Source organism: Mytilus trossulus, chromosome 6, assembly GCF_036588685.1.
Source record: "Mytilus trossulus isolate FHL-02 chromosome 6, PNRI_Mtr1.1.1.hap1, whole genome shotgun sequence".
NCBI classification, from domain to species: domain Eukaryota; kingdom Metazoa; phylum Mollusca; class Bivalvia; order Mytilida; family Mytilidae; genus Mytilus; species Mytilus trossulus.
This window is the reverse complement of record NC_086378.1, coordinates 66,299,861-66,444,039: the sequence shown is the minus strand read 5'-3', so window position 1 is coordinate 66,444,039 and position 144,179 is coordinate 66,299,861. Positions and strand designations below refer to the sequence as shown.

At 32.4% G+C, this 144,179-nt stretch overlaps 13 protein-coding genes across 14 annotated transcripts; 11 read left to right on the top strand and 2 right to left on the bottom strand.

Annotated features, from left to right (window-relative positions):
• The first annotated feature begins 26,513 nt into the window (after positions 1–26,513).
• Positions 26,514–27,659, top strand: LOC134722933 (antithrombin-III-like). Its single transcript, XM_063586567.1, has one exon. It carries the CDS (start codon positions 26,514–26,516, stop codon positions 27,657–27,659), a length of 1,146 nt encoding a protein of 381 aa, XP_063442637.1.
• Positions 27,660–32,928: 5,269 nt separating this feature from the next.
• LOC134722932 (antithrombin-III-like) lies at positions 32,929–33,811 on the top strand. Its single transcript, XM_063586566.1, has one exon. It carries the CDS (start codon positions 33,083–33,085, stop codon positions 33,809–33,811), a length of 729 nt encoding a protein of 242 aa, XP_063442636.1. The 5' UTR covers positions 32,929–33,082.
• An 876-nt stretch (positions 33,812–34,687) lies between these two features.
• LOC134722931 (intracellular coagulation inhibitor 3-like) lies at positions 34,688–36,469 on the top strand. The gene is made up of 4 exons (XM_063586564.1): positions 34,688–34,722; positions 35,397–35,604; positions 36,001–36,314; positions 36,358–36,469. Exons 1-4 carry the CDS (start codon positions 34,688–34,690, stop codon positions 36,467–36,469), a joined length of 669 nt encoding a protein of 222 aa, XP_063442634.1.
• Positions 36,470–39,930: 3,461 nt separating this feature from the next.
• On the top strand, positions 39,931–48,212 carry LOC134723677 (solute carrier family 22 member 4-like). 2 transcript variants are annotated; one of them, XM_063587234.1, is made up of 9 exons: positions 39,931–39,989; positions 40,827–41,161; positions 41,769–42,190; positions 42,655–42,879; positions 43,433–43,567; positions 44,921–45,003; positions 45,518–45,635; positions 47,206–47,278; positions 48,021–48,212. In XM_063587234.1, the coding sequence occupies exons 2-9, from the start codon at positions 40,856–40,858 to the stop codon at positions 48,204–48,206; spliced, it is 1,548 nt and encodes a 515-aa protein (XP_063443304.1). In that variant the 5' UTR covers positions 39,931–39,989; positions 40,827–40,855; the 3' UTR covers positions 48,207–48,212. The 2 variants fall into 2 exon arrangements, with proteins under 2 accessions (XP_063443304.1, XP_063443305.1); XM_063587235.1 differs by lacking the exon at positions 48,021–48,212 and having other exon boundaries at positions 47,153–47,263.
• Positions 48,213–52,658: 4,446 nt separating this feature from the next.
• Positions 52,659–54,087, top strand: LOC134721708 (antithrombin-III-like). The gene has a single exon (XM_063584882.1). The coding sequence runs from the start codon at positions 52,824–52,826 to the stop codon at positions 53,973–53,975; it is 1,152 nt and encodes a 383-aa protein (XP_063440952.1). The 5' UTR covers positions 52,659–52,823; the 3' UTR covers positions 53,976–54,087.
• Positions 54,088–62,178: 8,091 nt separating this feature from the next.
• LOC134722930 (antithrombin-III-like) lies at positions 62,179–63,321 on the top strand. The gene has a single exon (XM_063586563.1). The coding sequence runs from the start codon at positions 62,179–62,181 to the stop codon at positions 63,319–63,321; it is 1,143 nt and encodes a 380-aa protein (XP_063442633.1).
• Positions 63,322–66,475: 3,154 nt separating this feature from the next.
• On the top strand, positions 66,476–67,618 carry LOC134722929 (leukocyte elastase inhibitor-like). Its single transcript, XM_063586562.1, has one exon. The coding sequence runs from the start codon at positions 66,476–66,478 to the stop codon at positions 67,616–67,618; it is 1,143 nt and encodes a 380-aa protein (XP_063442632.1).
• A 4,933-nt stretch (positions 67,619–72,551) lies between these two features.
• Positions 72,552–84,359, bottom strand: LOC134722927 (guanylate cyclase soluble subunit beta-2-like). The gene is made up of 6 exons (XM_063586561.1): positions 84,224–84,359; positions 79,289–80,739; positions 77,729–77,943; positions 76,673–76,771; positions 74,069–74,160; positions 72,552–72,611 (listed from the first exon to the last, which is right to left on the bottom strand). Exons 2-6 carry the CDS (start codon positions 80,701–80,703, stop codon positions 72,552–72,554), a joined length of 1,881 nt encoding a protein of 626 aa, XP_063442631.1. The 5' UTR covers positions 80,704–80,739; positions 84,224–84,359.
• A 4,113-nt stretch (positions 84,360–88,472) lies between these two features.
• On the bottom strand, positions 88,473–103,006 carry LOC134723676 (guanylate cyclase soluble subunit beta-2-like). Its single transcript, XM_063587232.1, has 6 exons — positions 102,859–103,006; positions 96,762–98,212; positions 95,179–95,393; positions 93,671–93,769; positions 91,028–91,119; positions 88,473–89,634 (listed from the first exon to the last, which is right to left on the bottom strand). The coding sequence occupies exons 2-6, from the start codon at positions 98,174–98,176 to the stop codon at positions 89,575–89,577; spliced, it is 1,881 nt and encodes a 626-aa protein (XP_063443302.1). The 5' UTR covers positions 98,177–98,212; positions 102,859–103,006; the 3' UTR covers positions 88,473–89,574.
• Positions 103,007–112,772: 9,766 nt separating this feature from the next.
• On the top strand, positions 112,773–115,233 carry LOC134723675 (uncharacterized). The gene is made up of 5 exons (XM_063587231.1): positions 112,773–112,859; positions 113,376–113,503; positions 113,872–113,964; positions 114,489–114,623; positions 115,029–115,233. Exons 1-5 carry the CDS (start codon positions 112,839–112,841, stop codon positions 115,216–115,218), a joined length of 567 nt encoding a protein of 188 aa, XP_063443301.1. The 5' UTR covers positions 112,773–112,838; the 3' UTR covers positions 115,219–115,233.
• A 3,959-nt stretch (positions 115,234–119,192) lies between these two features.
• On the top strand, positions 119,193–121,945 carry LOC134723674 (uncharacterized). The gene is made up of 5 exons (XM_063587230.1): positions 119,193–119,280; positions 119,906–120,024; positions 120,333–120,437; positions 121,023–121,160; positions 121,708–121,945. Exons 1-5 carry the CDS (start codon positions 119,266–119,268, stop codon positions 121,913–121,915), a joined length of 585 nt encoding a protein of 194 aa, XP_063443300.1. The 5' UTR covers positions 119,193–119,265; the 3' UTR covers positions 121,916–121,945.
• An 11,935-nt stretch (positions 121,946–133,880) lies between these two features.
• On the top strand, positions 133,881–136,044 carry LOC134723672 (uncharacterized). The gene is made up of 5 exons (XM_063587229.1): positions 133,881–134,002; positions 134,401–134,528; positions 134,930–135,022; positions 135,299–135,433; positions 135,837–136,044. Exons 1-5 carry the CDS (start codon positions 133,976–133,978, stop codon positions 136,027–136,029), a joined length of 576 nt encoding a protein of 191 aa, XP_063443299.1. The 5' UTR covers positions 133,881–133,975; the 3' UTR covers positions 136,030–136,044.
• A 4,233-nt stretch (positions 136,045–140,277) lies between these two features.
• On the top strand, positions 140,278–142,621 carry LOC134722926 (uncharacterized). The gene is made up of 4 exons (XM_063586560.1): positions 140,278–140,364; positions 140,917–141,035; positions 141,794–141,898; positions 142,480–142,621. The coding sequence occupies exons 1-4, from the start codon at positions 140,350–140,352 to the stop codon at positions 142,619–142,621; spliced, it is 381 nt and encodes a 126-aa protein (XP_063442630.1). The 5' UTR covers positions 140,278–140,349.
• Positions 142,622–144,179: the final 1,558 nt, after the last annotated feature.

Here is a 144,179-nt window from a genome sequence, read left to right as displayed (position 1 = left end):
ACTTGCGAAAGGCCAACTATACGGACAACTCAAAGAGTTATTGTAAGATATTTTTAATGTGCAAAGAGCGTGACACTCTCTTTACATGAGTACTTGGATTTAACGTCCCCATTCTGACAATCTACAGTTTATTGAGTAATTCCTCAGTTTCGCATTCATCTGATTTAGGTCTAAATCTTATTCTATTATATTGTATTAAGTGGTATCTAACTAGAATGTACTTAATCTTATGTGTATATTATGTATCCAGTGATATTTTTTTCAGAAATAACTTAGTGATATTCTATACAAATGTACATTTTATTGAGTAAGTGTACAGGTTTTAATTCGTCTGCTTGAGTTCTAAAGCTATACAGTTCAGAATGTGTCTTGTGTTATGTTATCAGATTGTACTACGTGTACTTAGTGCCTTGTAGAATCTTTAACGAAAATAAGTAAAAATACACCTGCTCATACATAAGATTGAGAAAGGATACAACATATGTGTCTGTATGGCTTAGGGTGCAGGTTTCTCAAACATCTGCCTGAGATTCCAAGCTTGTCTCAAATGCATCTGTATGAGTAAGGGAACAGCTTTGTAAACATATCAGGATATTGTTCCAATCTAATCTACAGTTTATTGAGTAAATGTAAAGCTTCTCATTCGCCTGATTAAGGTTTAAACGATGAGTAATCACAAACCTTCTAGTGGTATCTAACAAGAATGTACTTAATCTTCTGATAATATAATGTACCTTGTGTAATGTTTTTAAGTAAGAACCTAGTGCTATGATATAAGAATGTACGTTTTATTGAGAACGTGACTTTGTTATTCATCTGCTTGAAAACTAAAGCTATAAAGTTCAGAGTGTGTCTTGTGGTATAAGAATGTCCTTAGTGCTATGCTATACGAATGTACATTTTATTGAGTAAGTTTACAGGTTTTAATTCTTCTGATTGACTACTAAAGCTATTAAGTTCAGAAAGTGTATTGTGTTATGTTATGAGGATGAACTTAGTGCTATGCTTAAACAATGTATCTTGCAGAATCTTCTACGAAAATAAGTAAGAATACACCTGCTCATACATAAGATTGAGAAAGGATACAACATATGTGTCTGTATGGCTTAGGGTGCAGCTTTCTCAAACATCTGCTTGAGATCCCAAGCTTGTCTAAAATGCATCTGTATGAGTAAGGGCACACCTTTGCAAACATATCAGGATATGGTTCCAATCTAATCTACAGTTAATTTTGAGTAAATGTAAACTTCTCATTCGTCTGACTAAGGTTTGAATGCTATGTAATCATATAGTTTCTAGTAGTATCTAACAAGAAGCTATAAGAATGTACGTTTTATTGAAATGTTTTTATTCATCTCATTGAAAAGTAAAACTATAAAGTTCAGAGTGTGTCTTATGTTATAAGAATGTCCTTAGTGCAATGCTATAAGAAGGTATCTTGCAAAATATTTAACGAAATAAGTAGGAATACACCTTCTCATACATAAGATTAAGAAAGGATACACCATTTGTATCAGTATCTCTTAAAGTGAAGCTTTCTTAAACATCTGCTTGAGATCCCAAGCTTGTCGCAAACGCATCTAAATGAGTAAGGGTACATCTTTGCATATCAGAATATGGTTCCAGACTAATCTACATTTTATTGAGTAATTATACAGTTCCTTATTCATCTGATTTAGGTCTAAATCCTATGTTTTTATATTGTATCTAGTGATATCTAACCAACTATTCCTAATCTTATGTTTATAAAATGTATCCAGTTAAATGCTTTTAAGAAAAAACTTAGTGCTATGCTATACGAATGTACATTTTATTGAGTAAGTTGACGGGTTCTAATTCGTCTGATTAAGTACTAAAGCTATAAATTTCAGAGTGTGTCTTGTGTTATGTGATAAGAATGTACTTAGCGCTATGCTTGAACAATGTATCTTGCAGAATCTTTAACGAAAATAAGTAAAAATACACCTGCTCATACATAAGATTGAGAAAGGATACAACATATGTGTCTGTATGGCTTAGGGTGCAGGTTTCTCAAACATCTGCCTGAGATTCCAAGCTTGTCTCAAATGCATCTGTATGAGTAAGGGAACAGCTTTGTAAACATATCAGGATATTGTTCCAATCTAATCTACAGTTTATTGAGTAAATGTAAAGCTTCTCATTCGCCTGATTAAGGTTTAAACGATGAGTAATCACAAACCTTCTAGTGGTATCTAACAAGAATGTACTTAATCTTCTGATAATATAATGTACCTTGTGTAATGTTTTTAAGTAAGAACCTAGTGCTATGATATAAGAATGTACGTTTTATTGAGAACGTGACTTTGTTATTCATCTGCTTGAAAACTAAAGCTATAAAGTTCAGAGTGTGTCTTGTGGTATAAGAATGTCCTTAGTGCTATGCTATACGAATGTACATTTTATTGAGTAAGTTTACAGGTTTTAATTCTTCTGATTGACTACTAAAGCTATTAAGTTCAGAAAGTGTATTGTGTTATGTTATGAGGATGAACTTAGTGCTATGCTTAAACAATGTATCTTGCAGAATCTTCTACGAAAATAAGTAAGAATACACCTGCTCATACATAAGATTGAGAAAGGATACAACATATGTGTCTGTATGGCTTAGGGTGCAGCTTTCTCAAACATCTGCTTGAGATCCCAAGCTTGTCTAAAATGCATCTGTATGAGTAAGGGCACACCTTTGCAAACATATCAGGATATGGTTCCAATCTAATCTACAGTTAATTTTGAGTAAATGTAAACTTCTCATTCGTCTGACTAAGGTTTGAATGCTATGTAATCATATAGTTTCTAGTAGTATCTAACAAGAAGCTATAAGAATGTACGTTTTATTGAAATGTTTTTATTCATCTCATTGAAAAGTAAAACTATAAAGTTCAGAGTGTGTCTTATGTTATAAGAATGTCCTTAGTGCAATGCTATAAGAAGGTATCTTGCAAAATATTTAACGAAATAAGTAGGAATACACCTTCTCATACATAAGATTAAGAAAGGATACACCATTTGTATCAGTATCTCTTAAAGTGAAGCTTTCTTAAACATCTGCTTGAGATCCCAAGCTTGTCGCAAACGCATCTAAATGAGTAAGGGTACATCTTTGCATATCAGAATATGGTTCCAGACTAATCTACATTTTATTGAGTAATTATACAGTTCCTTATTCATCTGATTTAGGTCTAAATCCTATGTTTTTATATTGTATCTAGTGATATCTAACCAACTATTCCTAATCTTATGTTTATAAAATGTATCCAGTTAAATGCTTTTAAGAAAAAACTTAGTGCTATGCTATACGAATGTACATTTTATTGAGTAAGTTGACGGGTTCTAATTCGTCTGATTAAGTACTAAAGCTATAAATTTCAGAGTGTGTCTTGTGTTATGTGATAAGAATGTACTTAGCGCTATGCTTGAACAATGTATCTTGCAGAATCTTTAACGAAAATAAGTAAGAATACACCTGCTCATACATAAGATTGAGAAAGGATACAACAGATGTGTCTGTATGGCTTAGGGTGCAGCTTTCTCAAACATCTGCCTGAGATCCTAAGCTTGTCTCAAATGCATCTGTATGAGTAAGGGAACAGCTTTGCAAACATATCAGGATATGGTTCCAATCTAATCTACAGTTTATTGAGTAAATATCAAGCTTCTCATATGATGTGTAATGAAAAACCTTCTAGTGGTATCTAACAAGAATTTACGTAATCTTCTGATAATATAATGTACCTTGTGTTATGTTTTTAAGTAAGAACCTAGTGCTATGCTATAAGAATGTACATTTTATTGAGAACGTGACTTTGTTATTCATCTGCTTGAAAACTAAAGCTATAAAGTTCAGAGTGTGTCTTGTGGTATAAGAATGTCCTTAGTGCTATGCTATACGAATGTACATTTCATTGAGTAAGTTTACAGGTTTTAAATCTTCTGATTGACTACTAAAGCTATTAAGTTCAGAAAGTGTATTGTGTTATGTTATGAGGATGAACTTAGTGCTATGCTTAAACAATGTATCTTGCAGAATCTTCTACGAAAATAAGTAAGAATACACCTGCTCATACATAAGATTGAGAAAGGATACAACATATGTGTCTGTATGGCTTAGGGTGCAGCTTTCTCAAACATCTGCCTGAGATCCCAAGTTTGTCTCAAATGCATCTGTATGAGTAAGGGCACAGCTTTGCAAACATATCAGGATATGGTTCCAATCTAATCTACAGTTTATTGAGTAAATGTAAAGCTTCTCATTCGCCTGATTAAGGTTTAAATGATGTGTAATCAAAAACCTTCTAGTGGTATTTAAAAGAATGTACTTAATCTTCTGATAATATAATGTACCTTGTGTTATGTTTTTAAGTAAGAACCTAGTGCTATGCTATAAGAATGTACGTTTTATTGAGAACGTGACTTTGTTATTCATCTGCTTGAAAACTAAAGCTATAAAGTTCAGAGTGTGTCTTGTGGTATAAGAATGTCCTTAGTGCTATGCTATACGAATGTACATTTTATTGAGTAAGTTTACAGGTTTTAAATCTTCTGATTGACTACTAAAGCTATTAAGTTCAGAAAGTGTATTGTGTTATGTTATGAGGATGAACTTAGTGCTATGCTTAAACAATGTATCTTGCAGAATCTTTTACGAAAATAAGTAAGAATACACCTGCTCATACATAAGATTGAGAAAGGATACAACATATGTGTGTGTATGGCTTAGGGTGCAGCTTTCTCAAACATCTCCTTGAGATCCCAAGCTTGTCTCAAATGAATCTGTATGAGTAAGGGCACAGTTTTGCAAACATATCAGGATATGGTTCAAATGTAATCTACAGTTAATTGAGTAAATGTAAACTTCTCATTCGTCTGACTAGGGTTTGAATGCTATGTAATCATATAGTTTCTAGTAGTATCTAACAAGAATGTACTTAATCTTCTGATAATATAATGTACCTTGTGTTATGTTTTTAAGTAATAACTTAGTGATATGCTATAAGAATGTACGTTTTATTAAGAACGTAAATGTTTTTATTCATCTCATTGAAAAGTAAAACTATAAAGTTCAGAGTGTGTCTTATGTTATAAGAATGTCCTTAGTGCAATGCTATAAGAAGGTATCTTGCAAAATATTTAACGAAATAAGTAGGAATACACCTTCTCATACATAAGATTGAGAAAGGATACACCATTTGTGTCAGTATCTCCTAAAGTGAAGCTTTCTTAAACATATGCTTGAGATCCCAAGCTTGTCGCAAACGCATCTGAATGAGTAAGGGTACAGCTTTGCATATCAGAATATGGTTCCAGTCTAATCTACATTTTATTGAGTAATTATACAGTTCCTTATTCATCTGATTTAGGTCTAAATCCTATGTTTTTATATTGTATCTAGTGGTATCTAACCAACTATTCCTAATCTTATGTTTATAAAATGTACCCAGTTTAATGTTTTTAAGAAAAAACTTAGTGCTGTGCTATACGAATGTACATTTTATTGAGTAAGTTTACGGGTTCTAATTCGTCTGATCGAGTACTAAAGCTATAAAGTTCAGAATTTATTTTGTGTTATATTATAAGAATGTACTTAGTGCTATGCTTTAACAATGTATCTTGTAGTATCTTTAACGAAAATAAGTAAGAATGCACCTTTTCCTACATAAGATTGAGAAAGGATACATCATACGTGTCTGTATGGCTAAGAATGAAGCTTTCTCAAACATCTGCTTGAGATCCCAAGCTTTTCTTAAATGCATCTGGATGAGTAAGGCCACATCTTTGCATATCAGAATATGGTTCCAGTCAAATCTACATTTTATAGAGTAAAAGTACATAGTGCTATGTTATCATAATGTACATAGTGTTATGTTGAAGAAAGTACTTGGTGCTATGCTAAAAGAATGTACATGCTACAATAAGGATAAAGGTTTTTAAGCTGTCTCCAATGCATCTGACTAAGTAAGGGCATAGCTTTGTGTATCAGTGCACGTATTACTTAACATTTTTTTAAGTAACTGCACAGCTTCTCATTCAACTTACTAAAGTTTGAATACTATGTTATAAGAATTTATTCCTATTCTTAGCATTGATATGATGGCTTTTGCATAGGTGTAATTAGCAGAAGTACACAAGACATAATATCCCACCCTGGCTGATAACCCATAGCAGAGGTATCTTGTGCACTAAAACCATAATAGTGCCTCTCGTGCAAGTTGCTTCCGGTATTTCCGGTATCGGTTGTTGTTTTCTTTTCCGTTGTGACGTCAGATATTTTTTATGACGACGTCAAAATTTACGGGAACTTTTTTGAGGATAGTTTAGTACTTGCTAACAAATGCCATTGACAATTATGAATCATTTTATAGAACAACACACATGGAGTAATACTGATCATAAAACTCTTCCAAATGTTCAATGTTTCAAAATGCCACTTTAGAAAATAGTAACATAAATAAATATGGAGGTAGTGATGTTATTTTTGGACAAGGTATAGTGTATTTGTTGGATTCATAATTTTAGCTTTTTTATAAAGTTTTTGACTGTTTTAGTTATTTTATTTGTTTATTTGCCATACATAAAAACAATTGTCGGAAGTATATGATAAACATATTAAAACATTGCATTTTCCATATCGGTCCGGGTATCATCCCTCGACCCATATCAGCACCTCGACTCCGTCTTGGGCTGATATGGGGGTCTCGGGATGATACCCGGTTCGACATGGAAAAGGCCATTTTTTAATCGTTATGTATCTAGTGTTAATAAACAAGAATGTACTTAGTGCTTCGCGATAACAATGTACAAATTAATAAGAATGACACAGCTTCTCATAGATCTGCTTGAGATCCTAATCTGTCTCATAGACATCTGATTGATAAAGGATGTCGCTTGGCATATCAGAATATGCTTCCAGACAAATGTACATTTTATTGAGTAAGTGTACATCGTTCATCTGATTGACTATTAAGAGTTATAAAATTCAGATTGTTTCTTGTATAAAGTTATGAGAATGTCCTTAGTGATATGCTATAGAAATGTATCTTGTGTTTTTTTTAAGGGTTGAAGTGAGAAGTAAAATCACAAAAATACTAAACTCGAGGAAAACCAAATTGGAAAGTCCCTCACCACATGACAAAGACAAATGACAAAACACATCAAAAAGGAATGGATAATAACTGTCATAATCCTTACTTGGTACAGGCATTTTCGAATGTAGAAAATGGTGGATTAACCCTGGTTTTATAGCGATAAACCTCTCACTCTGTACGACAGCCCGTCAAATTCAGTTATATTAACAATGATGCGTGAACTAAACAGACATAACTAATAAAATAGTTAAAATATGGGTATAGCATGTAGAATACTCCTTCTTATCAATGTGATGGAGAATCAATACATCATAAGTGTCTGTATGGCTTACGGTGGAGCTGTTCCAGAGGCATCGGGCTTTGCATATCAGAATATGGTTCCAGTGCTATTTACATTTAACTATGTATGGACACGGCATCTCATCTATCTGAATAATGTTTGATTGTAATATGACGTGCTTCTTCCGCTTTGTAAACAACACCGTGTGAAAATTCTCGATATATCTATACTTAGCACAGACTCAGAAATATACATATTCATGGATGTTACAATATACCTCCCGTGAAAATCCACATGTATTAAAACCTTTTTGCAAACGCATTGCCGGTTTTATTGTATTAGAAATTGCAATGAAACAAAAGACAAAAGAACTTTTATTCTTATTCGGATGCATAATAAAAAGAATTAATATACTTCAACTATAGCTAGATGAGTTATTTCCTAAATATAATAACATATTGGAAACCTCTGCAGATTTTTACAAATAACCAAGACAAATCTTATAAAGAACGTATTGCATGTACGAATTGTTGTTGTGAATTTCACTTACTTCTTAGTAGGTTATTATAGATATGTTAAAAAACAACTCGACTCATTATTCCACTCCACAACTTAAATAAAAGCGTATTTGGCCTATAATTAGATGGTAACGACCTACTAGTATTTTATTTTCAAATAAAAAACTATAACAACAATTTTGTAGTTATTTAGCTCACTGGAAACTGATACTGTTGTAGGGAATACTTATTTATTATTTTGAAAAGAATTTCTATTTTTTCGAGACTCATTTTTAGCATTTTATAGCTTATGACATTTCGAGTTTATTCAGTATCCACGACCGACACTCGGCTAACCGAGAGATAGGTCGGTTAATCTATATTGAGTATGCGGCTATATCGGCGGAGGGTCTGTTAATCGGGTTGGCTAAAGTCTGTTAATCAGGTGTTATCGTGAAAATCAGTGCAAGGTCAGCATGTTTCATTGTATAACTTTTTAATTATATTTATATCATAAAAACTATCCATGTCTGACAAAATGATTTGGAGTACTGAATCCAGTGGTGTAATTAATTTTTTTCTAGCTTCAATAAACGATCTTTAAAATGAAAAGGCGAGTTACTCATCAGTAAATTTATACACATTTTACACACACAAAATGTTCACAAAAATGACAAGTTGGTTGAGTTTACTTCCATGCAATCTTTTGAACATCGACTGGCATTATGTTTGTTTATCATATTAACATCAATATGTGAAAAATCTACCTGAAAAACTGTATTTTGGTGACATAAATCAATTTTTGATAAAAATATGGTCTGTTAATGGGTCGGATGTATAAAACTCGGTCTGTTATTTTGTCTGTTAAGAGGTATGAATGACATTACAAGTATAATCTAATTGCTATATGGGGTGTTATCTGAGTAAAGAGATAGGCCCAAGATTAGTGGCTAGAATAAGTTAAAACAACACATGAACAATGAAGCATAAGTTTAGACAATGGAATCTGAAAATTGATAGAAATGATTTTAAAAAGTGTAAAATCAAAGTAATATTAATTTCAACAAAGAATGGTTGCAATTATCATGTGTATTCTGTTTCATTGATATGAATGGCATCAATTTGTCATTTACATAGGTAACAAGTACATAAATCAGAGATAAACTTCCTAATGTTTTGATTTTTTTATCAAATGAACTGAAATATGTTTATAATGCAAACAAATATAGACAAACCTTTCAACATCAACCTTTCTCTACACCACCGTGAAGGTCACTCGATAGAAAAACAAGCACGTTTGCGGACTGCAAGTCGTCTAAATGACTTACGATATCATAGGGATACATCGTTACTCGAAAAATAAAATTGATATTATGCATTTATTGTGATTTACAGGAATATAAAATTGTCTTGTTGTTACACATTAAATCAGCACCCAACACTAATATAAAAAAAAAACACACTTACTACTGTCTACTTCTTGTTTAGAACCACGGTTTAGAACCGGAAATAAACTCCTCATAGATACCAGGATTAAAATCTGATATTTGCGCCTTATATTTACGCCAGACGCGCGTTTCGTCTACGAAAAACTCATCAGTGACGCTCGAAAAAAAATGTTTAAAAGGCCAAAAACAAAGTTGAAAAGCATTGAGGAAATACAACTAATACCGGCGTCACACATCAGCGCATAGCTCCGGCGTGTTAAGAATCATTTATGCTAATATGCTTTAAGCGTGTATTGGGCGTACTAGAAGCGTACGTACCTAAGGCTAAGCGTGTATCCGGCGTTCAAGAAACGTCGGTTGGCGTATGTTGTATTTTTTTATGCTGCATACAAATTTCCTCAGGTTGTAGCGTTCATCAAGCGTATTTACATTTCTTCAGTGGCTTGAGGTATAGGGGGAGGGTATCTCATAAACATGTTTATCCCCTCCGCAATTTTACGCCTGTTCCAAGTAAGGAGACTCTGGACTTTGTTATTCTATTATGATTTTTAATTTTAGTTTCTTGTGTATAACTCAGAGTTTATTATGACGTCCATTATCACTGTACTAGTATGCATATATTTTAAGGGGCCAGCTGAAGGATGCCTACGGGTGCGGGAGTTTCTCTCTACATTGAAGACCCATTGGTGGCCTTTGTCTGTTGTCTATTCAATGGTCGGGTTGTTGTCGTTTTGACGCATTCTCCATTTCCTTTCTCAATTTTACCTTTGTATTTCGACGTACTTCTAACTTATGCAACGCGATTTGACGATTGCTAAGCGTTCCTATGGCGTGCAACTAACGTATACTGACTTTTGTCAGTTTTCTCGTTCGTTTGGTGCACGCTGGTCTATCCGCCAATGTGTGACGCCGGCATAGGGTAATATAATCCTGAGGTAGAAAAGCCTTAGTATTCCAAAGAAAACGCATGGAATTTAACCAGCTGAATTGCAACACATGACAGATTCATAGATGTTACAGACTTTGAACAGACAAAAAATTAGGCTGATTGATAACTTGACGTAAATAATAAATTAATGAGAATTCGAGTGTCCAATCAGTCCATATAACGCTAATTTGAAGTGACACACCCTTTTAATGAAATGCAGAGAAAAAAATTTAAAATAAAAGTGCTCTTTCTATAAGGATACTGTTGCACCGTATTGTAATTTTTTCGTCATAAGTACATCTCATTTTTTTCAATGTGAAAATATAAACTCAAGGTAGTAAGACAGTCACTATTGTCGTGGCTAAATAACTCTTAAATGACACGATTTAAATTGTCCAACCCATTAACAGACTGTATTCCCCTAATATTCATTAAAATGTGGTATAACTCAACTTATATAACAATTATGAAATAATTATCAATGACAATTGATTTTTTAGAACCAAAGTACTACTTTGTGTCCTTTAAATCATATCTAAAAATGTTTTTTTGGCCTTTTATCTAAAATATTGCTATGCGTACAAGCATAAAAACCACACACTTGCGAGACGCCTTTTCGTTTTACTTAAAATTGCGCAGACTATGCATTTTTTAATGGTGGAAAATGATCTATGATAGATATCATTTTGTCAAACACTTTTCTTTTTTTGATGTGATTCTCATAATGTGCAAAAAAATCTGTATTAAATTGTGAGTCTTACTCTCAACAGACGTATAACCAACCCGATAAACAGACCCACCGCCGATATAGCCGCATACTCAATATAGATAAACCGACCTATCTCTCGGTTAGCCGAGCGTCGGCCGTGGTATCAGGATATAAAATTTAAATTTATATCGCCAATTTCTTTTTTAATAATTACAGACTGTATTACCTATCGATTGGAACGGCTTATAAAAGTTTGAGAAAATAATATTTTCTCTCTAGATAGATTCAGTCGATTTAGACCTGATCAGAGTAAAATGACCGTTTCAAACGGAAATCTTTTTACAAGTGCTTAATGACCATTGCAGACTGAAATCTTGTTACTAGTGTTAAATCATCGTTTCAAATTGAAATCTTTTATCTAGTGCTTAATGACTGTTGCAGATTGAAATAGTGTTGCTAGTGATAAATGACCATTGCAGACTGATATATTGTTACTAGTGCTAAATGATAGTTTCTGATTGAAATCTTGTTTCTAGTGCTTAAAACTCACATACTGATTTTTTTTTACTAGTGCTTAATGACTGTTGCAGATTGAAATCTTGTTACTAGTGCTAAATGACCATTGCAGACTGATATATTGTTAATAGTGGTAAATGATAGTTTCTGATTGAAATCTTGTTACTAGTGCTTAATAACCGCAGACTGAAATATTTTTACTAGTGCTTAATGACCGTATCAGATTGAATCTTGTTACTAGTGCTTAATGACCGTTTCAGACTAAAATCTTGTTACTAGTGCTAGATTATCGTTTCAGACAAAAGCTTCTTACTAGTGCTTAATGACCGTTTCAGACTGAAATCTTGTTACTAATGCTTAATGATCGTTTTAGACTGAAATCTTGTTACTATTGCTAAATGACCGTTTCAGACTGAAATCTTGTTACTAGTGCTAAATGATCGTTTCAGACAAAAGTCTTCTTACTAGTGCTTAATGACCGTTTCAGACTAAAATGTTGTAACTAATGCTTAATGATCGTTTCAGACTGAAATCTTGTTACTAGTGCTAAATGATCGTTCAGACAAAAATCTTGTTACTAGTGCTAAATGATCGTTTCAGACAAAAATCTTCTTACTAGTGCTAAATGACCGTTTCAGACTGAAATCTTGTTACTATTGCTAAATGACCGTTTCACGCTGAAATCTTGTTACTAATGCTAAATGACTATTTCAGACTGAAATCTTGTTACTAGTGCCAAATCATTACTTAATATTGTTTTTTTTTTCAAACTAAGGAATTGAAATACCTTCTTTCTCTTTATTTCAACATATTACGTTTCTCGTGGTCTCTTTGCTCTCCTCTTTCCATGCTTTCATTGTGAATAATACTAATAAGTGGCAATTTAACTACTTGACCATTCACGCTACGACTACAATTGTGTTGGCGTGCTATAGTGAAGGCGTGCTAATATATGCGTGCTATAATGTAGGCGTGCTAATATATGCGTGCTGTAGTGTAGGCGTGCTATAATGGAGGCGTATTATAGTGTAGGCGTGCTATTAAAGGCGTAGCATGAGTGGCCGAGTAGTAATGATTAACTAAATTCGGGTAAATCTCCAAAACATTTATTGGTTTTGATCACTATTTTCATTTTTTTCGAATAGGTTTTGGGGTAGGCCACGTTATATATGAGACTCGGAACCATGATAGTACCGTAAAGTGGGTTATTTTTTACGGGGTGTACATTATCGCTCATTTTCGCGGATGGAACAAAATCACAAAAATAAATTCCGCCCATTTGAAAGGGTATTGATTAATGTTGTGAATCATCCAAACTAATAACAGCCAAACATTTCGTATATCCTTTTTAAAGAAAATTGCGAAATTTTACACCCACGAAAATAACCAGCCATACGGTACATGTACACTGAGCCACGATGTACATGCTGAGGTGCGATTCTTTGAAGCTTATTTGATCAACATAAACTGTACAAGTCGTCGAAGACGTCAATTTTGTGTTGGAACAAAGTTTCTTGTTTAATTTTTATGGGGTGTTTTATCGAACAGCAAGCTATACTAGAAAGAGCCACAAAACGGACTAATGTCAAACCATTCAAACAGAATACACACGATCTAATCTACATAAAATAAGATCACTTACCAACAACAGCATCACACGACAACCACTGAATAACAGGTTTCTGACCCAGAACAGATGTAAACAAATGATCCGGATTTCATTTTTTTTACCAACCTTCACCCTAGCCTGAAACAATAGTGTAACATCACAAAATAGAGTGACGCACTTTAAAATAACAATTGAAATGGCTGAACTTAATTGAAAGAGATATTATATAATTAACACAAACAAGTGAACATACAATGAACGAATAAAATTACATACCAATCAGCAACCAAGAAACCAAATTTCTTATTCTTAGTCTTGTGTTCTTTTGTCATTATGAGTCATTTTGTTGATGTCAGCTCCTTTCGAAGCAGTACTGTATTTCCATGTGCTACAAACAACAAAACATAAATACAAATGTTCTTCTTTACAAAGCAATTTTCTTTATCAGTTAATGTTTTTACATGATTCTTAAACTCATTTTAGTAATGGCATAATTTTAAATTATGCTGAAATCCTTCAGACATTTTTTGTAATAGATAAAATTGAGAATGGAAATGGTGAATGTGTCAAAGAGACAACAACCCGACCATAGAACAGACAACTGCAGAAGATCACCAATAGGTCTTCAATGCAGAAAGAAATTCCAGCACCCGGAGGCGTCCTTCAGCTGGCCCCTTAAAATATTTATATACTAGTTCAGTGTTAATAAACGCCATACTAAACTCCAAAGTATACACAAGAAACTAAAATTAAAAATAATACAAGACTAACAAAAGCCAGTGGCTCCTGACTTGAGACAGGCGCAAAAATGCGGCGGGATTAACACATTATGTGATTAATGGTTATCAATCATCTCTGGAACCTAATCAATACAAGAACTTATTTCATCTTTATAATTCACAAAAATGCATCCCCTTAAACTTTTAAAGTAAGTTCCCCCTCTTTTACTTTTACGTTTTACGAAGTAAAGAAACCAGATTTCAAAAATATTAGTCATTCCATCATGTTAACTTAACATTATCATTATCCACGAAAAGATCATGAAAATGAGGTCGCAGTCAGATTAACCTTGCTAGACGTGAAAGTGACAGATGCCGATTTAGGATTTTGAAAAAGAGGTTGAGTCTTGCGAATACCTTTCAATCTTTCCGTACACCAAATAAACTGGTTCGATTGCTCATCATAAGTACATGAGAAACAGAACAATATAAAATATTAAACATTGACCAATGAACCATTAAAATTTACGGACAAAAAAATGAGGTAAAAGTAATATGAACTCTACCAAACAGACATATATACCTTACAATTATTCCATACACCAAATATATTTTAAGTATTGCTTAAAGTTTAATTAACTGACATAAACTGTTATCACAGAGATGTGTCTCTCTTTTTTGTAATTTTGATAATACAAATTTTGAAATTGAAATAGCAACACCTGAACATGTATGTTTTACAAATGTTCAAAGTCATTGAACCATAACTGAAGGTAAATGCCTTATCAATCTCCATGGAAATGAGATGTACCAATGCTTATACAACTGCACACCAAATACCATTGACACACCACTAGTAGTGGTTCCCCCTTAAACCGACTTAATCACAAACTAATACATAAAGACTAAGCAAACGTTTCAAAGTCAATCAACCATGACTGAGGGGCGGGTTCAACAAACCTTCATGGAAATAAGGTATGTCAATGCTTATACAACCGCTACATACCAATTATCAGTAACTTACCACAAGTGGCTCCTTACAGAGGCTTGTCCAGGATAATTGAAAGGGGGGCGTAGAATAAAATATCTTGCCGAACGAAGCGAGGCGAAAAATTTTTTTGACCTTTTTTGGCTTAAAAGCATAAAATAATAGAGAATTGCACTAATGTAACGGTTCCTGACTTGAAGCATGTATATTTTATAGTTAAAGTGTCAGGGTGTGACATTTTTTATGCCGAGTTCTCTCCATTAATTGTCTATGGTATATTAAAATGATTGGATGGATCTTAACAGCAGTAGACCAATAACGAGAAATTCCAAACTCAAGGGTATAAGGAGTTTCTTAACATTTCAATTCCTAGGCAAGGATTTTATGAACGAGAGGCGTGATTACGGTTGAGGGTCCATGGGGGAAGCTCAGAAGCTCCTGAATTTCAACAATTTAGCATCAAATTATGAAGTAATCCCTCTATTTTTGATTAAGTTCGGGTTTCGTTGAACGACACACATGATACAAGACAAATAAACACTGAAGAATAAAGTTCTTTCGTTCTGAGTATTGCTTTAATGTGGAAATATACATATCTCTAGTATACATGTGCCTTGACGCAAAACCTTAAATGAACACAGAAAAATACTGACGGACTCTCATTTTCAATTACTAGAGTGGATTCATTACAACCATTTTACGTGGATTTCTCATGGCGTAATCGTCAATAATTTTATCAAAATCAAGTTTAATGTCTCTGTGAACATATAAAAGAAGCAGAGCATTTAGGCGATCCTCCTTCATGGTGCTTCTCAAATCATTCTTGATCAACTAAAGGGATGAGTTAGATCTTTCGGTGGAGCTTGACGTGACGCTCGTCAAAGCAAGTAAGAAGAGAACTTTCATGATGTTTGGAAATAAAGTCGAGCATGCCCTTACATCAGTTAAGGTTGATGTTATTCAATACAATACTAGCAGATTATAACGATAGGTTTTTTTTTGTTTTTTTTTTAAAGGGGGGGCGAACACCCATTACGCCCTTACCTGTACCCGCCCCTGGCCTTATAGTGTGACCTAATCACAAACTAATACATTAAAACTAAGTAACAGTTTCAAAGTCAAAAGACTATAACTGAGGGATAGGTGCCAAATAATCTTCATGGTAATGAGATGTGCCAATAGACGTATTTACACTTCTATGCGAGTTTGTCCGCCATTTCGTAGAATCATACAGGTTCCCATAAACTTTGACATAACAATTCAAAACATTTGACGTTACAATAGAAAGTGATTGTTTCTTGACGTCAAAAGGTTATTCGGAGGCGATCTACGGTTATTTGGAGACAAAATTCAGCTAAATACCAAAAATGTAAATACGTTCATACTGATCACCAGTTGCTCGCCATAAACTAGACCTTATCACAAACTAATGCATATTGTTGAAGCCGCCGCCGCCGCCGTCAATGGAAACAACATACCTATGTCTCGCTCTTTGACTCCATCAAGCAAGACAAAAATCATGAAAACTTTTCACTGTCCAATGAAAAGAGCTGGAGGTAAAGGTCATATGAATCTGTTAGATATGTACAGTGTATAACTTATTATTCAATATACCATAAAAATGGGTTCAAGTTTAAAGAACCCTGTCAGTCTGACATGTTCACCTTAAAATCATTCCATACATAAAAAAAAGTTCACTTATTACTTATAGTATCTGAACTATAAATTTATGTTTTTCGGTTATTTGTTTTGTTTTTTGTTTGTTTGTTTGTTTTAAAAGGATTACATATATTTACTTTTTTTCGTTTTGCTTGTTTGCTGCAATGAATACAATATACCACGAAGAGTAGTTTAATACTATCTATTATTATTTGTCATGGTATGGGTAGAGGTTGGAGCTACATATATAACATATCAAATAAGATGAAATCAGTTTAAATCTTAAGAAATATTTAACTAAATACATCGATTTTTTATACCTTATACACCTTTGAGATATTCTTCCAGAGCTCCTGATAACCCCCAGTTTTAGTGGGGTCCGTGGTGCTCAGTTGTTAGTTTTCTGTGTTGTTTCTAGTAAAATTAGTTGTCTATTTGTCTTTTTCATTTTCAACTATGGCGTTGTCAATTTATTTTCGATGTTTGAATTTGATTGTTCCTCTGGTATGATTCGCGCCTCTTTTCGTCCAATTTTTATTTTGAAACTTACACGCAAATGTTGAAATATAAATTCTTCTTATGTATGAAATATTCAGAATCAGCGACTCATGGCCGAGAGTACAGGGCCTATACACGAAATACCAAATTGAATGTTTATACAACTGCGTTCCAAATATTATAGGTTACACATCATAAGTGATTCCACTTAAACTGACCTATGAAAATGCTTCAGAGCAATAGACGATTTTGGCCAAAAAAATCCATTGAAACGAATTTGCCCTATGAAATGGTTACACACCATCACAACTGTATTCTAAATTTCCGATTTAAATTTCTAAAATGCTATTTTCCTTCTTTATGGTCAATTGCTGAAAACATATATTGACAGTCCTTTAGCTCTACTGGCATTCCTTATCGATGCTCAAAATAAAATGTGTCAAGGCTTTTCAAACTGTAATTCAAATGGAATCAAACAATATGCATGCACAGGGCGGTTAATCTTAGGACAAATAAAGCATGTTCCAGTTAATTGTTAACTGGAAGAATACTACATACATAATATAGTCAATTGCGGAAAACAGAAAACATATTTTTTTATAAAATATCCTTCTAGATATAAACTGTTGATCATAAACAAGCGTTTGTCCAAGTTTGGTAGAAGTCCAGGATGGTTAAAGATTAAAATTTTTGTTTAAATTAAATCGCAGAGTGGATGTAATTAACTGGCAAAAAATCTATGTCAATTTATACGTAAAATACGGATAAATAAGATTTTCTTTTACAAAATTTATTTCTAAATTCTATCTTATAAACAGAAACGAACCTTCAGTCCAAGTTAATTAAATCAAGGATTAAGAAAGTTATTAAATTCTAAAATCTTTAACCACAGAGTGAATATTTGTGGGCGTCGCCGCCGCCGCCGACGACGATGACGCCGAAGACAGAATGTAGATTCGCTACGTCTAGTATTTTTTGACAAAAGTGAAAAGCCCGACAAAAGGCACCTTCGTCAATGAATGAAGCCTTTGGTCTTCGCCTCCTTTACTCGCTGATTGGATAAACTATTTAGGCTTTCCGTTATAACTTAATATATATTTTCCGGCTGGTGTTTCTTTAAAAATATCAAGATATTTTTTTTATTACAAAATTATTTTGACTGCAATTGACCTATGATGATAAAAGTATTCCAGTGTTTCATCAATATTGACCTTTTCTATATCAAAACTTATGGATGCTGTTCTTTTTATGCATTATAATTATTATCTTACGCGTACCCGTCTCACATATTTTATGTCCTTAATTTTAAAATTTAAATAAAGATTGATAAATAAATCGAAGATTAACATGATGAACTTTAATTGAATTTAGCATTTGAAAATTTGTCTATCTTGGAAAGTCTGGGAATATAAAATATTGCGTATCTTAAACGTTCGAAATCCAATATAAATTAAATATCTTGAGCCATGTGTGCATGCCCTTTTTGGACCAAGACAGTGGTGGATTCAGTCATGTTAAAAAGGGGGGAGTTCCAACCACATGTCCCCATTCAAATGCATTGATCGTCAATGATCGACCCCCCACCCCCCATCCCCCCACCCCCCGATACTCCACTGCAAGAGATTGTTTAATATCATATCTATAATCTAAGTCATTACTTCGTCGAAAGTTCAATGTCAATAAGTCCTGTGTCATATCTAAAAATATTCAAGTGAAAATGAGAAAAGATTCAAGTCGTGTTTTTCCAGAAATAACTTAAAATGAAATTAATCTGAAAAAAAATGAAGAAATAAATATCTACCTTGTACATAGTATTATGAAGTTGTTCGAAAAGTTTCAAATTTAAAAAAAATAATCCGTCAACTTTCTTCTGTAAAACATGGCTGGCTTGTGTGGCAATTTAAAAACATTGAGGATCGCAATACATCACACCAATGACCACAGAACAAGACACACCCTCGACACTAAAACTACTCACAAAATTCATTTGACCAAAGCCTTTTTGACCAATTAACGTTTTGATCAATTCGAGAAAAGGTAGCCTACGGACACGATACATAATAAAGAACGAACATTCTAAATAAGAGTGACTTAAGGATGAATTCTTCTGACGTTTCAGTCTCATTGAAATCTCGTTCTGAAATTATTTCTAAAATATGTGATACAAGTGGAAAATATCAATGAATTTAAAAAAAATGTAATCAAACTTGACTCTGTGAAAGAATTGTGTATTTTTTTTAACAGTCATATAAAACCCCTTAAAAAGGTTTAGAAAAAAGTTTAATTCTAGAAATGTTTGGCTCCTCCGAGGTGAACATCCTTAAACCATTTCTTTACTAGATATTAGTATAACAACATACATGCATAAACTGTACCAATCAAAGTTTCAAATACGAACTTACCTGCGAAATATCTTTTATCTAGATTTCAATTTCGATTACAAAACGGCTCCCTGAATTTAATATAAATTATGTATAAATTATTTCTGACGAAAACTACTTCAGGAGTCCATAAATTTCAGTGAAAATGTTTGGTCTTGCTCAAAAGACAAGCTTCCGACATCGGCAGACCATAGAATGTCTAGTCACAAATGGAAATGTTCGGACTTACTTCCGACAACGATAGACGACCTGGCCATAAATCAAATCAGACGGGAGGGGGGGGGGGGGTAGAGTGCATAGGACTCCCCTGATTGATCTACATATATCGTTATTGCAAATATTTCTTACGTGTCCCACTCCAATTGGTCCATAGTGTGGGGGCCTAATTACTCTTGTATCAAAATTATAACTACCATACGTATTAGTTTGTTCTAGTCTAGAATGTGTATGTAATATTTGTAACTGGAAAACTACCACAAATTATGATCAATAAATTATGAAATTCATCCTTGTGTACAATGAATATCACACTCTCTTCAACTTCTGCTTTATTTAGTTTTTTTAACATTTTTTTGTTTCGAGCGTCCCTAATGGGTCTTTTTGTAGACGAAACGCTCGTCTGGCGTATATGTGAATTTTAATCCTGGTATCTATGATGAGTTTATCTGCAAGTGACGAAAGTCATGTTGTAATCATTTTATAGTTTCTATGGTTAAATAGTCACATAATCGGCCTGTATCTAGCATACTTTTTCAGGGGTGGTAATAAGACTTTCTTATTGGTAGAAAGTTCAAACCCTTTAACTTTTTCTCACCCTCAATATGCATGAACTACATTGTATATGTCACTGAACAATTTGGAAAAATAGCTATAAAAAATCACCGTTGTTTTTATCAAGGAATATAATTTATTTGAGATATATCATAATGTGAATCATGATAGGGATTCTACATTTCTACATTCTTTATTTTCCGCCATTTGCTCTATACATGTAATCAATTCATATTTTGCCCATTATTCTCTATCTCCCATAATTTAAAAACTAGTCATTGACGCTTGTAATTATAATAACGTCCCGCACGCTGTTCCTACAACCCCTATGATTTAAAACAGAATCTTCGAAATTTCCTCCGCAAAACAAAATTAAATGTTAACAAACCCTTACCACTATAAAAACTAATTCAGTATATGTTTTTCTATAAGTTCTTATAGCTCTTGGTCATATGCTTAGTAATATCTAGTATATTTGAGGATTAAAACAACAAAGTTATGCGAAAAAAACGGATGTCAAACGTTACATTTTTGAACAACTGTTTTATCTCTTATGTATAGTGATCCTATTTTTTCTCTCTGATCTTCCCGAAACTTGGCAGAAGTAACGAAGTGTGTCAGTTCTTGGTTAAATCAAAGCCGTTCTTTTGTCGAATTTCGTTTGACTCGGTGGCTGCATATTTATCTAAAATAAGAAAAATGTCCAATGACGTTTTTCGTTGACTTAACGGCTGAAAGGTAGTTTTCAAAGTAGACATAGCTATAAATTTCTAAAAAATGTGAAATAATTATAACATCTACCGAAAGAACAAACATTTGTCTGCTTGTTCGTGGGTTCAAAAATTGTAGACTCTATAATACCATCTCTACACAGTCGTTTTTCAAGCGGTAGCCATTTTGTCCAAGTTGATATTTCATTTGTCTAAGCAATTAATGCGGGTTTTTAAACTGATATTTCAATAAGTAATTTAAAATTTACCAAAACAAAAATTAGATACACGAACAGAACATAAAGTCTAGATTCTTTTTTTTATTATCTGCATGTTTGGGTCTTACAGTAATAAAATGCTACGAAACATTACAAAACGGTAGCCATTTTGTCCAAACGTCGAAAAACGTCGAAAAATCCAAACAAACGTTTTTTTTTTCGACGTTACATGTGCAAAATGTGTTCCATTGTATGTTCCTTATACTTAAAACGAATCGCGTGGTGAGATTTTAAAAAGAAAATTGCTGGTTGTAAAAAAAAACCACGGTGCATGTTGTGCATGAAACGAAGGTAACTGAAAGACTTATCGGAAACAGCGACAGAAACAGTTTTATTGAATTAAAGCAACCCCGTATTATACGGACGATTCAGGAGAAGATAAGTACATTTTTAAAGAAAGCAAATTCAAATGACTGGAAAAATAATTTTCAAGATCGAGTTATATTAATTTTATTTAATGGCTGTATTTCGACAAGTTATGTGTCAAGCAAATTTTTAATACAATTCAATTCAAATTAATCAAGGGTAAATATGTTTTTATTTACTTGCAGAGTCTTGGATATATTTGTATTAGGGTTGAATCAAGATATGAGAAATTTACAATGACAGATGATTTGCACCATGTAGTTTTAGCAGCCTACGATTAAAGTTTTGTTATAATTCATTTATTGAAAACCGTATACTTCTGTCCCATTTTCCTTCCTTCAAGTTCACTTCTTACGACAATACAACATTTTAAGGTAAATTAAGGTAAAAAAATATTAAATCGATTATTTTCACAACTTGAGGTAAATAAATTCATGGTAAAAAGACATCACAAAATTAATAGAGACAGATTTAGAATCAACCAACTACACAAAAAAAAGCAAATGAAACTTGCAATTGAAAAAATGAACGTCAAAAGTTTCAGAAAACTCTCTTTGACGTTGTGGTGGTGTAACGTCGGGTTGTAGGAACATCGTGCGCAACGACAATGCTGTCTGAAAATAGCATTCAACTCCGCATTCGGTTTCCATTTTTCTGTTCTTTCGTTTTTTAATGCAATTCAGGCAGCACATATATAGAAACTAAAACATGAAATAAATTGTTGTATTAATGATTGGAATCGAATATTGACAATTGCAATAGTCCCAATTATCTGAGAAACAAAACAAAAAAGTTTACATCATTAAAAAAGACTCATACACATTAATAGGGCAAACTGCTATTTTATCTTGGTCTGCTGTTTAATTACAACGGAAATTTCTTTCAAGCTCGTAAAAAAATTGGTAGACCAAGCTCAAACAGCACTTTATGCTCTTTACAAGAAGATACAAAATATCTCACTTCCGATTGATCTACAGCTAAAATTATTTGATGCGTTGGTGGTTCCTATTTTGACCTATTCCTCGGAAATATGGGGGTTTGAAAATAAAAAATAATACTGAAAAGTTACATCTACAGTTTTGTAAGCGCTGTTTGGGTGTGCGATCATCTACGCCAAATTTTATGGTATATGGGGAACTTGGAAGATTTCCACTTGAACTGCAGATCAAGTTAAAAATGGTATGTTTTTGGCACACGCTAGGAACAAATGATAAAAAAACTATCGGGTAAACTTTGTAAGTTACTTTGGTACATGCATGTGCATGAAGGTTGTAATTTTAAGTGGTTTAACTATGTAAAATCTGTGTTTAATGATTGTGGCTTTTGTGAACTATATAATTTTCCTGAGCAAGTTGATTATAATTATATTAAAATCAATGTAAGGCAGCGTCTCCAGGACCAGTTTATTCAAAAATGGTTCCCAGATATAAACAGTTCATCAAGGGGGGAATTTTATCTACACTTTAAAGAGGAGTTTTGCTTGGAACCATATCTGTTAAAATTAAGACGGGGTCATAGAGTAAACATATGTAAATTAAGGGTATGTAATACAAAGTTTCCCATCGAAACAGGAAGATGGAGAAATGTACCACGAAATGAGAGGATTTGTCCACTCTGTAAAGCTGGTTTTGGAGATGTATACCACTATATATGTAAATGTACCAACTGTGAAAATTAAGGATTTAAGGGGGAAGTTCATACCTCCATATTATTTAGAACATCCAAATGAAAAAAAAGTACTTGGCATGCTTAAATATAGTAATAGTAATGTGCTGTTTAAGCTGTCAATTTTTATTCAAAAGGTAGAAAAGATGCTTGTCTAATTTAAAACTGTAATAAGCAAAAACTTATTTCTGAAGATGTATAATTTAAAAATGTATTCTGTTTGTATTATGAACTATGTTGTAATTAATATTGTGTATATAAATATGCTCCTGTTACGCAGTCTTCTGCGGCTGAGTTTTCTCTAATACACTAATAAACTATCAAATGTAACATAGTGTAACAAACAGCAAAATATGAAAAAGAAAATGTCAGAAAACTCACTGAAAAACTAATGAAGCAAACACATGTAAAAAAGGGCGTTATTTTTCTCGTTTGAATTGTTTTACGTCGTTATTTCGGGGCCTTGTATATCTGACTAAGGGGTATGAGTTTTGCTCATCGGTGAAGGCCGTACGGGCACATATACATGTAGGGTGTCATTTGGTCTCTTGTGGAGCGTTGTCTCATTGACAATCATTCCTCATCTTCTTTTTTATACAGACACGGTGACAACTTTTAACAATTATTTATCAAATGTATTAAGTGAAAACAAAAAGTGATTTTTGTTCTAATCACAAAATCCTGGATAAAAGTTATGGACGATAAGATGCCCCTTTTTTTTTTAAATTATAGCAAGACAATGTGGAATGTAATAAATCATTCATTTGTGTGACGTATTTCATGTTTTATATAAAAAATAAATGTTTAAGATACATGTATTTAAGATAAATACAGTACATGACTTTGTATGAATAAGCATTGACAAATTAGGAATTAACATCTTTTCAAAAAATATTTTGATTGTGTACTGAAATGAAACTTAAGCAGATATCGCATGAGATGCTCTAGTATCAAGTGCATACAATAATGTCTTAAATCCAAAATGATTTAAAAAAAGTTATAAAGTAATTTAAAGTCATTACATAAAAAATAAATAAAAAAAATAACACATTTTTAGTCTGCTACCAACATCGCCTAAGCTAGACAAGGCAATTCTTCTCTCTCGTGTAAACGTTTTGATTCATTCTTTGTCTTTTAAAACATCAATGACTTCTTTAAATTTTGATAGCACACTTTGTAACTCATAGTACATACAGCTGAAATGCAGCTTATAGGAACAATACATTGTCTTGAATTTCCCACAGAGAATAATAAAATTGAAAATGGAAATGGGGGATGTGTGAAAGAGACAACAACCCGACCATAAAGCAGACAACAGCCGAAGGCCACCTATGGGTCTTCAATACAGCGAGAAACTCCCGCACCCAGAGGCGTCCTTTAGCTGGCCCCTAAACAAATATGTATACAGTGCAGTGATAATGGACGTCACAATAACCTCCGAATTATACACAACAACAAAAAATTAAAAAAGATACAATGATACAAGGCCAGAGGCTCCTGACTTGAAACAGGCGCAAATCATTCGACGGCGTTAAGCATTTTTTTTGAAAATTCAACCCTCCCCCTATACCTCTAGACAAGGTAGAAAAAACAAACGCACAACAGAAAGCACAGTAAAACTCGGTTTAAGAGAAGTCCGAGTCCGATGTCAGGAAAAGCCTTCTTTATAACACTACGTTCATAAGCGCTTTTAATAGAGGTCCATGAACCAGAGGTTGAATATTGTATACATCGTTTGTTTTCGTTTCTTTGGCTTTTAAGGCAGTTAAGGGGGTAGACCCTGGTTCAGGAAGATAACTCTTTAAATCAGTTAAGCGTTTTTAAAAGTCAAGTTCATTAATGTATTTTAAGCATTTATCTGAAACAGATTGAAAATAATCTATGTAACCTAGAAGCTTAGAATATATTTTTTATAATGGTTGACACAAACATACTGATGATTTTAAGAGTTATTTCCCTCAACCTAAGTCTACCTCCTTAAATGTAATCAAGTATGTAGGAATGTAAATGTTGTTTTATACATTTTCAGGTGGGTATATGTTGAAAAGAGAGAAGCGAAATACATCAAAGGCACAATCAAACTCATAGATCGAAAATAAACTGATAACGACATTGGATCAAAAGGAAAAAGACATAATAACAATAGGAAACTAGACACAACTAAGAAAGCGGAAGAACCCCTCCAAAAATAGGGGCGATCTCATGTGCTCCGTAAGGGTATTTAATTGATTTACAGTATGCCTTTTTAAACAAATTAACTTGTGAACCTTTATAGCATCAACTTTCATAGTAAACGTAAATGTCGCGTTAAAAAAAAAAAAAAAATACAACCATGACAACCATTGTCTTATAAAAACATCGCATGTATGTTCAATAACGATACGTTACTTTGATTGGCTAACAGTAATCTCGCGTCCTTCTGATATTGACATTCATAACACAACCTTCATGATGACACGAGGTCCCATTGGAGCTTCAGACTCCTACCTTTTAGTGATGTGTAGTCTTAAATATAAATATATATATATATATATGAACAAATGCCTTCCCCAAAAAATAATTTGTAACAACAAAGAGGTGTTAATGACTAAGAATTTAAAAAAAATAAGTGACAAAAGATTTTTAAAGCTTGCAAATCTTGTTAAAGATACGAATCAATACGAGGCAATAAAGTAAAACTTAAGAATTTGAATGAACTTTAAAAAGAACGAGACCGGATTTGTGAATAGATTTTACTTATGAGTGGTTTCATTTTCTTTTATTGTAGTTCAAAAACAACCGAAATTGTCAATAAAGCCTCAATTTGTCAGGGTTTTTTGACGTTATAGTTGACGTGACATTTTTCAACCATAGGGTCTATATTATGTATAACGATTCATTTTACCATAAAAGTGACATTTTATAATGCTTGAATTTATTTTCTACGTGTGGTTCTGCTATTTCATATACAAGAAAACACTTATCATACCTCAAAACATTTTGTTATGATGCATGTCTCTCTTTCAATATTCAGTAGCAACGACATCAAAACAGGGAGCAGAACTACAATAAACTATAATATACAGTTTAAAAAAAGGATCAGGAAAGTAATCATTATCATTTTCCAATTGAATACTCAAACATAGAAAAGAAAATAATATCATGTCTGCATTCCGTCGAGTGACTTCAACAATAAATTGTCTGCATGAAATTGAATGTAACAACATATTTAAAATAAAAAAAACACTTTGTAAAGGAAGTATGTTGATCTCAATAACCCATTCGAGCACAAACTTGCACCATTGTGATCGGGAAATTTGCATGTTAACATATCTAAGCATTTCTCTTCACATATAAAGAATGTTTTCTCTTGTAAGATTCATTTCAGATACTATCTTAAACTGTAGACATGGCCACATTAGAAAATATTCCTGAAGACTTTAAACAAAGTTTAATTGAATTCTCGACATCTTTGTATCAAGGATTGAACAAAACAGATAGTGTTTGCTTGTCACCATATAGTATCACAGCGGCAATGCTGTTGGTGATGATTGGAGCAAGTGGACGATCGAAGCAACAAATTTCCTCTGCTATTTTTCAAAATAGCTTATTTTCAGAAGAGCAACAGTTGAAGTTTTACAAATCACTTCATAGTCAACTTACTCAAAGAGCGGGTGTCCACGTTAGTTTTGCTAGTGCAAATAGGCTGTTCATAAGCAACCAATTCACAGTGTTGCAAAATGTCCAAGAAAATGCACAACGATATTTTGGAGCCGATATAAGTGTAAAGGACTTTACAAAATCTGAAGCATCTGCAAACGAGATGAACAATTGGGTGTCAGGACAGACAGACGGTAAAATAAAAGATTTGATAAAAGAGGAATGGTTAGATCAAAACACTGTAATGTTTATAATTAATACAATATACTTTAAAGCCACGTGGGAGAAACAATTTTATTCTAGAATCACGCAGAAAGCAGCATTTTACCTTCCAAACAACAAAAAGATTGAAGTTGAGATGATGACCAACCGAATAGATGTTCCTCATTTTCGCGGTGTAGAAATTTCTGCGATAGCATTACCCTTCAAGGGAGGACATTTTGATATGGTATTCATTTTACCAAATGAAATAAACGGGCTTCCAAATTTGGAAGCAAATATAACACCAAAGTTGCTTTCGGATATTTCTGCTGGATTTACTAGAAGGCATGATCTAAGAGTATATATTCCAAAATTTAAATTACAAACAGAGCTTAATTTGAAACATGAATTACCTAAACTTGGAGTAAAAGATATCTTTAACCAGGCTCAAGCTAATTTCTCAAATCTTATTTATGAGAAGCGAGGAGGTGTTTACGTCGATGTTGCTGTTCATAAAGCCGTCTTCAATGTGAACGAAGCAGGCGTAGAGGGGGCTGCAGCCACAGCATTTGGGAATTTTGTAAGAATTAGCCCAATGGTGTTCAGAGCAAATAGACCATTTTTGTTTTATGTTAGAGATATTAAATCTGGTCTTATTTTGTTTATTGGACGATTCTTTCCACAGGTCAGATGATTGATAATTATTATTTATAATAACAAATCCCAAATGTATATTACAGAAAGAAACCATTATAAGTAGCTTTGGATCTTAACTGATGACATTACATGCATAAAACGTTTATCATAATTATGTTGTTTATTGTAATATTTGTGGAAAGTTCCGACAATGAAAAAAAACAGGTGAGCTTAATGAAGAAAAAAATCTCCTTTTATCATCACTTTTCGTATGTCTCCCGTCATCCGTTAATTATACAAAATTCTCCTTCCTGAAACAATTAGGCCAATTTTACTAAACATAGTCATAATTTTTACTTATGTTTCCTTTTCACAATGTCACCTACCGAAACAGACTATCTAACTAACATGAGCAACACGACGAATGCCATATTTGGAGCAGGATCGGCTTACCCGTCAGGATCACCTGAGATCATCTCCAGTTTTTGGTGGGGTTCATGCTGCTTAATTTGTAGTTTTCTATGTTGTGCGTTGTTTACTATTGTTGTCTGTGTGCCTTCTCTTTTAGTTGATTAGTTTGAATGTCTATCTGAAATCCTTTACTCGTCTTTTATGTATATAAATTACAATGACCTCGAATGTCAACAAGGATGGCCATCATGGCTAAATGGGACATAGGGTTAAATTGTAAGATTTCTTTATTATCCTGAAACGACCATAATAAGGCCGTTGTTTTTTTGTTATTTCAGGGGCTTTTTATGCTGAGTATGAGTTATAGGCTTGGCTCATTGTTAAAAGCCATACGGTGACCTATAGATGTTGATTTCTGTGTCATTTGGTTCCTTGTTGAGAGTTGTATCATGGACAATCATACCACAAAAGAACAAAACATCAGTTGATAAAGGGCTTAACTCATCAGATGAATAAAAAATAGAAATAGAAATAAAACACAAAGAAGACGTAGACGGTACTTATACATCCCAAAACCAGATCTGACAGTACTCGCAGTTACTTACACTTAGTTCAAAGCCAATAATAACTTATGAAAAAAATAATGTATCTAAATCTGAAAGTATTTTATACTTCTTTATATATATAATTCCATTTCCATCGCGCAATTGCTACTCTTAAATTTTAATCAGTAATGTAAACGTTTTACTTTGATGAAAAAGTATTTTTTAAACCAATATTTTTTACCAAAAAGCTGGCATTTGGCATACATGACAAAATCGTCAGAAGGATTATTTTATCCTGATTCTTACTTATGAAGCATCGAAAACTGTAAGACGGAAAAGTAAGGAAGAGGTTTTCGAGAAAACAAGCCACAGAAAACGTCTTCTTCTGCTTGCAGGAAACATATTATGGTTTGATTCCTTCCTTGTAACATATTATTTGGTATAAACAGTTCTCAAAAAAGCAATTTTGAAACTTGAACTTGCTAATTCTTTACCAAACAAATACAGAGGGTTAAAACATTCCACTGCTACCTTTGTAAAAGCTGAATACAAACTCGTAGGAATTATCTAACCATCGACCAAAAAATCAAAAAAACAAAATTAGAACTTTTGAAAGACAAGCACTGGGTAATAGAAATGGAATCAGTTTGATGACGAATAGACCAAAAACCAGTAAAGTTTACAAGTAAAAATTAAAAGAAATATCAGAACGAAATTATCTGTTTTAATACAGAACTTTAAATGCACAGACCACGAGAATAGGGTACGTTTGAGGTGTTGTTTTTTTTAAGTTCAAGAGTATGAATATCGACATTTTTCTAACTGACCACAATTTTATTTCAACACATTTATAGTATAGGTTGATGAAGCAAAATACACAGTTTAAATATTTTTGTCTGTGGTTGTTTGAGTGGTAACTAGGTTGTAATAGGACTGGTACTAACTATTGTACGTGATCAATAGTATATTTATGAGATCTAGTTCCGGTCAGCTTTTGTAGAGAGAGGCAAACAATATCAAGGGAACCGCAAATCTTTTAACTAAAAATAATAAACCGACTACAACATGAATTAAAAAGCAATAGAAAAACAATTGTATACGAAACACAACATGAAAAACTAAATACTGAGCAACATGAATTCCGACTACAACATGAATTAAAAAGCAATAGAAAAACAATTGTATACGAAACACAACATGAAAAACTAAATACTGAGCAACATGAATTCCGCCTAAAACTGGGGATGATTTTAGGTGCTCAGAAAAGGTATGCAGAATCTGCTCAAGATGTGGCTTCAGCGAAGACATTCTAGTTTTGATTGTGTTACTATAAATAGTTACCAATGTGCAGTCTAGACTTTTACCTCTAACTATGTTAACGTTTATTTTTTTATGAACTTCCAGTCAATAATACTCGGCATCAGTCACCAATACAGTAGGATGAATCTTAAAGGGACATGCATCATTGTATCATGCGGTAAAGTTGAATAATATTATATAATAAGCTTAATTCAACTTTTATCCGACTTCATTGTATTATTGGTAATATTTCATTAGAATAAAATAACGCATTAATACTAGGTGTATGATTTTAATTTATAGATTTTGTTTTAAAACTGTTGAAAGATTAAATTAAATGACAAGTGCAATCAAAATTTCGCAGAGTTAAACTTTTTAAAGACTTTCAAGATAATCATTTTGTATATGTTTTTCATATCTATTGTACAGGTAAATGTCGTAATTTATAGACACATATTGCAGGATAACAGCATTGACGACTACAAGTCTAATATACCTAAGTGAATATTTTTGCGCCTGTCCCAAGTCAGGAGCCTCTGGTCTTTGTTAGTCTTGTATTATTTTAATTTTAGTTTCTTGTGTACTATTTGGAAATTAGTATGGCGTTCATTATTACTGAACTAGTATATATTTGTTTGGGGCTAGTTGGGGGACGCTTCCGGGTGTGAGAATTTCTCGCTACATTGAAGACCTATTGGTGACCTTCTGCTGTTGTTTTTCTATTGTCGGGTTGTTGTCTCTTTGACACATTCCTCATTTCCATTCTCAATTTTATGTAGAAGAGGGCCGAAAGATACCAGAGGGGCAGTCAAAAGTAAAATCATAAAAATACTAAACTCAGAGGAAAATATAATCGAAAAGTCCATAATCACATGGCAAAAGCAAACGACAAAACACATAAAAAACGAATGGACAAGCACTGTCATATTCTTGACTTGGTACAGGCATTTGAAGAAATTTGGAAAATAGTGGATTAAATCTAGTTTTATAGCGATAAACGGTATAAACCTGTCACATTGTTGACAGTTTCATCAAATTCCGTTATATTTACAATGATGCATGAACCAAACAGACGTTTAATAGATCGAAGAAAAATTGACAACGCCATGGCTTTAAAATGAAAAAGACCAACAGACAAATAATAGTACACAAGACAAAACATTGAAAATTTAAGACTTAGAAACACCCCCCTCCCAAGAAAAATGTGGTGATCTCAGGTGCTTCGGAATAGTAGATATATCCTGCTCCACATGTGGCACCCGTCGTGTTGCTCATGTTATGACACACCCGGTAAATAGACTAATTCGGTATGTTACATTCGTGAAAAGGGAAGGGGATTGTAGTTACGACACAAGAAACATATCCGATATCATCTGTGAAACAGTTATAGATGTGCCCTATTGTAGTGTAGACCATTTGTATAAAAAACACCGTACACAAAATACCAAAATGCAAACCGTAAAAATATTTATCGACTATTGAACCCGTATTATTATCTTTATTTATTGATTTTCAATATATTACAGGCATCCAATGGTTTAATTATGTGTCATTGTGTTTTACTTTAAAAAATTAATAGTGTACTTAAACTGTAGTATTGAAAACGTATTTAAATCTTAGTTATCATTATCAGCAAAAGATGTTCCTTACAAAGATGTTAATGAGCAGATTAAAATATTAAAGGGACAGTAGTTTTTAATGTTCACATCTGGCAAAACTTGTTTTTCGTTCATTTTTCAAATAACTAAGGCCGTTATTTTTTTTTCATTTGAATTGTTTTACATTGTCATTTCGGAGCCTTTATTTGCTGACTATGTGGTATGGGCTTTGCTTATTGATTAAGGCCGTACGGTGACATATAGTTGTTAATTTCTGTGTCATTTTGGTCACTTGTGGGAAGTTGTCTTACTGGCAAACATACCAACATCTTACCTTTTTTATATATAACAGACAAATCAAGGTATCCAACAAGACCCTAAGGTATTTGAATGACATTTAAAAGAATCTAAACTGGGTGCGTGAATACAATTTACAGTATAGGTGGTTTCATTATACATTATTAGTCCTAAAATAAGACTCAAAATTGCAATTCATATCCAAATTTGTTAGTTTTCTATACTTGTTGACGTTATAGTGACATTAGACATGACCTTTTTTAACCATTATTTCTAGGTTATGTCAAACGATTCATTTTTTTTATTAAGAGTTACATGTCTTTATGCTTAAATGATGTTTCTAAATGTGTTCCTGCAATTTAAGGTGCAAGATAATAACTTATGACACCTCATCGTCTTATAATAGACGTCTACTATTCAATATTCCGCTTCAGTACAAACAATAACACATCCAGGAGCAGAACTATATGGCAAGGAAAAGTGGACATAAAGAGGTTTTTTTTATTTCCTCATTTTAAAAGGTCATTTTCTAATATTAGAAAATACGGTCTTTTTTTAATATTAGGAAAGGATTATCCACCTTGGCATGTATTATAATGTAAAATCTAAATAAAGGACCAGGAAATTAATCAATATTGTTTTCCATAATAATGTGAATTTGAGTATAAAAAATCAGCATGTCTGCATACTGTCGAGTGACTACAACAAGACATTTTCTGCAGTGTATCACTATACAACTGATTTATAGAAACAATTTGTAGAGGAAGTATGTCGATCATAATTACCAATTCGAGCAAAGAATTTGCAGCCTTGTGATCGGGGAATTTTCATGTTAACATATCTAAACATTTTTCTTCACATATAAAGAATGTTTTCTCTTGTAAGATTCATCTCGGATACTATCTTAAACTGTAGAGATGGCCACGTTAGAAAATGTTCCTGTGGACTTTGAACAAAGTTTAATTGAATTCTCGACATCTTTGTATCAAGGATTGAACAAAACAGATAGTGTTTGCTTGTCACCATATAGCATCACAGCGGCAATGCTGTTGGTGATGATTGGAGCAAGGGGCCGATCGAAGCAACAAATTTCCTCTGCTATTTTTCAAAATAGCTTATTTTCAGAAGAGCAACAGTTGATGTTTTACAAATCACTTCATAGTCAACTTACTCAAAGAGCGGGTGTCAACATTAGTTTTGTTAGTGCAAATAGGCTGTTTGTTAGCGATCAATTCACAGTGTTGCAAACAGTCAAAGAAAATGCAAAACGATATTTTGGAGCCGATATAAGTGTAAAGGATTTTATAGAATCTAAAGCATCTGCTTACGAGATGAACAGTTGGGTGTCAGACCAGACAGACGGTAAAATAAAGGATTTGATAAAAGAGGAATGGTTAGACCACACCACTGTAATGTTTATAATCAACGCTATATACTTTAAAGCCACGTGGGAGAAACAATTTGTATCAAGAGACACGCAGAAACAAATATTTTACCTTCCTAACAATAAAAAGGCTGAAGTTGAAATGATGAAAAACAAAATAGTTATTCCTTATTTTCGAGGTATGGACTTCTCTGCGATAGCATTACCTTTCAAGGGAGGTAATTTTGATATGGTCTTCATTTTACCAAATGAAATACACGGACTTCCAAATTTAGAATCAAGGATAACACCAAAGTTCCTGTCGGATATTTCTAATGGATTTATAAAGAGGTTAACATTTGTCTCTATTCCAAAATTCAAATTAGAGTCGGAGCTAAATTTGAAAAATGAATTACCTAAACTTGCAGTAGAAGATATTTTTCAACCGGCTAAAGCTAATTTCTCTAATCTTATTGTTGAGAAAAGAGGAGGTTTATATGTCGAATATGCTGTCCATAAAGCCGTCTTCAATGTGAACGAAGCAGGTGTAGAGGGAGCTGCGGCTTCAACAATTGTGGTATTTTATAGATCTGGATCAAAATATTTCAGGGCAAATAGACCATTTTTGTTTTATGTAAGAGATATTAAATCGGGTCTTATTTTGTTTATAGGAAGATTCCATCCACAGGTCAGATGATTATTAATCTTTTTCTTTAAAACATTTTTTGATTGAACAAACATTATTATAAGCATATTAATGTATAATGTATTAGTGTAAACAATATTTTATTATGGTAAATACAACTTAGTATAAATCATAATACATTGAATACAATAAGGATCCAGAAACAAGCAACAATTGCTTATATTAATCTGTTTCCTTGGTAAATTAAATACATTATACACAAATAAATCAAAACTACATGCTCTGTTACATAATAAAAATATCGATATTGTCAGTTGAGTTACATAATGAACTGAAAAGTAAAGAAAAATGCAACTGATAAGACAACATGCTTACAGGTTTATTGTGTGAGTCATTAGTTTGTAAACCTATTAGTTTTTATAATGAACCTTTGTACCATGATAAATAAACTAATGTTTTCTTCATTCGAAATTGTATCTGAGCCATTTAATAGAAATTCGGTGTCCATTAGTGTCGTTAGTTTTAGGCTTCCAAATGGTATTATCAGTTCTTGATCTTGTCTTATGTCCGTGTATAATGGGCAAAATAATAAAAAATGTGAGCTAGTTTCTAAGTCACCACAGCGACATTTAGGGGAAGAAACTAAGTTTCGTGGAAATAAATGTATTATTCCAATAAAATGTATTTAGATATTGTTTATTGTTAACAAACGTGGGTTGTATCCGACAATGAGAAAGTAATGTAAAATGATATTTAACATGATATTGTATGAGTGCCGATGAGACAACTCTCCATCCATTTTTTATTTAATTTTTTCGAATGGTTCAGCGAGTTTTCAATCATCACATGGCGTCAGGCTTCCGTCATCCGTTTATATTTTATAAAAAAAACTTCTTCCGTACAAATACTTGGCCAAATTTACTAAACATGGTTACAATCTTACCAATCATTATGAATGATAAGTAATGCAGTTCTTATCATAATGATATTGCATATTTTAGATCTATAAAAATAATTCTATAATGAAATAATATCAATTTCTGTATTTTAAATTTTTAATTAATGATCTAATTTTAACTTAAGCAAGTCATGCTCTTCGAACGCATAATGTATATGGAATAGTGTTACTTTTACTGACTTCATTTAAAACCTTAATTATTACCAGTAAAATAGATATAGTTTGTTTTTGATCATTGTTTTAACAAGAGAACAATGTGTTTTCAGAAAATAGTTCTACGACAAACTCTGAAGGATAGTCTATGTCATAATTTCTCACTTCAATCGGTCTTTCCTTTTTTCATCTGTACATCAGAAAGAAAACACTGTTTCATATTGTCGATTGGTGACCCCATGTCATTCTCTACATTACGAATTTACAACGGAAATCAGTTGATCCTTATTGGTCATTTGAGCAGAAACATTGCATTATCTTAATCGAAACTTTTCATGTTAACACTGAATTTGCATTACTGTACATGTATACATGGTACCTGTAGTTAGGATCATGATCATCTAGATATTATATTTTCTTTTTTATTGCAATATATCAATATATGATGGCTTCGTTGGCCATGGGTAATATTCCTGTTGACTTCCAACAAAGTTAAGTTAGATTCTCGACATCTTTGTATAAAAGACTGAACAAAACAGAGAGTCTGTGTATATCACCTTATAGCATCACTGCTGCGTTTCTAATGTTGATGATTGGAGCAAGCGGACGATCAAAGCAACAGCTTTCCACTGCTATTTTTAAAAATAGTTTATTGTCCGACGAGGAAAATTTGAAATATTACAAATCAATGCATACTAATATAGTTGAGAGAGCTGGAATTAATGTTGTTTTGGCAAGTGCTAATAAGTTGTTCGTAAACGATCAATTCACAGTATTGCAAAATGTCCGAGAAAATGCAAAACAATATTTTGGACCCGATATTAGTGTTAAGGACTTTACAAAACCCAAGGCATCTGCATTTGAAATAAATAGTTGGGTGTTAAAAAAGACTAACGGCAAAATAAAGGATATGGTTAAAGAAAACTGGTTTGACAAAAACACTATAATGTTTATTTTAAATGTTATATATTTTAAAGCCACGTCGTGGATGCCATTTTCTCGAAGTTCCACGAGAAAACAAACATTTTACCTTCCGAACAACAAAAATATTGAAGTTGATATGATGCATAACAAGAAAGTATTTACTCTCGTTTATCGAGGTTTAGACTTCTCTGCTATATCGTAACCATTCAAGGGTGGCCACTTTGATATGGTCTTCATTTTACCAGATGAGACGGATGGGCTCCCAAATATTGAAGAGAAGATAACTTCTGACTTTCTAAACGATATTTCTAGAGGATTTAAAAATTCTGTTTATAATATTGCCATTCCAAAATTTAAGTTGGATTCCGAGTGTGATTTAACAAAAGAATTACCTAAACTTGGAGTAAAAGACATTTTTGGATTTAAAGCTAATTTTTCAGATCTAATTATTGAGAGGTCACAAGGCTTACACATCAAAGTAGCTGTGCATAAGGGCTGTTTTCAACATGAACGAAGCAGGTATAGAGGGCGCAGCTGATACAGCAACTAGCTTTGGTTTCAGAATGAGGACAGTACCATGGTTCACTGCAGATAGACCATTTTTATTTTATGTTAGAGATATCAAATCTGGTCTTATTTTGTTTATTGGTCGATTCTACCAAAAAGTCAAATAGTTAAAGTTTTTTTTTTGAAAAACGACAGTATGGTAATTAGTTAACAACATTGTATACTTTTAGAAGCTTTTAAAGAATGTCTATTGCATAAAATAAATTGTTTAAATAAAATTAATTATGAACGTGATAAGATATCATTTATTTACATTTTATGTGTTCTGTTCGGTTTTGGTTTGTAACCCGGATTTGTTTTTTTTTCATAAGGTAACTGTAAAATAAATGACTTAAGTTGTACGCTTGATATAGTGAAATCGTCCAAAATACATCGAACCACCAATAAAAACTACACGTAATGAAACTAGAAACATACACGTCACACATATGACAGTTCTATTCGACGAAATTTGAACGTCAATATCCCAAGAAAAGACACTCAGTTGATATGAGTTAAAAAAAAAATAATCAACATATTAATGAAATTGTGCACAAAAAACACAGTTTGAGAAACACAAATCTAAGCTGTGTATCACAATAAATATCTTAAGTAGTCTTCAAGCCACGCTGCTAGTTAAATCAAATATAAATGGATCAGTGAAGAACATCTCAGCTAGTATATAACGGAACATGAAGTAAAAAAAGTCAGTAATGACGTCAGTATCAGTGAATAACAGAACAATATGGAAAGAAGATGTGAAATCATTGCTTATGTGAATACTAAAAATATCCACCAGAGTTCAAATGAATTGATTATAAACATTATTAGGTCATCGTCTGTCATTCAATAATGAGAAAATCTCAAAAACGTATAAATGTAGTAGGCCATTAAAGAGCTTGGTAAAAAATTAGAAACAATTCAAACTAGAAACCTAGTTTTACTATTGTATCTTTTTAGATTAAAAACCATATAACAGAACATCAATGTATTCAATACATTTGTTCACAAAAGAGAGGCAAAGAAAGGACATTCAAACTTAAAGTCTATAAGTTTTTATTGATAGAGTAGGCCGGAGTGCCGAAAGAGAACCACCAATCTTCACTACATTAGAATAAACATTCCAATTGGATTAAGATTGGAGTCTAGCGCACCTGCCACGTGCAAGATTCCAACTTACAACGTAAGTTCGACTACTTGGACTACTTGGCAACTGAGGTCCCCAACTGTTTGTGACCACATATGTTAAACAGTATAGAAGTCTTAACGAGAAATATTTTTTGTGTACTTTAATCGAATGTGCATGAACTTTCTGGTTGCACATAATACTCGGCATCAGTTACTAATACGACATGAAGAATTACACGGGCATATGCTTTCTTTAATCATGCGAAAATCAGATTATATGTATACGTATCAAACTTTCTGGTCTTTAAGTACATATTCATGCCAATATTCGGTCTAAACACGATATGTCAATCATTTTCAATGAATCCTTAGTTAATACAATGACTTTATTTTCGATTTTTTATGTGTGTGAAATATGTATTCCATATACTGGAAGTTCTTAACTAAATACATAAAAATTTATAAAGAAAAAAACCTCTTTATATGTACTATCTGGTCAGAATTCCAACATTGTTTAATATGAGTACCGTCGTACTATTAAGGGTACAAGACAAATATAAACTAATATTAAAGCAATCGAAAACTAGTTATTCGTTTGATTGTTAAACAAATTTTTCGTTACTGTATGAAATGAGGAAATAAACCCAACAGACCGAGGAAATCAAAGAAAAATACAGGGCTGCGCTTTAGCGCATGATACGCCCGTTGCTCTTTCAACTTGTCTTTTATGATTTAAATGAATGTATATGAGCAACTAGAAATAGTGTGAGCCCTGTCAAATACCCCCCCCCCCCCAAATAATAAATAAAAATGCACAAATAAAATGGCACTATTAAGGTCAATAGATATAAACAATTTATCAAAGTTGCATAAAATTTTGTGAAAGTGTTAGTTATTGTCCCCTTTTTTAAGCATAAGAATTCATAACACGGAAATGTAAAATCTGAAATTTATAAAAATTGAAAGGGAGCTTACATCAATAGATATAAACAATTCACCAAAGTTTCATGGACATTGGTGAAAGCCTTTTTGAGTTATTGTCTGAAGTGTTGAAAAATCCCCCCTTTTTATGAATAAAGCCCCATAAATCCAAAACTTAAAATCTAAAATTAAAAAAAAAACGAAAGGGAGCTTACGTCAATAGATATTAACAATTCACTAAAGTTTCAAGGAAATTGGTGAAAGTATTTTTGAGTTATTGTCCGAAGTGTGGACGACGGACGGACAGACGGACGGACGGACAACGGTATCCCATAAAACGTCCCGTCTAAAAGACGGGCGTATAATAAAAAGAATCCATTTTTTTAATTTGATAAAGTGCAAAGCCATCACTACAAAAAGAGTAACATCGCAAGTCTAGGTTGGTCCAAGAAATTCCAATTTTAAAGCCCCTCTTTTAATCTAATTAAGGGTAATGCAGTCAGTGAAAAGCAGGAAAGGGACCGTGATGGCAAATACGATCCAACCAATTTCTGTGTTAATCTAATAAAGATGATAAAGTGTAACGCGGTCATTGCAAATAAGGACACTGTAAATATTAGTCCAAAGAAATTCCTGTGTTAAATTTTATATAGGGAGAAATCGATCATTGCAGAGATGACACTGCAAATATGAATCGATCAAAAGAGGACATTCCCATGTGAATATAAAAATTGGGAACGCAAATATTGCTGAAAGGACACTGCAAATATGAATCGATCCAAAGACATTCCCATGTGAATATAAGGAATTTGTAAATCAAATATTGCTGAAAGGACACTGCAAATATGAATCGATTCAAGGAACTATTGTGTTAATCTTTGAAAAAAAGTGGGGGGGGGGGGGGGGCGCAAATATTGCTAAAAGGAAACGGCAAATATGGGTAGATCAAATGAATCTATATTTTAAATAAAAAAAGGGGACGCAATTATCGGAAAATTTTTAAAACACTGCAGAGTAATACTTAAATAAAAGGGGCCAATGCTATTCTAAGAAATGACACTGAAAATATAGTTAGATCCAAGGAGTCCCTTTATTTCAACTATAAAGAGGGTTTGCGGTCATTGAGAAAAGACATGGTAAATATAAACAGACCCAAGGACATTCGTTCTTTAATCGTTAATAATGGATTAAGGCGATTATCAAGATATATTATTTCTGTTTTCTCATGCATGCGTATTCACCAAGCTTTTGTTTCGGAGTAAGCCTTCCAGTGCTGGTATGAATAAAAAGCTACCCATTTCCTTTGATGTTTAATACTAGTATATCACGAGATACCACCGAGTACAAAAACGTGTTCCACAGAGACGCAGTATACTATAATAAAAGTTCATGTATCAGACTTACATGTATCTTAGTTACAAAATATTCTAGCGCATTTCACAATCACTATGAGTATCATGAGGCCCTTTATTTATATAACGAATTATAATAATGTTTACACATCTAATCACAGTTCATTATTTACGTACATTAAAATAATCTAGACTCTTACCATGGTCATTATCTAACCTGAACATCTCATAAATATATATTGAAGGGGTAAGATATGTTTTCTATATATTCTTATGTAATCATTAACTAAAGTGTATTTTATAATCTCATGGATTAACGATGTCGATATTATAAGCAAGTAAGCACCAACTTTTAAAAATGGCAGAGGATAAAAAGGGACGGGTAAAAAATCACTATTCATACGAATATTTAAAACCTCATTTTATTTTAAAATTTGCATGGATTAATAATGTGGATATTCTAAACAAGGAGGCAGACGGCATCAACTTTTGATAATAAAAGAGGGAAAGGGGGATGGGTACACACACAGATATTTATATACGAACATTTAGAATCTCATATTTTTTTGCCAAACAAGTGATCACAGCTGGCCACATCTCATGTTGCAGTGTTATGTGACTGAGTACTACATCCATCTAGTACAATTGACACTCCGTGTACCTTTAAATTTAGTTGGAATTTGAAAAATGAACCAATTTAAAATATTTTAATAAAATCAAATGGCTGCTTACCGCGTATAAACACTCTTGAAGACATTAAACATATTTCACATGTTTCTTCATTTTTTAATTATAAAACTTTGCATATGTCATGATATATTGTCGAATAAAAACAGTTTATGTGAATTAGGACACTCAAACCCTTTAAAAAGTTTGAAAATTGTAGTTTGTAGTCAAGTCTAAGCATTCAAGTTTGGTCACATGTTCAAAAAGCAAAATAGAACACGTTGTGAAAGCTTTAGATAATAAAAGATTTTATTACTTTTTAAGATAATTGTATAACACGAACACTCATATATACAAAACTGTTAAAAATATTAGTTTATTTTATACATAATACTTCTATTTTTATCCAATTTTGCAGCTTTCATCTCGATAAGAAGCAGTACAGTTATGTCCGCCGTAGAACTAAGTTCCTTTCTAGAAGAAACATTAGTGAAATGTGGGGGCTTTGGAGTTTTCCAGCTTTTAGTGGTGGGCAGTCTTTCTCTTGGAGAAATATCTACTGCCTGGAGTATTCTTATGATGACCTTTGGAGGAGCAATACCAAACTGGTCATGTGAATGGGGGAACCAGACTTCAAACATTGTGCATATAAACGGTACACAAGAGCAAACCTGTAGCCCACCTAGTAATCATAGCGATTTGAGCTGTCTACGTAAAGTTTTCGATCCATCTCTTAATACTATTGTAAGCGAGGTACGTATTTTGAAACAGATTATAAATGGAAAGAATTCGTTATCATAATACATTTTTAGTACAATGAGTAAGCAGTATTATGGACCATCTTGCTAGTTTTAAAACTTTATGTTGTTTATTAAAAACTATCTTTTTATCCTATAAGATGAGTCATCAAATCAAGAATGTTTGAATCAATTGAAATATATTTGAAATTTAAACAGAGTAAACAAAAACATGTATATTCCAGTATGAATGGTTTTACACTAGTAATTTGTGGGGCCCTTTATAGATTGCTGTTCATTGTGAGCCAAGGCTTCGTGTTGAAGGCCCTACCTTGACCTATTATGGCTTATTTTTATAAATTGTTACTTAGATGGAGTGTTGTCTCATTAGCACTCATATCACATCTTCCTATATCTGTATAACTTCCTGTTATTGAAAAAAACAAAAAACAAAACAAAAAAACAAAGAAAAGTTCATACAATGGAAAGCATTTATTTTTAATCAAAATGTGCCAGACAAGAGAGGAGGCATAGGGGAGTGGAGCATAATCCTTAGCTAGCGAAGATGAGCCATTGTTAACTATTTAAAGTTTAAAAACATTATTTTCGTTGTTCTGTTTCAGTTCTATCTTGTTTGTGATCTGGATTATATTACTCAAACTATAACAACGATTCAAATGGGAGGTTTACTTGTGGGTAGTTTGGCAGCAGGACAGTTTGGTGATAGATTTGGCAGAAAACCGACATTCTTTTTGTCATTGCTTGTTTTAATAGTTTCAAATCTCATCGCAGCTTTTTCAGTTAATTGGCAAATGTTTGCCGTTATGCGATTTTTTATTGGAATTGGATGTGGTATATATTTAACGGTGCATCTAACATACAAGATAGAATTTGTTACCGGGAAATATAGACCTATGCTTTTGGCTATTCCAATATGGTCAATATTTGCTGCCAGTTACGGAGGAGTTTCGTATCTTATCCATGATTGGTTTTATTTACACATAGCTACAGCTGCTGTGACATTTCCTCTGCTATTCACATGGTGGTAATGTATTATTTTAAACAAACAAACAAAAAATAATCATTTAAAATATTTTGAACAATGCTCTCTATAATTTATATTTCTTGCTTGTTATTGTCTATTCTTAATTTTATAGCATCCTATATTTCCTATTTTTTATTGTTTTTGCTCATTATTCTCTATTCTGTAAGCCAAACCTAGTATACCCTCATTTATATAATTCAGAAATCTAAAAAATATCTTCGTTTGTTTTACCAACTGTTTGTCCGACAACAGCAGGAACGATAACTCGTGACGTAACGTCATTAAAGTGTACGTCATGTAATTATAGTTTGGATATACATTTTATGTATATTGTTTATTTAGTCTGATTTTTGATACTAACTGTTTAATTCAACAGATGGACATATTAAGATGTTTGCTTTATTATCCGACCATGCAAGGATAGGAAACCATTATTCACAGTTTAGATATTAAATGTGTTTTAGGTTGATACCGGAGAGCTTCCGATGGTTAGTCGCTAACGATCAAGTCGAGAAAGCAGAAGAGGTTATCAGAAAGATCGCCAAATTTAACGGAAATCCATTTCCAGACACATCCAGACTAAAGATGCTTGTGAAATCTTTGCCTCAAGACAATACCAATTACACTTATTTTGATGTATTGAAGAATCCAGATTTACTAAAGAGGAGTATGTTACTGGCTGTGGGATGGTAGGAATAAGGAAATGTCAAAAAGATAATAAGACAAAACGTCATTTCCCAAATAACACAGTTAAAATAAGATAGACGTCTTTTCTGTTTCCATGAATGGAATACTTATTGGCATTTATGACAACGAGACAGCACCCTAAAAATATTCCACTTAATAAAAAGATGTCTGGAAATATTTTTTTCGCAGTTGGATCAAAAATAGTATGCGTTATGAGATTTCCGCGAACCTGTATTCTTTAGTGACGTTTCACACACAAAAAAACCTACGAAAATCACTGTGACAGATAGATATTCTCTACGTCATACACATTTAAATATCACAAATAGATACATTGTATATGGACAATATCAATTGACAGCTTAATGGCACAATTGCTGTAAAAAAAAAAACGTTCTGCAAAATCAAATATATTTTGGTTAATTTGAAATAATGTAAAGTTACAAATGAAACACATCGTTACAATAAAAAAAAAACTTAAGTAGTACTGTAAATCAAATATAAATTGCTTCAATTAATGTATGAAAATTTTTAAAATTTATTTATCTTTTTAAGGATTTCATGCGGTTATACATATTATGCCATATCGTTCGGTGTCCAGCAGCTGTCCGGAAGTTTGTATCTGAATATGTTTTTACTAAGTATCGTAGAAGTACCGTCCTTATTGTTAGCTTGGTTTTTTAATCACTGGTAAGTTTAAGATTGCTAATTAGTAAGTTTGAAAACTATAGGAGTTATAATGTGGGAAAAAATGTTTGCCAAAAACCTGTATAGAACATTGTTTCAACTTCATTTTTAACTACTTTAATACCTGACAATAAATTGAAAATGTTTAGATGAAATTAGATTTAAGTATAATTACATTAGATGTATGTTTCATTATAATACTTTATTTTGATTGGTTAACTGCACATCACATGTTATTCCGTCAGCAATTGCATCACTCAATAAAAAATTTCATTCATGATAACACGTGGTCCCACAATAAAGTGCACAGGTGAATAAACTACAAAAATTGTAAAATTCCTGTTTTCATGATCATAGCTAAAAAATGTAATTATAAGTATTGAATGCTTCTTTTTGAAACTTTATAGGGTTGTAAAAGCGTTGACCGTGCGTCATACAAAATGTACTTCGGTCAACGCTTTTACGCCCCAATAAATTTACAAAAAGAAGCATTCAATACTTAAATGTAAATTTTAAACACATATTTATAAACATAATTGTTATTGTCCGTCTTTAAATCTTTTACCGGCAATATGCTAGGAATGTGTCCTTGTATGGTACGACTGGTCTCTATTTAAAGAGAGCATACGTTGAAAAGACATTTCCTATAAATATGAGTATTTGAAGGAGAAATTAAATTCATTCTCGATCGGGCCTTTCTGAAGTGTAACAATATTGATTTGTCAACCTTTGCTCCTTCGTTGCAGGTCTTCAGTGAACCATCATGAAACAAGAACATTCACGTATACAGACAATTTCTATTTGTCATCAAATCTAACTATAATTCACACCCTTTCTATGAAGCAACATTTCAGCAGCACCTGCATACGGAGTACATATATACCAGTTGATACGATATTCCAGGGCTTGTATATTTCCTATCATGATTTCCTTGATAGAGAGTTACTGCTCACATGGATGCTATATAAAACTGATAAGTTCCAAGGGATAAAGTTGTTATAATTCATAAGTTATTTCCCGTACACCATTACGATTTGCTTGATCGTTATGGAATATCGGCTTTTACAAATGATAGCGAATATGTTCCAAATGTCTTAATTCAAAACCGTCCTCCCCCCGAATGTGACCTTGCATGGTGTCTGTCGCGTCTCTTTAATTGACTACATAATGAAACTTCTTTAAGACAAAGATTTGTATATACGTGAAATTGAATATGTAGTTTACTTTTAATCTGATTTGTAGTCTTGCAATGGACTTCGAGCAAAATAAATCAATTTTTAACACCATACATTTGCAAATGATATTTATATTCCAAATATACATAAATTGTTTTGCTTGTATTTAATCTACTTTTAGTATTGGACGTAAGTGGACAACTTTCATGTTCTTTCTATTTGTTGCTGCTACTGGTACCAGCGTAGGAGTCGTACAAATTATTGGTAAGCGAAAACCATTCAGTCGTTAAAATTAATTATAAAAAAAAAATGAAACCCACACAGAAGTGTTTGGCAAAATACTGTTGTCTATTTACTAAGAATATAAGAATGCGTTATTTTCTGACTCGAATATTTCTGTAGCTATTATTAGTTTGAAGAAACTGCTGTATTTAAGAGAAACACTTCTTTATTTTTAATTCATATACTGATTATGTTATAAACATTTACTTAACAAATAAATGAGCACCGCATTTAAAATATATTACGTGCGTAACATATAAACAAAAGTTTATTTTTTCATTTTGTTTTCATTCATTTACTAGAATAAAATTTTATTATTGTTTGAGTCCTGAACACTTAGATTTCGATCTTAATTTGTAGTGTTTAACAGTTTAACTGTATTTTAATTATTCTATCGTCACTACTCCGTCTTTCGCAGACAAAACGCGCGTCTGTCGTAAAAAGTTTAATCCGTGTATTTATAATGTCTTTGTTTATAGTTTAGACTTTTTTCTAGCTACACAATATAAGTTTGGTTTAATAAATGGTTTTGCTTTGGCGTCCAAGCTAGGCGTTGGAGCAGGCTGGGCATGTCTCATGCTCCTCACTACAGAATCATATCCAACAGTTGTCAGGTAAATAATCTGGGCGTTGGCGTTTGTTCTTATGTTGTACTGTTATACCACTGTCTCAGGTTAGGGGGAGGGTTGGGATCCCGCTAGCATGTTTAACCCCGCCACATTATTAATGTATGTGCCTGTCCCAAGTCAGGAGCCTGTAATTCAGTGGTTGTCGTTTGTTTATGTGTTACATATTTGTTTTTCGTTCAGTTTTTTTTACATAAATCAGGCCGTTAGTTTTCTTGTTTGAATAGTTTTACATTGTCTTATCGGGTCCTTGTATAGCTGACTATGCGGTATGGACTTTGCTCATTGTTAAAGGCCTATAGTTGTTTATGTTTGTGTCATTTTGGTCGTTTGTGGATAGTTGTCTCATTGGCAATAATACCATATCTCTTTTTTTATAAGCATGTCTTAATAAATATGCTCCTTACTATATATAATCATATTCAACCGGTTTGGTCGGGTTGTTGTCTCTTTGACACATTCCCCATTTCCATTCTCAATTTTAATAATGTGTATAAACTTGTAACACGTACATTTTTAACTAAGTAAACTTAACTTTCATCATAACAAATGAACAAATATGGCCGCATATTTTAACTAAAAAAATACTCCGTGTGCAGACTTACCTGTGCCGTTTTGAAAGTTTTAAGGCCTAGCATCCACTAGATATATAAAAGTTAAATATATTTAGCATTTCAGACAGATGAAATCTTTTTTGGATTTTACTGGAATTTTTTTCTCTTCCTATAGAAGGTGTAAAAAATAAACAAACACCTGAAATTTTGCCATTTGTTATGATGAACCTTACGGTTGCACGTACGGTAGTATTTGCATTCCAGAATTTACTAAATAAAGCACTTAACGGCAGTCCTGGTATAAGCATACAAGTAAAATTTGATATTTTCTTTGACACCAACAATTGCCCTCGGATTCACCTCGAGCAATAGTTGTTATATCAAGGACACCAACCAATTACCTTGAAGTGCATGACCAGTCAATCCCTACGTTACATATTATTAATATCATACCTCGGTTTCCACGTTACCTGATAAACTTAACGAAATTGTTTCGTATTTTTAAGGTCACATGTTCTAAACATTGGACTAGCGTCCTACATTACAGTTGATATGTAATAAAGAATCAGTTGACTTGAAATAACAATCTTCGCATAAATGACAGGTGCTGTCATTCAATTAACCTAGAAAAATAATCGTGATAGAAAAGGTAACGGTGGCCAAGCAATGCGATCGGATCTGCTTAATGCAATTAATTTATGTATTGGTACATTTAATTTAATGGTTGATATGAGATGAGACAAACTACAAAATATTTTGAACGATTTGACGGATTTGTTTTGGCAATTACAAATAAGCCACTACGAATCTTGGACTATTCCTTTTCGCGTTCACAAAAACCAAGTTTTAAATTTACATGAATTTATTTTCCAATTTTGGTATAATTTTTTATGAACCTATTACAGATTGAGACTTGTTATGAATTGATAGCTATTCAAAATACTATTTCAGATCCGCATTGTTCAAATGATAATTATCATCAAGTTTTATTAATATATCGACAGAAACATAGGTTATGGTATACAGAATACAGTTGCACGTATTGGTGCAATGGTTGCACCCCAGATAGTCTATGTGGTATGTATAAACATATCAAGATTGTTACATTCCCAGATGTCTGCTACAAACACAGGAAGAACCTGTTTGGTTTGTTTTTTTTTGCAAATATCAAAAAAGCATGTCAACCGATTCTACTGATGACGAATGTTTTTTGTAAAATATATTCAACAACTGTAACACAAAAACTCTCGACAAGAACAGCTCTTTTTCTAGTCAAAGTTTAATTTCAATTACCATGTTCATAGCAAGATAGCATATTCAACTATAAAGTGTAATTGAAAGATCGAATGGTTCTGGGGCAGTATTTTCATGTTGTTTCTATATTTGTTCATGCATAGGACAGGATGCTAGTAAAACACCTGCTCAGTGATTTCTTAACTGATCTATAACCTTATAAAATTTAAATATTACAAATACTTACCCTCTCCCGAAAATACAAGTCAAAGGCGAAATGATAACGTAAGACAATGCTTACAAAAAATCTAAAAAAAGTAAACAAAACAAAATTTGCATAAAAAATAAAAACAAAAACATTATGTGCATAAAAAATGAAAACAAAAACAATATGAAACGAATGAAGCAAATACCACTAACAAACACAATTCAAACCAAGTCGAAAAAAGCACTAACAAAAAAGAAATAGAACGGAAAACAAACGCCGGAAGTTGGACACCGATATTTTTATACATCCTGACCAGAATATTTTTCTGTGAAGTAGTCAATGTGTTGAAATTTAAACAAGCAGTTTTTTTTCCACCAGAGTCAAAGTACAACTGGAGTAATGTATTTCCTGTGTGGTGGTTTGATGCTGTTGTCTGCAGTTTGTGTTGCCTGTGTTCCCGATACCAAAGAGAGAGTTTTGAGTGATACTATGGAAACGAGTAAACAAAAACATGCTGTTAATGGAAAGGACAACGAAGCATTTGAGAAATCATCTTATCTGTGAAATGAGACTACCCACTACACAGACGTCAAGATGTCAAAACAGTTTGAAGACTTTTGCGTTACATTAAAGATTATTAAAATGGTTTTCAAATAAATTCTTTCATATCAACTATACGTTAATATATATGTCAATGAATGAAATTCATTGTTGAAGGCCACAAGGTGAACTATAGTTCTTACTTCTACGCCATACAGTCTCTGATGCACAGATGTATCATTGGCAATAACTAAACCAACTCATTATCGCGGATACTTAATTTCGCGTTTTACCCTTTGTAAACCACTTCGCGGCTATTTCATTTCGCGAATTTCCGACTTGCTTGATCAAGATCAATAAAGAATGGTCCAAGTTTTACATATTAGCGACGATTTATATGCGGTTTTTTTTCCGCTCGCAAAAATAAGTTGGTTTACAGTAGACCACATCTAGTTTTTATATGGACTCTCAAAATTTCAATTTACTGTTGGTGAAATTTTAAGAGACAAAGATATAATCTAGAAGAAAGTTTGCTTTTGGTAGCATGTTTTTTTTTTAATTGTTGTAGTACATTTTGCTTGGTATCAAGTGTCTTAAAGCTTAATTGCTTTTTGTAAAACAAAAGGAGGTAACAGTAATTGAAAAAGTCATTCAAAACATATATAAATCCGCAATGATACTGTCAACACCATGGCAAAAAAAAAGGATAAACGACAAAAAGAAAAGCAGCACTCTACAGAATACAACACAGCATAGAATGAACAATACCGGTTGTTTCATTAGATCCGGAGGGTAATTAGATTCTGCTCGAATTTTGACACCAGTCCTGTTACTCCATTATTATAAGTCGATAAGTGAAACAAGTAAGTAGTCATAAAGCAATAATGGATTGGTTATTCAAAGTAATTCTTAACTTACCCGAAGACTGTAAGTAATTTAAAAACTGCAAAAGATAGTTGTGCACATTGCTTACCAAAATGTTGATGCTACAGGAATGAGTTCTGAATGGTCGTGCAAGCAACCGATTGTGTTCCTCACCTTTTTAGTGTATTTCACTGTTTTAATATTTCTTTTCTTTCTAAGGCATGAATACATGAAAGTTTTCTTGTGCTTTGTTTGCATGATAATGATTCATATGAACAGAAAGAAATATGATTGATGAAATGTGTAAACGATGGTAAAATTAAAACGACTACTTATTAAAAGAATCTTTGGGTTTTCTCATTGTTGAAGGCCGTACGATTGCCCTTTGGTGTTTCTTTGCTGACATATTTGTATCTCTTATAGCGATTAAGATTATAACAAAATGTTGACTGCTGTACTCCTATTTTTGACATTTTTACCTATTATGTCCATTTGTTTTCTTCACCCATTGTTGTCAATATAATGGAATTATTCGCGACTGTCATACAAATGAGAGGTTTAGCTAGCTATACATCCATGTATAATCCGCAAATAAACAAAAGTCTGTTTCTAGTCAGAAATATGACAGTTACCAAAACTACTTTCATGAATTAGTTACCCTAATATCAGTGAGATATGTGCATCATTACATTCGTGATTTACACGAAAAGATACATTGATTTAGAAGGAAACATATTGGGTTGAGAATTATACGGTTAACCTCATATTGGGTTGTAAACTGGACTGCTGACTCAGAAACTGTACACGAATTATCAAGAATTGTATTTAGTCTGTGAGTTAATCAACACACCAATAAACTGCTTGATGCTCCTGATGTAAATAAGTACATACATCTCAACAAATGTAACGGAATCGGAAGGTTTACATTGCATATATATTAACAGTATTAATTTTATGATTTCTTATGCATATAAGTTTTTTAAACTGCGTGATCAGTTTAATCATGCAAAAATTCATTACTCTAACATAATATCAAAATGTTTTTTTTATTACTTTTTTTTTAATAAATACGTGCATTTTTAAGAGGCTGCATGTAATCCTATTCGACTTATTTCCGCAAAGTGAACAGTTTTGTTGTTTATGTATATTTTGATAAAGCACTTCCGTGTAAATTTACATTTATTCAATCTTATTATATATTCATGACTTATTCGTTTTGAACATGACCTATTTGAATTAATGTTAAAAGTACAGTAAATAAGTCGGTATGCGAAATTGATTTTCCAAAGGCGGTAATGGTTACATTTTCTTCTGTAGCTTAGGCCGTATTGTAAACTATGGTGGTTCTTTTCGAAGCTGAGACATTTTTACATATGAGGTTAAATTGTCGGAATTTCGAAATTCCATAAATTAGCACACCCGAAAATCTTTTCGTGATGCGGCTCCTCGTGGTAAAAAAATCTCTTTTTTTCACACAATAAGTTCTTTGAAATTTTAATACTTTCTATACCTTTATTAACTCCATAGCCTTTACACATTTATTCCTTGGTCCTTTTCTTTCCAAGTCAACACAAATAGTTATGATCAGTCACTTGTTAAAGGGGCACTAGCTACGAGTGTATGGAAAACCTTAAATATTATTTTTTGGCTCAATAAGTAAAGAAATACAAAAAGTAAAATAATAATTCCTTTTTAGGAGCCAATATGGTTCTTTTTTTTTCAAAATAAGCAATGAACATTGGTTATGAATTATTCACTTGCAAGTGAATAACTCGACCTCATGGAATCCGTATTCATGTGAACTTTAATTTAACCCCATAGCTTGAGATGGATAACACGTGAATTGTATGTGAAAAGTTTTTTAAAGGTAAAGAATGTCAACATTGAAAATGAAACAAAGGAAAATCATTTGATTGACTGATTGGATCCACAAATAAACATTCTAATACAGATGAAAACGATGATAAACATTTATTTTTTACCTGTAATATGAAATAAAATAGACCTAGAATAATTCAACAGCACGTGTTTGCTTAATCTATTCATCTATATTTATGTTTACATCGCTTTAATATATGGTCATCGAATAACTATAGAGGTCAACTCGATAAATAATTAGATGGCGTCTAGACTCAAATTTACAAGAAACGAAGATACGTATTTCCATGCCTGTGCCTTGTTTATTGTTTTATGTAGAATTTTAGTAGTTTGGATAAATGTTTTAAATTGTTATATTTTTTTTTGACAGCTAGTGCCCCTTTAAGAATTGAAACATGTCCAATAATACTACTCAGATATTTTTTGTTTGTTTTACGTACAACTTTTGTATTCATCAATTTTAGGCGCATTAGGGATATATCTATATGGACGACATAATGGGATTTTTTTTCAATACATTTTACTGTTTATAAAAAAAAGAGAAGTTGATCATCGGTGACGTTGGTTTTTAAAACATCATTTTTAACCACAATCACCATCGCTTTTCATATCACTCAAATAATAGATATCTAAATTTATTATAATAATCGTTCATGTTCAGTCAATACCTCAGGCCTTAATCTTAAATACATCCTTTTATACGCGTCTTTAGCATGTTGAAACCTAAACATGCCATCTTACAAATAAATAACCGGGTTGTTTAAATTATTTATAAGGTTGAAGTCAAGATCTGCGATGATCCTAATAAGACAAACATTTAAATAAACACATGTACCACAGATGAAAATACTAACATACAGTTTTAATTTCAGAAATTCTTTTTTAGTTAGTTATTAATTGAAGTTATTAAGTAGTCCATCCGAATTGACATTCTTTTTTTATATACATGTATGTGTTCTTTTTTAAACATTTTATGCCATGTGCCTTATGGTTGTTGGAATGATTGAATTGTGAATGGATTTTACATTACAAAGTTCAGACAACTGCATACGATTAAAAGAGACGCGGTACTATTGCTAATGTGACATCTTTCCACTAGAGTTCAATGGATGAACGTCAAACAGTGATATGCTACCATACGATCTTAGATGTCATTGTGTAATCATTTGCCAGATATAACTTAGAACTTGTTTATATGGCATTAAAACACATATACTGAAATATAATGTCAATATATTTGAATTTGATGCAACTGTCATTCAAATGTAAGAGGTGTAGCTAGCTTTAAATCAAGTTTTAATCCGCCACAAGAAATGCTTGTACCAAGTCAGAAATATGACAGTTGTTATTCGTTTGTTTGGTGCGTTTATGTTGTTTGTTTTGCTTAGGTTTTGATAAGGGGCTTTCCGTTTTGAAGTAACCTCAGAGTTTAGATCTTTAAACTCTTTTTCTACATGTAAATGCGGAAGTAAAACTAGATGCTTAAATCCATTGCATAATCAAATATTTGACTTCTGTAAGTAAAAGAAAAATAATAACGAAATCACTAAAATTGCATTTGCGTATCTAAATTTTAAATTTGACAAATGACAAGAAAAATAATCAGGATATTTGTCACGATTTAAACGGACAAACAAAGTAAAAACTGGTAAACCGCATAATGTCCTCGACAACGAACGTGACAACTACTGCGTATTATAAAACATATATACAACATATTTTTATAAGCTATTTATGAATAAAAAAGGTTAATCCAGATTGCGCATTTCAGTAAAAATATTGTATTTTGTTGGAAGCTTGTTCTATTTACATACAATTTGCATTTAATGTACACATGTAATAGGACTTTGTCTGCAGTCTGATATTTCAGTATCACACTACATCTACAGGACTGAAATAATGGCTTCGTTAGTAGATATTCCTATTGACTATCAACAAAGTTTAATTGAATTTTCGACATCTTTGTATCAAGGATTAAACAAGCAAGAGAGTTTATGTATGTCACCGTATAGTATCACAGCAGCGTTTCTACTGTTGATGGTTGGGGCAAGCGGACGATCAAAACAACAAATTTCATCTGCTCTTTTTCAAAATAGTGTATTTTCAGAGGAGGAAAAGTTGAGATATCACAAGTCCCTAAACAGCTACATAATTCAACAAGCTGGTGTAAATGTAAGTTTGGCTAGTGCAAATAGGCTTTTTGTAAATAACCAATTCACAGTATTGCAGAATGTCCGAGAAAAAGCAAAACAATACTTTGGAGCTGATATCAGCTTAAAAGATTTTACAACACCCAAGGCATCTGCAATGATCATGAACAGATGGGTGTCAAAACATACAAACGGCAAAATAAAGGATTTGATCAAGGAGGAATGGATAGATTCAGATATGGTAATGTTCATTGTAAATGCAATATATTTTAAAGCAACATGGGAGAAACAATTTTCACCGAAAAACACAAGAAAAGGAAAGTTTTACCTCCCTTTCAAAAAAACAATTGAAGTTGACATGATGAACATACGAACAGCTGTTCCATATTTTAAAGGACAAGACTTAACCGCGATTGCGTTACCATTCACTGGAGGAAACTTCGATATGGTATTCATTTTACCAGATGAAAACGTGGGACTACAGAATATTGAGACTAAAATTACACCGAAATTCCTAAAAACGATTTCCTCTGGATTTAAAAACAGATTCAATAGTATCACCATCCCAAAGTTTAAATTACAGTCTGAGTTTGATCTAAAAGTAGAATTACCAAAACTTGGAGTTACAGAAATATTTGACGAGTTGAAGGCTAACTTCACGAATCTTATTGTTGAGAAGACACCCAATTTATTCGTCAAGGTTGCTGTTCATAAAGCCGTCTTCAACTTGAACGAAGCAGGAGTGGAGGGAGCAGCTGGCACAGTCTTTGGAGTAGGTTTTAAAAGTGGTGGAGGCTTAGAATTTACAGCCAATAGACCATTTTTGTTTTACGTCAGAGATGTCAAATCTGGTCTCATCTTGTTTATTGGTCGATTTCATCCACAAGTCAACGCTGGATAATTACTATCAACAAAACAATAATAATTCTCTGATTAATTGTTCATTAACAAATTCATGTGCAGATCACATCTTCACTGTTAAAATTTGCTATTAAAGCTATTTAGACATCTCATTAACATTCATTTAAAATAAGGACGTATTTTTAGTTATCTGTAACATGTATACAAATTTGCCAACATGAGAGTGTGGTGAATGATTTTCTACCATTGCCTTGCTCGATTTAACATATAAGTTACAGGATAAATTGCGAGAACGTCAACCAGTCGTGTGCTAAACAATAAAGTTCAACATTTTTTTTGTTGCATTTACGTAGTCAGAAAAAGTTTTGAAGAATCTAAATAAATATCGCTAGAATCTATGTTAAAACAGACTTTTATTTGTTCTTCCAATCTAACCAGTTCTTTGGACAATCTATTGTAGACGATTTTAGATCTGGTATCTTTGTGGAATTTTGTTTTAAAAATCCGACTTGAAATACATCCCTATTTATGAACCAATCTATGTGATTTTTTTAGCATTCTATCATTTAGAAAAATTAATGTGTTCGAATGTATTTTACAAATCATTCCTTCGTAAATTTTACGGACGCCATCACGAGTTGGTTGACCGAAATGGGATAACCGTTTCACAAATGATATCGGATATGTTCCTTACGTCGTAACTACAACCCCCTTCCCTTTCATGAATGTGACCTACCGAGTTAGACTATTTACCGGATTTGTAATCACATAAGAAACACGACGGGTGCCACATGTGGAGCAGGATCTGCTTACCCTTTCAGAACACCTGAGATCACCCCTATTTTTTTGTGGGGTTCGTGTTGTTTATTCTTTAGTTTTCCATGTTGTGTCATGTGTGCTGTTGTTTTTCTGTTTTTCTGTTTGTCTTTTTTCATTTTTAGCCATAGCGTTGTCAGTTTGTTTTAGATTTATGAGTTTGACTGTCCCTTTGGTATCTTTTGTCCCTCTTTCACAAATATCTGGTAGTCCTTACAAGCTTGTGTTATAAATAATTGTTAGTAGGTCGAAGGATAGAAATGTATCTTTTAGGAAAGTCTGGGTCGTTTATCTTCAGCAATATTAAAGTTGTAGAGCATGTCCTTTGGGTATTGCTTAAAAGTCTTAATATATCATTTGTAAAACCTAAAATGTTTAACAGAATGCAACCTTTGTTTATTATTTACATCCTTGGTTTTCAAATATTTGGCTTAGAGTGTTCCTAATGAGGATTATTTCATAAAAACTTTCCGACTTATACAATTTACCAAAAAATTATACCAAGTATTTCCACCGCAAACATTTCATATTTATTTATAATTACATTAGATGTATGTTTCACTATAATACGTTATTCTGATTGGCTAACTGCACATCACATTTTATTCTTTAAGCAATTGCATTAATTTGCTCAATAAAACTTTTCATTCATGATAACACGAGGTCCCATAATAAAGAGTACAGGTGAATTAAATAAAATACATTGATAAAATTCGTGTTTTCATGATCCTAGCTATTAAATGTACTTAATAGTATTAAATGCTTCTTTCTGTAACTTCATACGCTTGTAAAAGCGTTGACCGTGCGCACATTTTTAGAATGTAGCGCTTCCGCGCTTTATAAAAAATGTACTTCGGTCAATGCTTTTACACCCCAATGAAGTTACAAAATGAAGCATTCTATTCTTAAGCAACAATACGCCGGCTATAGGATGTAAAAACTCATTTATTTCATGCTAATTTTACAATAACGAATAAGTCAATTACCAACAACAGTGGTAACGGTGGAGTCCGAAATTAAAATTAAAAGAGTTTGTGCGCGGACCGCAATCTAACTAATCAGAAATCATTTCAATCAAATGGTCACTTACTAGATATACCTTTCCCCCAAGTACACATATGCTTTCTAGAGGAAATTCCAAACTCCAAAGATAATCTTAAAAAGGCTAAACAAATGGAAAAATGTCAAAAATCCTGACTTTTGTACAGGCATTTCCTTATGTAGAAAAGGGTGGATAAAACCAGGTTTTATGGCTAGCTTAATCTCTCACTTGTAAGACATTCGCATTTAATTATTATACTGACACCATTGTATGAGCGAAATAAACACACGTAATAGGTACACATGTAGAAGTAGGGGCCCAGCAGCCATCATTGTGTTGAAATCTTAATCCCTTTATAAACAAATAACTATTTCAACTTACAAAAATGAAATGGCATAATTACACTATATAGACAGAGTTCAAAGCAATACCAAAAGACAAGAATGCTAAAAAGTTCATAGCGTCATAGCACTATCACACGAGATGTATAAATACCGTGTAACACCAAGCGTATATTGACAAAAATGGACAAAACCCTAAAGGTAAAAAATATACAAAAACAAAACAATGGTTGAACAGTTTGATACAAAAGCTTATCCTGTGTGTTTTATCGACATTTAAATTGTTATTCAAGACTCTAGAGTTGTCAAACATAACGAAAAAGCTACAACTATTAACGAAGACTGTCAATGTGTGGGTTTATTCTAATTTTAAATCAAAATCAAATCTTTTGAATGAATGAAGGGCAACTAGAAATTATTTCAAAATTATATGAAGAATTGGTGTCTTGTAACATTCACCGAGACTGATCATTTATACTCGATTTTATATGCTGGTACCAAAAATAGCAAGGGCAATTTTTCATCGTTATATTTCAGTGGCATTTCTGTATGCTTTTTAAATACACTACAATACAATGTTTTATTCAATCGTTTTATATGAATCCTTCAATATAAACTGCTCAGCTGCGTGCACTTATCTGACTACGTCTAAAGATCTCTAAGGAGACCCAAGTCTTTATGGGATAAATTATGTTGAAAACAAAACTTTACAACAAAAGAGATGATTTCATCTTTCCAATTGTGAACTTTCCATTTCTAAGTAGCAACATTCCAGCAGCACCTTCATACGGGGTATATATCTCCAAATTGATACCATATATTACCGTGCTTGTATTTCCTATCATGATTTTCTTGATAGAGGGTTGCTGCTCACACGGAAGCTATTAAACCAAGAGTTCCAAATGATGAAGTAGAAAACATCCCTTCGTAAATTTTGCGGACGCCATCACTAGTTGATTGACCGAAATGGAATAACCGTTTCACTAATGATATCGGATATGTTCCTTACGTCGTACAAATGTCGTAACTATAATCCCCTTCCCTTTCATGAATGTGACCTTCCGAATTAGACTGTTTACCGGATTTGTTATTACATAAGCAACACGACGGGTGCCACATGTGGAGCAGGAGCTGTTTACCCTTCCGGAGCACCTGAGATCACCCCAATTGTTTGGTGGGGTACGTGTTGTTTATTCTTAAGTTGTCTATGTTGTATCATGTATACTATTGTTTGTCTGTTTGTCTTTTTCATTTTTAGCCATGGCGTTGTCAGTTTGTTTTAGATTAATGACTTTGACAGTCCCTTTGTTATCTTTCGTCCCTCTTTTAGTGTGATTGAAGATATATCTCAGCTTCAAAATTGAAGTATTTTTATAAGAAAAAAATCTATCTTAAAAAGCCTTATATTGCACAAATCTTTGAAATATCCTCTCTTTAAATTCGTATTTTATTTGGATCTCTTATTGTTTTTATTTAAGCGTTATTGATAAGTTATATGTATATAGTAAACATGTAACGGGAAGATGAATCGATGTCTTCAACATGGAGCATTGGCTCAAATTGGCCACACATTTCTTGTGTAAAACCATTCAAACGAGAAAAACAACAATCTATAAAAGAACAAACGAGAGCGAGAACACTTATGAATTACATCAACAAACGACAACCTATGAGTTATTTAAAAAAAAAAATCCTGTATTTACTTGCCTTTGGCTGCTTTCTGCTCTTTGATCGGATTGTCACGTTTGCACACTCCCTATTTCTATTCTCAATTCTAGTAATGAATCTTTATGCCAAATTATAGTCGTCATCTTGTGACAAAGTATGCTATTCAAAGCACTTATTGTGAGTTGGTAGTCAGCACCAACCAGCAAAGATACTCAGCTTGTCTTAGTGGTGTTAGTAAAGACGATATATTCACTTGATTGGTCCTTTTTATGTAGATGAGCCAAAATTAATAATTCAGACCGATCCCCATATTGTCACTAAGGTTTTGCTAATTCCAGCGATAAATTGCCTGAGTCGCTTATAGATTTGGGATTTTTTTATTTAAATGCTCTTCAGCTTTGTATGCCCTTTCGACTATAACAAATATATTGCACTGAGGAGAATTATGTGGATGACACGGGTATCTGGTGTATACAATTGTAAATCTTATGTCTTTGCTGACCTTTTTTCTGTCTTATTTCAAAAAAATGTATAATGTTATTTGAAACTGGTTGACCTTTAGATTTTCTATGACTTGGAACGTTGGCTTTTATTTCCATTATTGCTTGTAAAAAAGCCAGGTCCTGTGTTTTTTAACTGCTCTACTCCCTTTTGTTGCCTAAAAACGATATGTAAACAATTTGCATGTAAGTTGGAAGTTTAAAAACCAAGTTCAACCAACCATTAACGTCAGACAATGTCAGTACCAGTTCAGGAATATGACAGCTATTTTCCCATCTATCTTTTGATTGATAACGTTATATTCGGTCACTTTGTATTGACTTGAAATGTTTCAATTTACCTTAGAATTCGTTATATTTGTTATTTAACTGTAAATGTAAGGGAAAATCTTAGTGAAATCTAGTCAATTGATAATGTGTGCAGCAATATTTTCGCAGCTTGTCTCTAGTTTACAAAGGAAAACACTGCACGGTCTTTAAATTCACAAACCAAACAAACAACTACCAAAGCAAACTCATAATCACTGTTTCATTTTAAAGTTTGAATCTAGTTATTTGTTATTGGAAGACTAGGAAGACAAGAATTTAATTAAGAATTAAAAAAATGGCAGCGGTCAACATTCAAACATAAATAGTATGGAATGTAAACGAAATAAAAATAATGCAAGCTCTGTGGGTTGATCTAAACATTAAGATCATTAAAAATTGAAACGTAAACACATTATATCATCGGTCTTGTGTAAATACAAGTATGACATTTCCGTGTGTGCTTCAGGCTGGGCGTTGTGATTGCTTAATAGGCGGTAAGACAAGACAACACAAGACAATATTTTATTTAAATATTACCCCTTTCATTATATAAAACATACCAAATAGCTAATAAAACATCAAGCATTATGAGTGACTTTCTAAAAGTTATATACATCATTTACAGTACAATTAGCTAAATATCATACATTTTCTTTTTGGTAAATGTCTTTGCAAATTTTGGTATAAATAGACAATAACTGTTTGTACGAGGCTAGGAAACAAGGTGTATGCGAGCTTTTAGCGAGCTACTACACATGTTTCGAGCCGAGTACAAATACAGCTGATATTTAAAGACACTAAACAGTTATTGTCTTTATCCTGCAATTAATTCTGTATATTGTTTGTGTTTTGAAAGACACAAAAATTAACATATAATCATATTTAGCATTTATTTTCGATTTGTAATCCTTAGAGGCCCGCGTAGTAATATCGAAATCTCATATTACGCTGAGAAGAATAATACATTAATACACGTCAGGAATATTACACTAGAATAATACATCGCTCAAGGTGAATAATTATCTACTTTAACATTACAACTAATTGCAACAGTACAAAAAAATAACAAAACATTGTCAAATTTGAAAAAGAAGTGTACAAGTTGTCCTACGCTTCAGACTTGACATCACTAAACATGCATGCTGATATTGACATGGATGATTTGTAACACAATCATACACATTGTCATCGTCATTGGAATGCAACTGGACTACACATTCTGAGGTCACACAGGTTCAAACAATACTCAGTCCGACAGTGGGCGGAGCTTTAACGCGATATCTGTATAGTATACAGATACAGCACAGCGATATATGTAGGGCTGTATCTGTATAGTAGGACACCTAATTGCAGGATAAAAGTACATATTTTCATCTGTGAATAAAAATATAAACTAAAGTCATGAGACAATTGCATAAAATTAACGTTGAATAGAGATGCTTGATAAAACAAATAACAATGCAAATCTTCATACACAGGACAATTCATTGATAATTGTTTTTCATCTTCAATTAAAAGATTTTCATAAAAAGTGCTTTGGATCAAAATTAAGACTGTTTAAAAGGATAATCGATGCCATTGTAATTTTCCTACTTATTTAGCTAATTTTGACCAAACAAGATGGCAATGACGTATGAAAGGTTGTGTATATTTCTGGATTTATACACATGTATTTATAGATTACCGTTGATCATCTCAACGAGATTGATTTTCTCGCTTGAGACGGGACGTCGCGACGTCGAAAGCGAGAAAGGCAATCAAGTTGAGATTACCAATGATAATTTGTTTATCGCTATTTTACCTATGATGATGTTGTCAATTTCCAGTCAATTTCATAACCAACGGCTTCTACGTCACGTGCCTTCTTACTTTCTAGCGATACTTGTCCATCTCAAGAGATTAGCATTATATGAAAAATTATCACAAAAAAAGATCAAAGGAAAAATGGACAAAATAACGATAACTAATATAAATTACATTCTAGTTATGCCTACAAGATAATTTTTTTAACGGATTATTATGTTAACAACTTCTCAGGAATTATTAAAAGAAATAATGTAAGGTTGATTACATGCAAACATAATGGTATTGGAGGCATTTAGTTTTCATATAATCTTTAAAAAAAAAATTGATAACTATATTCACCCTATAAACTCCGCACACCCCCTTGAGGATATAAATATGCTGTAAAATTCGACACCATGATGAAAAAATAGGGGCGAGAAATACCAGAGTGACATTCAAACTCATAGATCGAAAATAGATTAACAACCCCATGGCTAGATAAAAAAAGACAGACACATAATAGTACACAGGACTCAACAATGAAAACTTAAAGACTAAGCCACACGAACCCAACAAATAACTGGGGGTGTTCTCGCTGGATCACGAATCGTAAGCAGATCCTGCTCCAATTGTAGAACCTAAAAATACACACCCGATTTATGGTCTAATTCGGTAAGTTACGTTCGCGAAATGGGAGCGGCATGATAGTTTCGACATGAGGAACATATCTGATATCATCTGTGAAACGGATATTCCATAACAGTCAACCAACTCGTTTAGCGTTCGTAAAACTTACTTAGGAATAATTCTAACTTTGCCAATTGGAACTCTTGGTTTACTTACTTCCTTGTGAGCAGCATCCCTCTATCGAAAAAATCATAATAGGAAATACAAGCGCGGGAGTATTGTATCAATTGAGAGACATAAACTCAGCGTATGAAGGCGCTGATAGAATGTTGCTACATAGAAATGGAATGGTCACAATTCGAAAGAATAAACCATATGTTTTTGTCATAAAGATTTGTTTTCAACAGACACTCATTGTCGATTTCTAAATTTAAGTCAAGAAATTAGACCGACTTTACTGTATCTGTTGGATCCTTTATTTCTAGTTCAATGGGATAATGACCACATTTTGAATTATTAAGTGAAAGAATAACTTTAACCACAGAGTGAATATTGGATATGTGGACGACGGAATTAAAGTCAAGATATGAGACAAACTTAACTGTGTCTGTTGTATCTTTTAGCTCTAGTTCGATGTATGTTTCACAAGACGTCTTACTTGAATCAGTCTTGATTGGTCTACAATCTTTCTTTTGTTTCATTTACTAAGTCGCTTTCATGAAAAATTCAAATAACAGAATCTTTTGTAAAACATCTATAATTCAAAAATATTACACATCAGTAGAAACAATACACAAATTTGCATAATTGCAACGTCTGATTATTACTTTTTCACTAAACGATCAGGAAATAAATCGGAATATTTTTCTATTTGTTAAATGCAAATACCCTAATTATGTTTACCTAAGTGTAATATTTTTTCCGCAACACATGCCATTTTCTGCTTCGTATCAAATACACAGCAATAATAAGATAACTGTTGGTTAAGCTTAGAAGTTTAGTCTAATTGTCTATTAAAGCACAAACCAAATACTAGTTATTAAAACCTACTGTATAATCGCATACGATTTGTATTTGTTCACAAATACTTTATGAAGTGTTGGTTGCGGTTCGGTTTATTTCAGTGAAGCATCTTCTACTAAACTGAACTGGGTGATGGCTATGATGGCTGGAATTCCTAATAACTATGGACACAGTTTAATTGAATTCTCAACATCCTTGTATCGAGAATTAGATAAGACAGAGAGTTTATGTATATCACCGTATAGTATCACGGCAGCGTTTCTACTATTAATGGTTGGAGCAAGGGGACGATCTCAGCAACAAATATCATCGGCTCTTTTCAAAAATAGCATATTTTCAGAGGAGGAAAAGTTGAAATATTACAAGTCACTGAATAGCTATATAACTCAACAAGCTGGAGTTAATGTGAGTTTGGCTAGTGCAAATAGATTATTTGTAAACAACAGATTCACAGTACTGCAAAATGTCAGAAAGAAGGCAAAACGATATTTTGAGGCCGATATCAGCTTGAAGGATTTTAAAAGACCCAAGGCAGCTGTATTCGTTATGAATAGGTGGGTGTCGAAACAGACAAACGGCAAAATAAAGAATTTGATCAAAGATGATTGGATAAACGATGCCACTGTTATGTTCATAATAAATGCAATTTATTTTAAAGCGACGTGGGAGAAACAGTTTTCACCAAAGAAAACCAGCAAGCGAGACTTTCTGCTACCAAACAACAAAAAGATTCAAGTTGACATGATGAGCATAAGTTTACATGTACCATATTACAAAGGCGTTGACTTCACTGCTATAGCGTTACCATTCAAGGGAGGTAACTTTGATATGGTTTTCATTTTACCAGATACAAAAGTGGAACTTAAGCATATTGAATCGAAGATATCATTGGAATTTCTATCTAACATTTCTGCTGGATTTAATACAAAATATTTGGATATCTTTATTCCAAAATTCAAGTTACAGTCAGATTTTGATTTAACGAAAGAACTGCCAAAACTTGCAGTAACAGATATTTTTCAACCAAGTAAAGCTAACTTCTCCAATCTCATTGTTGAGAAGACACCAAATTTATACGTCAAGGTTGCTGTACATAAAGTTGTCTTCAATGTGAACGAAGCAGGAGTCGAGGGAGCTGCAGGAACAGCTTTTGGGATTTCATTTCGAAGTAGTGCACCACGTTTTTTGGCAAATAGACCGTTTTTGTTTTACGTAAGAGATATCAAATCAGGTCTTCTTTTATTCATTGGTCGTTTCTATCCTAAAGTCGGATAAAATATAATTATCATACACAAAATGCAATACTCTCAAAGAATAATGATTACTACCAGTAGCAGTTAAAGCAATTCTTAGGCTGTTTTTTTATCACAATGATAATGGTTTGTTCAAATGAAATAATGAAAATACTAATGTGAATTATTTGTGTCATATCAAAGAATTAATCTTGATATTAAATAACTGAAAACGATTTTGTAAATTTGTTGCTAGACATGAAGTTATTAAAACCTTGCGTTCCATGTAGGTTGTATTCCGAACTGGAATGTTTGCATACATTAGATGTTATATATATATTAACTTATGTGCAAACCTACTTCATTAATCTATCATATAGATACAAATAAAGGTAACACTTCTGTGAGCCAAAATTAAGCTTGAGTTCAATTTTATGATTTTATTATACAGTCGAACCTTTAAAAAAAAAAACAGATTCATTTGAAATGCACGAAATACCAGTATGATATTTCAATAAACTAGATATATAAATTATTTAGGTTTTTCTTTCGTTATGCCAATTGGTGATTGTGTCTCTTATCTCCATATTTTTTTCTTTCTATAAATAAAAGTGTGAACACGTTTAAAGTAGTGTATTCTTTGCTAAACAAATAAATTATTACGTAAATATTGAAGACCGCACTTTGACCTATAATTTACTTTTATATATTTTGACTTGGATGGAGAGTTGGCTCCTTGGCACTCAGACAAACATTTTAATATATAATCACATTTATTTTCATGAAACTCATTCAGTGGTATCTTTGAAATGTAGGCACTAGCTATAAACATGTTCTTGGATTAATTTGCAGTACACATTTGAACCACACTTTTTTTGCATCATAATAATTAATAACTCAAGAACAGATACAATACAAATATTCAAAAATAAAATCGATACACAAATTTTAACAAAGGTCTTTTACTACAAAACATGACGTTACTCGCAAAATGAAACAAGTCCCAAAAAAATCACTTGGTTGTATGCTTTACGATCAACTTTCTTTCAAGCTGTTTTCTGTTAGTTTATCATGTTTATATTGGCGAGAGTTAAAGAAGCTATTCTTCTGTGTTGTTCTAAACTTCACCGACTGGTAAATGACAGTTATCTCATTCATGGAAGACAAGCTTGGAACGGGGCTTTCTATCGTTATCGTATCATCTTCGTGACTGTATTCTATTTCTGTCATGGTCTAAATTATCTTGTTGATGATATCTGCGTTTGTTAGTGGCTCAGTGAATGAATAATCAATGTCGATGCTATCGTATTCTGTTAAATTAATTCCTACAAGACAGGCTAGTGGAATACCATCGTGGTATCACCTTAAAACACTGAAGATAAAACGACAACACTGACATTTGAATGTCTAGAACCGTTGATTATGTGGTAGTTGTGACTGAGACCAAGCTCGGTGAAGAAGTGCATCTCGGATAGTAACAATTAACTCTGTTTTACTCCCGGTTCTTGCAATAAGTTTTATCATGACTCTTTAGCGGTAGTGAACTTCTAAATGATACCTTGGTCAACGGGATGTGTCTGACTGATTTTTAAATGCGACAGGAAACCACCTCAACATTTTTCAAGCCTTAACGTGCGGATGGCAGAGCAGTGGTCATCTAGTATTGATATTTTACGTTGCTGCCGTTAAACATTCTTGTCAAAGTAAGTAAGTAGTAAGTAAGTAAGTAAGTAAGTAAGTAAATTTTATTTATAGTCGGGCATGATATGAACAAATCAACAAGGTCAACATGAGCTCTTTAGAGCTCTTAACCGACTTGATATTTAAAACAAATAACACATTATCAGTACATTTGAATACACAAACAAAAAAAAACATGCATAATTTAATAGCTAAGCAAACATGCATAAATTAATGCAAGCAAGCTAAAAGAAAGGAAAAGCAAAGGCACAATGACATTATCTTAGCAAATAAATAAAACAGAAGCAAACAATAAACAGAATACAGGGTCAAAAGATTCCAGCTCTGAGTCATCAAAGTTAATGTCTACATGTCTGCATGTTTGACAGGGAGTTCCACAACTTTGTTGCCTCAAGGCTAAAACTCCTGTTGCCATATCTTGTAGTTCCTGGTTGTGGTAAATCAACTGTAAGTTCATATCTAAATTTTATATGAGTAATCTTTAAAATTTAATATATTGTGTAAGAACTTAGTTTATAATGCAATGGTTATCAAGTGTCTGATTGTAAGAGTTGGTTGATTAGATTGTTCAAGTAGTTGCTCATATGAGTTATTATAGTCATTGTAGATGAATCTTCGCGTTCGTTCTTGCAGTTTTTCAGTTTTTCTTTTTTTTTGGTGTGAGCTCGCTACAAAAATGCCATATGAGTTGAAAATACCTTAAGTTTAACATGATGAAAGAATCAAAAACAAACTAATCATAATACTGACTTCGAACAGGCATTTCCAGGTCTAGAAAACGGGTAGTTTAACATGATTGTATAGTTAGATTACCCTCTCACTTGTATGACAATCACATACCATTCCAGTATATTACGCATTAAGCACAATAGAACTATGACGAATTTAGCACAATAGAACAAATCCAAGAATAGGAAAGCAGTAATGCCCATAAGAATGTCGACTGTCTGTTGAAACAAAGACCCTGGAAGAAATAAAACCAAGCGCTGAAAATAAACATATCAGGCACCAGGATGATGATGTACTTATCAGAGAACGTCTTATCCGAAATCAGAATGGGTCTGTTTACTTTTTTGGAAATGATCAAATTGCATCAAATCCTGTAAGGCATCTAATCTATAATTCAAAAATATTTTACTTTAGTAAAACAATACAACAATCTGTTCATTGCAACATGTGATTATTTTTATATCTATAAACTATTACGAAATTAATCGGGACATTCTTCCATTTGTAATATGCAAATACCCTAATTATGTTCACTTAAGTATTATATTTTTCCGCATATAAGCAAATACACAACAGTAATAAAACAACTGTTGGTTAAGCTAAGAAGTTTAGTCTAATTGTCTATTTGAGCAGAAACCGAATATAAGTTTTTTAAAACCTATTTCATAATCACATAAGATTTGCATTTGTTAATGCATACTTTATAAAGTGTCGGTTGCAGTCAGATTTATTTCAGTTTAGCGTCTTCTACTATACTGAACTAGATGATGGCTATGATGGCGGGAATTCCTGCTAACTATGGACACAGTTTAATTGAATTCTCGACATCATTGTATGGAGAATTAGATAAGAAGGAGAGTTTATGTATATCACCGTATAGTATCACGGCGGCGGTTCTATTGTTAATGGTTGGAGCAAGGGGACGATCCCAACAACAAATATCATCGGCTCTTTTTAAAAATAACATATTTTCAGAGGAAGAAAAGTTGAAATATTACAAGTCACTGAATAGCTATATAATTCAACAAGCTGGAGTTAATGTGAGTTTGGCTAGTGCAAATAGATTATTTGTAGACAACAGATTCACAGTTCTGCAAAATGTCAGACAGAAGGCAAAACAATATTTTGGGGCTGATATCAGTATGAAGGATTTTACAACACCCAAGGCATCTGCATTTGTGATGAATAGATGGGTGTCGAAACAGACAAACGGAAAAATTAAGAATTTGATCAAAGAGGACATGATAGACGATGACACTGTTCTGTTCATAATAAATGCAGTTTATTTTAAAGCAACTTGGGAGAGACAATTTTCACCAAAATTAACAAGCAAGCAAAACTTTTTACTCCCAAACAACAAAACGATTGAAGTTGAAATGATGAGCATAAGATCAGATGTTCCATATTACAAAGGCGTTGACTTCACTGCTATAGCGTTACCATTCAAGGGAGGAAACTTTGATATGGTCTTCATTTTACCAGATAAAGAAGTTGAGCTTAAGTATATTGAATCGAGGATATCATTGGAATTCCTATCGGATATTTCTACTGGATTTACTAGAAAACGTATGGATATCTTTATTCCAAAATTCAAATTAGAGTCAGATTTTGATTTAACGAAAGAACTACCTAAACTTGCAGTAACAGATATTTTTAACTCAGGTAAAGCAAACTTCTCTAATCTCATTGTTGAGAAGACACCAAATTTATACGTCAAGATTGCTGTCCATAAAGTTGTCTTCAACATGAACGAAGCAGGTGTAGAGGGAGCTGCAGGAACAGCTTTTGGAATTACACTTAGAAGTAGCTTTCCTCTATTTTTGGCAAATAGACCCTTTTTGTTTTATGTAAGAGATATCAAATCAGGTCTTATTTTATTTAATGGTCGTTTCTATCCTAAAGTCGGATAAAATATAATAATCATACACAAAAAGACATTACATTTAAAGAAAAGTGGTTACTACCAATAGCTGTAGAAATTAAAGGGCTGTTATTTGGTCACAATGATAATTGTTCATTTAAATGCAATATTTAAATATCATTTATTCAAATTTTATGTGTCATACTGAGGAGAGAGTTGTGATACTATGTTTGTTTATTTTCTAGCTAGATATGACATAATCAAAGAATTGTGTTCTTTAAAGGAAATGTTGCTGAACAGTAACTTTGGCATAAATTAAAGTCATTATAGTTTACCAACAATCGAATCTAATTAATCTACTTTAAAGATGCAAATGAAAACTTCTGTGAGCCAAAATAAAGCTTGCGATAATTTTTGTGATTTTTATAATGCAGTCTAACCTTGGTAAATTGAAGTTGAAGGGACCAGGTAAATTTATTCGACTCATCCGAGGTCGAGTGGGACGTCATTCATTTGAAATATATGAAATATCAGTATTAGACTTCTCCAAACTAGTAATAGCAATTAATTTATCGATATGACAAATTTATGGTTTTGTTTTCAAGCTCCATATTTTTTCTTGCTATAAATAAAATGTGAGCAAATACAGCGTTGATTATTCTTTAAATAACACATAAATCATGAGGTAAGGAAATATTACATTGATCATGTTGATATTGATGAAAGACAAAAGACAAGTTTTGGTATCTTGGAAAGATAAGCACTAGCATTTGATTTATTTCATTATAATAATTAAACACACAAGAACAGACACAATGCAAAACATTCACAAATAGAACAAATACACAAATATTCACAAAGGTCATGCACTATAGATTACGGAAAAACTCGGGAAACAAAACAAGTTCTTCTGTCTTTTTCATTGTCGAAGTTATCTTGTTGAAGATATCGTCGCTCAGTTGCTCAGTGAATGAATTATCAATGTCGATGCTGTCGTATTCCATAAAATTTATTCATACAAGACGGACAAGTGGAATATCATCGACATCGGCATCTTAAAACACTGAATATAAAATGTCAACACTTACATTTGCCTGTATAGAACCGTTGCTTATGTGGTGGTTATGACTGAGACCAAGCTCGGTGAAGAAATCGGAGTGCATCTAGGATAGTAACAATTAACTCTGTTTTAATACTCTTCATTATGTTTGACCTTTTAAACATTACAAAAAAATGACAACACAATGGCTAAAAAAAAAGACAACAGAAAAACAATAGTACACACGACACAACATAGAAAACTAAATACTTTGCTCAAAACTGGGCGAGATATCAGCTACTCAGGAAGGGTAAGCAGATCCGTCTCCTCCTGTGACAATCTAAACTTTGACACTCGTTAAGTGTATTTTTGCAACAATTTAGAAAATAGCAAAGTATCCGAATGGTCAGCTTGAAGATGTTGTCCGGTGTTATGCTGCCATTATGCTTTACATTTTTGTTACCCAATCTTTCATACCTTGACTGTAAACATCAACATGTGTTGCCTCTCTAGAAGTTTCTTAAATGTGATGTTATGTTGATCTTTAAAACGACCAAACCAACCATTGCTGCATTTAAATTCTTATTCGTCTTGCATTTTCGTAAATTCCTCCTCTTTTGTTGTTTGTATTCGATCTGCGATACGTGAAGTGAGTGTTCATTTTTAACACTTGTAAACAAATTTAGTAAGTTGTGGTTATATACGTTTCATTTCAGGTGCAAGATTACTTTGTTGGTACCCTTCTTTAATGTATTCATATTTTTTATTCAAGTAAATAATGTATTTGCCTAAACACAAAAACTGCGAGGAATTTCTTATGTTAATTCTACATCTGGATATATAGCTAATCTTTAACTGGTACTTCATATGTGTTTGAATATCATCTTTCATTGAAATTCCACCAATAAAACACTACCATTATATCATTATATTTCAATCTTTAGCCAACTTCATTTTTCATCCGTGTCAGTATGGTAGGGATAATATCAGATTTTATGTTTTACAGTTTTTTTATGAAAAAAGAAGGCTTTTCGACGGCAATTTAAGCCAACTTTATTTTGTAATTTCTTCGTACGCAGAAGTATTTCCGTTGAATATTGTCACTGATATGTATATCATTTCACACGCCACACCTGTAGAATGTGTATATGACGAAGACTTGCAAAGAGTAATTTGTCGGCATTTATCAGTTTCCTTGATTAAACTCCGATTGGTGAACAACGCCTGTGTGAATCATTTCAATAGTCCCTGAAGTGGATACCTTGGTATGCAGGTTGTCAAATTATGCAAATGAATGCAACAACATTATAATAATACTCAAAATTGACAAACCACTTCAAATAGTTTGTTTTTTTATTTGCTATGGTCTTCATGTTTCGCCTTGCATGCACTTTTTGATCAAGTTTTTTATAACGCTTGTGATCAGAATATTGATACATGTATTTGACATCGTTTGTTTGTTTTATAATGATGAGGAACATAACATAATGTTGACTGCTGTATCCCTATTTTGCATCCTTTCGCTATTATGTCTGTTTGTTTTGTTTACACGTGGTTGTCAATATAATGAAATTCGACTGTCATATGCATACAAGTAAGGGGTTTATCAAGCTTTAAAATCAGGTTTAATACATCATTTTCTACACATTTGTTATCCATTCGTTTGATGTGTTTGACCTTGGGATTTTGCCATTTGATTAGGGTCTTTCCTTTTATAATTTTCTTCGGATTTCAGTACTTTTATGATTTTGCTACATTTTTTACTTTTAGTCGAAGCCGATACCAAAAAAAAAGCAGAGTGGATAGAAAATAGATTATGAAAATGTAATTGTATTAAGTGTACCCAAATATACAATTATTTTTTTCTGAAGCTGACAATATCATATGGATTATCGCACCAAACATAAAATACAACTATACATAATTTAACGTCTATATTAACTCTTCCCACTCAAGCCTTTTTATTGACCGATTTGCGTTGTTCGTGACTATCTCATTTAAATAGTGTTAACTTTGTAAAGAATATGCTATGACAATTAGATGTTCAGGTAGATATTAGGTGTCAACAAAGAAGTAATAAACACGAGAAAATATTAATATCTCTTCTATGTATATCTATGATTCAATCTGTGTTAGTCATCGCGTCATTGTATTTAATTTAAGTATCATGTAATGATAGATATAGGAAGATGTGGTATAAGTGCAGATGAGAAAAACTCTCAATCCAAGTAAGAAGTAATCAATTATAAGTAAAAGTACGTTCTTCAACAATGAGCCTTGGCTTACACCGAACAGCAATCTGTAAAGGGCCCATAAATGACTACTGTACAACCCTTCAAACAGGAATGATGTCTACTATAGGTAACACAAATTATATTTTACTTTATTTTATGTGAGAGGTGAAGTCAATAGATCTGACTGTTCCTATAAATTTCTGCCATTCCGCTTCTTATAATTTATTTTACTTCAGTTTGAAAGTTGATATAGATTAATATCGATTTAAAAAAAAATGCCTAAGTAGGTAGATAGCTTTATGCATTACAGGCGAAACCCCAGTTAAAATAGAACAAAAAAACGAAGATATTTGTTAGAGAAGGCGATAAATGCTTCGCTTATTGTAATGTTTACTAAAGTAATATTTTTTTTAAAAGTTTATGAAAAGAAATAAAATGAAATTTTCTGCTCAATTACGAAGTATTTTATTTTAAAAACACTATTTGCATAAGTTTACAATATATATATATATTACAAAGTTAAGCAGAATAATTATAAATCAAGTCGACACCATAGATATCTATGAAGATGGATGTAGAAAATGCCTAGCCTCCGATTTCAAAAAAAAATACCACAGACGCAGAACATATCAATTAATTAGTTCAGTAATTTTTCGAGTCTGCCCTTCCACTATGTAAATCAAAAACATTGGGTTACACTGTAACACAAGAGTATTTTATACATCATCTCGCTTCAGATTCTATCATTTATATATATCAAGGCTACAGGTTGACTTTATAACATAAGAATTTCACAGTACTAAAAGATAAAATATATGGGTCAAGTGAATACCTTTCTAATTAATCACAAAACAGGATAGGTGTGTTCGAATAGCTAGTTTTTGTTTAAAGTACTTGACGACAGTCTTTTAAGTTGGATGCTAAAATGCATATCTTCGAAAAAAAGAATTGTGTGTGATAATTAGGGTCTATAGTCTTCAACCACTGAACATATTCAGTCTGCCCTTCTTCGAAATATTTAGTAGTTTTTAGATGAATTTTCGAAAATTCTACCTGACAACAGATCAGACAATAGTTTAAAGTTGACTGAGTGCAGACAGGAACATTAACTGATGCTCATTAGCTAATAGATACATTATCTTTAAAAATACAACTGACATATAAGAATCGTAATGGTGCTATGTGGATACATTTATCGTTTTTCAAGAGCTTAATTGTCAGCGTGTCATCCCTACAACGGCTTCCATTTCTACAATTGTAAAAATGAACTGGCGTAATAGGGAGCTAATTTTGATGAAGTAGAATCCTGACTGATTAAAGTTTTTTTTAACACAATCTAGTAAAAATTCGGTTTGACAGACCAGGCCAGGCTATATCATTAATACAACATTTCTCTATATGCAATATGTTATTTGAGTAGCATTTATATAAAATGAACGTGTTTTAATTTGTTCAGCTGTTTATTCTCGATTATTTTGCAGTAATACATAGTATATTGTAAATTATTCATCTTCAAATATGCATATGAATGTCAATACGCAATTATCTACAACAAAATTACATAAATATCAAACACAAATATTCAAACATTATACATGACTAGGCACCTGTCTGATTTTGTTTACAGCTTTGGCTTGATCAGAATGTCTCTCACGTGCGACTCTAATATTTCAGAACATATTGATGCTGTGAATGATGTATGGAATGCCTTACACATGTTTGCCAACTTGGAATTTCTCCAACCAATATGTAGCCATTTGTCCTTTTCCCTATAAAGATACACAGATTGTTAGTGTAGAATTTCATTTTAGTCTAATGTTTCTCTCTAGCTGTAACCAACAATTATGCTAATTAAATCATCGATACAAACATATCTGCTCCAGATGCGCATTCAACAATAAATGTCTTTCGGGACCGTATTCTAACAACACAGTCGTGCTTCTTTTCTAAAGGATGACGAGTGATTCAGTTTTGATCTAGAGTATCGTAACAAATAACAAACAACATGTTTGATGAACCTTTATTTCTTTAATTTGATATTTGAAAGGAATTGACGTTCATGTGAGCTCTTTTCTAAATTGTAAGTTAACGGGTACGGACAATTCATATAATTTTAAAGCCAAATATGTATGTTTTAACCTGCTCGCTCACCATAGACCAGGCTAGACAGGTATTTTGAAAAAAACACATCAATTAAGTGTCCGTAGTAATGGAAATTTATCTTGTTAAAATGGGTAAACAAATTTATATGTGTATTTGTAAAAAAGACAAAGAGACACGGCCGTTGATGGTTTTGAAAACGGAGTTCAAAATCATGTAAAAAATATCATATTTTAGAACTAAAGATTTAATTATCCCAGGCATAGATTACCTTAGCCGTATTCGGCACGACGTTTTGAAATTTTTTATTCTAATACTCTTCAACTTTTTACTTGTGTGGCTTGAAAAATATTTTGAAATGAGCCTCACTGATGAGTTTATGCAGACGAAACGTGCGTTTGACGTACTAAGTTATAATCCTGTTACTATTAAGAATTTGTAGATATAAGTAATGCTAATATAACGATACGACACAGGTTGCAAAATGTGCATATGTCCTTACTATATATTGTATTAGTTTATTTTATTTTCTTCCTTATATCCCGAATGCCTTTAAATGGGAATAGGAAATGCAAGGGGTAGTAAGATATAAAAGCTATTTCTAAGAAAGGAAATTAGTTTTGATATTTTTTTTTTTCAAATATAATTTAATAAATCACGTTTACAATAAATCTCACAATCTTAAGGTTTTAAACAGAAAACAACAATAACTTATACTTTAAGATTCTCTGCTATAGCCCTTTCAAATGCTATAAATTTAAACTATTCTATTCGACCCATATTGTACCCTTAGCTCTTTTGTATATCTGTTTGATGACACTTATAGGCGATTAGAAAGCAGTATAAATATATTTATAAACTAAGGTAAACGAACTTATCACATATATATATCTTCAAATATAAATTGTAATAATTATAAGTATTGAATGCTTTTTTGTAATTTATAGGGTTGTAAAATCGTTGACCGTGAGCACATTTTTAGTATGAAGCGCTTTCGCGCTTCATACAAACTGTAGTTCGGTCAACGCTTTTACACCCCAATAAATTTACAAAAAAGAGCATTTAATTCTTAAATATAAACGGAATATTTACTTGCAAGTACATAACAAGTAGCATAAATTATTACCTTCACATCAATAAGACCTCTGAACTCTGTTATAAAATTCCCAATATGGCTCAAGATTTCTTGTGTAACACTACTTATATGTATCTTTCCACCTACAATAAAATTTGAATAATTTCATTACAAAGATGTCAATGGCGGTCTTAGTAACATGTAAAGACTATTTTGTTAAAATTACCATGGCCGCCTAAAATGGTTTGTGTAGAACAGAGACAGAAGATACCAAAGATATAATCAAAATCCGTAAGTCGACGAAAAAATATATAACGTCATGGTATGAAATTGAAATCGACTACAAACATGTTCTAAAACATTTTATCAGATCCCCACGGAGAGAAGGAGGATATCAGGTGCTACAAAAAGGTAAAAAGAGTTCGAACACCATGACAAAAACAAGAAAATTAAAGAAGCCAGCTAATTAATTTCACATTCAGATGTATTGATGATGATCTTTCCATTAACAATCCAAAGTTTTCTGATTGAGTTAAATAAATACTATCCCAAGAACTAGAAAATTAAGGAAAAAACAGCGAAAGACACCAGAGGGAAAGTCAAATTTATAGATATACCGGGGTTGATCTTAGGTTATCCGGAAGGGTAATCAGATCCTGTTCCTCCTGTGGCCCCATCGTGTTGCTCATGTTATAACAAACTTAGTAAATAGTCTGATTCGGTAGGTCACATTCGTAAAAAGCAACGTGATTGTTGGAACATATCCGATATCATCTGTAAAACGGACATTCCATAACGATCAACCAACTCGTGATGGCGTCCGTTAAATTTTGGAAGGGATGATTTTAACTTCACCAGTTGGAACTCTTAGTTTAAAACCTTCCTTGCAAGTAGCAAATCTATCAAGGAAATCATGATACGAAATACCGGCCAGGGAATATTGTATCAATTGGGAGATAAATAATTCGTATGCACGTTCTGATGGTACATAAACTGCTCCATCTAACATGTCATTTTAAGTCTTATGTCTCGTTTTTGACATACACGGTCATCTCAGTTCCAGAATCTATTACAAACGAGACGACTTTAGTTTTGAAATTATTTCTCACACCTTAGTAGCAATATACCTTATATAACTTATTTAGTATTGACGAGCTTGCAGCTGCAGACACTGAGTAGAAAAAAGATGAAACATGACTATATCAAAGAAAGTCCCGTCCTTTTTCGAAGTTAATCGGAAGGCACCAAGCCATTGCTGGTAAATATTCCGTATTAACTTCACAAATAATACATGATGGACTAAAAGTACAGATTTTGGAAACTGACATTAATTATCGTCTTTATACCGTCATGTAGTTTTCTGTAATTTGTCCTTTTAATATTACTTTTTTTTACTCTATTTTTTGGTGATATTCATTTGACGTGACAGGGTACTTTTGTATCCCATCATTGTGCTACTATGCTATGTTATTTATTTGTATTCCTGTCTTTCGTTGTGAGTGATTTTTTGCACTTTTGTGTAACATATTTTTTTTATTATTAAGATACTCACACTGTTACACCCCTATTTTAACATTTTTACCTATTGTGTCTGTTTGTTTTGTTAATACATAATTTTGTAATGTAGAAGTTGGTAATCCTTCCTATACTAAGTCTGGAATATGACAGTTGTTATCCATTCGTTTGATGAGTTTGAGCTTTTAATTTTGATAAATGATTAGGGACTTTCCGTTTTGTACTTTCCTCGGAGTTCATTTTTTTGTGATTTTACCTTTTACCAGATTTTTCATTTCCATGCAGCACTCATTCAGGTATTTGATGATCTGCACCCTTTAACAATATGAATTAAAACTGAAATATGACTGCACTATCTCTGTTAAAAATCTTTTTTTAAAGAAATTTCATTGCTATTTCATCTGGTTGAAGGGGTTTTGTTTCAAAGTAGAAATTAGTTTTATTTCCGATTCATTCATTTTACTTTATTTAAAGGGATGAAATTTCTAATTATTCAAAAAGTATTCTAACATTGCAAATAAAATTTATATCACATTTTGTAACAATTATACATACGTTATTAAAATCAGCTATGTGTGTTGTTGATAACAGCTTTAAAACAACATCGCATACTCAGATTTTGTTTAAATTTATTGGAATGGTAATTTAGAAAAAAAATTAATGAATGATCGGCTTAAATTTACAGAAGAAATCCATACTATTGTTAATAGAGCCCAAAGTTCACACATCAAGATATGTTTTTTTAGTATTCATTTCAGTGCAGGTTTCAGATGACCTCTCTATGGTAGGAATTAATCTAAATTAATCCTTATCGGTGTGTTGTATGACAAGAAAACTCTTAGTTTTGGCATTATCTTTAACGCAATTCGAATCAAAACTTATCCAAGGCATTGCGAGAGATCGTTGTTAACTTTTGGTTGGATAGAAATATGTTGCTCTGATTTGAAAACTATGACTTTGAGATTAGAAATCAAAGCGCTGGTCCTTTGTCTTATGTTTGTTTTTCATGGCATTGTGCCGAGTCTTGCATTTATTTACAATCTGTTTTCATAATCACACAAAATTTCAAAAACATTTTTAAAGAACGTAAGATTTTTTAAGACGCTAGGTAATTTCAATACATATTAAAGGTGGGCTTACCGATGCCGAAAGACTGCATTCTAGATGCTGTATTGACTGTGTCACCAAACAGACAATATCTTGGCATTTTAGTGCCAACACATCCAGCAACGCATGGTCCTGAAATATACCAATGTTTATCATATAAGTAATACTAAGCAAACATAATATTACTATAAAGTAGGCGGTAGGATAAAAAACCATTTTAACTAAGACTTTCAAAATTATGTTAAATTGTTTTGATACACGATCAGGTTAATATGATCTTAAAATTTTAATGCTGACAACTCACGTTTGATAATATAACTAAAATAGCAATTTACACAGCTTTCTGACAAAATATAAATTAGTAAACGCATTTACATGTTTTTTGTATCAAAGTATACTTTTTGTTGTAAAATTCAAACCTTATATATCGAAGAGTTTTAGTTCAGATAAGAAATAAAACTAGAAAAACAGCATGAACTAAAAAAAAATCGAAATTGGTAGGATAAGTGTTTCCATCTAGGAATGCATTGCGCGAGCCAACACTGAGTAATATGTCATATCCAGCTAAATCAAACTTTATACTGTGGATTCATTATTATTCGTTTGATACCAATTTTCGTGGGTTTCGTGGATACAGGTAAACCACGAATTCAAATGTTGAACGAATATCATATTTTCAATAAGCTTTGTATACAAAGATTGAAAAAACCACGAAATCAAATATCCACGAATATACAAATGTTCAGCAATCCACGAAAATTGATACCCACGAAAATAAATGAATCTACAGAATGATAACATTTGTCAAAATTTAATTTCATCTTTTTCGAAGAAGAAAACAATTTAGATCCTATGTTTTACCATCTTAGCTCATCTGTAAACTGATGTCCATTATATTTATACGCTAATAACTATTGGTAGAAACATATTTAGTGGTTTTGTGAGCAGCCAAATCTCCCGTTTTTATGGCAATGTTATATATAACACTAAAATTACAAAATACAAAATGAATTCAAACAGATGTCGAATAAAGGTCAACGAAACAGCAACCCAATAAAACATTTGATAAAGTAATAATTTTGAACCAACCTGAATTAAGTCCTATCCTAATCTGAAGCGTTCTACCCGGCATGTGTGAAATAGTATACCCTTTGACCTCCTGTCGAATTTGCAAGGCCATTAATGCTATTTCCGGTGCATGATTCCTTCCATTTGGTGTCGGTACCCCACTGGCCACCATGTAAGAATCACCAATCGTTTCCACTTTATAAACATCATATTTATCTATGCATTTGTCAAGTAAACTGAAAGAAGAACATAAAATTGCCAGAATGAATAATAAACAAAGTCGCAAATGGTTTATTAATTACGGAATAGTGGAAAATGGTGCAATAAAATGACGGAGTAGAGGAAAATGGAGATATGAAATAAGTGAAAAGAGAAATGCAAGACGCCTACACACCCTCTTACATAATAAGTGAGAATTATCGTTTTTAAATCGCAAAACACAATCAACCTTCAGCGATGCTCACATTTTTTTCTTATCTATAACTTTCCACGATTATAACACGTGTCGTGCAATGAAATCAGTATCTTGCGTTTTGACTATTTTCATACGTGCAAGACCGTATCCGATAAGTGTCGTAGACTAAAATCAGAATAGTAAGTTTTACGATTTCCCTTCGCGTGTGATATTCAAAGATCAGTGTATTATGGAACTTTTTAACCTGCTACATTTGTTTGCACCTGTTCTAAGTCAGAAACCTGATGTTCAGTGGTTTTCGTTTGTTGATTTGTTTCATGAGTGTTCCTCGTTTCTCGTTTGTTAAATAGATCATGCTGTTAGTTTTCCAATTTGAATATATGTACATTATTCATTTTCCTTGTCCTTTACAGCTTGCTGTGCGGTGTGAGGTAAGGCTTTGTGTTGAAGACTTTGACCTTCATAGGTTTATTTTTTACTAATCATAACTTGGATGGCGTGTTGTCTCATTGGCACTCATGCTACATCTGCTAATATTTATTGGACTCACAGTAATCTATTTCAAACTTAACCGCATGATGTTATAATAAACCTCTACATATTTTTTCTTACTTCTGTCGTTTATGTCAGAAGTCAAATGACCTACATACCTTTATATTCACATTGCGATATGTCCACAATGCACGTTTACAATGTCCGTCCATGTACAATGCGTGATACGAACAATAATCATACAATCATAACGTGAACAGTGTGATTCTATTGGGCGGTTTTCAACAGAGTTGTGTCGTTAAAAATTTCGTATATCAATCGTTTATAAAAATGGCCACAAGTAAAACAGTATTTGACAAATAATCGCAGCGCAACTGATTTTTTTTTCATCGACTCGAAACATTCTGATACTTAAAAAAATACTTAACATTTGTGCTTGATTATTTTTGTTAATGAATAGCTATGATCATAATGTTCTGCTGAATTGTTTGTATCATTGACCATTTTTTTAAAAGCTATGTATACATTAAGTTCGGTATTTTGTCTTACTTTTTATTCCTTCATAGCAAAATCATTATTTTTACATTTTACCTATCATCATTTTATTAATTAGTTTTCCTTGATTTCCAAACTGTTTGAGCACGTTATCTAATAAAACTAAAGAATAAACATACCTGTATAAGTCATTCAGCAAGTTAACAATTTCGATAGGGTTACTTTCAGCTCCTAGTTGCGTAAATCCTACAATATCACTAAAGTATATTGTCACTTCATTGAACAATTCCGCCATAGATGACGTCCCTTTTTTCAAATTTCTAACAATTTGTTTTGGTAACATCTGGTAGAGTAGAGAATCAGTCTTGTTCTTCTCTTTTGCCAGCTTTTCAGTCTTCCTTTTAACTTTCTCAGCTAACTTTAATAAATTGCCTGTCATTTTGGCAACAAAGTACACATACGAAGTAAACAAAATAGCGCTAATTGTTACAACAGCTACCAAAGTAGATAGAAAGAGATTAAACTCAAACTGAGCAACTATTTGTATAGCTTCTGAAAAAGATTGTATATCTGTGTTGATAGCTTGTCGAATTTCGAAAAATATATCAATGAATATTGTCATATTACTGAACCATTTTATACTTTTTGTTTCTCTCTCATATTGTGACGTCTTGGAACAAATATTTTTATAATCCTTAAACAATTCAAATGAATAATATTGATCGGCAAAATATGACAAATAAGCAGAATTTTGAATCTTTTGTGTTAACTGTGTTTCAATGTTCCTATGATGATGTATTGCTGTGTCTAAAAACGCTGATGACCGTCCATGTAATGTCGTGTAGTACGTCTCTATTTCTGTAGATTGCCATCCACAAGAGGTAACAAATGTCGTCCCAATAGCTCTTTGGATGCCTATGTCATCTGTCAGTGATAATAGAGCTTCACTAGCCACTACCATCTGTTGTACTGCTGCATTATCCGATGGAGTAACAGATTGAACTATATACTTCAACAAGGCATGAGTAATTGTAGTATAATAGTCTAAATTATAGAGGATCTTTATAGATCTATTCTCAACATACCTTCTATGCTCGGCTAATGATGTTAGCAAATCTTCTTTCGTCCAATAAGAATTCATTACAAAAATACCAAAGTAAGGCCATTTTATGTTGTTTAAACTTGTATTTGTTTCTTGTCTCATTATATGTAGCTGCTTTAATATAGCGGATGATACATTTGATGTTCCAATGAAAGATGTAGACATGCCTCGTTCTCGTTGTAGATGCTGTATCAGTTCACTCATTTTCAAATTGTCGTCTATATTCTCTATAGCTAATGATGTACTTTGTTTGATCCTAGATGCTCGAGTTAATGAAATTCCAGAGAGCATTATTATTGCTGATATAGGAATGATGATCACAACAAACATTTTCCAGTGGTTACATAAACTTCTGATTTCAGACGCTCTTGCTTCCTCCACTGCATCGATTTCATTTTGCTCGTCATTCTCGTTACTTTCACTTTTAGCGCAAGGTCTAACTTCTATCACTGACTCCGGACTTATGCTGACTTTTTTATGATATTTTATCATATCTCAAATATGTGCTGACTTCGATTTCTGTATTTTCTGTAAATAAAGAACAGAATATGAAGTTGCTAGAAGAGTGAGTCCTTCAGCAAAACACAATCGAGAGGAACCTTGAGTAAATTTATATTATAGATACATGTGTGAACCATGCTAACGATTCCAATTGTCGAAGTTTTCCTCATCTTTCGCGGACTGTACTAGTTGTCGTATGAAAGATAGTCATAACACTTAAAAGTTTTACATTTCTCCATCTTTTTTGGTAAAACAGTCAGGAGTACTTTTTTATCCAAGAGAGTGACATAGGGTACCAGAGGGACATCAAACTCATAGATTATAAATAAACTGACAACGCCATTGCTTAAAATTTTAAAAAAACCAGACAAATAATAGTACAAAAAAAACACAACATAGCAAACTAAAGACTAAGCAAAACGAACCCAACCAAACACTGGGGGTGATATCAGATGCTGTGGAAGGGTAGGCAGATTCTATTCCCCATGTGGCACCCGTCGTGTTGCTTTTGTTATTACAATTCCGCTAAATAGTATAATTCGGTAGGTCACATTCGTAAAAGGGGAAGGGTATATAATTGTAGTTACGACATAAGGAACATATCCGATATTATCTGTGAAATGGTCATTATCATTATGGTCAACCAACTCATGATGGCAAGGGATGAGTTCAACGTCACCATTTGAAACTCTTTGTTTAATAGTTTCCTTGTGAGCAGCTATCTTCTATTAAGAAAATCATGACAGGAAAGGCAAGCTCTGTATCCAAGTGATGTCAGGATTACCCTTTCAAGTGATTTCTGTATTTAAAAATAGATACAAAAATTTTTAAAAAAATATGAAAATTAAGGCACTGACTTTGTAAAATCACTGAAGCAGTGAAAGCAGTGATTGTAGACTAAAAATTTAAAAAATATGAAAATTAAGGCACTGACTTCGTAAATTCACTGAAGCACTGATTTTAGAAGTGAAGATTGTAACACTTTTAAGTAAGTAATTATAATATTTGCTTCATATTTTTTAACACCAACTTGATGTTTTAATTGATTGAAAGACTTTAATTGTATTGACAAAAGAATAACTGTATGCATGCAGATAAAAGAGGGCCGAAAGATACAAAAGAGGCAATAAAACTCATAGATCTAAAATAAACTGACAACGCCATGGCTGAGAAATGAAAAGACAAACAGTCAAATAAAAGTACACAAGATAAGGTGTGTTACTTAATGAACCTGTCGGTCTTAAAGGAAACATCTTTACAGTTAATTTGAAATATGAAATTTAGACTGAAATACTTTGTAAATCAGAGCAAATATTTGAAGATGATAGTTTTGAAGGTAAAGAAGAAACCGTTATCAGGTTTATTATTTGATACGCCATACGCGCGTTTCATCTACCTAAGACTCATCAGTGACGCGCCGATCAAAATAGTTACGAAGCCAAACAAGTACAAAGTTGAAGAGCCTTGTGAACCAAAAATCCCAAAACGTTGTGACAAATAAGGATAAGGTATTCTATTCCTGGGATAAGACAATCCTTAGTTTTTTGAAAAAATCAAAGTTTTGTATAAAACATAGGTACATAAACTTTTTTTCAAGAAAATTCTATAATCTGTCCTAATTTTGAAGGTATTTACTTTTTCTAATTGTTTGCTTCCAGTAAACAATTCGTCGATATGTTTTCCGTATGCATTGAACTCTCGTGAAAATCCGGTGATCGAAATACGCATGGTTATGCCATTGACATAAACTTTTATCTTATAATCAAAATAGTTATGAAGCCAAACAAGTACAAAGTTAAAGAGCATTGTTAACAAAACATTTTAAAACGTTGTGACAAATACAGCTAAGGTAATCTATGCCTGTGATAAAATAAATCCTTATCTTTTCGAAAAATTCAAACTTTTTCAAACAAGAAATGTATTTAAAAACATGACCATATAATTAATATTTATGTCAACACTGAAATGATGACTACATCAGGTAACATAAAACTATTACCCTTTTGTCGGATTGCTGGAGTAGTTTTCGCATATGAATTTCAAAGATGTTTTTAAATGCTTTTGTGCTCTTTTTTACTGCACACTGATGAATTATTTTATAAGAGGAAGAGTAATTTATCTATGTATGTAAATTACAGAAACAAATGTCACTAAACGGAAAATTTATAAAATTTGCATTTAAAGATCATAATCTAAGGGAACACCTAAATCACAAAAATGGATTTAAATTCACTGAAATTTCTAAACCACTAAAGTAGGGGATAATGCAAACTGATGATTTATTTGTACCACTAACTTGTGTACAGTTGATAAACTCTTTTCGTACCAATATTAAAATACTAACAATAATATGCACCAGACATAGAAATGTGACAGCATATTATGTTTTATGTTTTTGTATTACCTATTATTGTAGGTATAATGTGGATTGATGGGTTGTGGAAGATTAATTTTAATCAAGGCCAATTATGATTATTTTGCCGATAATAACAGAATATATACAAAATATTAGCTCATTAGATGTCTAGCTCATTTACCAATTATTCTGTATGAAACGTGTTCTTTTCAATACTGTATTACGATCTGTATTATAACCGACTGGTTTAATCCACCATTAACATCAATATCAGGAAATGTAATACGTCAGGAAATCTTTTAGACAGTTGTTTTTGCACCTGTTTAATTTGTTTGAGCTTTGTATGTTTCCATTTGAAAAAGACTTTCTTTTTCTTAATTTTCCTTGGAGTTCGGTATTTTTTTTCAATATGAATATGATTTAAAGAAACTGCATAGGGTATCAGTAAATAACTTAATCACATATACCATGATTTTCGTCTAAAAAGAAAGATCTCATCAGAGATTCTAAAAACTCGTTACGCAACACAAAACGAAAGTTACTCAAATAAAAGACATAAAGTACAAATAAAGGAGAACTCATCAATCGAATTAAGTTTAAATGCGTAATTAAAAGTCTGCGAAATGTATTAACCTGTACAATGCAAAACTATTATCAACAGAATGTATGATCGAACGTGTTCTCAAATATCAAATTATATATATTTAGCAATTTTTTAAGATTTGTTATAAACAAAATCAATAAAACTGCAGATAAAAATCCTTTTTCAAAGTTTTAATTGCGTGTTAAAATGATATCCTTGAAGAAATAAGCTTAGTCAAATTATCAATACTGTTTACATAGATGGTAGTTCAATTGTCATACCATGCTCCATGCTTAATAAACACAATTACCGTCAAATTAGGATATTTTTATAAGAATTTCACAGCAAATCTTTGTATCTTTGAGCAAATATAGAGAAGTTATTTATGATTACTAAATATATACACTCTATGAGAAGGGACCAAAGGAACACACCAGTCTAAATGTAGTAAAATTCACAATAGAGAACGATTCCTTTTGTCGTAAGTGTTAATTCTTTTTTACCGTTAGATACTGAACTATAGAAAGAAAAAAAATATAAGTAGTAAAAGTATAAAGCTTTTAAAATCTTACCACAATTTCATTTATTTTTCTTTAGTTCCTGGGTTGTATCTTTCTTCCTTCTACGTTATTTTTGTTCTGTGTTAAGTTGCTTACAAAAAGCACAGTAAATAAACTGAAGACAACTTTTCATTGTATTGGTCATTTGATTACGAAGTCTACTTCTGTCGACTCAATCAAGAATATAATAATTATAGATAAAAAGTACAGCATATTATTTACACTCCTAGTGTAATTGCTACCTACATTTTAATAGAAAATACAATTATAGCATGTCTATAAAATCTATATGACATATAATGGTGTTCTTTTTCTAGATTTTATAACAATATGAAAAAGCGTTGTTGATTAATTAATAACGCCTTAACCAAATTCTCTGACGTGATTATATTGTTCCTTCAATAATCCATTATTAACTGGAATCTAAATCATTTTAAAAATCAAGGAGAAAGTTGAATATGTTTTATTAACTTGAGTGTTGGCGTTTTACTATGAATCGTATGTACGCAAATTTGTTTGTAGAAAACAGAGTTTACACTGTCCAAATCTTTATAAATGTACTGATATTGAATTATTGTCATTCGCCGATACTATCATTAGTTACTCGTTCGAAATTCGATCAACGCAAACCGCAAGTCCGAGTGGAAACGCTGTGTCAAAAGAATACGAAAAAACGTGCACTGGAATGTAAATAGTAATAACGAGTTATTAATCAAAGATCTGACGTGCTTTAAATCGGATGACCACAAATTCTAGTGGATGGTCAAGAGCACTTGTCTAAAAAAAAATCACATATCTCTTTAAGTGAAATCAAAATAGTTATGAATCCAAACAATAACAAAGTTAAAGAGCATTGTTAACCAAACATTTTAAAACGTTGTGACAAATACAGCTAAGGTAATCTATGCCTGTGATAAAATCCTTATTTTTTCGAAAAATTCAAACTTTTTCAAATAAGAAATGTATTTAAAAAAATGACCATATAATTAATATTTATGTCAACACTGAAATGATGACTACATCAGTTAATATAAAACTGTTAACTTTTGTCGGATTGCTGGAGTAGTTTTCGCATATAAATTTCAAAGATGCTTTTTAATGCTTTTGTGCTCTTTTTTACTGCACACTGATGAATTATTTTATAAGAGGAAGAGTAATTTATCATGTATGCAAATTACAGAAACAAATGTCACTAAACGGAAAATTTATAAATATTTGACGTGCGGATGGCAGGGTAGTGGTCAATCATTATTGCTACTTTCCGTTGCTGCCGTTAAACATTCTTGTCAAGCTTGTTTAACCAATTGATAAAGGTTTTTATGTCATCCATGCTTGTTTTGTTGCCTTATACTGTGTAAGTAGCGATTTGACAATTTTAAAAGTACCTTTGGTTATCTGAATTACAAAAACAAAATAGCATTTGGACTTTCACAGAACCGGAGACTGTTAGCCTCTCCTTTCAATACCGATACAAAAGAGGGACAAAAACACCAGAGGAACAATTAATAAAAAAAAATAAAAAAATAAACTGACAACACCTTGGCTAAAAAAAGGAAAAAGACACAAGAAAATCAATAGTACACAAGATTCAACATAGAAAACTAAAGACTATACATCACGAACCCCACATAAACTGGAGATGATCATAGCTACTCAGGAAGGGTAAGCAGATCCTGCTCCACACGTGACAATCTACACATTGACACTCATTAAGTTTATTCTTGCAACAATTTAGAAAAAAGCAAAGTCTTGGAATAAACAGTGTAAAGATGTTGTCCGGCGTTATTGCTGCCATTATGCTTTTCATTATTGTTACCCAATCGTTCATAGCTTGACTGTAACCATCAACAGATGAAGCTTCTCTAGAATTTACTTAAATGTGATGTGTTGATTCTTTAAACAATCAAGCCAACCATTACTGCATTCATATTCTTAGTGGTCTTGTTTTTTGGTAGATTCCTCTGCTTTTTGTTTGAATTCGACCTGCAATACGTAAAGTAAGTGTTCATCTCTAACACTTTTAATCCATTTTAGTAAAGCGTATTAAACGTTTCATAAGTTGTGGTTATATTCGTATTCTTTCAGGTGCAAGATCACTTTGTTGTTACGCTTCTCACGTATTCACATTTTTTATTCAAGTGGATAATGTATTTGCCGAAACACAAAAAAACTGCGTGTAATTTCTAACTTGTGTTTTTATGCTAATTCGACTTCTAGCATCTGGATATATAACTAATCTTTAACTAGTAATTCTTATACGTTTACATAGCATCATTCAGACATTCCACCCAGTAAACCACTACCATTATATCCTTCTGTTTCAATCTTTAGCTAACTGCATTTTCATCCTTGCCGTTATGGTAGGAATAAAGGATAATTTTATGTTATACAGTTTTTCGTTGACAAAAAGAAGGCTTTTCGACGGCAATTAAAGTCAACTTTATTTTGTAATTTCTTCGTTCGCAGAAGTATTTCCGTTGAATATTGTCAGTGCTAGGTATATCATTTCACACGCCACACCTGTAGAATGTGTATATGACGAAGACTTGCAAAGAGTAAATTTTGACTTTCAATGAAATTTGATGCAATTGATAAGTAAATTTAATTTTTCGTTGGATGCATGATTTACATTTTTTGTCAGTATTTATCAGTTTCCTGGATTAAACTGAGATCAGTGAACAACGCATGTGTGAATCATTTCAATAGTCCCTGAAGTGAATACCTTGGTATGCAGGTAGTCAAATTATGCAAATGAATGCAACAACATTAGAATAATACTCAAGATTGACAAAACACTTCAAATAGTCTGTTCTTATTTGCTATGGTCTATAGGTTTCGCCTTGCATGCACTTTTTGATCAACTTTTTTATAACGCTTGTGATCAGAATATTGATACATGTATTTAACATCGTTTGTTTGTTTTATAATGATGAGGAATATAACATCATGTTGACTGCTGTATCCCTATTTTGAATCCTTTTGCTATTATGTCTGTTTGTTTTGTTTACACGTGGTTGTCAATATAATGACATTCGACTGTCATATGCATACAAGTGAGGGGTTTATCAAGCTTTAAAATCAGATTTATTTCACCATTTTCTACACAAGAACATATCTGTATCAAGTTGAAAATAGTACATTTGTTATCCATTCGTTTGATGTGTTTGACCTTTGGATTTTGCCATTTGATTAGGAACTTCCCTTTTATACTTTTCATCGGATTTCAGTATTTTTGTGATTTTGATCCTTTTTTTACTAAGTCGAAACCGATACTAAAAAAAGCAGAGTGGAACGAAATTAGGCTATGAAAATGTAAGTGTATTAAGTGTACCCGAATATACAATCTTTTTTTCTGAAGCTGACAATATCATATGGATTATCACACCAAACATTTAATACAACTATACATTATTTGACGTCTATATTAACTCTTCCCACTCAAGCCTTTTTATTGACCGATTTGCGTTGTTCGTGACTATCTCATTTAAATAGTGTTAACTTTGTAAAGAATATGCTATGACAATTAGATGTTCAGATAGATATAAGGTGTCAACAAAGACGTAATAAACACGATAAAATATTAATATCTCTTCTATGCATATCTATAATTCAATCTGTGTTAGTCATCGCGTCATTGTATTTAATTTAAGAATCATGTAATGATAGATATAAGAAGATGTGGTATAAGTGCAGATGAGAAAAACTCTCAATCCAAGTCAGAAGTAATCAATTATAAGTCAAAGTACGTTCTTCAACAATGAGACTTGGCTTACACCGAACAGCAATCTGTAAAAGGCCCATAAATGACAACTGTACAACCCTTCAAACGGGAATGATGACTACTATAGGTAACACAAATTATATTTTACTGTATTTTATGTGAGAGGTGAAGTCAATAGATCTGACTGTTCCTTTAAATTTCTGCCATTCCGCTTCTTATAATTTATTTTACTTCAGTTTGAAAGTTGATATACATTATTGATTTAAAAAAAAAGCCCAAAGTAGGTAGATAGCTTTATGCATTACAGGCGAAACCCCAGTTGAAATAGAACAAAAAAACGAAGATATTTGTTAGAGAAGGCGATAAATGCTTCGCTTACTGTAATGTTTACTATAGTAATATTTTTTTTAAAGTTTATGAAAAGAAATAAAATGAAATTTTCTGCTCAATTACGAAGCATTTTATTTTAAAAACATTATTTGCATAAGTTTACAATATATATATATTACAAAGTTAAGCAGAACAATATATCAAGTCGACACCATAGATATCTATGAAGATGAATGTAGAAAATGCCTAGCCTCCGATTTAAAAAAAAAAATACCACAGACGCAGAACATATCGATCAAATAGTAATTATTCGAGTCTGCCCTTCCATTATGTGACTTAAAAAAAATCAAAAACATTGGTTTACACTGTAACACAAGAGTATTTTATACATCATCTCGCTTCAGATTCTATCATTTATATATATCAAGGCTACAGATTGACTTTATAACATCATAAGAAATTCACAGTACTAAAAGATAAAATATATGGGTCAAGTGAAATACCTTTCTAATTAATCACAAAAACAGGATAGGTGTGTTCGAATAGCTAGTTTTTATTTAAAGTACTTGACGACAGTCTTTTAAGTTGGATGCTGAAATGCATATCTTCGAAAAAGAATTATGTGTGAAAATTAGGGTCTACAGTATTCAATCACTGAACATTTTTAGTCTGCCCTTCTTCGAAATATTTAGTTGTTTTTAGATGAATTTTCGAAAATTCTACCTGACAACAGATCAAACAATAGTTTAAAGTTGACTGAAAGCAGACAGGAACATTAACTTTTAATTTTAATTTATTTTTCAAGAGCTTAAATTGGCAGCGTGTCATCCCTAAAATGACGTCAATTTCTACAGTTGTAAAAATGAACTGGCGTAATGGGGAGATAATTTTGATGAAGTAGAATCCTGACTGATTAAAGTTTGTTTTAACACAATCTAGTAAAAATTCGGTTTGACAGACCAGGCCAGGCTATATCATTAATACAACATTTCTCCATATGCAATATGTAATTTGAGTAGCATTAATATAAAATGAAAGTGTTTTAATTTGTTCAGCTGATTATTTTTGATTATTTTGCAGTAATACATAGTACATTGTAAATCATTGATCTTCAAATATGCATATAAATGTTTAATAAGCAATTATCTAAAACAAAATTACATAATTATAAAACACAAATAGTGAACAAACATTATACATGACTAGGCACTTGTCTGATTTTGTTTACAGCTTTGGCTTGATCAGAATGTCTCTCACGTGCGACTCTAATATTTGAGAACATATTGATGCTGTGAATGATGTATGGAATGCCTTACACATGTTTGCCAACTTGGAATTTCTCCAACCAATATGTAGCCATTTGTCCTTTTCCCTATAAAGATACACAGATTGTTAGTGTGGAATTTCATTTTAGTCTTGTGTTACTCCCTAGCTGTAACCAACAGCTAATTAAATCATCGATACAAACATATCTGCTCCAGATGCGCATTCAACAATAAATGTCTTTCGGGACCGAATTCTAGCAAAAACAGTCGTGCTTCTTTTCTAAAGGATGACGAGTGATTCAGTTTTGAACTAGAGTATCGTAACAAATAACAAAAACAACATGTTTGATGTACCTATATTTCTTTAATTTGATATTTGAAAGTGTTCATTTGAGCTCTTTTCTAAATTGTAAGTTAACGGGTATGGACAAGTCATATAGTTTTAAGGCCAAACATGTATTTTTACTTTATTTAACTTGACTGAATGGAGTTTAACCGGCTCGCTCATCATAGACCAGACTAGGCAGGTGTTTTGGAATAAACCTATCGATTAAGTGTCCAGAGTAATGGTAATTTATCAAGTTGAAATGTGCAAACAGTTTGTTTATGTGTATTTGCAAAAAAAGACAAAGAGACACGGACGTTGATGGTTTTGAAAACGGAGTTGAAAATCATGTTAAAATTATAACATTTTAGAACTAAGGATTTTCTCATCCCAGGCATATATTACCTTAGCCGTTTTCGGCACAATTTTTGGAATTTTGGATCCTAATACTCTTCAATTTTTTACTTGTTTGGCTTAATAAATATTTTGATATTAGCCTCACTGATTAGTTTTATGTAGATAAAACGCGCGTCTGACGTACTAAATTATAATCCTGGTACCTTTGATAACTATTTAGAGTTTGTGGATATAAAAGTAATGCTATAACGACACAACACCAGTTGCAAAATGTGCATATGTCCTTACTATATATAGTTTTGGTATACTTTATTTTATTTTTTTCATATCCCGAATGCCTTTTTATGGAAGTGCAAGGGGTAGTAAGTTGTGAAAATAATTTTTAAGGAAGGAAAATAGTTTTTGGGTTGTTGTCTCTTTGACACATTCTCCATTCCCATACTCAATTTTATTGATAGTATTTTTTTTCAAGCAAAATTTTATAAATCACGTTTACAATTAGTCTCACAATCTTAAGGTTTTAAACAGAATACTACAATATCTTATACTTTAAAATTCTCTGCTATAGCCACTGGCTATATCCCATTCAAATGTTATAAATTCAAACTATTCTATGCATCCCATAGTGTACCCTCAGCTCTTTTTTATATCTGTTTGATGACACTTATTAGAAATCAGTATTATAATTATAAAGGTAATGGAACTTATTACATATACTAGTATACATCTTCAAATATACTGATCTTTTGCAGAATAAACGTAAGCTCCGCCCGATCAGATGAATAAAAAAAATCCGGGAAAGGAACATAAATTATTACCTTTACATCAATAAGACCTCTGAACTCTGTTATAAAATTCCCATTATGGCTCAAGATTTCTTGCGTAACACTACTTATATGTATCTTTCCACCTACAATAAAATTAAAATAATTACATTACAAAGATTTCCATGGCGGTCTTAGTAAACATCAAAGACTATTTTGTTAAAATGACCATGGCCGCCTAAAATGGTTTGTGTACCAAATAAATAATCAAAATCCGTAAGTCGACGAAAAAATATATAACGTCATGGTATGAAATTGAAAGCGACTACAAACAAGTTCTAAATCATTTCATCAGATTTTTAGACTGATAATAACGACCCCCAACGAGAGAAAGAGGATATCAGGTGCTGCAAAAGGGTTAAAAGGGTTAAACACCCGACAAAAACTAGAAAATTAAAGAAGCCAGGAAATTGATTTCACGTTCAGATGTATTGGTGATGATCTTTACATTTACAATCCAAACTTTTCTGATTGAGTTTAATTAATATAATCCAAAGAACTAGAAAATTAAAGAAACAACAGCAAACGACAACAGAGGGACAGTCAAATGTATAGATTGAAAGTAAACTGAAAACGCCATAGCTAATTAAGAAGAAACACACAGACAAGTCACAAAATAGATAACTAAAGACCAAGCCACTCGAACCCCACCAAATACCGGGGTTGATCTTAGGTTATCCGGAAGGGTAATCAGATCCTGTTCCACATTCGGCCCCCATCGTGTTGCTCATGTTATAAAAAACTTGGTTAATAGTCTGATTCGGTAGGTCACATTCGGTAAAAAGGAACGTGATTGTAAGAACATATCCGATATTATCTGTGAAACGGATATTCAATAACAGTCAACCAACTCGTGATGGCGTCCACTGAATTTTAGAAGGGATGATTTTAACTTCACCAGTTGGAACTCTTAGGATAAAGCTTCCTTGCAAGTATCAAATCTATCAAGGAAATCATGATACGAAATATTGTATCAATTGGGAGATAAATACATCGTATGCACGTTCTGTTGGTACATAAACTGCTCCATCTAACATGTCATTTTAAGTCTTATGCCTCGTATTTGACATACACGGTCATCTCAATTCCAGAACCTATTACAAACACGCGATTTTAGTTTTGAAATTATTTTCCAACCTTAGAAGCAATATACCAACTTCACCTGCATATGGGATATACATCTTTAAACTTATTTCATATTGACGAGCTTGCAGCAGCTTATCAGGCATTGTAAAACGTAACCAGTGTATGAGTAGAAAGAAGAGGAAACATGACTATGTCATAGAACGTTACGTCCTTTTTCTAAGTTAATCGGAAGGCACCAAGCCATTGTTGGTAAATATTCCGTATTGACTTCACACGATTGGCTTAAAGTACAGATTTTTGATTCTGACATTAATTATCGTCTTTATACCGTTAAGTAGTTTTCTTTAATTTGTCTTTTTTAATATTACTTTTATTTTTTACTCTATTTTTGGTGATATTCATTTGACGGGGCTTGGTACTTATATATCCAATCATTGTGTTACTATGCTATGCTATGGTATTTATTTGTATTCGTGTCTTTCAATGTGCGTGTGATTTGTCTGTGTGATTTTTTGCACTTTTGTGTAATATATATTTTTTTAAATTATTAAGATACTAACACTGTTATACCCCTATTTTGACATTTTTACCTATTGTGTTTGTTTGTTTTGTTAATACATAATTTTGTAATGTAGAAGTTCGGAGTTCATTTTTTTGTGATTTTACCTTTTACCAGATTTTTCATTTCCATGCAGCACTCATTCAGGTATTTGATGATCTGCACCCTTTAACAATATGAATTAAAACTGAAATATAACTGCACTATCTCTGTTAAAAATCTTTTTTTTAAGAAATTTCATTGCTATTTCATCTGGTTGAAGGGGTTTTGTTTCAAAGTAGAAATTAGTTTTATTTCCGATTCATTCATTTTACTTTATTTTAAAGAGATGCAATTTCTAATTATTCAAAAAGTATTCTAACATTGTAAATAAAATTCATATCACATTTTGTAACAATTATACATACGTTATTAAATCAGCTATGTGTGTTGTTGATAACAGCTTTAAAGCAACATCGCATACTCAGATTTTGTTTAAATTTATTGGAATGGTAATTTAGAAAAATCTTTAATGAATGATTGGCTTAAATTTACAGACGAAATCCATACTATTGTTAATAGAGCCCAAAGTTCACACATCAAGATATGTTTTTTTTAGTATTCATTTCAGTGCAGGTTTCAGATGACCTCTCTATGGTAGGAATTAACCTAAATTAATCCTTATCGGTGTGTTGTATGACAAGAAAACTCTTAGTTTTTGCATTATCTTTAACGCAATTCGAATCAAAACTTATCCAAGGCATTGCGAGAGATTGTTGTTAACTTTTGGTTGGATAGAAATATGTTGCTCTGATTTGAAAACTATGACTTTGAGATTAGAAATCAAAGCGCTGGTCCTTTGTCTTATGTTTGTTTTTCATGGCATTGTGCCGAGTCTTGCATTTATTTACAATCTGTTTTCATAATCACACAAAATTTCAAAAACATTTTTAATGAACGTAAGATTTTTTAAGACGCTAGGTAATTTCAATACATATTAAAGGTGGGCTTACCGATGCCGAAAGACTGCATTCTAGATGCTGTATTGACTGTGTCACCAAACAGACAATATCTTGGCATTTTAGTGCCAACACATCCAGCAACGCATGGTCCTGAAATATACCAATGTTTATCATAGTAATACTAAGCAAACATAATATTACTATAAAGTAGGCGGTAGGATAAAAAACCATTTTAACTAAGACTTTCAAAATTATGTTAAATTCTTTTGATAAACGATCAGGTTAATATGATCTTAAAATTTTAATGCTGACAACTCACGTTTGATAATATAACTAAAATAGCAATTTACACATAGCTTTCTGACAAAATATAAATTAGTAAACGCATTTACATGTTTTTTATATCAAAGTATACTTTTTGTTGTAAAATTCAAACCTTATATATCGAAGAGTTTCAGTTCAGATAAGAAATAAAACTAGAAAAACAGCATGAACTAAAAACAAAATCAAAATTGGTAGGATAAGTGTTTCCATTTAGGAATGCATTGCGCGAGCCAACACTGAGTAAAATGTCATATCCAGCTAAATCAAACTTTATACTGTGGATTCATTATTATTCGATTGATACCAATTTTCGTGGGTTTCGTGGATACAGGTAAACCACGAATTCAAATGTTGAACGAATATCATATTTTCAATAAGCTTTGTATACAACGATTGAAAAAACCACGAAATCAAATATCCACGAATATACAAATTTTCAGCAATCCACGAAAATTGATACCCACGAAAATAAATGAATCTACAGAATGATAACATTTGTCAAAATTTAATTTCATCTTTTTCGAAGAAGAAAACAATTTAGATCCTATGTTTTACCATCTTAGCTCATCTGTAAACTGATGTCCATTATATTTATACGCTAATAACTATTGGTAGAAACATATTTAGTGGTTTTGTGAGCAGCCAAATCTCCCGTTTTTATGGCAATGTTATATATAACACTAAAATTACAAAATACATGACAGGACTACAATACAAATAAAGGAAAGGACATACAGTACTGAAAAACAAACGATTAAACAATACAATAGAACATAATAGCTTGCTATTATTTCGTCGACATAAGACTCATCAGTGACGCTCAATCAAAAAAGTAAAGAAGGGCATACAAAGATGAAGAATATTGATGACCAAAAATTCCAAAAAATGTGCCAAATACGGCTAAGGTCATGGGATAAGAAAAGCCTTAGTTTTTAGAATAATTCATACTTTTGCAAACAGTAAACTTATAAATATGACCATATAATTTTTTTGTTATGTCAACACCGCAGTGGTGATTTAAAACAAAATAAAACCGATTGATTTATTTAATAGATGAAACACATGTTATGAAAAACGGAAGAGTATATTAGTATTTTGAATTTTCTTTTCATTCACATACGTCTCACAATACAACATGAATAATCAATGAAAATAAATTCAAACAGATGTCGAATAAAGATCAACGAAACAGCAACCCAATGAAACATTTGATAAAGTAATATTTTTGAACCAACCTGAATTAAGTCCTATCCTAATCTGAAGCGTTCTACCCGGCATGTGTGAAATAGTATACCCTTTGACCTCCTGTCGAATTTGCAAGGCCATTAATGCTATTTCCGGTGCATGATTCTTTCCATTTGGTGTCGGTACCCCACTGGCCACCATGTAAGAATCACCAATCGTTTCCACTTTATAAACATCATATTTATCTATGCATTCGTCAAGTAAACTGAAAGAAGAACATAAAATTGCCAGAATGAATAATAAACAAAGTCGCAAATGGTTTATTAATTAAGGAATAGTGGAAAATGGTGCAATAAAATGACGGAGTAGAGGAAAATGGAGATATGAAATAAATGAAAAGAGAAATGCAAGACCCCTACACACCCTCTTACATAATAAGTGAGAATTATCGTTTTTAAATCGCAAAACACAATCAACCTTCAGCGATGCTCACATTTTTTTCTTATCTATAACTTTCCACGATTATAACACGTGTCGTGCAATGAAATCAGTATCTTGTATTTTGACTATTTTCATACGTGCAAGACCGTCTCCGATAAGTGTTTATCATAACACAGATGTCGTAGACTAAAATCAGAATAGTAAGTTTTTACGATTTCCCTTCGCGTGTGATATTCAAAGATCAGTGTATTTTGGAACTTTTTAACCTGCTACATTTGTTTGCACCTGTTCTAAGTCAGAAACCTGGTGTTCGGTGGTTTTCGTTTGTTGATTTGTTTCATGAGTGTTCCTCATTTTTCGTTTGTTAAATAGATCATGCTATTGGTTTTCCAATTTGAATACATGTACATTATTAATTTTCCTTGTCCTTTACAGCTTGCTGTGCGGTGTGAGCTAAGGCTCTGTGTTGAAGACAATACTTTGACCTTCATAGGTTTATTTTTTACTAATCATAACTTGGATGGCGTGTTGTCTCATTGGCACTCATGCTACATCTGCTAATATTTATTGGACTCACAGTAATCTATTTCAAACTTAACCGCATGATGTTATAATAAACCTCTACATATTTTTTCTTACTTCTGTCGTTTATGTCAAAAGTCAAATGACCTACATACCTTTATATTCACATTGCGATATGTCCACAATGCACCTTTACAATGTCCGTCCATGTACAATGCGTGATACGAACAATAATCATACAATCATAACGTGAACAGTGTGATTCTATTGGGCGGTTTTCAACAGAGTTGTGTCGTTAAAAATTTCGTATATCAATCGTTTATAAAAATGGCCACAAGTAAAACAGTATTTGACAAATAATCGCAGCGCAACTGATTTTTTTTTCATCGACTCGAAACATTCTGATACTTAAAAAATACTTAACATTTGTGCTTGATTATTTTTGTTAATGAATAGCTATGATCATAATGTTCTGCTGAAATGTTTGTATCATTGACCATTTTTTTAAAAGCTATGTATACATTAAGTTCGGTATTTTGTCTTACTTTTTATTCCTTCATAGCAAAATCATTATTTTTACATTTTACCTATCATCATTTTATTAATTAGTTTTCCTTGATTTCTAAACTGTTTGAGCACGTTATCTAATAAAACTAAAGAATAAACATACCTGTATAAGTCATTCAGCAAGTTAACAATTTCGATAGGGTTACTTTCAGCTCCTAGTTGCGTAAATCCTACAATATCACTAAAGTATATTGTCACTTCATTGAACAATTCCGCCATAGATGACGTCCCTTTTTTCAAATTTCTAACAATTTGTTTTGGTAACATCTGGTAGAGTAGAGAATCAGTCTTGTTCTTCTCTTTTGCCAGCTTTTCAGTCTTCCTTTTAACTTTCTCAGCTAACTTTAATAAATTGCCTGTCATTTTGGCAACAAAGTACACATACGAAGTAAACAAAATAGCGCTAATTGTTACAACAGCTATCAAAGTAGATAGAAAGAGATTAAACTCAAACTGAGCAACTATCTGTATAGCTTCTGAAAAAGATTGTATATCTGTGTTGATAGCTTGTCGAATTTCGAAAAATATATCAATGAATATTGTCATATTACTGAACCATTTTATACTTTTTGTTTCTCTCTCATATTGTGACGTCTTGGAACAAATATTTTTATAATCCTTAAACAATTCAAATGAATAATATTGATCGGCAAAATATGACAAATAAGCAGAATTTTGAATCTTTTGTGTTAACTGTGTTTCAATGTTCCTATGATGATGTATTGCTGTGTCTAAAAACGCTGATGACCGTCCATGTAATGTCATGTAGTACGTCTCTATTTCTGTAGATTGCCATCCACAAGAGGTAAAAAATGTCGTCCCAATAGCTCTTTGGATGCCTATGTCATCTGTCAGTGATAATAGAGCTTCACTAGCCACTACCATCTGTTGTACTGCTGCACTATCCGATGGAGTAACAGATTGAACTATATACTTCAACAAGGCATGAGTAATTGTAGTATAATAGTCTAAATTATAGAGGATCTTTATAGATCTATTCTCAACATACCTTCTATGCTCGGCTAATGATGTTAGCAAATCTTCTTTCGTCCAATAAGAATTCATTACAAAAATACCAAAGTAAGGCCATTTTATGTTGTTCAAACTTGTATTTGTTTCTTGCCTCATTATATGTAGCTTGTTTAATATAGCGGATGATACATTTGATGTCCCAATGAAAGATGTAGACATGCCTCGTTCTCGTTGTAGATGCTGTATCAGTTCACTCATTTTCAAATTGTCGTCTATATTCTCTATAGCTAATGATGTACTTTGTTGGATCCTAGATGCTCGAGTTAATGAAATTCCAGAGAGCATTATTATTGCTGATATAGGAATGATGATCACAACAAACATTTTCCAGTGGTTACATAAACTTCTGATTTCAGACGCTCTTGCTTCCTCCACTGCATCGCTTTCACTTTGCTCTTCATTCTCGTTACTGTCACTTTTAGCGCAAGGTCTAACTTCTATCACTGACTCCGGACTTATGCTGACTTTTTTATTATATTTTATCATATCTCAAATATGTGCTGACTTCGATTTCTGTATTTTCTGTAAATAAAGAACAGAATATGAAGTTGCTAGATGACTGAATCCTTCCGCAAAACACAATCGAAAGGAGCATTGAGTAAATTTATATTATAGATACATGTGTGAACCATGCTAACGATTCCAATTGTCGAAGTTTTCCTCATCTTTCGCGAACTGTACTAGTTGTCGTATGAAAGATAGTCATAACACTTAAAAGTTTTACATTTCTCCATCTTTTTTGGTAAAACAGTCAGGAGTACTTTTTTATCCAAGAGAGTGACATAGGGTATCAGAGGGACATCAAACTCATAGATTATAAATAAACCGACAACGCCATGGCTTAAAATTTAAAAAAAAACAGACAAATAATAGTACACAAAAAAACACAACATAGCAAACTAAAGACTAAGCAATACGAACCCAATCAAACACTGGGGGTGATATCAGATGCTGTGGAAGGGTATGCAGATTCTACTCCACATGTGGCACCCGTCGTGTTGCTTTTTTTTATTACACTTCCGCTAAATAGTTTAATTCGGTAGGTCACATTCGTAAAAGGGGAAGGGTATATAATTGTAGTTACGGCATAAGTAACATATCCGATATTATCTGTGAAACGGTCAATATGCTCAACCAACTCATGATGGCAAGGGATGAGTTCAACGGCACCATTTGAAACTCTTTGTTTAATAGTTTCCTTGTGAGCAGCTATCATCTATTAAGAAAATCATGATAGGAAAGGCAAGCCCTGTATCCAAGTGATGTCAGAATTACCCTTTCAAGTGATTTCTGTATTTAAAAATAGATACAAAAATTTAAAACAAATATGAAAATTAAGGCACTGACTTTGTAAAATCACTGAAGCAGTGATTTTAGACTAAAAATTAAAAAAAATATGAAAATTAAGGCACTGACTGAAGCCGTGATTTTAGAAGTGAAGATTGTAACACTTTTAAGGTGGTATGGGAGTCTAAAATAAAAATGATAGAATCTGTTCATACTTTGCCAAAATGTAGTATCTATTGATACATGTTAAAAAATATTATAAAAATGATAGGTCATCGTGCATTTTTTCAAGCTACGGGTCGTGACAAAAGGACACATTTTGTATGGATTATACAGGAAAAAAACACCATTTTGTGAATAGAAACTAAACGAAATGATAGAATTGTAAAATAAATTAGAAAAATATAGCTTTCAAACAATACTTTGATAATATCAAAAGAAAAGATAGGGTCACCGTACGTTTTTTCCGGCTAAAATACAAAATAGGAAAATTCCATGAACAATCCAACAGAAAATGCACTGTTTTAGAGTTACCTCCCCTTAAAATGACAATTTAAAAATATTTAAAAACAACCAAAAATAATCTACACTTGTACATATATTTATATTTATAAGTTATATTCTTATAAATTGCATCTTTTAAATGTAAAAACACATGACATATCTGCATTCTTGCATCAAATTTTGCTAATTTGATAGAAAATATGGACCTTAGATTCTCTGTTTTTTACAATCCAAGATGGCGAAAGGCACCCATACCACCTTAAGTAAGTTATTATAACATTTGCTTCATATTTTTTAACACCAACTTGATGTTTTAATTGATTGAAAGACTTTAATTGTATTGACAAAAGAATAACTGTATGCATGCAGATAAAAGAGGGCCGAAAGATACAAAGGAGACAATAAAACTCATATATCAAAAATAAACTGACATTGCCATTGCTGAGAAATGAAAAGACAAACAGTCAAATAAGAGTACACAAAATAAGGTGTGTTACTTAATGAACCTGTCGGTCTTAATGGAAACATCTTTACAGTTAATTTGAAATATGAAATTTAGACTGAAATACTTTGTAAATCAGATCAAATATTTGAAGATGATAGTTTTGAAGGTAAAGAAGAAACCGTTATCAGGTTTATTATTTGATACGCCATACGCGCGTTTCGTCTACATAAGACTCATCGGTGACGCGCCGATCAAAATAGTAACGAAGCCAAACAAGTACAAAGTTGAAGAGCCTTGTGAACCAAAAATCCCAAAACGTTGTGACAAATAAGGATAAGGTAATCTATTCCTGGGATAAGACAATCCTTAGTTTTTTGAAAAAATCAAAGTTTTGTATAAAACATAGGTACATAAACTTTTTTTTCAAGAAAATTCTATAATCTGTCCTAATTTTGAAGGTATTTAATTTTTCTAATTGTTTGTTTCCAGTAAATAATTCGTCGATATGTTTTCCGTATGCAGTGAACTCTCGTGAAAATCCGGTGATCGAAATACGCATGGTTATGCCATTGAAATAAACTTTTATCTTATAATCAAAATAGTTATGAAGCCAAACAAGTACAAATTTAAAGAGCATTGTTAACCAAACATTTTAAAACGTTGTGACAAATACAGCTAAGGTAATCTATGCCTGTGATAAAATAAATCCTTATCTTTTCGAAAAATTCAAACTTTTTCAAACAAGAAATGAATTTAAAAAAATGACCATATAATTGATATTTACGTCAAAACTGAAATGATGACTACATCAGGTAACATAAAACTGTTAACCTTTTGTCGGATTGCTGGAGTAGTTTTCGCATATAAATTTCAAAGATGCTTTTTAATGATTTTGTGCTCTGTTTTACTGCACACTGCTGAATTATTTTTTAAGAGGAAGAGTAATTTATCTACATGTATGTATGCAAATTACAGAAACAAATGTCCCTAAACGGAAAATTTATAAAATTGGCATTTAAAGATCATAATCTAAGGGAACACCTAAATCACAAAAATGGATTTAAATTCACTGAAATTTCTAAACCACTAAAGTAGGGGATAATGCAAACTGATGATTTATTTGTACCACTAACTTGTGTACAGTTGATAAACTCTTTTCGTACCAATATTAAAATACTAACAATAATATGCACCAGACATAGAAATGTGACAGCATAATATGTTTTATGTTTTTGTATTACCTATTATTGTAGGTATAATGTGGATTGATGGTTTGTGGAAGATTAATTTTAATCAAGGCCAATTATGATTATTTTGCCGATAATAACAGAATATGTACAAAATATTAGCTCATTAGATGTCTAGCTCAATTAACAATTATTCTGTATGAAACGTGTTCTGTTCAATACTGTATTACGATCTGTATTATAATCCACCATTAACATCTATATCAGGAAATGTATATAGTAAGTCAGGAAATCTTTTAGACAGTTGCTTTTGCACCTGTTTAATTTGTTTGAGCTTTGTATGTTTCCATTTGAAAAAGACTTTCTTTTTATTAATTTCCCTTGGAGTTCGGTATTTTTTTTCAATATAAATATGATTTAAAGAAACTGCATAGGGTATCAGTAAATAACTTAATCACATATACAATGATTTTCGTCTAAAACAAAGAACTCATCAGAGATTATAAAAACTCGTTACGCAACACAAAACGAAAGTTACTCAAATAAAAGACATAAAGTACAAATATAAGAGAACTCATCTATCGAATTAGTTTAAATGCGTAATTAAAAGTCTGCGAAATGTATTAACCTGTACAATGCAAAACTATTATCAACAGAATGTATGATCGAACGTGTTCTCAAATATCAAATTATATATATTTAGCAATTTTTAAGATTTGTTATAAACAAAATCAATAAAAATGACGAAAAAAAAGGTCATTTATTCAAAATCATAAAATGCAAAAAATACATTTTGCAAATAAAACATTTGACATAAAAATTCATATTTAATATGAAATAATAATACATAATTACTACGAAATTACATCAACTAATATCATGTCAATTGAATAAATGACAAAGAATAGCAAAGGTGGGGAGAAAAACCTGCCCCATAAATAAACATATATACATATCTACTTCAAAAGATAAAATAAAGGGCGGTATGTGGGTGTGAATTTTGAACAAATTGTTTGATAAGAATCACAAGTTAACACATCAAATACTGATGATAAAAGGAAGTGACCACAATGCACTTACACGTGAACTCGTGCTGACCCGCAATGCCATTGACCAATAAGAAAGATGATATCCGGTCATGCATTGGACATAAAAGAAATTTCTCTGCACGTGAAAACAAGTTATCTAATTTCAACAATTTATCGTTTAATTAAGTAGGACACTCTGACTCTTTGACCAGACTAGAGACATTATACATTTACAGTAATAATAGCTCACTCTTTTATTTAAGTCGGTTAGTAATAACCAATTAAACAGAATTATCTTCTCTGCAGTCTTAAATTATTTTATTCCGCTTAATTTTCAATTAGCAAATAAAACTGGTTATCCTTGAAGAAATAAGCTTAGTCAAATTATCAATACTGTTTACATAGATGGTAGTTCAATTATCATACCATGCGCCATGCTTAATAAACACAATTACCGTCAAATTAGGATATTTTTATAAGAATTCCACAGCAAATCTTTGTATCTTTGAGCAAATATAGGAAAGTTATTTATGATTACTAAATATATACACTCTATGAGAAGGGACCAAAGAAACACACCAGTCTAAATGTAGTAAAATTCACAATAGAGAACGATTCCTTTTGTCATAAGTGTTAATTCTTTTTTACCGTTAGGTACTGAACTATAGAAAGAAAAAAATTATAAGTAGTAAAAGTATAAAGCTTTCAAAATCTTACCACAATTTCATTTATTTTTCTTTATTTCCTGGGTTGTATCTTTCTTCCTTTTATGTTATTTTTGTTCTGTGTTAGGTTGATTACAAAAAGCACAGTAAATAAACTGAAGACAACTATTCATTGTCTTGGTCATTTGATTACGGAGTCTACTTCTGGCGACTCAATCAAGAATATAATAATTATAGATAAAGAGTACAGCATATTAATTACACTCCTAGTGTAATTGCTACCTACATTTTTAATAGAAAATACAATTATAGCATGGCTATAAAATCGATATGACATATAATGGTGTTCTTTTTCTAGATTTTATAACAATATGAAAAAGCGTTGTTGATTAATTAATAACGCCTTAACCAAATTCTCTGACGTGATTATATTGATCCTTCAATAATCCATTATTAACTGGAATCTAAATTATTTAAAACATCAAGGAGAAAGGTGAATATGTTTTATTAACTTGAGTGGTGGCGTTTTACTATGAATCATATGTACGCAAATTTGTTTGTAGAAAACAGAGTTTACACTGTCCAAATCTTTCGTCATTCGCCGATACTATCATTAGTTACTCGTTAGAAATTCGATCAACGCAAACCGCAAGTCCGAGTGGAAACGCTGTGTCAAAAGAATACGAAAAAACGTGCACTGGAATGTAAATAGTAATAACGAGTTATTAATCAAAGATCTGACGTGCTTTAAATCGGATGACCACAAATTCTACTGGATGGTCAAGAGCACTTGTCTAAAAAAAAAATCACATATCTCTTTAAGTGAAACTGAGGTTAATGTATAGAGATATATTTTTTCTGAGACAAGTTTGTGCGGGGATGATGAATAAATGTCAGGAAATTCAACTTCACCGTAATAACTATTATATTGAAGTATATAAGTATACACTGATTTGTTATTATATATTATATTAAAATAACAGTTACATGTATATATGTTTTCCATCAATTTGAATATCATTCTAGTCTACTATAATTCTAATAATAGTACAATGTAAGTGCATGGTGGACACTTTTCATTAACAGTTCGATTTTTCTAAAAATATTTGATACGAGTAGGCATTCATATGTACCTTGCAAACCCTGTACAAATATCTTTCGGTTCTATATACCTTGAGAATTTTAACAAAATATGTAAAACTTGATCTTCTTTCACGCTTCATAGTAAATATATCTCTCTTCAAATTATTTTATTTATGCAGTGTGTCAAATGTTTCACGGCACCTTTTCTCAATCAGTTAATATATACTTGTATTTTATCAACAATCAATCTAAGTATGGTCCATTTGTGTTTTGCAATAAGAAAGTGAAAATCTCATCTGTTTAGTAGGAAACAGGTAAAAAAAAAATAGATCAAAGAAAATTGGTAAAACATTGCATTAAATACCTTTTAAAACACGTTTTGATTGATACCATCTTCTCGAATTTCTAGCAGAAAAATATTTTCACAACCATAGAAATTGTAACAAAAAATCAGGTTAACTTTTAATAATGTCATGCTATATCACTGAATATAAGTATTAAGTTTTTGGTACCGACAGTTTTGGAAAATGGTAACTAATCTAAAAGGATAAAATTGATAATTAAGAAGCTTTTTAGTTTTAGTAAAACAAATATTCATCTTCTTTATACTTACTGACTCTTTTCTATAATTACCTTTTTTAACGTTCTGATCCTAGCAAACATGCAAAAGTATCCTCGAAAAAAATGAAAATATACAATGTTCAATCAATACATTCTTTTCCGCACAATTCTTACTTTTTGCATTGTGTTTCTAATATTCTATACAAAAACATGTTCGAGTAAGAGAATTATATTAAACTAAATGCACATGAATCTATTTTTAAATGTCTTCTGAAATCAAAATATTGGCCATAAAAACATAATTTGAAGACAATTTAAACAAATGGATGTCAATATAGATAACTCACTTTTATGGCTATTTTGTTGAATAATGTTTCACATGCATTTGAAAAGAAGGTTTTGAAAATGTCTAATACTTCAAAACATGAAGTATTTATACAGTCATATTTTAGAGCTGTCACATCAAGGACTCATCCAGTCAGTTTATCATACCAACCTGGTACATGTATCAATGATATCGTATTGACTGAAGTACGTGGACCGACTTCAGACTTGATTTTACTTTATCCTTGTTTGAAAGAAGGATCTTGCAACATTACGATGTCAATCAAGCATAAATTCTGTAGATGTGATCTGTATTGTAGAATAGTCAATGACTGTTGTCGTGACAATAAAGTTAAAGTCATATGAAACGAGTGACTGGTTAAAAATAATGTTTATCCAATTCTTGAAACAAATCATGTATATATCATTAACTTAGTCTACTGTGAACGATTTTATCATTTTTTAAGAAAACATCATTTAAATTTTTTTCTCTCTGTCTGTTATGACTTAACAAATATGTCATCTCATTAAATGCCGTGTTTTGAAGCCGAAGTTTACCGATAGTCACCTTAAAGTAAACAATCAACAAAAATGCATGAATATTGAGCATGTGTATAACATATACAATCAGATAGATAAAATCAAAAGATAAAATAAAGGGCGGTATGTGGGTGTGAATTTTGAACAAATTGTTTGATAAGAATCACAAGTTAACACATCAAATACTGATGATAAAAGGAAGTGACCACAATGCACTTACACGTGAACTCGTGCTGACCCGCAATGCCATTGACCAATAAGAAAGATGATATCCGGTCATGCATTGGACATAAAAGAAATTTCTCTGCACGTGAAAACAAGTTATCTAATTTCAACAATTTATCGTTTAATTAAGTAGGACACTCTGACTCTTTGACCAGACTAGAGACATTATACATTTACAGTAATAATAGCTCACTCTTTTATTTAAGTCGGTTAGTAATAACCAATTAAACAGAATTATCTTCTCTGCAGTCTTAAATTATTTTATTCCGCTTAATTTTCAATTAGCAAATAAAACTGGTTATCCTTGAAGAAATAAGCTTAGTCAAATTATCAATACTGTTTACATAGATGGTAGTTCAATTATCATACCATGCGCCATGCTTAATAAACACAATTACCATCAAATTAGGATATTTTTATAAGAATTCCACAGCAAATCTTTGTATCTTTGAGCAAATATAGGAAAGTTATTTATGATTACTAAATATATACACTCTATGAGAAGGGACCAAAGAAACACACCAGTCTAAATGTAGTAAAATTCACAATAGAGAACGATTCCTTTTGTCATAAGTGTTAATTCTTTTTTACCGTTAGGTACTGAACTATAGAAAGAAAAAAATTATAAGTAGTAAAAGTATAAAGCTTTCAAAATCTTACCACAATTTCATTTATTTTTCTTTATTTCCTGGGTTGTATCTTTCTTCCTTTTATGTTATTTTTGTTCTGTGTTAGGTTGATTACAAAAAGCACAGTAAATAAACTGAAGACAACTATTCATTGTCTTGGTCATTTGATTACGGAGTCTACTTCTGGCGACTCAATCAAGAATATAATAATTATAGATAAAGAGTACAGCATATTAATTACACTCCTAGTGTAATTGCTACCTACATTTTTAATAGAAAATACAATTATAGCATGGCTATAAAATCGATATGACATATAATGGTGTTCTTTTTCTAGATTTTATAACAATATGAAAAAGCGTTGTTGATTAATTAATAACGCCTTAACCAAATTCTCTGACGTGATTATATTGATCCTTCAATAATCCATTATTAACTGGAATCTAAATTATTTAAAACATCAAGGAGAAAGGTGAATATGTTTTATTAACTTGAGTGGTGGCGTTTTACTATGAATCATATGTACGCAAATTTGTTTGTAGAAAACAGAGTTTACACTGTCCAAATCTTTCGTCATTCGCCGATACTATCATTAGTTACTCGTTAGAAATTCGATCAACGCAAACCGCAAGTCCGAGTGGAAACGCTGTGTCAAAAGAATACGAAAAAACGTGCACTGGAATGTAAATAGTAATAACGAGTTATTAATCAAAGATCTGACGTGCTTTAAATCGGATGACCACAAATTCTACTGGATGGTCAAGAGCACTTGTCTAAAAAAAAAATCACATATCTCTTTAAGTGAAACTGAGGTTAATGTATAGAGATATATTTTTTCTGAGACAAGTTTGTGCGGGGATGATGAATAAATGTCAGGAAATTCAACTTCACCGTAATAACTATTATATTGAAGTATATAAGTATACACTGATTTGTTATTATATATTATATTAAAATAACAGTTACATGTATATATGTTTTCCATCAATTTGAATATCATTCTAGTCTACTATAATTCTAATAATAGTACAATGTAAGTGCATGGTGGACACTTTTCATTAACAGTTCGATTTTTCTAAAAATATTTGATACGAGTAGGCATTCATATGTACCTTGCAAACCCTGTACAAATATCTTTCGGTTCTATATACCTTGAGAATTTTAACAAAATATGTAAAACTTGATCTTCTTTCACGCTTCATAGTAAATATATCTCTCTTCAAATTATTTTATTTATGCAGTGTGTCAAATGTTTCACGGCACCTTTTCTCAATCAGTTAATATATACTTGTATTTTATCAACAATCAATCTAAGTATGGTCCATTTGTGTTTTGCAATAAGAAAGTGAAAATCTCATCTGTTTAGTAGGAAACAGGTAAAAAAAAATAGATCAAAGAAAATTGGTAAAACATTGCATTAAATACCTTTTAAAACACGTTTTGATTGATACCATCTTCTCGAATTTCTAGCAGAAAAATATTTTCACAACCATAGAAATTGTAACAAAAAATCAGGTTAACTTTTAATAATGTCATGCTATATCACTGAATATAAGTATTAAGTTTTTGGTACCGACAGTTTTGGAAAATGGTAACTAATCTAAAAGGATAAAATTGATAATTAAGAAGCTTTTTAGTTTTAGTAAAACAAATATTCATCTTCTTTATACTTACTGACTCTTTTCTATAATTACCTTTTTTAACGTTCTGATCCTAGCAAACATGCAAAAGTATCCTCGAAAAAAATGAAAATATACAATGTTCAATCAATACATTCTTTTCCGCACAATTCTTACTTTTTGCATTGTGTTTCTAATATTCTATACAAAAACATGTTCGAGTAAGAGAATTATATTAAACTAAATACACATGAATCTATTTTTAAATGTCTTCTGAAATCAAAATATTGGCAATAAAAACATAATTTGAAGACAATTTAAACAAATGGATGTCAATATAGATAACTCACTTTTATGGCTATTTTGTTGAATAATGTTTCACATGCATTTGAAAAGAAGGTTTTGAAAATGTCTAATACTTCAAAACATGAAGTATTTATACAGTCATATTTTAGAGCTGTCACATCAAGGACTCATCCAGTCAGTTTATCATACCAACCTGGTACATGTATCAATGATATCGTATTGACTGAAGTACGTGGACCGACTTCAGACTTGATTTTACTTTATCCTTGTTTGAAAGAAGGATCTTGCAACATTACGATGTCAATCAAGCATAAATTCTGTAGATGTGATCTGTATTGTAGAATAGTCAATGACTGTTGTCGTGACAATAAAGTTAAAGTCATATGAAACGAGTGACTGGTTAAAAATAATGTTTATCCAATTCTTGAAACAAATCATGTATATATCATTAACTTAGTCTACTGTGAACGATTTTATCATTTTTTAAGAAAACATCATTTAAATTTTTTTCTCTCTGTCTGTTATGACTTAACAAATATGTCATCTCATTAAATGCCGTGTTTTGAAGCCGAAGTTTACCGATAGTCACCTTAAAGTAAACAATCAACAAAAATGCATGAATATTGAGCATGTGTATAACATATACAATCAGATGATAATGTATCTTAATAAAAAAACCACGCGTATTGTGATCACCATTTGTTACGAGAAAGAGTCACGGTAAGGTCACATGCATATACGGAAATATGTCGGCGAATTGCTTCCTTTAAACTCTTTTTCTGTCAATTTTTTTTGAAATATTGAGTTTGAAATTGCTAACTATAAAAACAATTATGTATTTCATTAATTTTCTGCTGTACTAATCACAAAAACAGTATTTGATTCTGTTGAATAAAGATTTTGTTTTTTAAATATGCAATAACCTGAAGGCATTTATTAAGGAAGCCAACTATGTAATGTTTCCCCATAACTTAAGTATGACACCTCTACAACATGTATGACATGGTTGGAATCTTGCTTTTAACCAAATTCTTTGACGGGAAGATAACGATTAGAATATTAAATGCTGCATGTGCTATAAAAAAGAACATTATCATAAAAGTAGACCAGTGACACATTGTAGTTTCTTACTTTTAACATCCACATACCGAATGAGTATTACAATAATATCTTTACATATAGCTCTCCAACGGTTTCGGTACTGATACATCCTAGGATTTCAAATGTTTGGCTTTGAGCGTTCCTGATGAAGGTAAATCCAGAAAAGCGCTTCGGAAGCATTGTACTTATGAAACGTGTTGTTTTCAATTTTTTATACCTTCAACTTTGAAATTTCTGCATCAATTTTATTATACTTTTCATCAGATACTTTAGTTATGTCAGAGAAAGAACCAAGTAAAACTCCCCTCACTTCTTTGAATTTTGACGATATGCATGTGTATGTCTGTAATTTTTTTTCCTATGGAAACAATAACATGGAATTAACACTGACATATGTATATTAATACACGTCAGGAGATGTACAAGAATTGCGTGCATGTCCATTGATTGATTGTATTATCAAGGCTATTCAACGATTGCGATTTGCCTGCTCAGAAGAACCCGAATAATCAACAGAAAACCAATGACATTCGTCAGAAAAAACATGCAATCTTATGATCGAAGTCCTATGGAGCCAAGAGGAGAGTTCAAACTCAAATGTTTAGTGTTGCAGACTAGAGCTAACTGTCAATTAGGTTTTTCCCATCCGGAAAACATTCAATATGAATTTAAGATATACAAACTTATCAAATAAAGGCCGAAAATAAGACTCACTGGAGATGAACCACGTTGTTAATATCCACAATGTGTAGATCTTTATTCAAATAGGAATCAATTGATGTTTTTGTCAGATAACTATCCCTTACAATAGCATGAAAGAGCAACGCCAATGAACTGATGTCAATCCTTACAAATTATTTTAGATGGTTGACGATATGTTGGTCCTCTTTTAGAAATTTTTTGATGCATAAACTTTTGCATTTCATTGAAGACCCTTTGTATAGAAAAATATACTTTTTGTTTACCTCAGGGGAACTGTAAAGATGAACATGGTTATAGTGATCATATCTAAACATTGCTGTTTCAAAGTCACTTTTGAAGGAGCATTGTGTTCTATGTAAGCCTTCTACAACTGATGTGCATAGGTGTGTTAAAATTAGTCATCATTATAAAAAGTATTTAACCCGCACTCAATGTATATTAAATATTTTGGTAGATTGTGAAGAATGGATTGTGTTTACGCGAGGAAACCTACACAAAATACAATTATACAGATTGAAAATGTAATTCTGAAATGATGGAACATAGTTATTAAATGATATTAATAAAATTGTGTTGATATTTGGACAAAGTCTACAAGTCAAAAACATAATAGTTTGGAGTTCTCATTTAATTTTAGGGAAATATTATGGAACTGCAGTTCAGATTTTCCAATTGACAATTTAATGTTTTTTTACAAAGACTGTTTTTAATAAAGAACTGGAAAGAATAAAGACTTATATTAACAATAACCAATGGAGTTGACAACTTACTGATGTAGAAATGGACAGAACAATAAAAGTTAAGAAGAAGAAACAAGATTCCAGTTCCCCTGAGGTAAAAAATAAAGATTTTTCTATACAATGGGTCTTCAATGATGTGCAAAAGTTTATGCATAAAAATGTTTTTCAATATTGCGTTTTCGGAACAGAAAAAAATATATCAGACTATTTTCACCAATGCTTTGCGAAACAAATCACAGACTACAATTATAAATTGCAAGTGTCAAACATTAACGAAAAGGAAATAAAAAAAAACCTGAACATACTTTGTTAGCATTCATATGTTTTTTTATATTTGTAATTTTTTTTAGTATTGCTAATTTTTGTTTATAGAAATTTCGGTCTATCTGAAAGTATACCGGAATTAAATTTAGAGAATATGTCAGTGTCAATTCTGATATCTTACGTTTTGTTTATGGATGACATTGAGGCTTCCAAATGCCATTGCTATGATTCTAGAAAAGTTGTGAACAACATCAGAGACTAACAAATATCTGCCATCAACACTCAATTCGCCGTTTAGAATCTAAAGCATTTTGTGTAATATTTTCAAAAGCGTACACCAAAAAAAAACAATTAAAAATCAACCAATGACTTATCGTTCGTTCCCTATTGTGTACGAACAATAAGATCACACATTTTCCGTTAGATTCTGAAAATATTTAATAAAAAGAGAACTTCTAATACATCACTGGAATACGACAGGCACACACATTCTTGTTATTTCATAACAACTAATATTGCTTTGTATTGTACGTTCTGGATTACGCCTTAGTATATCCCGACCTCTTTTATCAATAAAAGTCATATTTAACTGTTTCTATCCTGTTTTGTGTCTGGCTCAAGACTAAAAAGTATGTAGACAAAATGAAAAGATATTATTTTTTTTAATGTAAAATACTGAGAAAAATAAACAAACAAATGTTTAAAATAAATGGTGTTACATATGTATACCATGTACAGTGGAGTTCCCGGTGTCCGCGCAGCCGATGATACCGCGCATTGCTGATTTCGTTATATCAACACCGTACCGCAAATAAAATTGTTTATGTTATTGTTTAATCATTCCGATGGCATAAAAAAGACTAAAATTGGCAAGTTCTAGATTGAAAAAATAACTGCAATCCCGTGATTTACAATATCCTGCCAATGTCCATTAAAAAAATACAGCATCAGATAAAATTCGTTATACTTAAGTCAATTTTTTATCAGATTGAAATCATTTTTGCTCTGCATCATTGGCAGTGTGCTTGGTTTGAATTTAGCTACCTTTCGTAGCAGCAAATCTTTCCTCTACTCAAAATAAGCAATTTTTGGAAGGCATGCGCGAAATCACCAAACATTGGAGGATCTCTCAGAACAGGGTATTCCTAATTTTGGAAACACATTACACAAAAACTTGGGAATGAAACCTTACAAACTGATAAGTTTATGACATAAAGGTATGTTAGGAATGTATTCACACATTGTCAACAAATTAAATTTCATTTGTTAGAGATACACACAATATATATTACATAATGTATATGTACTGACACACAATAGTTAGCTACCACCGATATAGAAAGAGTTAGTTTTTGAAATATTTTTTAACATTTTCAGCGGTAATGAGTTAGTACGCACATCTTTAATATAACATAAAAACTATGTCGCGTTTAGAAAATGTACAAGTTTTTTTTCTAGCTCAATTTACTAAACGATCTTTTTGCTTCCATTTATCAAGATGACTATAACCAACCACAAACAATATCCGAGAAAGGCCTTCGACACCCTAGGTTCTAAAGGCCACACATTATTAATTGATAATGAAAAGAGGTTAAATATACCAAAAGGACACTTTAACTCATAAATCAAGGTTTTGATCGTCATTGATTTACGTCAATTAAAAAAATAAAACAACACTGTGACATATTTTGTATGAATAATATCATCGATTCTGTACATCTTGTCTTTTTAATGTCAGTTGCATATACGTGGTGATTATAAATCTCATTTGCATAATTTATCTCATTGCATATTTCTGAAGGAGATATCAATCATGTACGTGTTCGTTAAGTTTATGAAGATTGACAGAAACAAACTCACGTGGTGTATGAACAACGTTAGAGTATAGATTAAATCTTTCGGAGTAAATACATATGCTAAATACGATCAGATCTGATCATGTTGTTTCACACAATTCTCGTAAGTTTCAGCAATATTTATGTAAAACAATACGAAAAAAATCTGTATTCAGTGTTTGCACTTTATAAATGATACTATCAAAAATATTCATGTTTTCAAACAATATTCGTTTTTCTAAATTCTTTTGCCTTACGCTTCACTTTACTTTATATACAAAGTGTATAAACTGAGTTATTCTAGCACATCTTTTAACTTTTTTTTGTTTTCAATTTTACTCGATCTTTTAAAAGCAAAATTTGTTGTCAAAATGACAATCTTGTGTAATAAGATGGAACCATGCAATATAACTAAAATATAAAATGTATATATACAAGTATATATATTTTTTCAAAGACGTCTTACGAAGTGTGTGTTGCTTTTCGACTAGAAGTGGTACGTAGTTCAAGTTGTGTTAGTTTTTTATCAAAATGTTTTACTGATGTTGTGTTAGTTTTTGACCTAATAAGTTGTTACAGTTCGAAGTTTGTTTTAGTTGTGTTTTTTTATTTTTACCATAAAACGTTTACGTATACGAAGGTTGTGTTAGTTTTGCTGTATAAATTTGTTGATGCTGAGGTTGCCGATCCTACAAGAATATGTACACCACCAATACCCGAAGACGACGATTATTTTAAGGACTTAGAACAGGGAGATAAAGAAATAAGGTAAATGTCTTTGTAAGATAGGCTAGTGGAAGTTGGCTATTAAATTTGGTGGAGACACTTTCAAATGAATATAATGGACTGCACAAGATTTTAATGCAACCAAAAAGCCTCATATTTTTTTCGGATTAACTATATGAATCTATGACAAACCAGATTGATGTGAAAACGAATTTATGTTACTTTGATATATAATTATCATAAAGGTTGAAGAATATCTTTATCGTTAACCTTATACTTACTGCTGAAATTTTATCTTTTAATGTTTATATTTTAACTTTCATTGTCATCATTAGTGCTACATTTTTATTATCAAAAACGTGATTTTTGTCTGTAGTGTTTGCGTTTAAATTTTTATTTTGTATTTGTAGAGCTGAAATAAATAGAAGTTTAGATAGGGAAACAACGCTTAAGGTAGAAACAGATAGAGCTGTCAATGAGTTAATGTTTGAAGCTAATCCAGTGTAAGTTTTGATACTGTTGTATTGCAGTTAAGTTACCAAGCAAAGAAAAGATTTAAAAAAAGTGAATAAAAAGTAAAATCACAAAAATACTGAACTCAGAGGAAAATCGATAATCACATGGCAAAATCAAATAACAAAACGCATCAAAAACGAATAGACAAGAACTGTCATATTGTTGATGCTGAAGTTGCCGATCCTACAAGAATATGTATACCCGAAGACAACGATTATTTTAAGGACTTAGAACAGGGAGATAAAGAAATAAGGTAAATGTCTTTGTAAGATAGGCTAGTGGAAGTTGGCTATTAAATAAATGTAATAAAATTATCCGTTTCAATATATAAAACAATACATCTAACGGTTACTGTCAAAGTACCAGTTTGCTAAATTATTTTACAGGATAAAAAAAACAACATGCAAATTGATGAATAAATATGCATTGCTACATAGATATTTTAATCAGGATTCAATTCTTTTTAATTTACATATTGAAGGAAGGATATCAATTGTTGATTTGTTTTCAGGTTTGTATGGACGGTTGGAATGTGTAAATATAAATACCTGTCTTACGTCCCTTCCAAACAAGTCTGGTACCAAGGGAAAATGTGTTATGTCTTGCATTACTTCTGGTATCAAATCTGGAAATACTTGGATTGTCCGTAAGTACATGTTTAACTTTTAATGTTTTTAGAACCAAAGTTACCTAGTCACGATCATTACATAACAGGGAGATAACTCTTTCAAAATCAACTGAATGTACTAATAACGTTCTATTAAATTCTTTTCAATAAACAAAACTAGTGCTTGTCCAAACGTCTCTGTGACAGTGTGTTGTTCACGTTTTTTGAATATTATATGTTGTTGTCAGAAGGTCAAAGTAAATATTTTGTCAAAATTTAAAGAAAAAGAGCCAGATTAAATTTCGTCAAGGTGTATGGTACCACCTTCATTCTTTCAATAATGTACCATAAGGTCTCCAGCTATCTGTTTCCCCAATTTTGTCGAATTTATTTTAGTTTGATACTTATTACAATTTTTATGATTACTTTTTTGTTTCATTTCAGTAAGCAACTTTGCAGTCACGTTCCGTGTAATCAATGGACCCCATACGTGTACAGATGTGTTCCGTCTTGTAAGCGTTCCTTCTATATGTGGATAGCTTGTCCCACTGGTCACCATAGTTTCCCGTATAAGTACATCAGAATAGAGAAAAGGTTACCACAATGTTGTGAATGTAAGAGATACAAGTGCTGAAGATGTGAGAGCGAAAACCAGTTTTCATGAAAAATTAATGAAAATAAAATTTAAACATTTTAAAATCGTCTTATTATTTCTTAATACCTTAAAAAAGGATATATTCCACTATCTTAATATATTGATTCGGAATTGTTGTATGACTCCCACTGAAACAACTATCCGTTTAAAGACCGAAGGAAAAGAATCTTAACAAAAACAGGTCACTGTATGCCTTTCAACAGTGCATCTAGCAAAAATCAAATAGTAAAGTAACAAAGTCAGCATAAAAATATATACAGTTACAATAGAGATTATATAGCGCGCCTGTTTTGTCATCTGTTATGATAACAGATAAGTTTTAATTATCGAAGCCACAATCCTCTTTCACTCAATTGTGACATCATGAATTTGGCTTTTGAAGTACAATATTTCGGGTGCTATATGTGGAGCATAATCTTCTAACTCTTCGGGAGCACCAATTGAGATAACTAAAATTATTGATGGAGTTCGGCTTGCTACGCCTTCAGTTGTTTTAGGTTGTGACTATTTTTTGGCAATGGCTTGGTCCGTGTGTTTTCAATTTATAAGTTTTTATTTTTTTATTTTTTTTTCTGCTCTTTTTTTCAATGTTGCATACTCTTAATCCATAATCGAACTACTAAAATCAGCAAGCAAAATAAAGATGGTCATGCCGATCGTACATGTACTACACATGACGACATATTCAATCAACCAACAATTAACCTAGCATTACAAGATGTGCCAAAGTTATCCAAATATTTTGAAAACAATTGCATTGTGAAGACTAACAGCATAATTTACAACAAAATGGTTACGAAAATCAACTATGGCTGATATAAAGCCACGACAACCAGTGAACTAAAGGCTCCATACTTGTATTTGGCATATAAACGAATGAGTTGGTGTTGAACAGGTTTTGTGATCGCTTCACCCTCCTTTAACCTGAGACAAAACAATATCAACACTTCGTCACATTGACATTTGAAACAAGAGGTAAATACATACAAAATACAATCACATACAATCATAGTGAAATAAGTAATAAAACAACTTAGAAATGAACTATATTATTAATTACTTTACTATATGATATTTTCGTTAACTTTGAAACGAATAAAGGAACATTTTTAAGTACATTTATATTAACCAATGATAGTAGTCCTTTCATTTTTGATGCACTGGGATATTCAATATAGTATTTTAAACAGTGGGGTTACATCACAACATAATAAAGAACAAACTTTCAAACTTAATCTAAAAGGGCTTAACTCATCAGATCAATACAAAGAAGAAAAACATCACAAAAAACAAATCGGACGTAGACGATATTTATACATACCCAACAACAAACAAAACACAAAGTACAGATCTAAAAGTATTCACTATTACTTACACCTAGTTCAAAGCCAATAACAACTTTAAAAAAAACTTGTACAAGTATCAATCAACAAAGTTCAACTACTGATGAATTTATAATAAACACGTCATAAACATTCAGGGCAAAACACGACCTTGTGAAATACCAAACTAAATGGTACAAATGTATCGACATATTGTATAGTACCGTTGAAAACAGTTGTATTGGAGGTTTTTTTTATATGTATATTCTGAGACTTTTGTGTTATAGTAGTTTCAGTTATATCGAAAAAAAACAACCTAAAAACCACCTACCCCCCAAACCACCTACCCCCCCCCCCCCCCGGCGGATTTTGTAATTCAGAATATGTTTGTAAACGTTGTTTCTTTTAACGTTTGCTCTTTTTAAATAGTAAGCTTAGAAGTTACGAAGATATACTCAGTTGTAAGCATACAAGTGCAGAAGGTTGGATTTTTTAAATTCACCAACAACTAAATGTTTTTGATATTTTACCTTAAAATGGAATGATAAGATATTTTTAATTAACAATTCGTTCTAGAAATATTTTAAAACGTTGGAAGATACAATAGGTATGTCACATTAGCACTCATAAACCGAAGAGGAACAAAAAATGACCAGTATTTAATAAACAAAAGATAAACAAAAAGACAAACAAAAACTGCACAAAACTTGCCACATGAAACCGGAGATCACCCCTAGTTTTTGATGGGGTTCGTGTTGCTTAGTCTTTAGTTTTATATGATTGTTGTGTTTTCTGTAGTATTATTTGTCTGTTTGGTTTTTTTGTTTGTTTTTGCCATGTCATTGTATATTTTCAATCTATGAGTTTGACTGTCCCTCTTGTATATTTCGCCCCTCTTTTACAGACTGAGAGGTATTAACCAAACTCAATTCGGAACGTATGGGCCCCATGCATGGTGATGCTTATAGCAAGTACACTGCCATTAACAAGTTGTGTCTGCCGATAACTCTAATAGAAGAACAGAGGACGGTTTTGTTCGAACGGAAAATATCTATTGCCATGTCTTGTCCATATGTTTTTATTAAGTTATGATTGCGTTTGTTATATTTCCTATTCTTTCTACATTCGAAAATTTTAATTATATCTATAGCATCAGAGTTATAAATATATAATGATACTTCCAAATTACAGAAAAGGATATCTAGCATGTCTGTTAAATCTTTGAAAACATGATTTTAACTTCGTTATAGAAACAATTTAGTAAATTACCTTAGACCTTAACAATAAAATTCTAATATGAAACACATTCGGAGATCTGAGGAAATAGGAGGTATCAACTGGAATAAATGGTTAAATTAAGCGACCATTACACACAGAATCTGTATGTTAAGGTGTCTACCCCATTTTGAGGTGCAGGTGGAATATTTCTTCATAAGTATGTAAAGCTCACAATTGGTAAATTGAAATCATTTTTTTTTAAAGTGTGCATATTATTTTGACAAAGTATGACAAGAACAGATCCTTCTTTTTTCTGTATCTGATTCCTCTTTAATAACAGAATTCCAATATAGTTAAAGGTCAAATGTCAACTTGGTTTTTTTTCGTATTAATCTTTCATTACCTGCAAATTCAACAAGTTTTATATATATTTTTTTATTATTATTATTATTATTATTGTGTTTTTTCATCACTGAACTATAATTACAATTTAAAAGTCATATTCCTTTCATGTAGATGTCGACCTTCAAAGTATGTCTTTTGTTGTACAATGTTATAGTAATAAATAAGAGGGGGGAGTAAATGACCTGGTCTGATAAGAGCTTCTAACGAATTACCTTGCATAAGACAGGATAAAAATGAATAGTCTGCAACAAAAAATATGTACTAAAGCGGAAATAAATTTTCGCGAGGCGATGCCGCGGAAATAATAAGCACGCGTAGCAACAGATGAATATAATTGATAATGAGCATAAAAGCCAAAATGTTAATTGATAACTAAATTCAATTCAAACAAAACACTTTTCTTTCAGAAATGCTTGTTTAACAAGCATGTTTGAAAGAAAAGTGTTCTGTTTGAATATATATAGTTTCAAGGGATGACTCCTAAGTAAAGGGAGCAAGTTATTAATCATCACCAGTCAGTTCGGCTTTTAGTTTTCAATGAAAGCAAGGAAACTATGAAAGTAACTTTTAAAAGTTAAAGAAGTTATCCCTTAAATTTGCAATATCCCCCTTTCTAAACAAGCAAAATATAACAAAAGGTCTGGAGGATGGTAGATAAATATTATGCTATAAATTATTTCTACATGTACTAGCTGACATTAACGAAAACAGAAAACTTGATGATTGCAGAAAATTAACAATCTGCGACATCACAATCTGTTTACTTATTAAAAATTAAGATATTAATAGAGACAAGCGTCACATCGTTCACAGCTTCGCATATATTAAATATGTAAAAGGAAAAGTACACCAAGTATAGGATTGATTTTAAAGAGGCGTGTCTAAACGTAGCGAAATTGGTCTGTGAAAATTTCTTCTGATGATCTTGTAAAGCCACGTGAAATCACGACTGTTTCCAACACAAGGGGAGTGAGTATCAAGAATACTTATTCAAACGGTATACGCCTACTCAATACGTGGTTGAGTTTTCTAACAACATAACTAGAAGTTGTTGGATTTTGATGTATTCAAGTTAACAACTATGCATTATATTCTGGTAAGCAATATTTTTCAAGTTACATAGGAATTCTATGTTTGTATTCCAAAACAAATAAAGAAATTTCGCAAAGATACTGTTTTTGGCTTTTGAAAATTAAGTTAATGTGTCTTGTGACTTATTTCAATCTTTATAAAGCTAGATTACTTTCAAAACCCTTACGCTTTTGTTCCGATTTTTAAGAGTCTTGTAATCCTGGTACCTTTGATAACTATTGTGTAATAAAAAGGGGTAACAGAAACTACGGAACCTCAATAGCCAATGGACAGTACAACATACCACCCTACTTCCCCGCAAAAAAAATGAAAGCAAAGACAAAAAAAAACCAACAACAACACGTAGCATTTCAGTGAACACTTCAAAATTAAACAAGAACTAAAAATAAATAGCGTTTTAAGGGATCGCTTTAAAATCGTACAACAAGCAAGGCATATTTTAGCGTCTTTTAAAGTAAATATTTGTTTAGGTGTTTTATTAATGTTGACTGCATGGTTTTATTTTTTTTGTTTTTTTTGCTTAATCTTTTATTTAATCTGTTGTTAGAAATTTTTCAAGGAATACACATTGTTTTTAACCTGTTTTTTCTTTTTTACAAAATGTGAAAATCTTTTATTTTCTTTACTAGCTTTTAGTGTTGGCGGCTTTATCTTGCTATGCACAAGAGGATCAGTGTGATCCAAATGATGGAGACTGTTTTAGAGAGCCGTTTGCTGGTGTCATGACTGGCGAGGATGACCATTGTCCGTAAGTATTTCACATCAATGAAAGTCGATTCATATTTTGAAGGGGGAAGGATGATTTTCAAATTAAGTTATCTGAAATTGGAAATGACAAATAAAAGCAGCTGGATACAATAAAATACAGAAAACAACTATCGAAAATAGTTGGGCATAAAAGATAAAAACAAAGATTCGTTTTGGTAATATGGCTCGTTTGATTGGTGTGGTTTTAATATATTAAGTATGCAGTATTTGGAGAATGCATTGTTTTCACTAACAACAATTCGCATGTGATGTATAAATTACACTTTAATTGATTAATTATTGTTCCAGGGTTGAAAAAATGCAAGCAACATTAGACAAAGATCCAGAGATAAAAGCTGAAGTCGAGGCTGCGAAATTAGCAATTGCTCACTTGACAAAACCTCCTGTTTCTCCGTAAGTAAATTTGAAAACTAAATCAAATCCTAGTACTGTATGTACATGGCAAAATTCGACAGAAGGCGAGGCTCGAAAAGCTGAATATATATTGAATGTTGTGAACAAATACAAATAATGGCTTGGAAGAGAGAATTAAATTCAAGTTCGTAAATAAGCTCACCAACGTTTGTATTTTGTAAATTTAATTCAATTCAATTTAAATTTATAAAAAATTAAAACGAATACATGGGAAATTTTTAGATCAGTAATATGACGTCCTTAATGTGTTTTGAAATATTCTATATATAACATGTATAATAATTTGTATCACGTTGTTTTCTTGTGAACGTTTTCGATTTCAAATCATCTGTTCTCATTGGCGTGTACATCGCGTCTTCTGATGCTCATATTATTATATTTTTCGAAATATATTATGAGATTTCTAATAAAGCATTCACGAAAATGTATAGATTGTTCCGTCCGTTTGGTAATTATAGTGACTGTCTAAGTTGAACTATGTACAGTTAAATAAATACTTCAACTAGTGTCTATGTATCAGCTGGTTAAAACTTCACTAAAATACTTATTTCGTTTTTAATATAGAGTTGATCTTGGAATTCCATTGTGTTACAAGACATATTCAATATTGAAAGTGCCTCCAAAAATATGGATAAAGAACGGTGGTTGTTATTTCCATTGGTATTATGTGAAAAGCCAAATAACCTATGTAAACTGTGGACAGTAAGTTATTTATTTTGTTAATGTTATAATATTCTTATTTTGCTGTTCGTAATTTTATTGAAGAATCACTATAAAAGTAGGATCCAAATCTCAATGACACGCACTTCAATTTTATAGTATGAGAATTTATTACAATTTACTGATGCGATAGGAATTGTAGTGGTATATTTCAAGATCGGCTGCCATGCACGTGCATGATTAAATCCTGTCAAATATTAAAAAGAAGCATTCGATCCTTATATTTGCAATTTTATACTACAAAAATAAAATTACGAGTTAAATCTGATTTTTTTCTATGCATTGTTGTGACGTTGTCTTGGAAGCACGTGATGTCATGTATGTTGATATTTGTATGTACATGTATAATTTAGTAACGTTTCTCAATTCTTATTACGGACTTTATGAAACATATCATACAGATAATTTTTAATTGTCGTTTTCAAACAACATAGCCTTTATGCTAGTAAAAAGAGAAAAAGAAGGGACAGGCATATCAGTTTCCCGGTATATCTCCAAATTAACCATATTATGTTCATCTATTTTTCAGCAAACAACGCTGCAGCAATTTGCCATGTTCTATGCTGTGGTCCCCATCTTTCTGTTATCCTGCCAACTTCTTGTCACTGAAACTATACATGTTTTGTCCACATCTAAAACCGAAATACTGGTATCCATACTACGTCCGCCTTCCTCAGTGTTGTGAATGTAGGAGAACCTATTGTTGGTGGCTGCAAGCGACCCAGAGTCCCAAATGACCATTTATACCTTAAGAAAGAATAGTTCTAATAAAAATGATCGTTTCCTGTCAACGTATTTGTTTATTCTGTTAGCCAACTTGTAAGTTATGTGTTGTTTACAATCATCGGTTCATTCTTAGTTTTATGGTATAGCAACAACATATGTTATACAGAATGAAAGATAATTAAGCGTGGAATAGCGAATCATTTTGCACCGATACAAATAAAGCTTCAAATTAAGGATGTGATCAACGACACAAATATTATTAAACTTTTTTTTATAACTCAGCTATTAATAAATACATTGGTTATTGCATGAATAGTGATGACAAATACATCTATCCTTGAAGTTCCTAGGATACATGATATATAGCACTGGAAATATAAAAATATACTCGGGTCAATATTCACCAATTAAGTATTCATGCAATATTAACCCTTTTGTGATACAATAATGAAGGGGGGGATTTGTAATTGCATGGAATCTCTCAAAAAGCCATTATCAATAATACATTATGTTAGTGTTTATATATTGGAACACAAGTATTTTTCAACGATTTCATTGGGCTATACACATGTTTCTGTAATTACAATTATCCGGAGCTAGGAATGAAATGTTTGAAAAGTCAAATATAAAATTTGGTAGTTACAACAATGTACAGGAAGATCACATCAGATAAAAAAGATTTTAAAAATACTAGGTTCTGACTGCTTATCGTTCACTCTTTGATCCTGGTTCGTCATTGAATTCAAATCATTTATTTATTTGGTTATTTGTGCCGTTAAATTGTTATATAAATGATTTTGATCCTAAGCTATTCTTAATCATTATATCCCTTTGTCCTGATACTTTTATATAGCTTGAAAAACTTTGGATTTTAATGTCAATAAGGTCAAGGTCACAGCAGCTATTGGAAGACTTAAATGTTTGGCAATTTTTTAATTTCAAGATGTTAAAATTTGCTTCTCGAGTGACATTATTTGGAGAATATGTCAAAACTTCATCAAACCTATCTGAAGGATGCTCTTGAAAAGATCAGTATATTAAAGGTCAAAGTAACAGAACCTTTAAATATAACAAAACTTTGGGACAAGTCTTTCAGTTATATTCAGTTTTAAACCTATCTCTTGTAAGTTCTTCTTCTTGTGGTGAAAACGAGACCACTTGGTCATAGGTCAAATGTCAGGGCTACAGTAGTTCATTGCGAACAGAATAAGCTCCGTACAAAAATGTATTTCTAATACAAAACCACCAAGATTATATACCTTTCATGCTATAAAATATCTATGGATTTATCCATTTTTGCATGTTTGTAATATGTATAGAAAAGTGTATCAAATATTTCTGACAGGGCAAACGCACATGTAGAACATTAACATTTTTACCGTTTCGTGGTTTTAGGGTCAATAAAATATCATAGATTGCATTGAATAGTAGACAGACTTATGAATCTTTCTTCAAACGCTGACTATTGCAAGTGATAGAACTTTTACATATAAGGAGGGTGTTATATACTAGGAATACACAGGTTGAACTGTGAGATCATAATAACGCATGAAAGGGTTTGTACATTATATCAATAAATAGATGATACTTTAGACATCTTTCGTTTGATATAAATAAACGATGCCAGGTATAAGACACACCAACTACTTACTATCATTCGATGTAAACTATGCTGCTTCGCTACCTTCAAGGTTATAGCCGCATAAGCTTGTGTTTAATATTTGTCAATAATATTTACATCGTAGAAAACAGGATTTTTTTTCTTAAGAGGTCTTCTGTAAAAAGGTATTTTTTGAGTCCAATGGTTCTTACACGATATGACAACTAACTGCTTTTATCAAATCTTCGTAAAGGTTATAAAAATTCTGGATCTGCCAACGAGCGCATTTTACAACTCCTGGGTTTTGGAGAAGTTCTTGTATCTAATTGTTTAGTGTCCATGTTTCGTCTGTGTGTGAACTATTGTTTGTTTTATCGTCCTTTTTCGTTTGCAGTTTTTTTTGTCATGTCGTTGTCAGTTTGTTTCCGGTTTGTGAGTTGACTATTTAAGATATTGGAACAAAATATTCAATAATCAATGAACAAATAATATCAAGCTTATAACCCTTTTTATAAAGAGTGTCTGGGTTTTTTTTCATTTAAGTTGTTTTATTTGTACCTGTGGACGACAGAAGTGTACCTCTAACAGACTATTTTAATCTTATGCAATAACATGTTTTACCCCAAGTTTCTGTTAGGTATCGTGTTACTCAATCTTGAGTATTTGGAGTTTTGCTTTGTTTTGTTATTTGTTTCATTTTGTTCCAATGATATTGTTTGTCTTAATTCAACAAATGGTCTTATATAGAGCCTCTTTTAATCTTCTTTTTATACTTTTTATGATTAGTCGTTCATTTAAAGCCAAAGAGTGACTAAGAAATAGAAAAATGGTCACTGCATGTTTTCTTCTGACCGGCAATAAAACCCTTACCAAAGTGAGACGGTGGTTTTATGCGGAATGAACAAGTACGCAGCCACGTCATATAGGGACGATGTATCCGTTGCCAAGTTTAAACTGTTGTAACATCTCGCTGAATTCATTCTGATTTTAGTTTTTTAGAATTTTCCTCGGAGTTCAGTATTTTTGTTATTGTAACTTGCTTACAAGCACTTCGGTTATTCGTAATCCTGCTTGTTAAGAAAAACAATTAATTCCCTTTGAATGACCTTTTAAAAATATAAAAAGAAATAATCAAAATTTCATCTTCTACGGTGTTCGTTTCTTTCCCACATAGTTCTTTTTAACTTGTTGACCTCTGGTCTATGATTGTCGGTTGTGTACCCTTACTTCTCTTGTCAGTGACCTACCTGAGCAGTACTGATGTCGGTTGTGTACGGCTTACTTTTCTTGTCAGTTACCTACCCGATCAGTACTGATGTCGGTTGTGTACCCTTACTTCTCTTGTCAGTGACCTACCCGATCAGTACTGATGTCGGTTGTGTACGGCTTACTTTTCTTGTCAGTGACCTACCCGGGCAGTACTGATGTCGGTAGTGTACCCTTACTTCTCTTGTCAGTGACCTAACCGGGCAGTACTGATGTCGGTTGTGTACCCTTACTTCTCTTGTCAGTGACCTACCCGAGCAGTACTGATGTCGGTTGTGTACGGCTTACTTTTCTTGTCAGTGACCTACCCGGGCAGTACTGATGTCGGTAGTGTACCCTTACTTCTCTTGTCAGTGACCTAACCGGGCAGTACTGATGTCGGTTGTGTACCCTTACTTTTCTTGTCAGTGACCTACCCGAGTAGTACTGATGTCGTTTGTGTACCCTTACTTCTCTTGTCAGTGACCTACTCGAGCAGTACTGATGTCGGTAGTGTACCCTTACTTCTCTTGTCAGTGACCTACCCGGGCAGTACTGATGTCGGTAGTGTACCCTTACTTCTCTTGTCAGTGACCTACTTGAGCAGTACTGATGTCGGTTGTGTACGGCTTACTTTTCTTGTCAGTGACCTACCCGGGCAGTACTGATGTCGGTAGTGTACCCTTACTTCTCTTGTCAGTGACCTAACCGGGCAGTACTGATGTCGGTTGTGTACCCTTACTTCTCTTGTCAGTGACCTACCCGAGCAGTACTGATGTCGGTTGTGTACGGCTTACTTTTCTTGTCAGTGACCTACCCGGGCAGTACTGATGTCGGTAGTGTACCCTTACTTCTCTTGTCAGTGACCTAACCGGGCAGTACTGATGTCGGTTGTGTACCCTTACTTTTCTTGTCAGTGACCTACCTGAGTAGTACTGATGTCGGTTGTGTACCCTTACTTCTCTTGTCAGTGACCTACTCGAGCAGTACTGATGTCGGTAGTGTACCCTTACTTCTCTTGTCAGTGACCTACTCGAGCATTACTGATGTCGGTAGTGTACCCTTACTTCTCTTGTCAGTGACCTACTTGAGTAGTACTGATGTCGATTGTGTACCCTTACTTCTCTTGTCAGTGACCTACCCGAGCATTAATATTACTGATGTCGGTTGTGTACCCTTACTTCTCTTGTTAGTGACCTACCTGAGCAGTACTAATGTCGGTTGTGTACCCTTACTTCTCTTGTCAGAGACCTATCTGAGCAGTACTGATGTCGGTTGTGGTCCCTTACTTCTCTTGTCAGTGACCTACCCGAGCATTACTGATGTCGGTTGTGTACCCTTACTTCTCTTGTCAGAGACCTATCTGAGCAGTACTGATGTCGGTTGTGGTCCCTTACTTCTCTTGTCAGTGACCTACCCGAGCATTACTGATGTCGGTTATGTACCCTTACTTCTCTTGTCAGTGACCTACCCGAGCAGTACTGATATCGGTTGTGTACCCTTACTTCTCTTGTCAGTGACCTACCCGAGCAGTACTGATGTCGGTTGTGTACCCTTACTTCTCTTGTCAGTGACCTACCTGAGCAGTACTGATGTCGGTTGTGTACCCTTACTTCTCTTGTCAGTGACCTACTCGAGTAATACTGATGTCGGTTGTGTACCCTTACTTCTCTTGTCAGTGACCTACTCAAGTAGTACTGATGTCGGTTGTGTACCCTTACTTCTCTTGTCAGTGACCTACCTGAGCAGTACTAATGTCGGTTGTGTACCCTTACTTCTCTTGTCAGTGACCTACCTGAGCAGTACTGATGTCAGTTATGTACCCTTACTTCTCTTGTCAGTGACCTACTCAAGTAGTACTGATGTCGGTTGTGTACCCTTACTTCTCTTGTCAGTGACCTACCTGAGCAGTACTAATGTCGGTTGTGTACCCTTACTTCTCTTGTCAGTGACCTACATGAGCAGTACTGATGTCGGTTGTGTTCCCTTACTTCTCTTGTCAGTGACCTACCCGAGCATTACTGATGTCGGTTATGTACCCTTATTTACCTTGTCAGTGACCTACCCGAGCAGTACTGATGTCGGTTGTGTACCCTTACTTCTCTTGTCAGTGACCTACCTGAGCAGTACTGATGTCGGTTGTGTACCCTTACTTCTCTTGTCCGTGACCTGCTCGAGTAGTACTGATGTCGGTTGCGTACCCTTACTTCTCTTGTCAGTGACCTACCCAAGCATTACTTATGTCGGTTATGTACCATTACTTCTCTTGTCAGTGACCTACCCGAGCAGTACTGATGTCGGTTGTGTACCCTTACTTTCCTTGTCAGTGACCTACCCGAGCAGTACTGATGTCGGTTGTGTACGGCTTACTTCTCTTGTCAGTGACCTACCCGAGCAGTACTGATGTCGGTTGTGTACGGCTTACTTCTCTTGTCAGTGACCTACCTGAGCAGTACTGATGTCGGTTGTGTACCCTTACTTCTCTTGTCAGTGACCTACCCGGGCAGTACTGATGTCGGTAGTGTACCCTTACTTCTCTTGTCAGTGACCTAACCGGGCAGTACTGATGTCGGTTGTGTACCCTTACTTTTCTTGTCAGTGACCTACCCGAGTAGTACTGATGTCGGTTGTGTACCCTTACTTCTCTTGTCAGTGACCTACTCGAGCAGTACTGATGTCGGTAGTGTACCCTTACTTCTCTTGTCAGTGACCTACTCGAGCATTACTGATGTCGGTAGTGTACCCTTACTTCTCTTGTCAGTGACCTACTTGAGTAGTACTGATGTCGATTGTGTACCCTTACTTCTCTTGTCAGTGACCTACCCGAGCATTAATATTACTGATGTCGGTTGTGTACCCTTACTTCTCTTGTTAGTGACCTACCTGAGCAGTACTAATGTCGGTTGTGTACCCTTACTTCTCTTGTCAGAGACCTATCTGAGCAGTACTGATGTCGGTTGTGGTCCCTTACTTCTCTTGTCAGTGACCTACCCGAGCATTACTGATGTCGGTTGTGTACCCTTACTTCTCCTGTCAGAGACCTTTCTGAGCAGTACTGATGTCGGTTGTGGTCCCTTACTTCTCTTGTCAGTGACCTACCCGAGCATTACTGATGTCGGTTATGTACCCTTACTTCTCTTGTCAGTGACCTACCCGAGCAGTACTGATATCGGTTGTGTACCCTTACTTCTCTTGTCAGTGACATACCCGAGCAGTACTGATGTCGGTTGTGTACCCTTACTTCTCTTGTCAGTGACCTACCTGAGCAGTACTGATGTCGGTTGTGTACCCTTACTTCTCTTGTCAGTGACCTACTCGAGTAATACTGATGTCGGTTGTGTACCCTTACTTCTCTTGTCAGTGACCTACCGGAGCATTACTTATGTCGGTTATGTACCCTTACTTCTCTTGTCAGTGACCTACTCAAGTAGTACTGATGTCGGTTGTGTACCCTTACTTCTCTTGTCAGTGACCTACCTGAGCAGTACTAATGTCGGTTGTGTACCCTTACTTCTCTTGTCAGTGACCTACCTGAGCAGTACTGATGTCAGTTATGTACCCTTACTTCTCTTGTCAGTGACCTACATAAGTAGTACTGATGTCGGTTGTGTACCCTTACTTCTCTTGTCAGTGACCTACCTGAGCAGTACTAATGTCGGTTGTGTACCCTTACTTCTCTTGTCAGTGACCTACATGAGCAGTACTGATGTCGGTTGTGTTCCCTTACTTCTCTTGTCAGTGACCTACCCGAGCATTACTGATGTCGGTTATGTACCCTTATTTACCTTGTCAGTGACCTACCCGAGCAGTACTGATGTCGGTTGTGTACCCTTACTTCTCTTGTCAGTGACCTACCTGAGCAGTACTGATGTCGGTTGTGTACCCTTACTTCTCTTGTCCGTGACCTGCTCGAGTAGTACTGATGTCGGTTGCGTACCCTTACATCTCTTGTCAGTGACCTACCCAAGCATTACTTATGTCGGTTATGTACCATTACTTCTCTTGTCAGTGACCTACCCGAGCAGTACTGATGTCGGTTGTGTACCCTTACTTTCCTTGTCAGTGACCTACCCGAGCAGTACTGATGTCGGTTGTGTACGGCTTACTTCTCTTGTCAGTGACCTACCCGAGCAGTACTGATGTCGGTTGTGTACGGCTTACTTCTCTTGTCAGTGACCTACCTGAGCAGTACTGATGTCGGTTGTGTACCCTTACTTCTCTTGTCAGTGACCTACCCGAGCACTACTGATGTCGGTTGTGTACCCTTATTTCTCTTGTCAATGACCTACCTGAGCAGAACTGATGTCGGTTCATGAAGTTGTGTGCCTTACTTCTCTTGTCAGTTAAGACTAGTGCTTGAGCTAAGTCAGTGGTTAAAGAAGTACCTTAGTTTTAAACAATTGGTGATGTGCTGACTTGATTCCAAAAACTGGCAGGTACAATAAAACGCTCCTACAGCTTCGAATGTGATGTGCAAGTCCACGATATGACGCCCGGTTATCTAGGAAAACGACTTCAAAATCAATTGGAATTGAAATAGTTGTCAACCAAGAGATTCGATGTTGTAATAAAATTAACGGTACCAATTTTCTTTCACCAGATGCGCATTTAGACAATACATGTCTCTTCAGTGATGCTCGTTGCCAAAATATTTGAAATCCAAAACTTATATAAAAGATGAAGAGCTATAATCCAAAACATATATAAAACATGGTTTGATTAACCACCTTATTGTGATAGTGTCAATACCTAATTTTAAAGGAGCAGTTTTCACAAAAATCGACAATGACGTCAAAAGTTCATGCTGATATTTAGAAAAATCGATAGTGACAAGATTTATTTATCACATAAAGTCTAATCTAAATTTAAGAGATGATGTTCAACAAGTTTAATCAATGAGGTGGTTAAAAGGAGGCACCCTAGTTCACACTGAAGTGGGGATTTTGTTCCAAACAGTTTTCTAGCGAACTATAATTGTGGTAGCGATATAGCTGTTTTTTGCTGAGGTTGCGTTTGTGCCAGATGACCCACTTTTTGCAGAATTAAAACATTTGAATCATGATTTTTTTGTCTAGTCTGTGACTTTTGTCGCAAAGCTCGAGCTAGGGATAGGGATCCAGCGGCGGCGTTAGCTAGCTTCTTCAAAGCTTTATATTTTAGAAGGTGGAAGACCTGGATGCTACATACTTTGTATATAGATGCCTCATGTAACGAACTTTCCGTTAGTCAAATACCCAATGTCCTTGATCTCATTTTCATGGTTCAGTGACTACTTGAAAAGAAAGGTTCAGATTTTTTGTAAGGTTAAATTCTCTCTTATAAGACCTTTTCAACAACTGTCGGCACCTACAGTTGAGAACGACTACGACATGTAAAATATGCAGGGTCGACTCAAAAATCAATTATTGCTTTCATTGACAATGATACAACTTTCCTACATGAAAGTCCAAATGACATTGATTTTTTTAATTTATTATAATGAAAAGGATGGACTCTAAGTCACATTTCATGTATTTAGACGTTTAGCTTCTAGCTGTCCTGATGAAATTTGGAAAATATATAAAAAAAAAAAAAGCATGTTTTATTTAAGTTGATATTTTATTAAATAATGATTATGTATGTTGACAAAGGCGGCACATGTTTCCACAATTTCTAAGTATAGTTTTCACTTGACCTCGAACTCATTTCATGGATAAATGAACAAGGTTAAGTTTTGGTGGTCAAGTCCATATCTCATATACTAAAACTATAAGCAACAGGTCTAGTATATTCAGTGTATGGAAGGACTGTAAGGTTACATTTCCAACTGACAGGTGTCATATGACCTTGACCTCATTTTCATGGCTCAGTGGTAAAAGATGAGTTTTTAAGTTTTTGTCTTTTTTTAATACTGTATGCAATAGGGCAACTATATTTGGTGTATGGAAATATTTTGTGATCTATATATCAGTCGCGCTGGTTTTATTTGGCCTTGACCTCGTTTTCACGGTTCATTGCTCAGTGTTCTTTTTTTGTGTTTTGAGCTGTTATTCTTAAACTATAGGTCAACTGTATTTGTTGTATGGTAGAATGTCTGTCTGGCATGGTTTATCTTACCCTGACCTCATTTTCATGGTTCACTGGTCAATGTTTAGTTTTCATGGTTAATGTTAAGTTTATGTGACAGTTGTAATAAAGCTTTATATTTAGGACTATCAACATAATACCAAGGAAAAGAAAAGAAGGCGAGACATTCCAGGGTGTGCACTCCTGTTTTACTAATTCCTGCAAAAATAGAAATTATATTTTGTACTTCATGCATAATGAGCACTCACAGTTTATTTCGTTTCGAGTGGCGACTCTTGGCAGAACTATTGTTGACTTTTCAAATTAGGACTGAAGGCTGGGACAATTATATATATCGTATCGCCATATTTGATTTCAATAGTTTATTCCTATTTCTAAAGCAATGTATTTGAAGCATGCTAATTATATCTATAGCTTTGATAAAAATGGTACACCTTGTAGTTATATCTGTCAATAATGGTCCAAGTCAAAACGTAGAACAATGTGTAATGATGATCTTATACGCGAGATTTGAAAAAAAATATTCATGGACCAAAAGTGTTGGTTAAAATCATAGGATGGCTCTCATGTTGTTTATGTCGAAAAGGCAGGAGGCAATTATTTTTTTTATTATACAAATATATATTAAAGTGATAATGAGAAGAAATTATCGAGATAAAGTATACCATGCATAAGTGTTTCTCTTGATAAACACAAGTGTATTATGCATAATTAACACGTTTTAACAACTGTTTCTGCTTATTTATGCACATATGAGAGATTGTTTATAGCAAAAGACAGCAGATGATTACATTGAAATATTTCATGAATTTTCTGTTGATAACAGGTTGTTTCAACTGATCTATAAACATCCCTCTTATTAGACATATACTATATTACTTTATTCAAATACGTTCTTTTTCCTTTAAAATGTATTTGTACTTTCTAGATAAAATTACACCCACAGGTCGAGGGAGGAATGGATATTGGTGGCATTTATTTGGTTCTGTTTATGCAATCATATACGGGTTACCTTTATAGTTCCTTCACGTAAGAAATGCCAAATTCTGCCCTATTCCTGCGTTTATTTTTAGCACTAGTAAGTGTTGTTCAAGATTACAATGCATGGCATTAACCCTTCCTATAAAAAGAGCAGACATCACGATATCACTGTACTCTAGAGAAATTTAATGGATTGAGGAACACAAATTCCAAATATCGTAAAATTTCCAAATTTTAAACGACTGAGTTTTGTTCTAAAAGGTATTGAATTTTACCATGATTTTTCATTTTTTAATTTGGCCAGACTCAAATTTGTATGGTGGCCGGATGCGGCCATTTCGCCTTTTCGACTTTTCGCATTTTCGCGTTTTGGCGTTTTCGCTGACGCGTTTTCGCGTTTTTGCTTTCTTGATTTCGCGCTTTTGCGTTTTCGCTTTCTCGATTTCGCGTTTTCGCTTTCTCAATTTCTCGATTTCGCGATTTCGCTTTCTCGATATCGCGATTTCGCGATTTCTCGATTTCGCGATTTCGCGTGAAAGTGAAAGGAGAAAACGCAAAAACTCGAAAAGGCGAAATGGCCGCATCCGGCCACCATAAATTTGTCTTTTTTGAGATGAATAATTTTATCATATGATTTAAACAAAGAATTAATGACCAATTTGTGCAAGTTCAAAATGCAAATATACTTGAATCAATAAATTAGACTTTTTCAAGAGTGTCTAAATAATGGGCCGAAGACCACCCTATGTTGAGATTTAAAAAAAAACCAGAAGTAACAGAGCTGCAATATGTAAGATCCGTATAAATGTTCGAATACTGATGATTGAAAGAGGCTGACATCTAAATATTCCCAGAAATGAGAGATACTGCTCTGTTTGTAATTCTGGTCATATTGAAAATGAAAAACATTTTCTTTTACATTGTAAAAAACACAACTAAAAGGGCCATATTTTACCAAAAAGTTTCAAATATAATCGATGATCCTACAAAACTTGATACCATTGAAAATAATATAATCATCTTATTAAAAAATAATTCATACACAATCCTAAAATTGACTTCCTTTTTCATTTCAGACAGTATGAACCTGCGTAAAGCTGAACAAACTCTATAGAATTGTCAATATGTCTTTAATTCATTGTCATTGTTTATAATATTGCATAATATAGTCATTATTTACAATACTTATTATGTATGATCAATTATGTAATTATTATACCATGAGCCTTAACCATTTATTGTTGATGAGTTTGTGCTAATAAATATTTGTATTTGTACTTGTATTATGATATGATTTTGGGTCTTCGGTGATATAACCGAATAGGTACAAAAACAGTCGCGTGCTGTCTGAAATAGACAACATTGATCTTTGCACAGTATCGTCAATATATTAACATCAAAATAGTTTCAGGTTAAGGGATTACTTTGGGTGGGCTATACCCCTAGAACATGTACAGATTTTTAATGTATATAATACCATGCTTTCCCGAAATCTTAAGTTTTGTCATCGATTTTACGTCATCTGAAGTGCTATTTTTTTCAGACCAGTTTTCTCTAAACAAAGTTCCATTTACTATAGAATAAACACTTCGTTTTGTAAAAGATGACCACATTCATGACATTTATCAGATTAATTGTGTAAGTATGATAATGATGATTTTATTGACTTGTTGCTTTTTTTTGGTTTTTATAAAAAAAAATTGTGTTAAAGTTCTTTTTCCTTCTATCAATGTTTTCCTGGCAACATGTGCATAAAAGACTATCTTTTACACAGCCACAAAAAAATATCCGAGAAAGGCCCCCTATACCGTAATTTCTAGAAGTCCGAAAATTTTAATGGATGATGAAAATAGGCAAAATATACCAAAAGAACACTCATGGTATTTCATAAATCACGGTTTTAAGCGTCATTGATTTACGTCAATTAAAAAAATAAAAACAAACTGTCACATATTTTGTATGAATAATTTCATCGTTTGTATATATCTTGTCTTTTCAATGTCAGTTGCATATAAGTAGTGATTATTAATCTCATTTGCATATTTCTGATGAAGATGTCAATCATTTAGGTCTTCGACAAGTTTCTGAAAATTGACAGAAACAAAGTCACGTGGTTTATGTACAACTTTAGAGGAAAGAGTAGGTCTGGAGTAAATACATATTCTAGATACGATCAGAGATGATCATGTTGTTTCACACAATTGTCGTAAGTTAGATCAATATTTATAACAATACAAAAATTGTATATACAGTGTTTGCAATTTGTAGATGCTATCAAACAAGTTCATATTTTCAAAATAATTTAATATATATATGCGTGTTTTTAATTTGTTTGCCTTGCGCTTCCCTTTTCTTGAGGTGGTGTTTGCTTGTCCTCTAAATACTAACTCATCATATACAAAATGTATAAACTTAGTTATTCTAACAAATCTGTTGACTCTTGCATTTCCAATTTTACTCAATTGTTGGGTCTCTGTCATCTCTAACAAACAAAATTTGTCAATATGCCAATTTTGTGTATAAGTTGGAACCATGCAATATAACTATCAAGTATAACAGTTTTACTTATGGAATGTTAGTTGTGACCATAGATTTTTTACGTAGGTTGTATTAGTTGTCCTGTATAAATCTGTTGATGCTGAGGTTGCCGATCCTACAAGAATATGTATACCACCAGCACCTGAAGATGATGATTATTTTAAGGACTTAGAACAGGGAGATGCAGATATAAGGTACATGTCTTCGTAGTAAAGTCTAGTGGAAGTTGGCTGTTTTTGGTGTAGACACTTTTAAATCAAAATGATAGACTGTACAAGATTTCAAAGCAGCCACAAAGCCTCATGCTTTCTGATTAACTATATAAATCTATGAAAAACCCGATTGATGTGAAAACTTGTTTATGTTACTTTGTTATATAATTATCGTAATAGTTGTAATCAGCTTTATTATTATCCTTATAATTATTGTTGAAATTTTAACTTTTATTGTTTAAATTCTAACTTTATTGTTGAAATTTTATCTTTTATTGTTGAAATTTTAACTTTCATTATCATCATGAGTGCTATATTTTTATTATAAAAAAACGTGAACTTTGTCTGTAGTGTTTGTGTTCAAAAATATTTTGTATTTGTAGAGCTTCAATAAATAGAAGTTTAGATAGGGAGACAACGCTTAAGGTTGAAACAGATAGAGCTGTCAATGAGTTAATGTTCGAAGCTAATCCATTGTAAGTTTTCATACTCTTGTATTGCAGTTAAGTTACTAAGTAAAGAAAAGTATACAAAAATGAATAAATGTAATGAAATTATCTGTTTCAATATATAAAACAATACATCTAACGGTTACTGTCAACGTAACAGTTTGCTAAATTATTTTACAGTATAAAAAAAAACATGCAAATTGTTGAAGAAATATTCATTGCTTTACAGTAATTTTTAATCAGGATTCTATTTTTTTAATTTACATATTGAAGGAAGGATATCAATTGTTGATTTGTTTTCAGGTTTGTATGGACGGTTGGAATGTGTAAATATAAATACCGGTCTTACGTCCCTTCCAAACAAGTCTGGTACCAAGGGAAAATGTGTTATGTCTTGCATTACTTCTGGTATCAAATCTGGAAATACTTGGATTGTCCGTAAGTACATGTATAACTTTTAATGTTTTAGAACCAAAGTTACCTAGTCACGATCATTACATAACAGAGAGATAACTCTTTCAAAATCAACTGAATGTATTAATAACGTTCTATTAAATTCTTTTCAATAAACAAAACTAGTGCTTGTCCAAACGTCTCTGTGACAGTGTGTTGTTCACGTTTTTTGAATATTGTATGTTGTTGTCAGAAGGTCAAAGTAAATATTTTGTCAAAATTTAAAGAAAAAGAGCCAAATTAAATTTCGTCAAGGTGTATGGTACCACCTTCATTCTTTCAATAATGTACCATAAGGTCTCCAGCTATCTGTTTCCCCATTTTGTCGAATTTATTTTAGTTTGATACTTATTACAATTTTTAAGATTACTTTTTTGTTTCATTTCAGTAAGCAACTTTGCAGTCACGTTCCGTGTAATGAATGGTGGAACCCATACGTGTACAGATGTGTTCCGTCTTGTAAGCGTTCCTTTTATATGTGGATAGCTTGTCCAACTGGTCACCATAGTTTCCCGTATAAGTACATCAGAATAGAGAAAAGGTTACCACAATGTTGTGAATGTAAGAGATACAAGTGCTGAAGATGTGAGAGCCAAAACCAGTTTTCATGTAAATTAATGAAAATAAAATTTTAAAATTTTAAAATCGTCTTATAATTTTTGAATACCTTAAAAAAAAGAACATGTATCACTGTATCTTAATATATTGATATGAAGAAGTTGTATGACTTCCACTGAAACAACTATCCGTATTAAGACCTAAGGAAAATGATCTGAACAATAACATATCAGTGTATGCCTTTTAACAATGCAGAGCAAAAACCACATAGTAAAGTATAAAAGGCAAAAAAAACAGTTACAACAGAGATTATATAGCGAGCTTGTTCTTTCATCTGCTATGATAACTGATAAATTTTAATTCTCGAAGCCACAGTCCACTTTCGCTCAATTGTGACATCAACGAATTTGACTTTTGAAGAACAATATTTTGTGAGCCAAATGTGGAGCATAATTTTCTAACTCTTCCGCGGTGCATCAATTGAGATTATCAAAGTTTTTGATGGGATTCGTCTAGCTAAGTCTTCAGTTGTTTTATGTTGTGATTATATTCTTGCCATGGCTTGGTCATTTTGATTTCAACTTATGAGTTTAAATGTTCCTTTTTTATTTCTGTCTGCTCCTTTTTAAAATGTTGCATACTCTTTATCCATACTCGAACTACCAAAATCAGCAAGCAAAATAAAGACGGTCATACCAACCGTCCCACACATGCATTACATATTTGCTACTGGGCGTTAATCAACCTAGCATTCCAAGATATGCCAAATTTATCCAAACATTAAACATTTCACTTGTGAAGACTAACAGCGTTATTTATAACAAAATTATTTACGAAAAACAACTATGGCTGATATGAAATAACGACACGTTTTATATAGATAACAGATTTGAGTGTGTACTTTAAAGTCGTTTAAGTGACACACGTGTTTCAAGCATAGTTTTACTTCTCAACTTTTTCATTTACAAATAAAGTTCTTCTCTTTAAAAGTATGTTTGTTCATAACAATGTAGACTCTAAGATAGGTTTGAGGGAATAATCATCGACAACAATGGGGACAAACTCATCTTATTTAGGGAGTGTAAAAAAAAGGAAAATTTTAAACGAAAATCATATTTATGTTAATTGGCGAAAAAAATAATAAAGTGGCGAAAAATACATTGTTTTGGCGAAAGAGGTGGCGAAAAAAAATTGACCCATGGGGGACCCTGTCGACAACCCTTGAAAAGCAGGCTCCCTACTTGTACCTGGCACATACCAGAATGAATCAAGGTTGGACAGGTTTTTGATCGCCTCACCCTCCTCTAAACTGGGGCAGTGGTGTTGCATCAAAACATAATAAAGAACAAACTATTAAACTAAATCTAAGAGGGCTTGAGATTGATTAACGTACGTCTAGTTGAAAATATGTTCAATACACCATTTTCTACATTTTAAAATCACTGTACCATGTGTACCGAGTCAGGAATATGACAGTTGTTGTCCATTTGTTTGATGTGTTTTATCATTTGATTTTGCCATTTGATTAGGAACTTTCCGTTTTGTTGTTTTCCTCGGAGTTCAATACTTTTGTTATTAAATCGATACAAAGCAGAAAACATCACAATAACCAAACCAGACATGGCAGGATATTTATACATACCCAACAAGAAATAAAACACTAGGTACAGATCTAAGAGTACTCACAGTTACTGGCAGCTAGTTCAAAGGCAATAACAACTTATAGAAAAATCTTTATCGTGAGGAATCTTACATACGGAAAAACACAAACCGAATCATAAGTTGAAACAAAAGAAATGTTACAGCATGTATAGGTCTCTGTTAAACTAAAGACAATCGATTAAGTTTTTACAAAGTGAGATCATGTATACATATTAATTTTTTATCATTAAACACCACGAACTCTAACATATATTTTGATGTTTTGATGATGAATAACACTTGTTAAGCTAGATTCATTCAGAAGCTTTTCTAGACTCCGAGCGATTTAGAGCTGAACTTTGTCAATTGGCGAAGACTTCTTTGTCACTATGTTTAGGCGTCAATACACAACTCTTTACGATTAACAATGGTATATTGTTACTTTTTGCCTTTCACGTTTTGAGTCCTACGAACACAATATAGACAGTGTTGCCATGCGGAAAGACAAGTATGTCTAACAAAAACTATGTTTTGATATATAGATAACAAGATCCATTTAAAAAATGTTTAATGTGACAAGTCTCATCTCGTTTTGTTCGGGATTTTTGGTGTTTTGAACAGAAAATAACGGGTATCAGTGATGCAGAAATTGCTGTCCCTTCTATAATCCCGATTTCCTAAGTTTCTTCTTTTTGTTGCTATATACCAATTGGGGTTCAGAATATGTTTGTAAACGTTTTGCTTTTAATAATGCGTTCTAGAAATATTCTAAAAAGTAGGAAGATACTAAAGGCCTGTCACAATAGCATTAACCGAAGAGAACCAAAAAAATGACCAGTATTTAATAAACAAAAAAACAAACTAAATCTGCACAAAACTTTGCACAGGTAACCTGAGATCACCCCTAGTTTTTGTGGGTTTCGTGTTGCTTATTCTTTATTTTTCTCTGTTGTGTCTTCTGTACTATTATTTGTCTGTTTGTCTTTTTATTTTTAGCCATGACGTTGTCAGTTTATTTCAATCTATGAGTATGACTGTCCCTCTGGAATATTTCGCCCCTCTTTTACAGACTGAGAGGTATTAACCAAACACAATGTGGAGTGAACGTATGGCCACTACGCACGGTGATGTTCATAACAAGTACACTGACATTAACAAGTTGTGTTTGAACTATAATAGAACAGAGAACGGTTTTGTTCGAATGGATAATATCCGATGCCATTTCTTATATAACAAAAGAAGATGTGGTATGATTGTCAATGAGATAACTTTCCACAATTGGTCAAAATGACACAGAAATAAACAACTGTATGTCACCATACGGCCTTCAACAATGAGTATACCGCATAGTCAGCTATGAAAGGCCCCGAAATGACAATGTAAAACAATTCAAACGAGAAAACTTACGGCCTTTTTTATGCTCATATGTTTTTATTAAGTTAATATGATTTCTTCGGTTATATTTTCATTTTTTTACATTCGAAATTTTCAAATATATATACAACATAAGAGTTATAGATATATTTTGATATTTCCAATTCACAAAATTATATATCTATTTAATGTATCGGTGTCATGGGCGACTATGCTTTTAAAAATCAGAGAGACAGACTATTTTTTTTTCTTTCGGTATAAATTTTCATCGAAACTGGTTACAAAATTAAAGATTAAAATCCCTTTGTTCAAGAGAATCATGGATTTATATTTTATTATTTCCACTTTCGATGTTATTTGTCTCCCAACCAAATCACTGTATTTAAAATTGATACATTAATTTATCAGTGTATTAAAAATCGATTATTTGATTTCCTAGGGGGGATGGAATATCTGTGAGTGGTCTGTTAAGAGCTGAGTATGAAATTCCTTTGCGTAAGACAGGATGAAAATGAATATGCACGCATAACAACAGATGAAACTTTTGGTCCAGATAGAAACCAAAATATTAATAGATGACTGGATCAAAATTAAACAAAACACCAAGGTTTACAGATATGCTCGTTTAACAAGAATATATATATAGATTGAGAGATTCTAGAGATGACTCCCAAGTAATGGAAGCAAGTTGTAAATCAGCAACAGGCTTTTAGTTTACGTTGAAATTAAGCAAAATAGAAAAGTATCTTAAAGAAGTTATCCGTTATATCTGCAATCCCTCCTCCATTTTAAACAGGTAAAATATAACAAAAATATATTGAGGATGGTAAATAAATATTATTTTATAAATTATTTCTACATGTACTAGCTGACATTAACGAAAACAGAAAAATTATTAAAAAGAAATTGATGATTGCACAAAACTAACAATCTGCGACATCACAATCTGTTTCCTTATTAAAATTAAGATATTTATAGACACAAGCGTCACATTTTTCACAGCTTCGCATGTATGAAATATGTAAAAAGAAAAGTACACCAAGTATAAGATTGGTTTTAAAGAGGCGTGTCTAAACGTATCGAAATTCGGCTGTAAACATTTCCTCCAATTATATTGTAAAGCCAGATAAAAGCACGAGTGTTTCCGACGTAAGGGGAGTGAATATCCAATCTAATTAAAATATTGATCTCTGATTACGATTTCAATTAGATTGAGTGAATATCAAAAATACTTTTTTAACAAAGAATACGCCTCCTCCATACGCGGTGGAGCTTTCTAACAACATAACTAGAAGTTGCTAGATTCTGATGACTTCAAGTTAACAACTATGCATTATATTCTGGTAAGCAATATTTTTCAAGTTAATATGATTTCTTTGTGTGTTTTCCAAAACAAATAAAGAATCATCGCAAAGAATCTGCTTTTCAATCTTTATGAAGCTAGATAACTTTGACAACTTTCACGTTTTCGTTTCGATTTTAAGAGTCTTGTGTAATAGAAAAAAATGAGGTAAAAAGAAAAACGGAACCTCAAAAGACTACTTTACAGTACAAAATATCATAGTCTAATAATACACCCTACTTCTCCGAAAAAAAAATCCGAGCAAAGACTAACAACACTTCAACACGTAGCGGTTTAAGTAATTTTAAAATCGTACAACAAACAAAGCGTCTTTGAAAGTAAATGTTTTCTTTTTATAAAACTATTTTGATATATTATTTATGTTAACTACTTGGTTTGACTGTTTTGGTTGTTTTGCTAAAATCTTTTATTTAAGCTGTTGTTTGAAAATATGTGTTATCGTGTGTAGTGATTTTTTAAATAAATACACATTATTTCTAAGTTTTTGTTTTTTACAAAATGTGAAAATCTTTTATCTTCTTTACTTTACTAGCTTTTAGTGTTGGTGGCATCGTCTTGCTTTGCACAAGAGGATCAGTGTGATCCAAATGATGGAGACTGTTTTAGAGAGCCGTTTGCTGGTGTCATGACCGCCGAGGATGACCATTGTCCGTAAGTATTCCACATTAGTGAAAACCTATTCATATTTAAAGGGGGAAGAGAATTTTGAAATAAAATTATCTCAATTGCAACTGACAAATAAAAGCAGATGAGCTGGATCATAAATACAGAAAACAACTATCGGAAATAGTTGGGCATAAAAGATTAAAATAAAAATTCGTTTTAGTAATTTGGTTCGTTTGATTGGTGTGGTTTTAATATATTAATAGATATAGGAAAATGTGGTGTGAGTGCCAATGAGACAACTCTCCATTCAAATAAAACAATTTAAAAAGTAAACCATTATAGGTTACAGTACGGCCTTCAACACGGAACCTTGGCTCACACCGAACAACAAGCTATAAAGGGTCCCAAAATTACAAGTGTAAAACCATTCAAACGGGAAAACCAACGGTCTAATCTATATAAACAAAACGAGAAACGAGAAACACGTATATATTACATAAACAAACGACAACTACTGTACATCAGATTCCTGACTTAGGACAGGTGCAAACATTTGCAACGGGATTAAACGTTTTAATGGATCCAAAACTTCTTCCTTTTTCTGAAACAATAGCATAACATCACAACATAGAAAAACACACGATAAAATATCAATTGGCAGACTGAACTCAATCAAAAAACGTATGATTACACAATGAACGAATAAATGTGTATGCAATATTTACAGAATGCATTTTTTTCACTAAACAACAATACGCATGTGATGTTTAAATTACATTTTAATAGGTTAATTATTGTTGCAGGGTTGAAAAAATGCAAGCAACATTAGACAAGGACCCAGAGATAAAGGCTGAAGTCGAGGCTGCGAAATTAGCGATTTCTCATTTGACAAAACCTCCTGTTTCTCCGTAAGTAAATTTGAAAACTAAATTATATCCAAGTACTGCATGCACATGGCAAAATTTGGCAGAAGGCGAGGCTCGAGAAGCTGAATGTATATTAAATGTTGTGAACAAATACAAATAATGGCTTGGAAGAGAGAATTAAATTCAAGTTCGTAAATAAGCTCACCAATGTTTGTATTTTGTAAATTTAATTCAATTCAATTAAAAAATTTATTAAAAATTAAAGCGAATACATGGGAAATTTTTAGATCAGTAGTATGGCGTCCTTAGTGTGTTTTGAAATATTCCATATATATATATAATAATTTGTATCACGTTGTTTTCTTGTGAACGTTCTCGATTTCAAATCATCTGTTTTGATGTCTTCTCATTGGCGTGTACATCACGTCTTCTGATGCTCATATTATTATATTTTTCGAAAGATATTATGAGAATTCTAATAAAGTATTCACGAAAACGTATAGATTGTTCCGTCCGATTTGTAATTATAGTGGCTATGTACAGAAAAAATAAATACGTCAACTAGTGTTTATGTATCAGCTGGTTAACAATCAACTTAAATACTTATTTCTTTTTTAATATAGAGTTGAACTTGGAATTCCATTGTGTTACAAGAAATATTCAATACTGAAAGTGCCACAGAAAATATGGATAAAGAAGGGGTATTGTTATTTCCATTGGTATTATGTGAAAAGCCAAATACCATATGTAAACTGTGGACAGTAAGTTATTTATTTTGTTAATGTTATTCTAATTTTGCTGTTCGTAATTTTATTGACATGACACGCACTTTCATTTTATAGTGTGGTGTATTATGCGAATTTATTACAATTTACTGATGCGATAGGAATTGTAGTGGTATATTTCAAGATCGGCTGCCATGCACGTGCATGATGAAATCCTGTCAAATATTAAAAAAAAGCATTCGATCCTTATATAAATTGCAATTTTATACTACAAAAATAAAATTACGAGTAAAATCTGACTTTTTCTATGCATTGTTGTGACGTTGTCTTTGGAAGCACGTGATGCTATGTATGTTGAAATTTGTATGTACATATATCATTTAGTAACGTTTCGCAATTCTTAATACGGATTCTTATATGAAACATATGATACAGATAATTTTTAATTGTCATTTTTAAACATCATAGTCTTTATGCTAGTAAAAAGAGAAAAAAGGGCAGACATATCAGTTTCCCGGTATATCAACAAATTTACCATGATTCTATTTTTTAGCAAACAACGCTGCAGCAATTTGCCATGTTCTATGCTGTGGTCCCCATCTATCTGTTATCCTGCCAACTTCTTGTCACTGAAACTATACATGTTTTGTCCACATCTTAAACCGAAATACTGGTATCCATACTACGTCCGCCTTCCGCAGTGTTGTGAATGTAGGAGAACCTATTGTTGGTGGCTGCAAGCACCGTAGAGTCCCAGAGGACCATTTATTCCGTAAGAAAGAATAGTTCTAATAAAAGTGATCGTCTCTTAAAATTTGTTTGTTTGTTTGATTAGCCAACTCGTAAGTTATTTGTTGTCTACAATCATCGGTTTATTCTTAGTTTAATGGTATAGCAACAACATATTTCATACAGAATTAAAGATAATTAAGCGTGGAATAGCGAATCATTTTGCAGCGATGCAAATATAGTTTCAAATCAAGGATGTCATCAAATATTAATAAACTTTTTTTATAACTCTGCTATTAATAAATACATTGGTTATTGCATGAATAGTGATGACAAATACATGTATCCTTGAAGTTCGTATAATACATGATATACAGCTCTGGAAATATAAAACAATACTCGGGCCAATACTCAGCAATTCATGCAATGTTAACCCTTTTGTGATCATATACAATACAAAAGGAGGAAAGTTTGTAATTGCATGGAATCTCTCAAAAAGTCAACATTAATAATACATTATATTAGTGTTTATATATTGGAACACAAGCATTTTTCACCGATTTCATTGGGTTATACAATTGTTTCTGTAATAACAATTATCCGGAATAATTTAGGAATGAAACGTTTGACAGGCAAATATAAAATTTGCTAGTTACAGGAAGATTACATCAGATAAAAAAGATTTAAAAAAAAAACTAGATTCGGACGGCTTATCGTTCACTCTGTGATCCCGGTTCGTCATTGGTTTCTCTAAATCGTTTTTTATTTGGGTATTTGTGCCGTTAAATTGAATTATAAATGATTTTGACCCTAAGCTTTTCTTAATAATTACATCCTTTTGACCTATTTCTTTTATATAGCTTGATAAA

Coding starts and splice junctions, on each gene's coding strand:
- LOC134722927 (XM_063586561.1), bottom strand. CDS start 80,703: ATGATAAAATATCATAAAAAAGTCAGCATAAGTCCGGAGTCAGTGATA. Junction 77,944..79,288: donor TTGCTGAATGACTTATACAG/GTATGTTTATTC, acceptor TTCTTCTTTCAG/TTTACTTGACAAATGCATAG. Junction 72,612..74,068: donor GAGGTCTTATTGATGTGAAG/GTAATAATTTAT, acceptor GTATCTTTATAG/GGAAAAGGACAAATGGCTAC.
- LOC134721708 (XM_063584882.1), top strand. CDS start 52,824: ATGGCTTCGTTAGTAGATATTCCTATTGACTATCAACAAAGTTTAATT.
- LOC134722931 (XM_063586564.1), top strand. CDS start 34,688: ATGGTTACAATCTTACCAATCATTATGAATGATAA. Junction 34,723..35,396: donor CCAATCATTATGAATGATAA/GTAATGCAGTTC, acceptor TTTGTATAAAAG/ACTGAACAAAACAGAGAGTC. Junction 36,315..36,357: donor TTTCAACATGAACGAAGCAG/GTATAGAGGGCG, acceptor CTTTGGTTTCAG/AATGAGGACAGTACCATGGT.
- LOC134722926 (XM_063586560.1), top strand. Junction 141,036..141,793: donor GCCGAGGATGACCATTGTCC/GTAAGTATTCCA, acceptor TTATTGTTGCAG/GGTTGAAAAAATGCAAGCAA. Junction 141,899..142,479: donor ACAAAACCTCCTGTTTCTCC/GTAAGTAAATTT, acceptor TTTTTAATATAG/AGTTGAACTTGGAATTCCAT.
- LOC134723674 (XM_063587230.1), top strand. Junction 120,025..120,332: donor GGCGAGGATGACCATTGTCC/GTAAGTATTTCA, acceptor TTATTGTTCCAG/GGTTGAAAAAATGCAAGCAA. Junction 121,161..121,707: donor ACCTATGTAAACTGTGGACA/GTAAGTTATTTA, acceptor TCTATTTTTCAG/CAAACAACGCTGCAGCAATT.
- LOC134722932 (XM_063586566.1), top strand. CDS start 33,083: ATGAACAGTTGGGTGTCAGACCAGACAGACGGTAAAATAAAGGATTTG.
- LOC134723675 (XM_063587231.1), top strand. CDS start 112,839: ATGTTGTTTCACACAATTCTC. Junction 113,965..114,488: donor ATGTTTGAAGCTAATCCAGT/GTAAGTTTTGAT, acceptor ATTTGTTTTCAG/GTTTGTATGGACGGTTGGAA. Junction 114,624..115,028: donor TGGAAATACTTGGATTGTCC/GTAAGTACATGT, acceptor GTTTCATTTCAG/TAAGCAACTTTGCAGTCACG.
- LOC134723677 (XM_063587234.1), top strand. CDS start 40,856: ATGTCCGCCGTAGAACTAAGTTCCTTTCTAGAAGAAACATTAGTGAAA. Junction 42,880..43,432: donor ATGTTACTGGCTGTGGGATG/GTAGGAATAAGG, acceptor TATCTTTTTAAG/GATTTCATGCGGTTATACAT. Junction 43,568..44,920: donor GCTTGGTTTTTTAATCACTG/GTAAGTTTAAGA, acceptor ATCTACTTTTAG/TATTGGACGTAAGTGGACAA.
- LOC134722930 (XM_063586563.1), top strand. CDS start 62,179: ATGGCTATGATGGCTGGAATTCCTAATAACTATGGACACAGTTTAATT.
- LOC134722929 (XM_063586562.1), top strand. CDS start 66,476: ATGGCTATGATGGCGGGAATTCCTGCTAACTATGGACACAGTTTAATT.
- LOC134723676 (XM_063587232.1), bottom strand. CDS start 98,176: ATGATAAAATATAATAAAAAAGTCAGCATAAGTCCGGAGTCAGTGATA. Junction 93,770..95,178: donor TAGGATAGGACTTAATTCAG/GTTGGTTCAAAA, acceptor GGTATATTTCAG/GACCATGCGTTGCTGGATGT. Junction 89,635..91,027: donor GAGGTCTTATTGATGTAAAG/GTAATAATTTAT, acceptor GTATCTTTATAG/GGAAAAGGACAAATGGCTAC.
- LOC134723672 (XM_063587229.1), top strand. CDS start 133,976: ATGATCATGTTGTTTCACACAATTGTC. Junction 134,529..134,929: donor CAGGGAGATGCAGATATAAG/GTACATGTCTTC, acceptor TTGTATTTGTAG/AGCTTCAATAAATAGAAGTT. Junction 135,023..135,298: donor ATGTTCGAAGCTAATCCATT/GTAAGTTTTCAT, acceptor ATTTGTTTTCAG/GTTTGTATGGACGGTTGGAA.
- LOC134722933 (XM_063586567.1), top strand. CDS start 26,514: ATGGCCACATTAGAAAATATTCCTGAAGACTTTAAACAAAGTTTAATT.